The 108,424-nt window shown below is 38.0% G+C and overlaps 6 protein-coding genes and 1 long non-coding RNA gene across 9 annotated transcripts; 5 read left to right on the top strand and 2 right to left on the bottom strand.

Moving 5' to 3' along the window:
* Window positions 1-2,227: 2,227 nt before the first annotated feature.
* On the top strand, window positions 2,228-35,980 carry LOC119798985 (calretinin-like). The gene is made up of 11 exons (XM_038308662.1): window positions 2,228-2,409; window positions 20,602-20,678; window positions 22,896-22,985; window positions 24,161-24,241; window positions 25,131-25,187; window positions 28,211-28,288; window positions 29,553-29,608; window positions 29,703-29,742; window positions 34,246-34,299; window positions 35,242-35,313; window positions 35,413-35,980. Exons 1-11 carry the CDS (start codon window positions 2,316-2,318, stop codon window positions 35,527-35,529), a joined length of 816 nt encoding a protein of 271 aa, XP_038164590.1. The 5' UTR covers window positions 2,228-2,315; the 3' UTR covers window positions 35,530-35,980.
* Window positions 35,981-40,337: 4,357 nt separating this feature from the next.
* Window positions 40,338-50,629, top strand: got2b (glutamic-oxaloacetic transaminase 2b, mitochondrial). The gene is made up of 10 exons (XM_038308632.1): window positions 40,338-40,503; window positions 43,447-43,603; window positions 44,215-44,343; window positions 44,429-44,488; window positions 44,563-44,724; window positions 45,044-45,148; window positions 45,994-46,144; window positions 46,374-46,539; window positions 47,504-47,654; window positions 49,584-50,629. The coding sequence occupies exons 1-10, from the start codon at window positions 40,421-40,423 to the stop codon at window positions 49,704-49,706; spliced, it is 1,287 nt and encodes a 428-aa protein (XP_038164560.1). The 5' UTR covers window positions 40,338-40,420; the 3' UTR covers window positions 49,707-50,629.
* A 1,107-nt stretch (window positions 50,630-51,736) lies between these two features.
* On the top strand, window positions 51,737-61,814 carry slc38a7 (solute carrier family 38 member 7). The gene is made up of 12 exons (XM_038308651.1): window positions 51,737-51,841; window positions 52,942-53,264; window positions 53,350-53,403; window positions 54,658-54,802; window positions 55,775-55,919; window positions 56,006-56,104; window positions 56,238-56,295; window positions 56,375-56,489; window positions 56,719-56,866; window positions 58,171-58,370; window positions 58,446-58,497; window positions 60,346-61,814. The coding sequence occupies exons 2-12, from the start codon at window positions 53,013-53,015 to the stop codon at window positions 60,446-60,448; spliced, it is 1,371 nt and encodes a 456-aa protein (XP_038164579.1). The 5' UTR covers window positions 51,737-51,841; window positions 52,942-53,012; the 3' UTR covers window positions 60,449-61,814.
* LOC119798976 lies at window positions 60,962-62,894 on the bottom strand. Its single transcript, XR_005282796.1, has 2 exons — window positions 62,275-62,894; window positions 60,962-62,242 (listed from the first exon to the last, which is right to left on the bottom strand). It is a non-coding gene; the product is annotated as an uncharacterized LOC119798976 (long non-coding RNA).
* A 1,442-nt stretch (window positions 62,895-64,336) lies between these two features.
* On the bottom strand, window positions 64,337-71,511 carry si:ch211-122f10.4 (cathepsin A-like). The gene is made up of 11 exons (XM_038308652.1): window positions 71,254-71,511; window positions 69,196-69,307; window positions 68,977-69,114; window positions 68,729-68,887; window positions 67,166-67,257; window positions 66,358-66,442; window positions 66,105-66,257; window positions 65,882-66,027; window positions 65,513-65,675; window positions 64,530-64,619; window positions 64,337-64,459 (listed from the first exon to the last, which is right to left on the bottom strand). Exons 1-11 carry the CDS (start codon window positions 71,421-71,423, stop codon window positions 64,376-64,378), a joined length of 1,392 nt encoding a protein of 463 aa, XP_038164580.1. The 5' UTR covers window positions 71,424-71,511; the 3' UTR covers window positions 64,337-64,375.
* A 4,047-nt stretch (window positions 71,512-75,558) lies between these two features.
* Window positions 75,559-81,157, top strand: LOC119798982 (transcription factor E2F5-like). Of its 2 annotated transcripts, none has more exons than XM_038308659.1 (9): window positions 75,559-75,852; window positions 78,122-78,231; window positions 78,335-78,469; window positions 78,645-78,688; window positions 79,104-79,180; window positions 79,277-79,592; window positions 80,726-80,773; window positions 80,857-80,901; window positions 80,980-81,157. In XM_038308659.1, exons 1-9 carry the CDS (start codon window positions 75,700-75,702, stop codon window positions 81,024-81,026), a joined length of 975 nt encoding a protein of 324 aa, XP_038164587.1. In that variant the 5' UTR covers window positions 75,559-75,699; the 3' UTR covers window positions 81,027-81,157. The 2 variants fall into 2 exon arrangements, with proteins under 2 accessions (XP_038164587.1, XP_038164588.1); XM_038308660.1 differs by having other exon boundaries at window positions 75,580-75,852; window positions 79,116-79,180.
* Window positions 81,158-81,299: 142 nt separating this feature from the next.
* Window positions 81,300-90,190, top strand: LOC119798980 (dynein regulatory complex subunit 4-like). 2 transcript variants are annotated; one of them, XM_038308655.1, is made up of 11 exons: window positions 81,300-82,111; window positions 82,266-82,358; window positions 85,212-85,409; window positions 87,810-88,010; window positions 88,529-88,583; window positions 88,668-88,867; window positions 89,066-89,221; window positions 89,314-89,394; window positions 89,474-89,683; window positions 89,771-89,839; window positions 89,926-90,190. In XM_038308655.1, exons 1-11 carry the CDS (start codon window positions 82,109-82,111, stop codon window positions 89,980-89,982), a joined length of 1,323 nt encoding a protein of 440 aa, XP_038164583.1. In that variant the 5' UTR covers window positions 81,300-82,108; the 3' UTR covers window positions 89,983-90,190. The 2 variants fall into 2 exon arrangements, with proteins under 2 accessions (XP_038164583.1, XP_038164584.1); XM_038308656.1 differs by lacking the exon at window positions 89,771-89,839.
* Window positions 90,191-108,424: the final 18,234 nt, after the last annotated feature.

Genomic DNA, 108,424 nt, shown 5'->3' with positions numbered 1-108,424 from the left:
TTATTCTAAGCGCAGATGTCAGGATAAAAGAAAAAAAAATTACTTATATTAAAGTAAAGATTAATGTGAAGTAATACTTTGCAAAATTCGGGGATTGATAATATGTATATATGAAGATCATACAGTATATATATATATATATATATATATATATATATGTATATATATATATATATATATATATATATATATACATATATATATATATATATATATATATATATATATATATATATATATATATATATATATATATGTATATGTAAAAAAAAAGAAATGTAAATCCCTTTATTGTCCCACAATGCGGATATTGACTCTCTGCATTTGATCCCCAAAATTGAATAACCTTAAAATTAGGAAATATTTAAACAAAACTTTATTCCCAGGCAAGATAAACAAAAATAATATTCTACAAATATGACAAAAAAAATGGATTGAACAATTAAGAAGCTTTTATCTGAAACTCCCAATATAAACAAAAGCTAAAGAAACACATTTAAAATTCTTAAATGCTATCTACCCCTCCAAAGAATTACTAAGAATTTGTTTCAACATTGATGATAACAGATGCAACAGACCATATTTCTATGAATGCAACAATGCTAAAATATTTTGTTAAAACTTAGAAAGATTGATCAAATGGATATTAATTTTGAAGCATACTGCACCCTTTTTTATGCATTTTGTAACTTTATGTTGTTTAGATAATCATGACCTGATATTCTCAATACCTAAATGTACCTAATGCACTTTGTATATTTGAATTACTGTTAAGTCCCAGACAGTCATATAACAATTAAAGAAAACAAGCATAATGTTGATTACGATAAAAAGAAATAGTAACGTTTCTCCATCAGCAGCTGTTATCGCTGTGAGTGAACACTTCTTTTACGCCTTACCCCTGCTTATTATGGGGGGAACGGTATCTGATGGGCATCTGCACCCCGTCAGATAGCATTCCCTCTTCTTAACATGGGGGGGGAACGGTATCTGTTGGGCTTCTAAACCCCGTCAGATAACGTTCCCCTCTTCTTAAAATGGGGGGAACGGTATCTGATGCGGTGTAAATATCATCAGGCTGCATTACCTCTACTCATGGGTGTGAAGTTTTTTAACAGGGCATTCAGATCTGGTGAGTGTATGAAATTAATACTTGGGATGTCTATTTCTGAAATCCTGTGTGTTTGGGTTGTTATAGATACTGCAACATCCATCCATCCATCCATCCATCCATCCATCCATCCATCCATCCATCCATCCATATCTGAAATCAAAATGTATTAATCTGAAACAATTAATTTTAAGAAATGAGGGAAATCACTGTACCATTTGTATAGGACTACATGGTTTGGGCTTTAAGAGCTTTTAGTATTTTTTTAAACATGAAGACTTTTTTTTGGAGTACATTTAGTTCAACATTTCAGGCACATTTTGTAAGATATAATAATACATACAAACATAGCTGGTCATGCAAAAGGCAAAGAAAGAAATAAGAAAAATGACAAACTGCATTATTGTCAGACACATTTTTAATCATCCTTTTTAAGTTGTTTTTTTGGTATTATTCTCTCTGATCAGCAATGCAAAGGTTTGCAGACGGTATAATTTCCTTCCTCTTATTGCCTCGTTCCTGCTTCACAGCATCTATCTTCGCCTTGTGCAGTGCAAACAGGAGAGGGGGGTGCACCCCTGTAAACCTGGGAAGATTAGAAAAGGAAAAAAAAATGTATCAAGAAGAAATGAACAAAAAATGATTTACAGATTTTTGGGCTACTCATACTATTTTCTGTCAGGTTTTCCTTAACTATGGTTGGAGATAAGGCCAAAAGCTGAGAGGATAAGAAGATAAAAGCATAATAAAAGAAAGGAGAGAGGGTTATTTATCTCAGATGTAGACCCAAAACTCAGCAGAGGGAGTGATTTATGAGGGTTTGCAGCTATAACTGGAACATCCATGTACATCAATAAACTTTATATTCTATAGATGTTGTGGTCCTTACACTTACATATATATAATTTATTCAAGATTGGCTCCATTGCATGGAGATGAGGAAAGGAATTATCAAAGACGTCCCATATATCCTGGTGGATCCTCTGCAGATTACATTGTTTAATGTTATTTTATTTTAAAATGAGCACCATGCGGATGAGGGTCGCTGCGCCCCCTGGTGGCGGGCAGAGGAGGTGCGGAATGCATCGGTTGGTTTAAAAGGCTCCGGTTGGGGAGGAGCGTCCCACAGATCTGAGGAGCGCTGCAGCGGGAAAAGTTAACCTTTAAGTACCACAGACCGTCCAAAGGAGGGAGAAACGCAGAGATGGCAACCCAGGCGGAGCAGCTGCCCCAACTGCACCTTGCTGAGCTCACCGCAGCGCAGTTCATCGACATCTGGAAACACTACGACACAGACGGTCAGTGAAGCCAGCTGTGGGTCCAATCAATTAGGGCAATTAAGGTTCATTTGATTGCCTTTTTTTATTTTAATAATAATAATAATATTAAAAAGAAACATGAAAAAACTGATGAAAAAGTATGAGAAGCAAACATTTTATTTTGAAGTTGATGCTTTATTGCATGTAAAAATACGAATATTACAAATTTTGCAAAGAATCTAATTATATTTAAGTTGGTTAATGACTTAAAAATTTATTTTTAAGTGTATAGATGAGGTACCTATGGGATTGAAGTCAATTTATGAGCAGAAGATGTTGAAAAACGGAGGGAAGAGAAAGTGATATACAGTAAAGATGATAGAGGAGGTAAAGCGTTGAAGGATGAACAGAAAAGGGATGGAGGGAGAGAAAGGATGGAAGGGGGAGGGAGAGAGAGACAGGCAGAAACAGGCAGAGGGAGGAGATGGGAGGATGGAGGAGTGAAAGTGTGCTTTGGATTTTATTGGATGGTACTTTTCAATCTGTAAGCCTATTGGTTATAAACTGGTTAAAATGTTAACTGTATTTGTTATAATAGTACAGAGAGTGAACATGCTCATGTTACTTAGAGAGAATCCAGGGTTTGGACAGTATTCATGTTAAGGTTTCGTTTTTTGCTGTTGCTGTAGAAAACTCATAATCATGAGGAAACAGCTCTCCTAGTCACTCTGGCTTTCATGACCAGCTGAATATTACAATATATGTAGTATTTTTATTCATATATTCTTAGACAAGGAGTGGGAAATTAGTTTCTATATTTTTTTAATATACCGTAGGCTGAATGTAGGTTTATTTATTTATTTATTCACCAATTTATATATGCTTTATGTTTTGTTTAATGCCCCTTTTAGATGCTGTGCCACTCAATTCTTGCCTTGTTTGTCCATGATATTCATAGAGTTGAAGTATTTTAAAATAACCTACATTATGTTTGTTTATTTATTTATCTATCTATTTATGTATTTATTTTCTGGTGATTAAAATGGTCTGTCAGGTTTTTGCTTTTTTTGTTTTGTTTTTAATTTCAAGGTTTACCATAATTCCTAAATCAAAACCTTTAAAGTCCCCTTAATGTATATTTGGTTTGGGTGTGAAAACCGTCACCCATCTCACCATCAAGTTCAGACCGTGTTGTGTTTATAACAGTAAAACTCTTAGCAGCCCAGCTATCAAATCAGTAGAGCTGATTCAGAGATCATAATGCAATAAATCTAAACACCAATAAGAAATTATTTGCAAAGTATGAGATGAGGTTAATTAATATTTGGAGAAAGAGATTGTTTTCCTAAGTTGAACAAAAGAATTCAGATGCATTTGAAGTTCAGAATTCTAGCTATAATAAAGTAATTTGAACAAAATGATTGTATAAAGAGGATTTTTTCCTTAACTTGGTTGTTGGCAATGACTGCCTGTCACATGCTTGTCAGGAGGCCAAGCAGTCTTGGAGGTGGGACCCAAACTGGTTGACAGAAAAACATGCTTTGTAGAGTTTTCAGCAGACAAAATTTTAATTTCTTCTTGTGCAGGACATCAACAAAACCACACCAACCAAGAACAATGGCAGACATGTTTCTTAAATAGAGGAGAAACTAAATTGGAAGAAACCATTTTTAAAAAGACTGTTCAGCTTCACAATAAGAAGAAAAGGAAATTTTGGTTTAAACAAACAACTACTTAAGAAATACTTTTACCAATAAATACAGAAACAAATATATTAATTCAATCCAAACAAATACTCAAACTCAATAAAGAAAATACCATACATCAGATCAACCTCCTCCCTCTTCAATTATCTAATGGTACAGTCCTGTACACACCTGCTTGGAGAGTGAAACAGCAGAGGTGAGTATTTCAAAATATTTTAAATATTTAATGTCCCTTTTATAAATAAACAAAAAAATATATATATTTTAAAGTGAAATCAATTTACCTTTTTACAAAAATAAACACAAGATGTGGCCAACCAAAGAACCAAAACCCAAACAAATATAAACCAATGTAGAAAACCAGATCCTGTGTTTAGCTGCTACTATGGCCAATATACAATTAACAATGGCTCATTGTTACATCTCCTCCCCCCTTCTCCCAAGAATAAAGTACTTCAATTTTCATGTACCCGGGAAAGACAGTCTGCCACCAGGTTTGCCTTTCCTGACCTATAGTGAATAGTGAAGTCATAAGGCTGAAGTGACAAATACCACCCTGTGAGACGAGTGTTCGATTCTTTCATCCTCTTGAGCCACTGCAGAGCCCGATGGTCAGTTTCCAGGTAGAAGTGACGTCCTAAGAGGTAGTACTTCAGGGAACTAATTGCCCACTTCATGGCCAAGCACTCCTTTTCCACAGTCGAGTAACGTGTCTCTCGATCCAAAAGTTTCCGGCTCAGGAACAGTACTGGCTTTCTTTGTCCATCCACGTCCTGCAAAAGCACAGCTCCCAGGCCAACTGCTGAAGCATCAGTTTGAAGAATGAATGAATTATTGAAATCAGGGGTGTGAAGAACAGACTCACTTGTTATGGCCATCTTCAGGTCTTTAAAGGCCCTGTCACAGTCCTCGGTCCATTTCACTTTCGTTGGTGCTGAAGCCTTTGTGAGATTAGTTAACGCCGCTGCTCTGTCAGCAAAATGTGGAATAAATTTGCTGTACCAACCTACCAGTCCTAGGAATGCTCGAACCCTCTTTTTGGTGCTTGGAACAGGATAGGAGTGGATGGCATCCACCTTTCCAACTCGAGGCTTTATAACACCTTGACCAACAATATGGCCCAGATAGTCCACTTCACTTTTTGCTAAGGAGCATTTGCCAGGATTGATTGTAAGCCCAGCATTTTTTAGCAGCCGAAGAACCTGCTGAAGGTGAGTAACATGGTCCTCCCATGTCTGGCTAAAGATGACCACATCATCCAAATAGGCAGCAGCAAATTGTGGTACATCTCGAAGAATCTGGTCCATGAGTCTCTGAAATGTTGCTGGTGCCCCCTGTAGACCAAACGGCATCACCTTGAACTGGTACAAACCAAATGGTGTGGTGAAAGCTGTCAGTTCTTTAGTTTCTTGTGCCAAGGAGAGTTGCCAATAACCTTTGCTCAAGTCAATAGTGCTGATGAACTTTGAATTGCCAACCTTCTCCAACAACTCATCTATTCTTGGCATTGGGTATGACTGACACTTTGACATTGAGTTAAGATATCTGAAGTCAATACAGAATCTTAGAGAACCATCTTTTGTTGGAACCAAAACAATAGGACTACACCACTCACTTGTAGATTGTTCTATTACGTCCCGCTGCAACATCACCTCGACTTCCTCCTTGAGTTTCGGCAGCAGACGTTCAGGGATCCGATAGGACCTTCGGCGTGGTATAGCATCAGCTTTGAGATTAACTTTATGCTCAACCAGAGTAGTAAAACCCGGCCGTTCCGTGAAAAGGTCTGGGTCAAGCAATGCCTGGATCTCTCTCTGCTTACCAGGCTGAAGATGTGACAGATCCACTGTCATGGATTTCTGGTCTTTTCTTGGGAACTCCTGTTCTCTGTCCTCTTCCGCTTCACAAATGAAGAGATGTGGCTGAGGTGAGTCCTGTTTCAACAGTTGGACCTGCTTGGATGAAGGACAGTGAAACTCCTTCAAAAGATTCACATGAAAACACTGATGTTTCTTCTGTTTATCTGGTGTGTGGAGTTCATACGTGACCTTACTCACACATCTTGTGATCTCATAGGGGCCATGCCATTTGGCCAGCAGCTTGTTGTCACTGGTGGGTAGAAGAAGCAAGACCTGCTGTCCAACCTGAAAAGTTCTCTGTCTGGCCTTTTTGTCATACCAGAACTTCTGGTTAGCTTGTGCGGTCTTCATATGCTCCTGTGCTAGTGTCGTCATCCGCTCCAACCTGTCTCTCATCTGAAGAACATAGGCAACCACGTTGTCCTGTTGAGATGTCGGAGTCTCCCAGTGATCTTTCAAAAGATCCAGTGGTCCTCTGACTTGGCGACCATAGAGAAGTTCGAAAGGAGAGAAACCTGTGGATGCTTGTGGAACCTCCCGGTATGCGAACAAAAGATATGGCAGCCACTGGTCCCAGTCAGAGCCTGTTTGGGAGACAAACTTCCGCAGCATGTTTTTTAGAGTCTGATTGAATCTCTCCACCAGCCCATCCGTCTGGGGATGATATGGGGTGGACCTAATACCCTTAATACCTAACAGCCCATAAACCTGCTGCAGCAGTTTTGATAAAAAGTTTGTGCCACAGTCAGTCAGGATTTCTCTGGGTATGCCCACTCTCGAAAACAGCTGGATCAAACAGTTAGCCACATGCCTAGCAGTGATAGATCTAAGAGGAAATGCTTCAGGGTAACGAGTGGCATAGTCACAAATAACGAGGATATATCTATGGCCAGATGAGCTTTTCTCAAGGGGCCCTACTATATCCATTCCAATTCTGTCAAATGGAGTAGCAATTAGCGGCAATGGCTGAAGTTGGGCCCGTGGTACCCCCCTAGGAGATGTTAGCTGGCAAGTTTGACATGTAGCACAAAACTCTTTCAGTTGTATGTACATACCAGGCCAAACAAACCTACTGGCTATCCTTCTGAGGGATTTCTGAAATGCTAGATGACCTGCCCATGGAACAGAATGACCAAGCTCCATTACTTTCTGTGTTAAACATTGTGGTAATGCCAAAGCCTCAATCATGCCCTGTCTTTGATAGAGAATGCCATTTTTAATTATATATGTAGTATCTGCTAGACAATCTGCTGTGTGTAGTTTGTCACCCTCTACCTCTGTAACTTTATCAAACCAAACTTTTAGTTTTGGATCAGCCCTTTGAAGTGCAGCAACATCTGAGGGAATTTCAAAATCTATGGCCTCACTTGGTTCTTTAATAACTTCACACAGGTTTTTTGATGAAACCAAAAACTTCTCCCTCCTCTTTTGTGCTCTGGTCTTCTGCGGCCTCACTGGGCCCCCATCTAGCTCTGCATGGTAAAAAGGTAACTCCTCAAGAGTGTTCTGTGCTCCCTGAGCTCTGGTGATTGCCATATTACAAGAAGCATGAATATTCCCCACTAAATGTCTCTCTACCCCTTGAGCTTCTGCCGAGACACTATTCTGTCCATTCAGCTGGGATTTGTTTTTTGCTAGATGGATGAGATCAAAAAGAACTGGAACATCACTGCCCAAAATAACAGCATAAGGGAGCTTATCCACCAAAGCTACTGACATAAGGTATGTTTGACCATCAGCAGTTAGGTAAACCTCAGCTGTAGGGTATACCTTCTCATCCCCATGAACACAGCAAATGTTAGCCGAAGCATCAGCCCACAGGTCTCTTGGCACAATACTAGAGTGAACCACAGACTTAAAGCAGCCTGAATCTAACAAGGCCTCCTCACGCTGACCATTAATCAGAACAGGGACAGTTAAAACCTCTTTTTGAACTGGAAGAGGTTGAGACGGTCTTGGAACTGTACACAGCAGGGTGGGTGTAGTATGTCTGCTTGAAGGGCATGTATACTGAGTATCACCTAGTCCATTACAGAGGTAACAGCGAGTGTCTGGTCTAGAGTTGGAAAAAGATTGTCTATTCTTATTCGGTCTTGAAACACCAGGTTTAGAAAAAGGTTTTCTGAAATTACAGTGGGACCTATTTTGGATTTGTCCACCCCCATCACCCCCATAGGACTTACTGCTTCCAGTGAAACGGCTGTCACTGTAGAAGGCTGAACTGTGGCTCCCGGTCCTGGCAGACAGGAACACCTCTGCAAGTTGAGTAGCTTCTTCAGCAGACTTGGGGTCCCTTTCACGTATCCAAATCTCCATCTCTGGGTTCATCATTCTCAGGAACTGTTCCAGAATCAGAAGTTCTGAGATGTCTTTCACTGTAGAAGTATCAGGCTTCACCCATTTATTAAAAAGGTCTTTTAGTCTGACATACAGTTCACGTGGGGTTTCACCAGGATTGATGTCCAGTGCACGAAACCGTTTCCTGTATGTGTCACGTGTGATTTCATACTTTGCCAAAATCACCTCTTTGACCTTCTCATAATTGGCTGAGTCATCAAAGTCCATTAGAACATATGCACTTCTTGCTCTACCAGTGAGCAGGGGAACAAGCTGAACTGCCCATTCATCTTTTGGCCAACCGCAGACTGTAGCTATTCTTTCAAAAGTCATCAAATAATGTTCAATGTCATCTTCTGTTGATAATGGCAGGATCTTAGGCTGTTTGGGTAACCTTAATACTCTTTGAATGGGTGGGTCTTTCTGTCGATCACGTGCAGATACTTCATAATCAGCACCATCAGAATCATCATCTTCAGTGTCTTCAGTTTCATCATCATCAGCAGTTACTTGTGGCCCAGTACTTTTGTCAACATAATCTCTCAGTTGTCTCACCTGAGCTTGAATCTGCTGGAACTGATGTTTCAGTGACTTCATCATTTTTTCTTGCCGTGTGGACTCCTTTTCCAGTTGTTCATCTCTGGAAGCCTGGGATTGGATTAGAGACTTTACCAGACTGGTTAATTCCTCCAATTTATCAGGATTGCTGTCTTCTGCTGCTGGTGCTCCCTGCTGCTCATCAGAGGGAACTGGTTCACCAACATCTGGTCCCTCTTGGTGCTCCACCTTCTTTCCACCTCGCGGCATAATTTAGCATGTAGTTTCAAACCGTAGCTTCTGACACCACTTGTCACATGCTTGTCAGGAGGCCAAGCAGTCTTGGAGGTGGGACCCAAACTGGTTGACAGAAAAACATGCTTTGTAGAGTTTTCAGCAGACAAAATTTTAATTTCTTCTTGTGCAGGACATCAACAAAACCACACCAACCAAGAACAATGGCAGACATGTTTCTTAAATAGAGGAGAAACTAAATTGGAAGAAACCATTTTAAAAAAGACTGTTCAGCTTCACAATAAGAAGAAAAGGAAATTTTGGTTTAAACAAACAACTACTTAAGAAATACTTTTACCAATAAATACAGAAACAAATATATTAATTCAATCCAAACAAATACTCAAACTCAATAAAGAAAATACCATACATCAGATCAACCTCCTCCCTGGTTCTGAACAGTAGACAACCACGGAACCAGGCCGGTGGTGCATGGCGCGTGTTTTGAAGCTGCTTGTGGAGAGATGTCCTGGGCCGTGAGTAGTGAGGAAACAGGAAGCGATTCTTGTGGGATGGAAGAAGGAAATAGTGACAATGAAGGTTGGAAGATAGCAACATCAAAAAATGAGAAAAAGCGGAAAAAACAGAGATCAGTTAAAGGGGAATCTAGTTCAGAACAATCCAGTGATGATCAATCCATACATTCCACAGCACAACAAAATGAATTCAAAGTCATATTCAAAGTCGTTAATCAGGCAGACTCTTTTACAAATTGGAATCCGGTTCACTTAACAAAAACCATCAATAAACTTGTCGGAGAAGTCAGAGGTGCCAGAATTCTGTACAGTGGAGACCTGCTAATTAACTGCAGAGACAGCGCCCAGCAAGGCAAAGCAATACGTATCAACAAAATTGACGGGATAAGAGTTCAGTGCAGCCTAATGGAGAACAAAAAGATCAGCAGGGGAGTCATTGGAGGAGTTCCTCTAAAAATTTCTGAAAAAGAGATTCTGGAAAACATAAGCGGTGCAAAAGTAAAAGAAGTAAAGCGGTTAAAAACAACAAGAAACGGAGAAAGATCTGACAGTTTATCTGTGTTAATTAAATTCGAAGAAGAGCAATTACCAAGCAAAGTATTCATCGGTTACATAAGCTATAATGTCAAAATCTACAATCCTCCACCACTGAGATGTTTCAAATGCCAAAAATTCGGTCACATTGCAGCAGTTTGTAAAGGGAAACAGAGGTGTGGAAGGTGTGCAGGAGAACATGAGTACGGAAAATGTGGAAAAGAAGCTAAAATAAAATGCTGTAATTGTGGTGGAGAACATACTGCTGCTTATCGCGGCTGTGAAGCAAGCAAAAGGTCTGAGGAAATTAAAAAAATGAAATTTGAGCTCGGAATAACCTACGCTGAAGCTGCAAAAAGGATCCCATCTCAGTCAGAAAAACCCAAACCTACAGTTCAACACACGGCAAATTCCAAACCTCTAGAGAAATCTCCAAAAATTGATGAAGACTCACTAATTGTTAAAAAGACAAATTTTGTTCTTTTCATGGTAGAAGTGATTAATTGTACTGCACAGACAACAAAAAAAACTGAAAAAATCAAAATAATAGTGAAGGCTGCAGAAAAATATCTGGACATTAAAGATTTGAACTGGGAGATGGTTGGAAGCATGATGGGAGGACCGATGGGACCATCAGAAACTGGCAGAATTACGATGACCTAGAGTAAATTAAAATTATATGGGCAAATGTGATTTAGTATTATGTTGGTTTAAGTTACACAGGTTTTTTTTTTTTTTTTTTTTTTTTTTTTGGGGGGGGGGTGAATCGTTTCCTGATTTCTTGCTTTACTCCATATCAGTTGGTGGCGGTAATGCACAATTCACAAGTCTGCCAACCGCCATAAAATCTCATAATAATAAGAAGAAGAACCTCCTCCCTCTTCAATTATCTAATGGTACAGTCCTGTACACACCTGCTTGGAGAGTGAAACAGCAGAGGTGAGTATTTCAAAATATTTTAAATATTTAATGTCCCTTTTATAAATAAACAAAAAAATATATATATTTTAAAGTGAAATCAATTTACCTTTTTACAAAAATAAAAACAAGATGTGGCCAACCAAAGAACCAAAACCCAAACAAATATAAACCAATGTAGAAAACCAGATCCTGTGTTTAGCTGCTACTATGGCCAATATACAATTAACAATGGCTCATTGTTACACTGCCTAAGACCCTGAGCTTCCAGACATCACCAGATGCTATGTTTCATCCTTTAATGGCAAGTTTTTTTTTATTTGTACATCACCTCCACCATACTTTTTTCTTTCCATCATTCTGATAGAGGTTAAATTTCTCTCTCATCTGTCCAAGGAATGTTCTTCGAGAACTGTGCTTTGTCCTTTTTTTTTAAGAAGGTACAGTGTGTAATAATTATAGAGATTTAAGGACATAAATGTAATTTATTATCTATATGCATCTATTTATCATCACCTATGAACTGAAAGTCTCAATCCTTATCTATAGCCCCATTTAAACTACCCTTTTGAAACTGTGCCGAGATTGGCCAGAGCACAGTAACCAAGATAACTAATGAGCGTAAATGGCAAGCAAAACTGAATCGGACCGCACCAGACACAACCGAACCGTGCTTAACCAGTACTAGTTCATCAGTACGGCCCGGCGCGGTTCAATTCTGGCACGGTTCTCAGATAACAAAGGGCGCATTAGCAGACCATGTCATCTCCTCACAATGATAACAAAACATAACTTCCTAAATGTTTTGGGCGCCGCCATGTTGGTTTGCTTGTTTGCCTCTAGAGAGCAGTAGTACCCTAGATTGCCACTGGAGGGGGGTATCAATGCTGGCGTGGTGTGTGGATGGTCGTAAGGAACGAAGCTCGGTACGGTTAACTGATCCAAGCTTGGCATGGAATGGTTTTCAGAGGGTAGTGTACATACGGCTTATGCCTTGAATTAAAAATTGATATTTATAGCCCCTTTTACACTACCCTCTGAAAACCAATCTGTACCGAGTTCAGACGGAGCTTGGATTTTTTTTTTTCCTTCTCTAATCTTCTCAGGTTTACAGGTACTGCTCTCTAGAGGTTAACAAGCAAATCCACATGGCTTCGCCTGTAACATTCAGGAAGTTTGGTTATAATTGAGATATTTCGTTGTTTGCGGAGAGTCAGCCTTTGGTAAATTTACCTGACAAAGTCGGCTTTTGGGAAGTGGATACGAAAAACAATAGTCTAATCAGGGCTTACTAACGTAGGAAACAACGACATACGTTGAGGTTCATCACACTGCTAAGCAGAAACATCACTGGAAATCGATTATGATTATGGAGGCTGACTGTAAGGAGATAACGCGGCCTGCTCATGGGCTCTTTGTTATCTAGGAACCTTTACCAGAGGTGAACTGTGCCAAACCCTACTAATGAACTAGAACCAGTTTAGTGCGATTCGGTTGTGTCTGGCACTGTCCGGTTCAGTTTTGTTTGCCATTTTCACTCAACAATTATTTCGGTTACCATGCTGGGGCCGCTCTTGGCCCTGTTTCAAAAGGTTTGTGTAAATGGGGCTTATAATTACATACAGTAGGGTTTGGTTCTGATCTTTTGCTCTAGGGCAGTACAGAGCTGACCAACTTGTGACTGTAGAGAATAGAGATCACCATTATACTCGAATGGGACTCCGGCAAGATAGGCCTATATATAATCCTACACAGACTAATAAAATACTACTTATAAAATGATCTATGTAAACTAGATTTACACCAGCCACGACCTAAAATCGCCTGGTTATTATGAAGACAACTTATTTAAATCGCCAATTGTAGTCTTCGGTCCATGTTTGTTTTTTGGTCAGAGTACCCAAAGAAGGGGCACGAATCACCTGGACAACAGAGTTAAGTGGAGATGCCATTCCTGAGCTCAGACAGGAGAAGCGAGGAAGAGCTCTATAACTGGGACAAGCCCTCTGTGGCTAAAGAACCATAGCGGCAGAGGCAGTAGCTTGCCCCTGCCAGCTCAGGAAGAGAGCTAAGAGGCCTGCAAGGAAACAAACTGGTGACCCTGAAGAGGCTACAGCTGACCCAAGCTAACCAGAGGCCAACTGTGGAGGCAGAAGGGTGGAAGCTCAGATTAGTCCGTCGGGTGGACAGAGGTCAGAGGGCAGGTTAGAGTTGCTGCATCTTATTGCGAGGAGGATGGTGTGACATTGAAGGAGCCTGCCAAATCAACAGAGCAGAAAGAGACAACAGCAGGCCAAGGCTTGCATATATAGGCTAACTGTTGGACACAGGACCCCTGAGGAACAGAGGAGCCTGGGGTCATAATGAGTGGCGTATCGGGAGGAGAGAAGGCATCTGCTAGTCCGTGTCTTTGCTGGAGGTAGGACACGAAACAGTTATTCTAGGGCTTAATTAAAAGGTTTTTTTAAAAACCACACATAAACCTCTTAAGATATGGATCCTTTAGATCAAAAACACCACTTACACGTACTTCTCAACTATAGCTGTATATAATCTATAAATCTTTTATCTGCTATTATCTGTCATAACCCCGCTAATATATATATATATATATATATATATATATATATATATAAAACATTTCCTACCTTTCCTGAATAATCTGTATATAGCTTTCATATTTATTTCATAGCCTCTTTCAATTACTCTCTGTTTATATATACCATTTATAGCACATACATACAGAGTTTTCTGTACACATGTAAATAAATACATATTTATATCCTGTATAGCACTTCTAGATAGATGCAAACGACATTTTGTTGCTTTGTACTTGTGACGGTGTAATGACAATAAAGTTTAATTCTATTCTATTCTAAGAGTATCCTTTGTCAACATTATTATCTCTGTCTTCCATTTTGTAAAGCCTATCTCTGCAGATTCCTTCACTAAAACAGTGAAGGATGATACTTTCTCATCTTCTAATTTGTATACTTGTCAATGTACTTGAGAGAACAGTGTTGAATAATTTATGGATTTGATGCTGTGATCTAAAGTAAATAAACCTCATCATCACTTGACAAGAAAGGTAAAGCTGACATTGTAGAATCCATCTTGTACCATGATGGCCTCTATATTGTCTGAGGGGCGTGTGGGTGGGCAGTTCATGTCGCTGCAGTTTACAGTCTGACCATTATTCACTGAAAATTAATCAAAGTACTATCCAGCCTTTTTATCCTTCCTTATAAATGTCTTGCAGGGTGCAGTGAACCCTCTGTATTTACTTTCACGTAGTATTTTCCTAGTGGTAGAATTGGATATTGATACACCAGCTCCTGCAGAGTGTGGTTCACCTTGTTGCCTGTTGTATACAGGTCACTTTTCTCCATGGAAATTATTCAATCCTTCACCACTGTTGAGCATCCAGCTCTTTCTGCATTGGTGAAGTTTTTTTTCTAAATAAATAAATAGCTTCATTTTATCTTCTCTGTAATTCCAAGTATCAAAGTTATTTTTTTATGACAGGAAATTATTTGAAATTTACATCTGAGGAAAACTGAGAATGTCGAAACATGTCAATGTAAATTGCAACTCCTTTAAAAAATTCTTGTGATGAAAAAAGAACTGTGACACTTGGATGTACCAAGCTATCTATTTTTGTCACTCCTATATTTTTAAGTTTTTCAGAACGGGTTTTGTCTGTTATTACAGCTAAAGGATGGCTTGTTTCAGGGCTCTCTTGTTGCAGGGATCCTTTGACCGCATGTTTTCTTCATTGTAAAATTTTACAAATGCAAGCACCATACCCTCAAATCAACGACAGGCTTTGTATGTGTTTGGTTAAGAATGACATAATGAGGGAATTGCTCCCATCTGGCTTTAAAATAGCCTTTGAGTTAACTTTTAGTCCCTTAAAAACAGGGTGGCACATGTCTAGGAGCCGGAACTCCAACATCCTTCTGTCAATTTTAGTGTGGATAACCTAAAATGAACACTGAAGTCTGGACTTTATGTTTATTATATTATTATAACTCAATTATGTTACAATAAACAGTTAAAAAATATTGTGCTAAATACACTTAGTTTATTTATTAATCTTAGTGACAGCCACAGTGCTAATCTCTTCCACTATTTTTCTACCACTGGAAGTCATTCCTGTCAACAATTCCAGCTTCACAAATTTCCATGTAGTAACTTTAATAAGGATTATTTTGCTATGACATTCAAAAAAAAAAGCTCTGACCCACTACACTAAACCCTTTTCCAACCGTGAACTATAAGCTCAACAGCTCCAATCATGGAAGGATATAGCTTTATTGTACTGAAGTACATCCACCACAAATCAAGCACACTCTAAAGCACCGTTTGTTTTCTAAAGTTCTCCCAGTACTGGCGTTTGGTCTTTAGCACTGGGGGAGGGTTACAGAATTAGAAACCAAAGTCAAAAATCCCCTATTGTGTTTTATGCTTTGGTGTGCACCACTTACCTCTATTGAAGTGGAGGCTCCAGATCCTTTTTGAAGAATCATGGATCCTATAAAGTCCTTTAGACAGCTGCTTCTGATCCAAAATCCTGCTGCCTGCATTCTCACTAGAACTCAGAAAGTGGAACACATCAGCCCTGTTCTGAAGTCCTGACACTGGCTCCCAGTAGCTCAGAGAAAGACTTTACAATCATTATGTTAGTCTATAAATCACTGAATGTATCAGGAGTAAAATACATAGCAGATCTGTCAGTACATCAACCTCCCAGACCATTCAGGTCTTCTAGTTCAAGCCTGCTCTGTATACCCAGTAGGGGTGTAAATCACACCCATCATGGCGATTCGATTCAGATTCGATTTCCTGACCCAACGATTCGATTATTTCGAGACTCAAAAATACACCACGATTCGATTCGATTAATTGGTTCATTTTTGCAATGAAATACCTCGGCTCCAGACGTCCCCGCCCCCTCCGCAGACGCTCCACTGCACCTCTCCCAAATTGTAGCTGATGGCAGACAGTGCCGCAAACAGGAGGCCGGCTTGTTTAGTTTTCATGACCGAAATTGCGGAAAACAACTCGTGAAGTTTGACCCGCTAGAAGAGCGAGGTGCGCAAGAACGCTGGGACCCTTTTTCCACCTGGATCTCCGCCCTTTTTGGCCCTCATGTCCCTCCGTCGTCGGACTAAACTTGCCCCCACTTCGTCACCGCCTCGGCCGTATCTAGACCCACAGTGTGTAGCACAGACCACGCTTCAATACTGAGCATAAATAAAAAATTTCTGTGTCAAGCTCACTGCAACACACTGCTGTAAGAGTATAACCAGGAAGCGAGGTAGGAGGGCAAAATAGGTTTTGCGCCACCTCAGCACGGGAGGGAGAATTACGCCCAGGAGCAAAATGGATAAAATTAGACCTGACGGAAAAAAAACATGAATCGTTACTCTTGCGGACTTATCGATGCATCGGATCATCGGCTGTTGGATCGATGCATCGATACAAAACGATTATTACTTACACCCCTAATACCCACACTGAAAAAAATAATGCAACCGCTTTTGGCATTTACTTAATCATATTTCTTTTCTTTTCTTAACACAATTGTTTTATGTCCTACCCTGCTAACATGAAACAAATGTGTTAAAGTAACTAAATATGAGTAAGTAAATGCCAAAATGTGTTGCATTATTTTTTTTCAGTGTAGAACTAGAACATGGAGAAGCAGAATTTAGTTGGTATGCTCCATGTATCTGGAACAAACTCCCAGAAGAATGAAAAAGTGCTGAAAGCCTGAGTTCTTTTAGGTTTATGTTAAAAACCCACCATTGTAGGGCTGCTTTTTTCTGTTAAAGTTAAACTAATAACTGAGGTATTAATAGTCTAAGATTATTGTCCTACTGTTTTATTTGTTTTTCTACCTTCTTTTATCATGCTTTTATCTTCATTTTCTTTTATTTTTCTTCTATGGTATTGTTTAATTTATGTAAATCACTTTGAATTGTTCTTGTACTGAATTGTGCTATACAAATAAACTTGCCTTATCTTGCCTTTAGCTTTCCTAAGACCTCTTTCAACTGCATAAAATTAAACAATAAATATGGTGAAATTCAGCTGCAAGGAGAGACATTTTATTCATTAATAAAGAGTAGAATCGTATGCATCTCTGCATACTATACACGGGCATTAGTGTTTATCCTGTGAGATTTTTAAAGGTATGCCAGCAAAAGATCAGGACTAACTTCCTGTTCCTAACTTAGTTAAAAGTAACACTTTGCCTCAAAGTGAATCTTTCTCAAAGTCTGAAACCTCACAGATCATCTCATCAGTAGACATAAATCCTCCAGCATTATGTCAAGCAGCAATAAAACAATCTGCCACATGAGCCTTCCTTTCAGTTGTAGCCATTATGTGTTGGACAGCTGATATGGTCCTGCGGTGCCGCTGAGCAATCTGCAGTAAAGCTGTATATGAAAATGTTATGGATGGGGAAACTGACTGCATCTGCTCAGTGTGCAGTGGTGCGCTACATGTGACAGCTGAGATTGAGACCCAACTAAACCCTGGCATCTGAGAACACAGTTATTTATGTGGGATCTGCATCAATCTGGAAGTACTTTTGAACATGGGGTGCTGTGAAAATTTTGGACAAAAGACCTTTGAGCCTATAGGCCTATTTAAAATACAATAAAAATAAATAAGTAAATATATTGAGCTTCACTACTTTACTGTCATATACACTTCAGTGCACGCAGCCAGGGTAAATATATGCACTATTAATTAAACTTCACAATAACATTATAATGACGTAGAATTGGTCAGCTTGCATGAACGTGACTCACTGTGTTTTTGTCACACCTGACTCTATTAGCTCCTAAATCAGTATAATAATATTATTATACTATTGAAACTTTATTGAACAGTTCTCCATTACACAAAGAACACAAGATTAAAAAAACTGTCTAAAATACTATGGTTACATTAAAATGCACAAATAGAGATTAAAATGCGTGGCGGCATCATCCTCTTAGTTTGAGCTACAGGCAGGGTGCCCTGGTTACAGGTGCCCAAATGTTGAAGGGTGCTCTGAGGTTGAGCAGATAAAGTTTTTCATACGAATCCGAAATGCATTTCTGTGCCATATTTCTTCCTTATTTCTGTTCTTAGACTAAGTATATTTGCTAGTCCGCTGCCGTGAGCGGGATACCATGCTCTAGCTTACTTGCATTTTTCCAAAATATTCATAAGAAATGTATAAATTGTGCAAAGTATTTTTAATATTTTTTTTTAAATCTCTCGCAACTAGGGGGTGCTGCAGCATCCCCAGTACCCCCACTTTCCTTTAAATTGTCCAGTGTTTTGCTGCAGTATATCTAACTTAATTTGTTAAGTTTGATAAAATGCCACATTGGAAAATAACTTTTAACAAAATTATTGGTGCCACATATCCTGGCAATCATGATGCTAACACTTTGAAAAAACAAATTTTCTTCTCTGTTAGCATTTTAGACAGTTGGAGCATCCTGGGGTACACTAGTCTCCTCAATTCACCATAGATGATATCTATATGATTGAGACCTGTGGATAAATTGGTCCACATATTTAACCCCTTGAACCCTACGGACCCACCGGCGGGTCCAGCTGCTACATGACCTCGTAATTTTACCAAACCCCCAGTATTGATGTAAAAAACATATTTGGCACAGTTTGGTGACATTTATGGATAAATGTGCCAAAATGGCCTCTCCGCCTAAGAAATTTCTCACTAATACCATTCTAAAATAAATATGATTCATCTGATTGAGTCCAAATTTGGTATATTTTTACACAACATTTAGATTTGAAAGTCTGTACTACTTTTTTGTGCTATAAATAATATTTTGGTAGTGTTTTGCAATGTTTATTTCAAAGAAAATTTTGTCGAGGTTCAAAAAATGCAAAATATTTTGTATTTTGTCCCTAATATTTCAGGCAGGGTCAAAGCTACAATGGTGCTGACACCAGAAAACCATTCTATGACATCTTACCTTTACAGATGTACCAAAAGTTTCTTCTTAAATCTAATAGCTTTGAGGCTATAAGTGATTTACTTTTGTGTGTTTTTGTCAGGCAGAAATTTATTCATACCCCCTTAGGGTGTAAGAGGTTAACACAAGACTTTGCTTCTGCAACTAAAGATCTTTCATTCCAATGATTTTGATACATTTTTAACCAGCCCTCTACCTTCTACTGTACCAACAGTAGGGGAGGTTATAAATGTTTTTAGGCAACATGGACAGAACAGATGGGCTTTGTTGTACATTTGTGTACTCTGCTAAACTGACATGTTACTGTAACAGATGAAAAAACAGTGTCCCTTCAATATCGTGTAACCTTCTCCAGAAGGCTTCAGTCACTCTGTATTAATAATAACAGTTAACACTTGTAAATAAAAAGCTTTCTAAAAGATTGTTAATTTGAAGAACTTCTTCCAGAATTGTGTTTTATGCACTTGGAACAGTACATAAAAAAAACGTTTAGCTGCAAGAAGAAATAATAATGTTAAACACCAGTCACTGAATTGAAGAACAGATGGCAGCACCAATCAAATGTGTTATGAAAATGGAGCTTGGAAGGGAGCTGGGAGGAAGGGGGTAGAAATGATAAAAAAGAGAGATTGGATGATAAGAGATTAAAAGATGAATAAGGCATGGAATACATCACTGCATTTAATTCAATGCATTTATGTTATACTTTGAATTGGAAAACAGTTTTTTCTGCATCTCTTATTAAACACTGAAAGGTATTAAATGTCCCCTCCCAGTTCTGCCCATGCCTGAAGCGTGACAGGTGGCTCTAATGATTAAAAAGGACCACCAAATGTCCTCTAACCTTTAAAGATACACTATTTGACTGAACTATTTTTTTTTCTCAAATGTTAACATTATAAGCAGTAGAAATGCAGAATGGGGGACAGAATGCTCCAATAAGCATCGATGTGATTATCCTTTTAGGCAAGAAGATGCTCATTATTCTACCTTCACTCCAATGCCACTTCACTCTGGTGGTGTTTGTTTGTCCCTTCTGAGTATATTTATCTGTACAGCTGCTCTTAATAATGACTTCACTTTTAAATTGGATATTGATATTTGTAATAGTGTGTTCTCTTATTTTACCTTATTTTTATTAAAGTTTTTATTCAATAGAAGTAACATTTTAAGTAAAGAATGTGCTGATATACTATGACATTTTGCTCTTCCAAAGCTCTGGGTTTCTCTTAAGGCATGACTTGGGCATTGACTTCATGCCCAAATTAATCATCTTTCAGACATAATGAAATGGGCTTCATCCTAGCTTTAACTATAAGTGTACTCCACATAAGTTTATAAACTGATTATTTCTGTTTAATCACAGAGGACTCAAGGCTGGACTTGTCCTTGATGTTTTGGCAACTGCTTCAAAACTTAAAGACCTTATCTAGTTATTAAACTTTCATCCACATCTAAGTCTTTAATCAAATTTCTGAACAGTGAACCAAGCTTAAAGTGATTTAAAAGCTTCATGAAGTCGTTTGTGCCAAACTAATTTCACTCCTCTGGTGCTTTGCAGGAAACGGCTACATTGAAGGGAAGGAGCTGGAGAGCTTCTTCATAGAGCTGGAGACCGCAAGGCGAGGAGCTGGTGTGGTACGTGTCCTCATGATGCACGATGCTGTAACACTTTTGATCTCTACCAAGATTTTTATGGCCACTTCAAAACAAAGACGCTGCAGTTCTTAACCAGTTTGTACTTAATTTGGCAATGTGCTTAGAGTCAGTGACCATTTGGAAAACAGACTTCTGCCCAAGTTTTAACTACTTCATAGCTTTAATATGTTACCAAATAAAGCTCTTTCTCATTTCATAATCTTTTTTCTAATATGCACTACTTCTGTCAGAACTCAGAACGTTGGACCCAGAATTCAGTCAGACAGAATAAAGTGATTTATAAAAAGCGTGTATCAACTGCCCAGTGATCTGTGGCTTGTCAGCTTCAACTAGATGACCAGAATCTCTGTAGAGGTAGAAACAAAGGTTAGTGACCACGTAACTCTGACGGGGAATGATAGCGAGCATGTTAGTCACTAACCTGGCTTTTAAGTTCAATTCGAGCCCAGAGGAAGGAGTGGAATTCAGCCAGATGATTTTCCACAGCATGTGATGGAAGCTGCCCAGAGAGTTCCAGGAGTAGAAGCCAAATGAGCTGCAGAGCAAACCGATGGGCAGAAGCCAGCAGACGAGGAAGAGCAGAAGTGTTCGGAATGAAATCCAAAGCCAGGCCAGAAGATCAGAGATCCGAAGAGGTACCGAAGGGAAATCCAAGCCGGAGTCAGGAGACAGATCCAAGATCGTTAGCAGGCAGAATCCAATAGAAGTCTGAAGAAAGGTCAGGAAAACAGATCAGAATAGGAGCAGAAACTAGTCAGGATCAGGCAATCAGAATAACACACTGGGTACGCTAGAGAACTCTCACCTACGACTCAAATAATCTGGCACTGATGGCTGGGACCAAGCAGTTTAAATATGAACTGGAACAGGTGGATTTGATGAATGAAAAAAAAAAAAATGGGTGCGGCTAGGCAGGTGAATAAATTAAACCAATAGTCCAGTCATCAGTGCCAAGATCATGACAAGTCCCTGTTGCAGCAAAACGCCCCCAAGACATGATGCTGCCTCCCACATGTGTCACAGTTGGGAAATCAGCTTTTTTGTCTCAAAAGTTACACATCTCACTAGCTATGGCAAAAAATCAAAAGTTGTATCACACTACGGGAAAAGTATTTAAATGTGTTTCTTTCACCGTGACTAGACTCCAAACTATAATTTTACTCTCTATTCAGTTGTTGCAATAATGGCCTCTTCCTCTTGTTTTGTTTTATAGCCTATATTAGTAGAGTAGAACATTTTTACCATGATTAATTATGCTATTTTCCCAGCTTCAGCTAGCATCTTTACAAGGTATTTAGTTAATATTATTAGGTATTAGGTTATTTTGCACATTTGCCATCAAAACCATGTAGGACCAACTCTGACATAATTTAAAATATATTCAGAAATAAATAATTGCTTAATGAATAAAAAGGAACCCTGCAGTCCTCACACACTACAGCAACTTAAGCCTTAATTATGAGTAACAAAGGAATAGAAATCTAGTTTTGTTATTGTTCTGATTTTTATCCATTTATTTCTTTTTTGCTCCTTTATGCTGTTGGAGTTAGTCATTCAAACAGAAACGTGTTAATCTTGGGGACATATTCACACTGCTGTTAAAAAATGACTTATAAATATCATGCTTTAGCTTGGTGAGAACTCCAATTAAGAGCAGAACTGAGCTCACACTAGATGATTTAATAAAAAAGAAACAGAACTTGCAAGAATGTTTTGCACAAGGAGTTGAGACAGAAAGCATAGGAACTTGATGATGTATGGAGTAGAAGAAAACAGAGACAAGGGACATGGCGGAGAACCGGGCAAAAGGACAAGCAAACAGAAAAAATTAAGTTAAAGTGTTAAACAAACAGGTGCAGTTTAGGTAAGCAGATTCAGCGGCTTTACATTGGCAATTGTTGAGTGTGGCAGACTCGAAATCAGAGCAGAGCAAAAATAGCAAAAAAAAAAAACCTAAGGAAAATAAGCACAAAAAATAAACACAGGGACCTAAGAAAGAAAGACTTAAAGAGCAGATCGAACAGCAATGAAATGGTTATAATAAATCTATTAAAGAAAATTAAAACTCAATATTTCCATCATAATTTGAACTGTATGTATTTATGTGAATTTTTATTATTAAATAAGTTTTGGCTTTATTCGCACAAAATAAACTCTTTAACCAACTGAGACATGCATGATTTGTTGTATTTGCAGGACCCTTCACACGCTCTATTCAAGGAAAAACTGAAGGAGTTCATGGCCAACTTTGACAAGAACTCTGATGGCAGAATTGAGATGTCTGAGGTGAGACCAGAGGCCGATTTCACAAAATGAAGATAAGGGCTTAAGTCAGGTTTTTCTAGATATCCCGGCTTAATTACGTACTAATTAGATTCACAAAAGCAGCAAAACATACGTTACCATGGTGATTTACTCTGTGCAGCTTGCCTGCTCCAGATCAGATCAGGCTAACAGCCAGGCTTACCTAATCCTACTGCCTATCTGTTCAGTCAGCATCATACCCAATCAGAAACCAATGGGTTTGGTTTACGATTTTATTTTCCACTCCGGGTACTTTGGTATTTTTCTATCAGCCTAGGTTAAAGAACACTATCAGGGTAGCCTATACCATTGTTACCTTCAATTTTTTTTATCTGGACATTATTACTGTTTGATCATGTTTTTAAAGAGGGCTTTTGTAAGTTTTACAGAAAAGCATTTAATACACTATTGTTGTATCGATGATATAAGAGGAATGGCTGAAAAAGAAGCAAAGATGTTGTCCGTAATATCAGCCTATAAAAATCACTCCAAACAGATGCGTTCCTCTACTATAGCGTGCCCATATTTCAATTCTTTCAACAATTACACTTTTGTTACCTTTGCACATTGTTGGGTCCCAAAATTCAGCACTGTACAGAATGAAGAAATATCTTGATCATTACACAGAGGATCTTTCTTAGGCTAAGATTTATCATTAGTGGTATGTTCCTGAATGCAGTAGGAGATGCTGAAGATCTTTAGCAAAGCCAATAATTGCTACACCGTCAGAAATGTGGATTTGGCATTAAACATATGTACGCACAACTTCATAATCTTCAGAACCCCTAACAGAGAAATAAAATACATCATGGAGGGAATATTGCAAGGAACATGAACTAGGAATACAGGATTCCCTCAATACTGTTGGGGTGCTGGACTGTACATGTATTAGGATAAAACGCCCCTCTGAAGCACATAAGGGCGATGTAGTTAACAAAAAATCCAAACGTTCGGATCAGAATGAGCTATGGTTAGGCCTGTGAAATACATAAATGTATTATATGCTCTGAATTACCTGAATCTTCCCTCCCTGGATGCTGCAAAGTCGCAGCCCACTGCTCCCCATAGGGGATGGGTTAAATGCAAGTAGTTACTTTCTCCATGGTGAGATCAATAAAGTTCAATTTATTTTATTTATTTATCACCTGTTTGTGCAGTTGGTGCAGATTCTACCGACAGAGGAAAATTTCCTGATCTGTTTCAGAGAGTTTGTGCGATCCAGTGCTGAATTCATGGACGTAAGTTGGCACATTTTCACATGTGTGTCCCTCACCTTGCTTGTTAATAAGTGTGCCTACATTGCTCCTTACATTAGGTCTGCTCAGTCAACCCTTTAATGAAAGCTGTAGGTCCTCCGGTCTAATGACTGTAAAAGTTAGCCATGGTTTTTTCTCAGTTGGGTTTTCGGAGTTTGTTCACTGAATATCTGATAAATCTAACTGAGCTGTGTAATTTCCTCACAAACGCCTCCAGCAAGCATCGCCTTTACAGTCTGTCCTATGGGACGCATGTCCAGCTGCCCCATAATCCCTTCAGTTTCCGTGCCAAGTCTCTTTTAATGTTTTGGCACTCCAGTACGGATATAAACCGTTCATCAAGACCATTGTTTTCTGTGTAAACATTTCAAAATTTTTTAAAATGTAACGCTAATAATTAAATCAGTGTTACAATTAACTTATGCATTAATAAAACTGCTACATGTTTTGTCCAATCTGCTTTTTCAGATGTATGTTGGATGTTAAAGTAATCTGAGGGAAAAACAGAGAGGCATCAAACATAAGCTCCACCGTAACCAAACATACAGTACACTCCAAGCACACACTTCACTTATTTCCTTTTAGGAGGATTTTATGGTGGGATGTTCAGGCTTTTCCGTGTATTAAAGCTATTCTCAGAAACGCCATACATTATGGATGTTCTGCAGCTTTCAGTAGGGGGGTTAGGGGGTTAGTGATTACAACAAGCATTTTAGGTGTCTATCTTTGATACAGTCTCTAAGAAGTTCTATATTTATACAAAGTCAAACAACGAATGTATGTTTTTGCTGTAGTTTGAAAAGATGCAGATGTTTTTGTTTTTTTTCATTGTGACTGAAATCAGGTTGTCTTAAAACATCCTCTCCTGCAGGCTTGGCGGAGATATGACACTGATCGTAGTGGCTACATTGAGTCCAATGAACTGAAGGTAACACCTCAAACTTCAGAAACATCACCTGGGGAACTTTTTGCATGCTTGAAATGCAAAATTGCATGTTTTTATGTTGTCTTCAATGGATGACAACACTTGTTTCATCTTTAGCCTTGGAATATTCCAGTACATTTTTGCACTCAATCTTTTATCGATAATATGAAGTCTGATTGTCTCATGTGTTGTAAGACAGCCCACATCTTGATGTTTACACCTGCCACCTTCACTTTTGCTGCAGTGTTTTTGGGTGATGTGCAGCCCCATGACTACACTGTATACTGGGCTTCCCCAAATCTGTACAAAACCTTTAAACACATGTTATGCTATGTTCGAATTTATGGGCTGCATCCCCCGAAGGCCAGATTTGTCAGCCATTTACGTCATAGCACAGCACTGTGGTCTCTTCGGATTCAAAGACTCCTTCGTATGCGGCTGACAAATGCAGCCTTTTTTTCTGCAGGTTTGAAGGACAGGTCCGCAGTCTCCTCCGTGGCTTAGGGTTTCAATGATTAATTTTAGTCCAAGCAAACCGGCATCTCTGTGCTCACAGGAAAAAGGGAAATGGTGACAGGGTAGTGACAGCCGGTAAAGGCTAGACCTGTTTGAATCTATATCCCAAGTTTTCAGGCCTTAGAACAGACAACCCCAACGTTTGTCCTCTGGGGCAGCTGTCCTGCAGGTCTTAGAGGTTTCCCTGCTTTAGCACAGCTGATTATGATGATTGCAGTTGAGCAAAAGCCTGGTAATCAGCTTTCAGTCAAAATTAGCTGTGCTGGAGCACAGAAACCTCTAAAATCTGTACGACAGCGGTCCTTGAGGACTGACTTTGGGGATGCCTGCCTTAGAAGGACCCAGTCCAGGTAGAGCGAGTCCTTAGGGGGACGTAGCCGCTGAAATCGAAGGCAGCCATGGACAATAGTTACTAATGCATCACAGGTCGATGGAAAATTTCTTAAACATAGAATAAATATGGGAAAATTAGAGACATTTAACTAATAAAATGATCAAAATCCCAGAATATACACATATAGCATAAAAAGTAAATTATTAACCTCACTGACTAAGTGAATTCCTTGTAGAGAGCTGGTTTTCTGTAAGTTGATGAGGGAGTGGTTGAGAACAAGAGGGGGTTAACTTTGTCGATATTGTTTCAATATATCAGAAATGCAATTAAAGTATTTTGTTAAAAGTTTTTTTTTCACTAAATAATTTCATTAAAGGAATAGTACACCCAAAACATGATTAGCCTTCATTTTCTACTCACCCCCATGCTGAACAACACTCTGGAGTACTTTTTTGATATCTCAAATGCATCTGGAGATCTGGGAGGCTTCTTGCTGTCTGCTGACATTCAAATAATGGAGGTCTATGGTGACCGAGACAGAAAGGTCCATAAAAGTCCACAAAAAACGTGTCAATATTCCTCCATACTGCTCGTCCAATGTATTCCAAGTGTCCTGAGTGGGTAGCATCCAGAATTTACTCGAAACGAAGTCATTTAGAATGTTTTTAGAGCATAAACAGTAGTGTATAGTATTTCCTGAAAGCGCGCACATGCCGCTCACGACGCTACGGAAGCCGGCAGACCAAACCAGCGCATTCAGCTCGGCAAAGAACTCATGCTCTTCCTCAACACTGAAGTCCTCAGACATTTTTCTTTCGTTGTTTCTTTCTTTGCACAGGTAAACAGCACATTTCTTCTTCTACGCTTGCATTATTGGCAGAGCAGACGCTGAATGCGCACTTTCATCTGGTTTGGTCTGCCGGCTTCCGTAGCGTCATGAGCGCGCATGTGCGCGCTTTCAGGAAATCCTATACACTACTGTTTATGCTCTAAAAACATTCTAAATGACCTCGTTTCGAGTAAATTCTGGATGCTACCCACTCAGGACACTTGGAATACATTGGACGAGCAGTATGGAGGAATATTGACACGTTTTTTGTGGACTTTTATGGACCTTTCTGTCTCGGTCACCATAGACCTCCATTATTTGAATGTCAGCAGACAGCAAGAAGCCTCCCAGATCTCCAGATGCATTTGAGATATCAAAAAAGTACTCCAGAGTGTTGTTCAGCATGGGGGTGAGTAGAAAATGAAGGCTAATCATGTTTTGGGTGTACTATTCCTTTAACAACACACCACGCTATCATCCGACTACTTCCTGCCATTGTCTTCTTTTCCAGCAGTAGTAAAAGTTGGTGGTTTATCATATGACTTGTATGATGCAAAAAATTCATCTATTGCAGATTTGCAAAATGCACAAATTTTGAGATGGATAAAAAAACCCACATCATCCTAGCGCAGACACTTCATATTCAAAAAAATAATTATTATTTTTTCTAGTTGTCCATTATGTGATTTTTGTAAATAGTATTTGCAGTTTTGTGGTCAATGCTAATTGAGCAGATACAGGGGAGAACTTGGGAGGTAACCTTAAGAAGATTCAGAGAGAGTGTAGTTGGGAGACAGAGGGCTAGAGGTACCACATAGGTAAACACTTGATGAGAACTGGCAGCCAGATCCTCTTAAACTCCAGCTGATGGGCTTGATGAAATGCAGGTGTGCAAAGGAAGTCGATGAAAAGGAAAGGTCCACAGGTTGTCCAAAGGTACTGTTCCCTATCAGCAAGAAAATCCTGGGTTCAGTTCCCAGCTTTGGGTCTTTCTGTGTTCGGTTTTATGTGCTCCCCAGGAATCCAGCTTCCTCCAACAATCCATAAACATGACTGTTAGGGTTATAATTGTTTTTTCTCAATTGCTCTTGGATGGAAAGGTGTTTTTAAATCTATATCTCTGTCCTGCAATGGCGACCTGTCCAGGGTGTACCCCTCCTTTCGACCATACAGTGCTGGAGATAGGCAACAGCCTGGTGTGACCCTATTGGATCAGCAGTAGAAGATTGATGGATGGATATTTATTCTGTAGAAATTTACTTTTCATTGATTTCCAGCATTAATACAGGGAGCTGAAAATGTTTGCTGTTCTCTTATCGCTGATTTTGATTGTTTTTCTGTTCTGAGGGTTTCCTGTCAGACCTGCTAAAGAAGGCCAACAGAGATTATGATGACAAGAAGCTTAATGACTACACACAGACAATTGTGAGTACAAAATCTGCAGAAAAAATTACCTTACTAGCCTTGCTAAAGCGCCTGTCACACCATTTAGCCAGCATATACCTGACATCCCAGAATTTCCTAAAATGCTGGCATAATCTGAACTTTCTATGTATTTTTTCCATTTTGGGCATATACATAGATTATTCATAACGATTCCAGAACTTATGTCTAATGACAGCATAACTTTTGGATATCGCATGGCAGTGTAATGCCCATTAGATCTCACAAGCTAGTGTCCTGAGGGGGGCAGCAATGCGCCCAGAGGCGCCCGGCCAGCATAAAAAGATAGGGGTATTAACCCTAGCTGCTGTTTACTACCCGCCAAAAAAAAAAAAAAAGAATAAATAAATCACCTTCTTGTTCACCCTATGATGGGGATGCAGTCTGGAGGGGTACAGACGGTTTCCTCCTGTTAACCCCCTTTTATACCAAAATGCTGCCAATATGCCATTATACAGTACAGTAGATGTAAGTTAGAAACACGGCCAGCGGTCGTCTAAAACACATCAAATATGTTGATATGGGTTGGAGATAAATTCTTGCTAAGTTACGCATGAGTTATGCACAAGTTACTCAAAGGTTTTGGATAAGCTAGACACCACGACTTATGAGTAACTTACACTCAACGTTAGTAAAAGATCAAATAGCTTACCTGTAACTTATGAACATACGCCGGCATACATTGAGCATGCTCAAAATTTCTTGACCTACTTGCCGTATGTTGACCTGTGCTAGCGTGTTTCAACATGCTTCAGCATGCTCATAACTTAAACAAATATAATTCATAACTTATCCAACATATGGAGCTTTTTTACCAGATTTTTTGAACATCAGGCATATGCTGGTCTAAATCGTCACGGTGTGACAGGGTCTTTATAAAGAGGTATATAAATCATTTTGTTCTTTTCATATTAACCCCAAAGCTTCAGACTAAATCTTTCAAGTTGTTCTTTTTAAAACTACCGTATATATTGACTATGAGATTGTTTCTTAATGATGCCAGAATTACAAAGTGCAGTTAACAGCTTGTCAAGTGCATAATTTAGCATTATGTGAAGCTTTGAATATTCATAGCATTTGTTGCATATCGTGCACCTATAGTGCTGAGATGTCAATTTTGTTGCCAGCATTGTCAGTCGGCCATCTGTGAGTTGAGTAATCTCAACAGCTGCTGCTTTAGGGGATCATTTTAGCTTGTGATTTGTTTATGAACCACCTCTGATAATATCCTTTGTTTTTTCGGCAGTTGAAGATGTTTGACACGAATGGTGATGGTAAACTTGGGCTCTCTGAGATGGCAAGGTGATTAACATTTTTATTTGTTGTTCTTATTTTAGTATTCCCTGAAGTGTTTTCCTGAGATTAACTCTAAGGAGCTTCTGTCTTTTAATCACAGGCTTCTACCAGTCCAGGAAAATTTTCTTATCAAGTTTCAGGTAACATTGCATGGTTAAAAAAAAAAAAACTCAACAGAAATGACTACCTTAACATACTTTGTACTGTTTTATTTCAAAACAAAGGGCTTTGTGAGAGTATTTCTTATAAAACGGGAGCAATACAGTTTGTCCAAGTGCAGTTGCTGTATTGTGACATCATCAGCAGTGGAAGGGCCCCGAGCAGATCTGTTACCTACAGTGGCACCATGTTGTGTGGAGTCTTTTCAGCATGGCCAGTAAAGCCGGTCAGAGTTAACAGACTATGGATGCAGCTACATGTAGAGCAACCCTGAAGGAAAACCTTTTATTGCTGCAGAAGTTCATCTTCCAGGACAGTGACTCAGGTTATGCACACACAATAAGATAGATTACAACACGTGTTAGAAGGGCTAGATTAATTAAATCTAATTCATAACTGTGACATAAAGGCTTCCAACACTTTTAAGACCTCTTAAAAAATAATAGAAAAGTATTTTTTCTCACTTTACAAATCTTGCCATTGTTTGTGTTTATGGGACACCTCAAATCCGATTAAAATACAAACCAATTAAAGTAAAAAAAAAATGTGTTTTTTAACAGACTACAGACAGATAGGGACACAACTGTGGCACTTTTTGACCACTGCTGTTAGTTTGGCTAACAGCAGCAAAACCTTCTGAATGATACTATGTTTAGACATTTGTCTTAAAATATGTAAAAAAAAAAATATTTCCTAAAAATAAGCATTAATCTAAAAAGTAAAACAAATATAAAACTTAATGAAATTAGATGTGTTTTTAAATCTACCTTTACTGCCACAATGTCAGTCGTCAGCTGTTCCACTTAAATAAGCTGAAGTCTGTTTGTTTGGGCGTGCTATATGCAGAATTTGTCCATCCTCAGCATTTCGTGTGTGGCACAAATCCTACTTAACAGTGGCCATGTTGAAGATTAAACTAGGTGGAAGCACAAAGTGTAGAAGCATCTTCAGGCTTTCATGTTGCAAATATAGAATTCAGTAATCCGTTGGCTTTAACATTGTGATTTTTATGTTACATTAAAGAGGGCGCAACATGTGTGAAGAAAAACATTTAGAGCACTAATAGTTCAAACCTAAATCTATTTTGACCCTTTCTTCATCCCTTTGCTGCATGCTGGTCAAATCTAATTTTTTTGAGTAGCTGGCCCTAAATCGCTCAAGCATAGGAGAAAAAATATTGAAGTGGAGGCAGTAATGGGACAGTGAGTTTTTCATGAATGCAAAAGATTATGGGATGGGAATAGGCATTTTTAGGCCTCAATGTTTACACCTGGCTTTATAGGAAACCAAACCCCTGTGTTAAAACCAGTAGCTGTTGAGATATAGAAACAGAGTGAGGAGCTTTTTTCCTTACAGGAAGTTTCAGAGTAGAGATGCTGCTGCCCTGTATTTAGTGCAACAAGGTAAAAAAAATTTCAGCATTCGATCAGGAGCTGTCTTGAATGCCTGTTTGAAGCCTTTCCTGGTACTTCTTGCCTGGGGAGGACCCTAAAATAGAGCCTGAAACATCTGGTGGATTAGATATCCTAATAAACCTAAAAAGAAAAAATGTGCAGTTTGACCAAGGCAGGCACAGCGTACCTTTAAAAATTGCATATACATGTGATAGATACAAAATTAAAAGCAGCATAAGCTGTACAATAAAAAGCAAAACTTTACTCGTGTAACCCAGGTTCTTTGATAACAGAGAGAGATGTCTCACTATGAGAATCACCTTGGGTCTCCCCGTTGTTCAGCACTTTGGTAATCCACTTCTCCAAAAAGGAAGATCCACCAAACCAACCTCAAATGATTCCTTCTTGAGCAGGATTCCAGATCTAGAACATCTAAAAACGCAGAAAATCTGGATAACAAACCTGCCAAGCAATCTATATGGCCAAAACACGTCTATAAAATCAGTTTAGTAAATGTAGATAATTCTTAATAGGTTTGTGCATTATCTTGGATTTGTTCTAAACAGCAGGCTTCATCCTTAGCCAGTTTTCACTCATATTAAATAATTTATTCATAACTATAATTTCTAAATATGAACTCTTATATAGAAGGCTATTTATCTGTATTTATTCATTTTCCTTTTGTATTCTGCATCCAGCTACTGTTCTGGGTTGTTGAATTTATGTACTATGGAGTAGTGCCAGATGACCTCCTGATGAAGAGGGATGGCATGGGTCCAGCTGGTCAGTCTCTCGATTACTGAACCCTGTTCAGCACATAGATCAAAGAGCAATGCTCTAGATAGTCTGAATGGCTGATAGAACATTATGGGTCAGTAAATCCAGGTGATACGTTGTAACGTGTTGCCTCCCAATTCTCCCGTTTTAATGCATTCATCGCACAACATTACATACAAGAGTTTCTCAGTAATTAAAATCTTTGCAGCAATCAGTGTGAACGCCTCACAACTTTGTTGAATCTGATGAGGGAGATGGGAGGGTGAGGAAATATTGCTCATTGCCATTTTTTATTTATGTATTTAAGCAGTCGTCAGGATAGTTCACCAATGCCAACACAAATCACACTGCAATATTGGATGCTTATGATAACATAAATCTAAGATTAATGTTTTATATAAAATGATATAGACGTTCTAAGGGAGTGGTTTCCAATCTTTTTTGACTTGTTTACTCCTTTGGGCATTTTATCATACCATGGGTACTCCCCTCAACCAACAGCGGAATGTACAATAACTAATTATAAAATAAAGCATTTAATTCTTCGGCCCTTTATTCGTTAAAACTCAAATAAAACAATATAATTTTGTTGCCAGAAGCAAGTAAGAAATCTAAATAAATACAATATAAAATCATACTATAAATTTACCTTTATAAAACTGGAGCTGCTCTGAGAAACTCCCCTATAATCACATTTAAACTCAGAACAAAATACAAAAAAATACAAAAAAATTATAGGTTTGATAAGCTCAGGTGTGGAATAAAAGCTGATCTGAGGCCGTTTCTATATCCAGTCTGTCCCTCTGCTTGGTTTTGATGTGTGTCAAAGCTCAAGGTGAAATCAAATAACTTACTTTTTGGTTAAAAAAAAGCTGTTTTTATTTTTCAGGTGGGTCTTCACAAAGCAGAAGGGATCCAAACCATCGAAACTATTTTATTTTAATACCTAAGACATAAAATATTTTCATGTACCCCTTGCAATGCAATCGCGGAATCACTGTTCTAAGACTTCTAATCTGGCTTAAATTCGCCATCTCCCCACTTGTGTCGCCGTTTTCCCTTTTCCTCTAAAATATGTTTCAAGCATTTACAAGTCTTAAGCCTTTAAGTTTTTTTAAGTTTTTTGCTTGTTTTTTGCCAACACAAGCAAATTATCAGAGCCCTGATCATTTGACTCGGGTGTGTTGAAGCAGAGACACATCTTAAAGTTGACACCTGTTCTACTGTAAACGTGGCTTCGCAGAGTGGACCCAGACATTACCAGGAAGAATCTAATGATCTAATTCTGTAATAAAGACCTTGGATTAGAGACCAGAATTTTGTTGCAATAAACACAGCACCGATAATTGTTATCTTCTGCAGCAATGTTGACTAGGGAGCAGTCAAATTTCAGTATACCATTTCCATAGTCTGGTGGTGATATAAGATTATATTGTCTTTAAGCCAAATAACAAGAAAATGAGCTGCAAAGAGTGTGCAGGAAATCGTAAAATACGGAAAAAGCAGCGGATAGTTTAAAAGCAGCTTTTGCCTTGCGAGACAGGATTTAGCTTTGACCAATCAGATCCTGTTGGTTGTAACCTCAAAAAGTGCATTACAATCCATACTGTCAATCAGTATCAAAATCAAAGATTTCTCATGTCTATAACTAAAGTTTTGAATTTTTATAAAAAAAATTTTTTTATATATATATGTGTGTATGTTAATTTGTATTTGTGCTTACACCTATATTCTAACAGTCACTTAATCACTTTAATAAAACCAAAAAATGCTCATTTTGTTTTTGTTTTGGCATCACAGCAGATCCTTTTCTGGTGTAATGTATTTGGCTGTGCACCCTTTATCACACTGCTATAATAAGATGATTTCTACTGAGCAGCTTCAAGCCTATGTTTCAGCTCACAGTTTATCTACACTGCTTATCCATACATTGTTGGATTATTATGACATTATAATAATGGCTGCTTAAAAACACAGAGACAAGCCTTAAGCTTATTTCAATGTAGTTTTTGTTTGTTATTAACATCATTTGGATTCTTTTGAGGTTTAAAAATTTGCAGCACAGTCACATTTTGTAAATCTACAAATGTCTTGCCCTATTTGTTCCAGTTTAAATATACTGGCCTGTAAGAGCAGATCAACAGTTTCTCTTGACCAAGGATTAGTCAGTCTGATGAGGATTAACTGAACTCTAGTCCCTGTTATCATAATCTGCATGGATTATGATCTGTGGTTTATCTGGGGCTTTTACTGCTCTCGAGAAATGTGCATTGGTTTCTAATATTCTCACTTTCTGTCACTTTTATGCTACAGGGTATCAGACTCACTGTTAAAGAATTCGACTCGCTCTTCACCTTCTATGATAAGGTTAGACATGTCTTTCTGTGTATAAATGTGAAAGGTACCCAAGCTAAAATCCGTAGCTATTGTTGTGGGTTTTTTATGCTGTGTAACCAGCCAGACATCTTTAAAATGGACATCTGTTCACTCTGTACATGTTGTTACATGGTGGGGGTGGTGGAAAACAGATGATCAAGTCATATGGATGCATCCTCCAGAGAGCGGCTCATGTCAATCTGTCTAATGTATCTCCAGCTAACAGAAATCTAATGCAAATGTTGACTAAATGACAGCAGCAGACTAAGTGTGCTTGGCTAAATGACGCCATTGTCAGTCCCATTTTGATATTCCTGAAAAGGATTGCAGATTTTTTGCGTTACTTAGCAACATATTTCCATGTATTTTTAATACTAACACATTTTTTTCTTGTAGCTTTAATAAATACTCACATTTAGAAATCATAAATTAAGATCATTTTAAAGATTAAAAGCAAGTGAATTAACAATTACTTAAATAGGCTAAAATTTATTCAACACAAGACTTGAAATAGATGCAACAGAAGAAAAATGTATATATCGATGATTCGCTAAATTTTTTAATATTTAAACACCAAACTGTATGAATATTATTGGAAATTATATAGGTATTAATATACCATTCATTCATTTTATCAATCCTGTCACTTATTAAATTGGCACAATTTAAGATGTATTTATAGCTTTCAAAAATGTATATAATATCTCACTAAATTCTCGATAAACCAAATGAAGGCAACCACTCCTTCATTCCTTTCTGCAAATACCAGGCTTGTTATACTGACTTGTATACTTGTTATAGTGATGACTCAGCTGAAATTCAATTTAGAGTAGTGCTGTTGTGAGGACTCTACATTAGTCATGTTAAAAGCTGGAGAAAAAACTCTTTCTCCTATGGATAATGTCGTATCTGTTGTATTTCCTTTATAATAAGGATGGCAATGGCTATATTGATGAACAGGAGCTGGATGCTCTGCTGAAGGACCTCTGTGACAAGAACAAAATGGTAATGCATCCTTAACTCATTGATTAATACATTCAGAATATCTGCTTGTTAAATACAGCAGAAATGGTGATTCTGTATGGCTGTGTCGTTTCCTAACAGGACTTGGACTCGACCGGCCTGGTGGACTACAAGAAGAGCATCATGGCTCTGTCTGACGGAGGGAAACTGTACCGCACTGAGATGGAGATTGTCCTGTGCCGGGACTCCACACTGTGACCTACCTGCCTGTCTTCTGCCTGCTTGGGACCCTCCTGTCTTCCTGCACTGCTTCCTCCTTCCTACCTCTCAATGTAACCTGGTGCATGTGTGACCTCCGGCCAAAACACTTAGAGCAAAGACAACGGTGCGCCTGAAAGCACAGAAAATACCCGCTGATCTTGCTGTTTTAGATGTTTCTTTTCTTACAAAATATAAAGCTAAGTATTAAGATTCTAATGGTAACTGAATATTATTGTGCAATTTGCTTTGTATTTTTAAGTTATTAAAAATGTTCTCTGTAGATGTAGGAATATATATTTATTCTGTAGCATTTCCTTGTTTTGTTTATTTTGGTTGAATTTGTTATAATTTTCTAGTTTTATTTCAGGAGGCTGGTACTGTTCTATAGAAATATACATTTGGAGAAAAAAAAATAAACTGAACGGAAATATAAAAGCTGCTCCAATAAGTGTTTTTGTCTGTTTCTCTTAAACACTCAGCTCTGGGTCCAGTGAGTTCAAAGATAGCATTATGTCAGGTCCACAGAATGTGAGTGTTTCCCTGTACTCTGAAGTTCCCCTCACTGTCTCATCTCCTGCAAACAGAAAGTGTGTTGTAGAAGAAGCTTGTACGAATCAATTTTTTATAGTCTTAGGGGTACTGAGTGACTTTTTCAGGACCATTTGAAAGAAGGCGAGCAAAATAGGAGCTGCAGGATCAAATCGTACCTAATTTCCCTGAAAAAGGTCTGTCATGACACAGCATGAGGAACAACTAGAGCTTTAGGCTGCAACTATCCAAAATAGATAAATAAAAACAATAGAGTCAATAAGGCTTAACACAAAGGCTTTATATAAGTGAAAGCAATGCAGTGTAGACAAAAAGGTTTTTCCTCTGAATTTAACCCCCATGTGAGTGCAAGGCCATCTAATGTCCATCAATTAATTACCAGCCCATTCATATTTAATTAAACTGACAAAGTGGAATCACACCATCTTTCTCATGCCATTTCTGCAACTGCACACATGATCACTAAATCTTCACTGCAAATGTCCAACTTTGCACACACCTGGGCCTGCATACACACACACACACATACATATATAAAATCCTATTGATATACAGGGGAACACACAGGGACGGTATGACTGCACACCAAGCTGTGAGCTGCTGACAAGGGAAAAGAGAGTTATCTCTGCTCTGATTCCTTCACACACATCAGTCCCTCTCAGACTGGAGGAATAAGGCAAGCAGATGAGTTCACTTTATGCACAGCTGCACAGTATTGCAGAAATAGCCTCTATTCTTCTGCAGTGAAAAGTTAGAACTTGATTTGCAGCTGAAGGTACAGGTTATGTTTAAAGTGCAATTTTCAGTAAATATAGTCTCGGTGTTTCATTTATCAAACTTAATTGGACTCGTCCTGGTTGAAGCTTGGTGGAACAAAGATGGTGAGAATAACAAGAACTATAGGGATTCTATTTAATGTTATGGAGAATCTTTATTTGAGAACTTTAACACCTTTTCGATTAATTGGATTTCTATTGTATAAAACTCCAAATCTAATCATCAAAACCAATACAGGTCTAGATTAAAATTTCCAACCATAGATTTCCATTATCAGTCCTGTCATCTGCAGAAATAGGTGGCTCTGCAGTCATTGGGTGCATCAAAGATGAACAAGAAGCTGGGTAAACGAAGCTGGTGAGCCACTTTGTGGAAACAATCATCTAATCCTGAATAAAACTGCATAATGGACAGCCTAAGGGTTGCAATGATTCATCACTGATGTATGGCTCATAATTGTATTCAATATCGGTGATATATTTTTTATATTTCCGTCCACATTACAATCTATATGGCTAGAGCATTTGTCACTGACTGGAGTTTCTGACTTTTTGTAGTGTTATGTAATTTGCTTTTGCTTTTTAAAATCAAATATTTCTAAAATGTAATATTGGAACAGCTCTGAAAACATGTTAAAATAATTGCCATAAGGTTCTACAGGAATCTGCTGTGGGTTTTGTTGGCAGTCTTTCTGATGCTTTTATGTTTTTATACAGTATATCAATATTGAAAATATACAGTAAATAAAAAAACCCTGAAATTAATATATTGTCATTTAAGTTATGTCTAAATTGTCCAGCCCTAGCACAGTCGTAAGTATGCGCTCCAAAACACTATTGAGCACCAACACAATGTCTTCAGTCAGAGGCTTTACCAGATCAATAGCAAGACAGAGTGCTACAGATTGTCTTTCCTGTCTACAGTTATTAACTTATATAAAAACTTACTGGAGAAAAAAAACTATGAGTTACAACAGCATTTAATGTCCCTTTAGGATCAATCCGTCATTTTTGGGAATATATTTTGGCATTTCATTTTAACAAGATAAGTCAGAATACATGCAGTTTTAAGGTAAAGATTAGCTTGTTTTCACATCCTGCTGCCTCCTTTCTATTCTTTCACGGGGGGTCTGGTGGGTAAATCTATATCTTCTGTGCACAGATTCAGGGCTGACATGTGAGTCAAGGTCGGGTGTCTGTTTATTGCCTTGTTGGTGTGCCAGAAGATGCAGTTTTTATCTAGAGATTGAGAAAAGTGTTTCATGCACTGCCAGTCTCTACAGTTTGAGAAACCATGCTTACTTCCTCTAAGTAATTTACTTTGAATTTTTTTTCTTGTAGCTATATCAGACATTGTTAATCACAAGTTAAAAAATCATGTTTTATCCAGCAAATAGTTTTATTACTAAAGATAACAGACACATTTTCTTTTGCACTGAGAAAAAATGTTTGACCTCTTATAGGTGTCTTTTTTGTGCTTTTGTTTCATTTCCATCTTTCAGATAATCAAACAAATAGATTACAGCATGCAACTGTATAATTTTGTAGTTTTTGGATTAGTTTACCTACTATAACATAAGAGATAAAAAGCTATTCAGACCAAACTGGCCTTACATGATAAAGTTGTTGTCTGATTTGCTAAATCACTTTTTATCTGATTAACCACATTGTTTCACATAATAACAAGAACCCATTTTTTCAGCTGGACTCTCATTTTATTCATATTTTTAAAGAAAAATAATCATTTTATTTTATCATTTGTAACATTTAAATGTTACAAAAAAGCAGAAAACAAATTTTTTTTGCAGAGCTCCTATTTGGAGGGTTATTTTTTGATTGCAGGATCCAGAAATAATCCATTTTGGTCACCTTGGTGCTTAAATATTTAAACATTTTAATTTGCTATTATTGATTTATATACCAAAACAGTGCTTAGAATTAGGACTTCCTAAACGAGGACAGCTATATTTCAGTGACTAAGAACTTAAATTATCTCAGATTTATATATATATATACCGTATATATATATATATATATATATATATATATATATATATATATATATATATATATATATATATATTAATATTCTTTATTTTGATCTATAGTTATACATATTTTGTATTTTATTTTGTGTATCTGAAGCATGTAACTAAAGTAATTTCCCTCTGGGATTATTAAAGTATGTCTGAGTCTGAGATTTACTGTGTAACATTGCCCTCTAGTGGAGTCTCGTGAAACTAAACGAGTATGCCTGAGGTAAAGGTCAAAGGTTACTAGGGTATGTTATTTTTCTCATGAAATACATTAATGAATGAATATAGCTATATGTGTGTTCATTGGGTTTTCAGATGAAGTCTTACAGAAAAAGACACAAGGAGAGGAGGTAATGTGGTGGTTTTCACAATAACATACTTTAATGCGATCTCTTAGAAACCCTGAGGGCCAAAATATGTCATGAAATACATAAATGGGAATTCCCCATGAAACAATCAAATGTACCATGAAATAAACAGATGTCAAATGTATTCATAAACCTGTCTCTAATGTATGATTCAAATATTAAATATATCTTTAAGTTTTTTGTGTGTGTGTTTTCCATACGATAATTAAATTCATTTCAGTTTATTTATATAGCGGCAATTCACAACACATGTCAACTCAAGGCACTTTACAGTTCACCAGATCATACAGTAAAATTGATTCAAAGTTTTCTATCTAATGAAAACCAATTGATTGCATCGACTCACTGACTCAAAGCATGCTTGTAACTGTGGAGAGGGAAAACTCCCTTATAACAGGAAGAAACCTCCTGCAGAACCAGACTCAGTATGAGTGGCCATCTGCAAAGGCTGTCTGGGGTTCAAGGAGACCGAAGCAGAGATACAAAAAGCAGGAAACACACAGCCAGACAGACGAGCTCTGAGCCAGCTCCCATGTCAGCGGATGAAGAGAGCACATTCAGCTAGTCACAGTCAAAGAAACAGGACTACACTGGAAAAAAAGGCAGATCTCCAACATCTATAAACAAAGGTGCTGATGGCAGCAGCACAGCTGATAATTCTCTCCAGGATGGTGTCACAACCAGGAACAGACGAAGCAAAGCTACTATGAGAAAAAGCAGAGCGAGCATAACGTTTTTATGTGCCACAGTAAAAAAAACAACCTTGCCACATCCAGGCCTACCTAGTAAATTTGGTCTAAAACTGCCATTGTTGAGCCATATATAAATAGAGACAATTTTCTATCATTGGTTTTAATTTGCTTCCTCTAGATCATGTTCACGTATCCCTGAAAGAAATTTGTTACCTAATTAACAGTGAAACGACTACTTACTAACTAAAGACATGAACGTTTATTATTTCATCACAAAGTCAGGTCGACCAGAACAGCCAAAAGATACGGATCCTTAAAAAGAAACGGAACACACATCAACGTGATTTGAGTAGCTCATGACGTTCAGTTGTGTCGTCAGCACGTACTGCAAGCGTATCAGCGTGGTCTCTCCTGTCCTTCACTAACCGTCCACATCCTGCTAGGCTCCTCTCCGCCGAACAGCAACCATGGCCCTCCTCAAGTCAAACAAGGTGATCCACTGCTTGGGCAACATCTCCCCCGCTCTAGGAGCCTTGTCCAGCAGGAACAGGTAAACCAAACACCCAAGCTCGCCCACGCACATGCTAACCGAAAAGAGTGAGATTTTGCTCCTTTAACTGTGTGAGTCCTCTGAGAGATGTTCTCTTTACTCTGGAGCGTTTCGACATTTTTTGCCTTAGTTGTTTATTCACTTTTAAATCATATAAGCCAACTATGACGGGCGCCAGATAATGCTGCAATGTGGCGTGTTTAACAAGCAGCTGACAGGGGTCAAATGGTTTGAGCAGGCCCCGCTGTCCTGTCGGCTTATGCTAATCACCGTTGCGGTAGTTCGCTTTCTTTCTAAATAGTTTTGAAACACTTAATTTACCACATCTCCCTTATTAGCGAATCCCTACCGATTTTTGATAACCCTGGTGCTAGCAATGGTTGCTAAAATTATCTGTTGTTTAATAAGTCACTTTGTAGCACACGCCCCATGCTACGCATACTACCATGTGGAGGAAAATAATAGCCCGAGTTAGCTTGATTTTATTATGCTGATGAAGGTTCTCAGTCATCCAGGTCTATATAAGACTCAAACTCACTGCGGATCCAGACATTTGAATAGAGAAAGCTTCCTGGAGAGGTGGCGAAACGTCTTCAAATCTTGAAAACCAAGTCCAGTGGATATTTTTTGAATTTTTACGGCTTGATTTTATTATAATAAAAATAAACTTGCATTTCGTTAACAACCCCTTGTTCTCTGTCTTGATAAAACCCTTTTGCTATCAGGGCATTTGTGTCGCATCCAACATCAAGTTTGAGCAATATAATAAAAAAAAAAATTGAACCCGTGCGACTTGATTGGCTAACTGTGTTTGTTTCTGTGCGCTGATTGGTCTTCGGTTTCCACCTCTGGTCGCTGATTGGTTAAGAGCAAGACCAGAAAGAAATGCCGGTACGTCCTTTAACTTTGTGCTTGGAGGGCAAACTCAGTTAGCCACGGAATGATTGTCTTTAAAAAAAATAATAATAATAAAAGCTTATTATTTTTAATTAAGGCATCTTTAAAATGCTAAGCTTTATTAGAAGCTATCACAGAGCGGTTGATAAACAGTATTCTCCTTTCAAGCTATCTTCAGATGTTGCTTGAAATTAAAGTATTAGAAATACATTTTAAAAAGTAACGATCAAGATAAAAAAAATAAGATTAAGGCGGTCTTAACTATTTGAATCAACGTTTTCAAAATAAATTTAACAAATATAAAGAAAAGCTTTGACATGATTTAGCCCCAGTTATTGAAAAGGTGCATCTTTTTTTTTTTTTTTTTTTTTTTTTTTTGCATACCGGTACATTAATAATGTATATTGTTTCGTGTTATGTATATTGTATGTCCTAGAGTGGCATTAGCAGTCTTATCAGTTTCATTAGATTGACTTTGTTTCCTAGAACAAAGGTCTCACCTTAAAAGTGATGATTCTATAAACTTAGACATATAGTGAGAAAAAACAATCTCATAACTTGCCAAAAGGCCTTTGCTCTATTGATCTCTGAAGTGAAGCTCTGCAAAGTCCCCCCCCCCCCCCCCCCCCCCCCCTTTTTTTTTGTAGGTTACAGCGGCTTATTTAAGCACCAACTGTGTATTTTCTCCATTGACATACATTCTTTGTTCTTACATACAGAGCGAAAACTTATTGTTTTAAGTATGCACAACCAACTTTTCTTGTACCTAAGCTAATTTGCAAATATTAAGTTTAAGGTATGTAGTCCGGCTCCATAATATGGTGATGAATAGATTACGCAGACTATAATCCAGATTGAAACAACTGCATAACAATTGCACATAAATAGCCCAGCTAACTCTTACGGAGCTGATACTTCTTGCTAAATATCATGCGATAGATTTGTTTCAAAAGGAATCTAATTGACAGACACTAAAGTAATCTCACATTTAACTATCAATTTTAGACTTTTGCCCTTTGCAGAGGGTTCCCTCCTAAATTTAGCTTTAAAGTTCAAATGTTTTACAAAGCAAGAGAAACCTGAGACAATGAGTGAGGGAAGGAGTGCAGCTGAGGTCACAAAATGCAAAAGCGTTTATTAGGGCTGGATGATAGCTTGAAAGTATAATCCCAGATTGTTTCGTACCAAATCTCATTAATCTGATTAAGTTATGCATTTGTTTCTCTCAGTTTCATTGAATACTTAATTACATTACCTTATTAATTACCTTACTTACTTTTAAAACTTATTGCCTTGATTTTAGTTAATCCATTCTGGGTTGACCTACATTCAAAGCGAAACTAAATCCAAGCTGTGATACATGCTTGTGTAACAAGTTGGCAGGCAAGCTCCATCGTAAATGAAAAAAAATATAATGCACAAAATGTTTGCAGCCCATGGTAATAACCAATAATCTAATCCACCTGTTTTAAATATATATCTTGGAACAAAAAGTGAAAGGTTGATTTCTTTATGCGCTGTGGAAGCCTAAGGTGAGCATAGACGAAAGAAATCAGAAATCTTCATTAATTGATAAAATAGATTTTTGGGTTTATGGCCCAGCCTTTATTTGAATTTACTCACACAGTGGGCATGTTTTTTGAGTTTTCAAGTTGACTATTTTTAATCAAATATTAAGTTTAACTCAGTCATGTTTAGCTTATGATACTAGAGTAGACTTACTATTTTTAGTAGTCAATAAGGAACACAAATACCAGCCTGTCTTTTTGTTCTTCTGTTTTTGAACTTTGAAACAGCTAAGTGGATTATGTTTATTTCCTCAAACACTGCACATGCGTCATTCATGTCTCACCAGATCAGTGGGATCACAAGAAGGGAAAAACTAAACTAGACATGTAAGGATAATCTCAGTGATTTAAAGCTGATGCAGTTATTTAAAGGGGTTTTGATATTTATATTGATTAATATAAGCTATTTAATTTAAGTGTTTGCAGTCCTGTTAACATCCATTTTTGTTTAGTGGTGTATGTTTTTTTTCTTTTGCAGCTCATGGTGGGCTGGAGTGCAGATGGGTCCCCCTGATCCCATCCTGGGGGTGACGGAGGCCTTCAGGAGGGACACCAACCCAAAGAAGATGAACCTTGGTGTGGGAGCCTACAGAGATGACCAGGGGAAGCCTTTTGTGCTTAGCTGTGTTCGTAAGGTAAAAGGGTTAAACTATTAAACATCCTTTATTAAGCTGAGCATGCAGAGAAGAAGTCGAGAGCGCGTTGTCAGAGTTGGGCACGCGGCAGGCCGTTTTTGTACGCTCAGTTCGGTGGCATCAAAATTACGCCATAGATGTTGAGCAAAAGAACACGAAATGCAAAGTTAGTCTGAAAACTGTGGGGACTACCGAAAGTAACAAATCCACCCTACAGCACAACCATGCTGTTGAGTTCAAAGATGTGCAGAAGTCTCTATTACCCTTGCAGATAAATGTTTGCAAGAGAGGTAACATTTTTCTCCTGTTCATTGACACATTTTTGATTGTTTAAACTTGAATGGGTACAAGACTTAAATATTTTAAAGTTATATGTAATATAGTTCATTCAATAAATAAATAGTAAATAGATCAGTTGCATTTCCTGCTCCTCTATTATTTCTAATAGAGGAGCTGTAGCATTCATCGTTTTGAGATAAAACTGCCCGATTTATTGTGATATTGATTTAAGGTCATATTTCCCAGCCCTAAGACAAGTTTAGTTGTTCTTTTTTTATTTTGATTTCTGAAGTTTAAAATCTTTTTTTCTAACCTCTTTTCCTTTCCTCCAGGCAGAGGCATTGATTGCAGCTAAACAACTGGATAAGGAGTACCTTCCCATTGGCGGTCTTGGTGAATTCGCCAAGGCCTGCGCTCAGCTCGCTCTTGGAGCCGACAATGAGGTTCTGAAGAGTGGCAGGGTGAGTTATGGAGTCCAGTTAAAGCAATCTTAATCTAGCCCAGTTTGATTATGGTCCAATTCATTTGACATTTACCTCCCAACAGAGCATCACTGTCCAGACTATCTCAGGAACTGGATCCTTGCGCATTGGGGGTAACTACTTGGTGAGTACTCTCCAATATAAAGAGACAGTTGTGACGCAATGCTGGCTATATAAACTGATGGTTCTTTGTCTCAGGCTCGGTTTCATACAGGTCCACATGATGTATACCTGCCCAAACCCTCCTGGGGGAACCACACACCCATCTTCAGAGACGCTGGCATGCAGCTCAAAGCATACCGATACTACGACCCCTCCACCTGTGGCTTTGACTTCAAAGGAGCCCTGGACGACATCTCTGTGAGTCAGAGTGGAGCTTTGTGCTTGAGCAAATGATTAAGATCAGTAAGAGGATTTATGCCGGGGGGCTTAATGCTGTCACAGAACATAAACTTTGTAGAGTTTTAAACCTATAAGTTTAAAACCATGGTGGGTGTAGCAGCCCGGGGGTAAACGTCTGTTTTGACAATGATGTGTAGGTAGTTGATGACTTGATAATATCAACTGTATTTTAACGGCTTTATGTTAGCTGGTTAATGACTCTAGTTATTTATTGTTTTAGTTCTGTGTCTGCAGTATTAGTTGTATCTTATCTTTATGAGTTCATTTTGCATTTCAGAAAATTCCAGAGAAGAGCATAATCGTGCTGCACGCCTGTGCACACAACCCCACTGGTGTGGATCCCAAGCCAGAGCAGTGGAAGGAGATCGCAGACCTTGTGAAGGTGAGGAATGGTCACATCTGCAGGATTTCATGAACATCTTGATGAATTGAGCTGTTATCTAGGGGTCCTACACAGGCCTGTAGTCAGATAAGTGCAGTGCATTAAGTCGCACTCACACCATGACAATTTAGCCAGTATATGCCTGATGTACAAAAACTCTGTCAAAAACGCTGGCATACCTTGGATAAGTTATGAGCATACAGCGAGTATGAATGTTGAGAAATTTTGAACATGCCCAAAATTTCTGATCTTTGACATAAATTAAGTGTAAGTTACTCAAAAGTAACTTATCCAAACCTATGCGCATAACTTGTGTGTAACTTATCAAGAATTTATCTCCAACGCATATCAACGTATTAGACGTGGTCCAGAGGATCGGTGAACATGTTTCTAACTTACAGCTACTGTGTAAAGGTGTATTGGCAGAATTTTGGTATAAAAGGAGGAAACTGTCTGTACCCCTCCAGACTGCACCCCCATCATAGGCTGAGCAAGAAGCTGAGTGTGATGGATCCTCCCTGCGTTCAAGGCCACCACCAACAAACTTCTAAGCAGACATCTTTTTTTGCAGGCCGGGCGCATCGCTGCCCTCCTCAGGACACTCGCTTGTGACATTTCATGGACATTACGCTGCATGTATTATGCATAAGTTATGCGTTAGTTATGAATATGCTATGCATATGCCAAAAATTGAAAAAATACAAAGTTCAGCGTATGGTAGTGTTTAAGATTCAGGGATGTCAGACATGCTGTCTAAATCGTCATGGTGTGACAGGGGCTTTAGGAACTTGTGGTGTCATTGTTTTAATATTAACAGGTTCCTATGTGTTTGTTTAACGCCACAGAAAAGGAACCTGCTGGTTTTCTTCGACATGGCGTACCAGGGCTTCGCCAGCGGTGACATCGATCGTGACGCCTGGGCTGTTCGGCACTTTATTGAGACCGGCCACAACATCGTGCTTTCTCAGTCCTTCGCCAAGAACATGGGACTGTACGGTAAGTCAGGTTCCTTTAGTGCAAACAGTTTGTGCCAGACTGCAGTGCTTTGGTGAAAGATTGTATTTTGTTGCCACCTGCTGGTAAATGTTTGATTTCTTCTAGGAATTATCAAACATTAACATCTTAACCGAATATTAAGTGAATACCCTTCAGCTGTTATGAAGAATCAGACTTTTACGTTTCTCTGTCATTAGCTTCTCTGACTCTGTTCTCTTGGCACCGGCAGGTGAACGTGTCGGAGGGTTCACTGTTGTGTGCAGTGACGCTGAAGAGGCAAAGAGAGTGGAATCCCAACTCAAGATCCTTATCAGGCCCATTTACTCCAACCCACCAATGAACGGTGCCAGAATCGCCTCAACCATTCTCAACACACCCGAGTTGCGCACTCTCTGGTAAAAGGCACAAAGCCCCTGAACTGGAAGCAGTTCAGGTTTCAACATCATCTTCCATAAATCTTGTACTTGTGATTTAGACTAGCTCTGTACATATCTGTGAATTAGAAGAATGAGGAAACAGTTTTCATCAATAAAATTAAATCTAGAAAGTGTGGAATCCATATCTACTGAACTCCTCTCACTGATGTTAGCATCATCTTTACTTGTAGTTTCAGTTGAGATTTTTCTTGGGTGTGCCTCCATCAGCTTTAAGCATCCAGAAAGCCCTTCTTATTTGCAACATAGTTTAAACTAAGAGTGGATGGACTGTGAATGTGTGGTCATGCCAAATATTCTGAGTTGGATTTATTCTGGACTTTGGCTAGGCCATTTAAATGCAGGATTATCCTTTGATCTAAAAAATGCTACTGGAAGCTGGACCTTCATCTTGGTCTGAGGTCTTTTTCAGCCTAGAACAGTAATTTTTCCAGGATTTAACTAAATCTATTTTAATTTACTAAATCAGAGCAGCTTAGAATGAAGAAGTATCTCAACACACTCCATTTTGCTTCTTATCCTAACTGTCCTAGCTTGTAGATTTCCAATAAAGGCCAGGTTTAGAGTACATGACCGTGTGCTGTGTTAAATTATTCTGCTACCTGAGCTGTGAATCTCTGCAGCTCCTACAGAGCTACCATGGGTGTCTTAGGCTATATTCACACTGCAGGCCTTAATACTCAATTCCTTTATTTTGTTGTTGTTGTGAAATCCGATTCTTTTGCGTGCTTGTTCACATTTCCAAATGCCTGACCTTTCAGTGTAGTTAGTGGTGTCTGTTTGTAACGTTATATTTGGACACTACAACTTTCTGGATAAAAAAAAAATTGTGTAATTGATAGTGTAACAAAAGGTGAATATGAAAGTAAATAAAAATACTTATAATGTTTTATGCTGCTTTTTCTTGATGTGTTTCTGCTGGCAGGCTGGAGGAGGTCCATGGCATGGCCAACCGCATCATTAAGATGAGGGAACAGCTGGTAGCGGGTCTGAAAAAGCAAGGCTCCTCCCACAACTGGCAGCACGTTATTGATCAGATCGGCATGTTCTGCTTCACAGGCCTTAAACCTGAACAGGTACGAGCAGAGTGTGGTCTCGAGTGAAATGTGTTTGCAGAAGGCAGACCAGCATGAATAAAAATTCTGTCACAGCTGCTAGGTTCCAGAATACGATACACGATCATATCCGATTCAGGTCTCATTAGCAGTGCACCTCCTGGGAAGTAGCTTTTTTAAGTTTTTATCCTTTGACTTATCCATTTCATTTATATATTTCTTACCCTGGTGCTGTGTCCACTGCTGTTTCAGTTGTTAGTCCATTCATTTGGTCAATCAGTCACTTTTGCTTTTATGGTTTATATGCTGTGATGAAGGGAAGAGCAGCCGAGCCTAAAGCCATCCCAAAATAAAAAAAGGGAGCAAGGGAGGACTTGCATGTAGCTGATGCTATCATATCTCTTTTGTTAGAATCCACAGTTGTGCTTTTGACACAATCAACCATAATATTCTGCTGGTTAAGTTGATGTCTCTAAATGTGCCCTCCGCTGGATTAAATCATCTGTCTGACAGTAGATAATTCATGCAAAAAATAAAATTGAAGCTGCTGTTCTCTCCAACGTTATGCTATCAGTGTCTGAAAGGCTCTAGGACTCCTGTCTACATCTTAACATTGGAAAACCATGTTTTTCTCCCGACAGCCAGTAGAGGGTGATGAACTATCAATGTTTATCAATAGAGAGATGTTGGATGTGGTTTAACACTTTAAATATCTTGGAGTGGTCTTTGATTCCAATTTAAATTTCTAGCTGCATGTAAAGAGAATCTCAAATTATATTTTATAAATTATATAATTAGGTTTAATCTTTCAAACCTTAAACATATAAGACCCTCTCTGACTTTTGAATCAGCAAAAATCTATATGCATGCCATGATATTTAGCCATATAACTACTGCCATACCACATGGTCTCACACTCCAGAGGCCATTCTGAAACCCCAACAGTCTCTCTTCAAGAAAACTCCTAAAGTTCTTGACAAAAAAGTCATTATTGTAATATTTTAAGTTAGTACAATGTTTTACACTTTGATCGTAATCAGATAGTTTGTGTGTCTTGTTTTTAAAATTTTAAATGGACTTGCTCCTCCTCCTCCTCTAAAATATGCTTTAAGCTGATATGTTTATAAATGTGGATTGTCATAATTCAAAGAAATAAAAATAATAAAATTGCTTCGTGGATACTAGAGCGTAAGTACAAAAACTTTTTTGGTACATGCTGCCTGAGATGAATTTTCATTCACAAACGGCAAAAACCTGCTCTAGGAGCCTCATTATAGTTTTTATTTTATTTTTTGGGGGAATTTCGCATAATAGACCTTTAAGCAAGAATTGTATTCTTGCTTTTTTTATGTGTACAATTATAGTATCAACACTAGTTGGTAATCTAAAGGAGTTATTTAATGACTGGCAGATTAACGGCTCAGATCTTTCTGATGACCAGGAACTCTGGTCATCAGAGCTGCTGAAATATCTCAGATGTTCAGTTTGAGGCCGTGCTGTAAAATTACTACTTATTGAAGAGATATTCTAGCATTATTTTAGAGGGTGCTGTCTGAAATTAATCATAAAAGCAGATTAATAACAACACATCGATCTTAGTGGAGAGGTGGCCTAGTGGTTAGAGCATTGCGCTGGGATCCCAGAGGTTCTGAGTTCAAGCCCCGCTCCCATGGACTGCCAGTCTGGGTCCCTGAGCAAGACCCTTAACCCCACACTGCTCCCTGGGTGACGCACAATGGCAGCCCACTGCTCCCCAAGAGGATGGGTTAAAGGCAAAGAGTGGATTTCATTGCTTTGTACTTGTGACCGTGTAACGACAATACAGTTGAATTTTATTCTATTCTTCCATTCTAGTTACTACACCTTGGAAAAACTATAGTTCTTTGCCACCTCTGACTTTTCTAGCACTCGTTTAAGCTCTACTGCATCTTTGCTTTCTTTTTCTTGCAGGTTGAGCGTCTGACAAAAGATTTCTCGGTGTACATGACCAAAGACGGCAGAATTTCCATGGCCGGCGTGTCCTCCGGGAATGTAGGCTACCTGGCGGAGGCAATCCATGCGGTCACCAAGTAGAGGGGCTCTTATTGGAAGAACAGAAGATTCAAAGCTGCCGTCTTGAGGAGCCTCTTATGCTTCACTCCTCTGTTTCACCTTCAAAGGAGTTGTTAATATTTAGTTTAACTTTTTCTCTTCTGGATTTTAGCGTTAGTTCACTATTGGGACGGTTGTTGGTAAAAATCTTTTTTTTTTTTTTTTTTTTGCAATCTCCCTCTGAACTGATGCCCTATGCCATGTTTCAAACATGTGACTGAGCTGATTGTCTTTTATTTACTCTTTGGAATCTGCTGCTGACTCTGTATCTCTAATTGTTTGCTCTTGACCCTCATGCATTTCATCTTTAGGGTAATGCATGTAAGCTTAAGGTGCAAGTTGAAATTTCTGTTGCTTTGTGGAAATCTTTAGGAATTACAGTTTTTGTTTATCATTGTGGTGTTGTAGCACTTTATCAAATATGTGGCACTATTTTAGTTTGTTTCTGGGTTTTACTGTAAGAATGGGCATTTATCAGTTCCCTTTTAATTTCATCAAGCACTGTTATTTGATCTTTGTATTTAAAATAGCTCAGTTATCTCCTTTGCATTCAGTACTTTTCCTCTAGGTTTGTGTGATTCTTGAGTTTTCATTCACAAAGCAGTAGTTTCTCAATCGCTCCATCTTAAAACTTCTCAGAATATATTGAGCACAAGAGTGAAACTGGAGTAATTGGATGTAAGGTAAGATGGATGTTGTGATATTCAATTTGGTGTTTCATCAAACCATAAAACCAATCGATTTTAACAAAAGCAGTACTGTGTCCTGTTCGATACAAATGGCATTTGAAATGTGTCCCAGTTTGCCTATATTCCTGGGACTTTGTCTCCATGCTCAGTACTTGTGAAACTAAACATCATGGGTCATTTACTTACTGAACAAACAATAAATCCCTCAAGAGAAAAGTTTGCTTCTGTTTTTTTTTTCTCTGCATGTGCAGTAGGCTAATGCTTTTATCAGTGTTCATGTGACATTCTGCCTTTCTGTGCAGATCTTTTATTTGAAACAATGGTTTATGCTAATTGTTTTTTTTTAATAGCTTCTTTAGTTCATATTACTAGGTCAAATTAAAATTCTTACAAATGCTAAAATAGGATGTTTCTAAAAGTTCAAAATTTTCTGTTTGGCAAAAACTGGTTTCTTTATAAGGGTGGTACTTATTGTCATGCTTTCTTTTGTCACTTTCTAAATTTCAGATATTGAACTATGAATATGTTGGCACATATAGGATTGCTTTATAAATACAAAAACTTTCAGTTTGTTTTCTATGAAACCTTACTGGATTGGTGCCATTGCTTAATTTCATCATTAGTATATAAGATGTTTAAAATTATTTCAATATGTAACTTTTTCTGGCTTTGTTAATATTTCACTCTTTTCGTCCATGTTAGTGCTTTGAACAATACAGAAACATCAGCCTCTCAAAACCGAATTAAAGCGTTTACTAATAACTCAGAATGCATGAAAATTACACTGGTAGATAGTTTACCACTATAGACATCGTTGGAAAGCTTAGATTCTCCACAATTATACCACCTAGTTCATTTTATGGACATTTTATGCACCAAAGCACAATTACCGTAACAGATATAGCAGCATGTCAAAGCAGTAGCAACAAGCAAGCAAGTCTTTATAACTGCTGTTCAAAAAAGACCTATTTTTGAGAATAAAAAAGAACTTTGAGTCTTGTTTGAACTGATGCAGCTTGGGTGTTTTACTCTCCCAATTTTCATGTATATTTATTCAGAAACTGTAGGTATTGGCTTTCAAATAATGTGTCATACATGTAATTGGGCTTACAGGTCCTAAGTTATTTTCTTTTCCATTTGGGTATGCAAAATAGGCGAGAATATCCCAAAATGAGGCGGATATTAAGAAGTTTAAGTATCGAAAACAGTCATTTCCGGTTCGTTATTAAACAATCATGGAAAACTACAACAACCAGAATTCCAATCGTTAAAAAAAATATGGAGAGGTCACGTGACTACGTCACACGTCTCCTCTATTCTCCAGCTGCCAAAAATTGAAGGTTCAGTCATTCTCCGCAGTGGAGGCCTGCGCGTTTTTATCCCCATTTTCCTTCATAACAACAGATTCTTTACGGTAAATATAAGCAGGTAGGTGTTTAGCTGTTTCCTGCGGTTGGTTAGATAACTTAAATTACTGTTATCATTTGCTAGCTTAGATGTGTTGTAGGGAATAACAAAGGGCACGGCCGCCTCAAAATGTTTTCATTCTATTGATGAGAGACAAGCCTTGATTTAATCAGACTAAACAAATGACAGAGCTGTGCCTTTTGTTTTTAGAAAGCATTACTTTGCACAAGTTGTATACACTGATTTTTTTTCTACCAATATTTTTGAATAGTTAGTAATTGAAAAAGTTCAAGAGAGCAGCTATTTAAAAAAATAAACTTCAACAGATTTTATGGGATTAACATATCGTACTTTAGTAGAATAATTCCTATACATTGGTGTGTTTTGATGTAAACCTCAGGCTGCATGTTTAAAGATTATTGAAGGTGTACCTCCACAGCTATGGCATTTCTTTTGCATGTTTTAATTGGTCATTTTTGTTAGAGGATTACTGCTCTTTTGACCATAAACAGTAAAAGAAGGTCATTTCCACAACATGATGCAGCGTTTACCACGGTTCAGTTACAATGTGGCTTTGCCACCATGGGGGGTGTAAGTTGATTCTCCAACACACCTGGATCTTAATGACTGAATTCCCCTTTGCAGCTCATTGAGCTCAACAAACTTTTTATTTGATTCAGGTGTGTTGGAGCAGGGATCAATCTAGAAGTTGCAGGGTGGTAGCTTTAAAGGACCGGACGTTTGCTGACCCTCAACCCAGCACTAATTAAGTCAAAACTGCACAACAAATATATAAATCTTAGAAAGTCAATAAAACTAAAACTGAAGCGGCATATTTTCAGCTTCAACTGGTTCAAATTATGCAAAAGATCCCTGCAGTCCTTCAACAAATGGTTGGGTATAAAAATATGAAAGTCATACGTATATTACTTTCCAACTTAAATTATAAAAACCTTGATGTTTCTCTATCCAATCACAGTAAAAGGTTTTAAAATTTGCAGCAGTGTTTGGAAAATCTCGAGGTCTATGAGTAATGTGCGAGGAGCTTTTTTTTTCTAAAATAGTGACAATTTGACAGGACATTTCTTAATAATGTCCCATTTATCAATATTTGATTACAGATTAATCGCTACAAGTAAACAGCAGCGCTTTAGCAGAGCTTCACCGTTCTCCAGCTGACCGGCCCTCTCTCATGGCAATCAACGCTGATGTTGAAGATTGGGCTGGCGTCGGTAGCAGTGACTCAGGAGAACGAGCATGGCTCCTGCAGAGCCCCAGCGTGGATTCTGCCCGGCACCCAGAAGAGGACGAGCGGAGCCGTGGCGTGTCGCCGTATGCCGCCGTGTTCATAGTGGTGAACGCAGCCCTGGGTGCGGGGCTGCTCAACTTCCCTGCAGCCTTCAGCATGGCTGGGGGAGTGACGGCAGGAGTGGTTCTTCAGATGGTGAGTGGATACCGGAGCTGTAAAATTCACTAGTTTCCTCTGTTGGCATATCTCCAACACTGATTTTGTTTTTGTTTTGCAACAGTTAATGCTCATCTTTATCATCAGTGGGCTTGTGATCCTTGGCTACTGCTCTCAGGTATGTTTGTTTTTATTCAACTTCCTATGTAACATGTTCTGCTACCATAACATTAACTTATTATTCACACTTATTGTAAGATTTCATTGTGCAACCACAAGCCTCAGTGAGTATTGCATTATGGGCCAACAAGTTTACAATAAAGGTGACGTTTAGAGGACGTAAACAGGGTTTTAACTGATTACATCTGAAAATATGCCATATGTTCTTGCTTTCTATCAGATTCAGTAGTTTACCACCCCTTCCATGTAGAGACTTGACCCCATCACAGAGTCCTCCCACAATTTCTGCTTTGAATGTGTTGCTTTTTCCGCTTATTGTTACTGTGTATGCTCCGGGTAATGATTAATCGATTACTATTTGATGATTATTTGATTCAGCTTTAGTTTGGACTCCTCTGACCAAAGCTGCTCCCTCCTCTTCCTCAGAACAGTTCTTCATAGCTCCCCCCACTCTACTTATGCAGTGCAGTTGTAGCGGGTATATTGAGGAGACCCACACAGCAGTAATTGCAAATCCAAGTGCTTAACAGCTGCATGATGAAACGCATTAAAATGGTTTTGGCCTTACAACAGATTCTTGCAGCGGAGCAGTTGGTCTTTGCTGCTCCCCCAAAGTAACCATGGGTTCTTTTTTTAATAGAAATGTTTGCACTAGATTTTCCCATAGGTGGGTCCGGGTAATGGGGCTAATCGCTCGCATGACGTTTTTGGATCTGTATTTTTAAAGTAAAACAGAAAACAACCCTTTTTGCCTTCACTTTATATCTGTGCCTTTGGGTCAGCTTATCATATCAAATCTTCTAAAACCACATTTAAGTGTGCAATTTTTATGTGACAGAAATGTGGAAAAGGTGCTGTTATAATAAATACTTTGCAAAGCAAAAGCAAAGGTTTCAAATCTTTTCTCCTTGTGGTTAGAAAGATTAGGAAGCAGCATTATTGTGTAACATATGGTGTCCCATGTTTTCTTTCTGTTCCTGATCCCAGTATAATGATTCTTTCTCAGAATTCAGGCTTTCGGTTCCTTAACAGCTCAGACTTAAACCCACATTAAAGCATTTTTGGGCTAAAGTGAAATAGATTTTTGATTAATTAAGAACTTTTTACATAGTTACTGTTGTTAAATATTGCCTTTAGGACATAAACTTCCCATAAGACCTGTTTTTTTACGCAATGTACAGCGGAGTTTAATGCTGCTTGAGTCACACATCTGTCTTGACATGTTTTCATACCAGCTGTCTGGTTTCTGCAGGTCAGCAATGAAGCCACTTATCAGGAGGTTGTTCGAGCCACTTGTGGGAAAGTCACAGGAATCCTCTGTGAATTAGCCATTGCTATCTACACGTTTGGCACATGCATCGCTTTCTTCATTGTGATTGGAGACCAGCTGGATCGTTGTAAGTATCCACAAAGATCAATAAGGCTTCATAACCGGAGACTCTAACTTATTCATAGTTTTATATTTTTATCAGCATTTCTGTAAACTGCAAGGACAAAGACTTTTTAAATGTTTAGATATTTGGTTAAGCTGTAATGTTTGAAAATCAGAGTGTTAATGAGGGCAAAGAGCGTTTAGAATGACTGCTGAGCTTTGTCTTTCTTTAAATGTCTCTCATGTGACAAATTCGGTCACTGAAACGCTGACACAGCAGAAATTTTAATCTGTCAGCCTCTGCTTAAGGCGAAAAATGCTTTTGCGACTTTGTTCATTTTTGATAGATCCATCTCAATCTGTACATTGCTACTGTTCTTCAACAGTCCTTAGAAGTTTGGACTATGATTCAGTTTCCTGTGTTTAGATAATTATTGCAAATAAAAAAAAACATTTTAAACTATTCTGCAACTGTCAGTACCCAACTGTTTACTCTAAAACTCCTTTAGAGTAAAACTCCTACAAAAGTAGGAGTTCTGTTCTTATTTCCTTTCTCTCTTTGATCCATCCTGCCTAGAGTATCTTGATTCATTCTTCTTCCTTTTCATCTGTTGCACCCTTACTCCTCTTTTTCCCTGTCCCTATTGACCACTTTGGGATATCTATCACTATTTCATTGTATAGGAAAGGAAAAAGGATGGAAATTGAACTTTATTCATCTCATAATGGAGAAATTTACCTCTGCATTTAACCCATCCCCTTGGGGAGCTGTGGGCTGCCACTGTACAGCGCCCGGAGAGCAGTGTGGGGTTAAGGGTCTTGCTCAGAGACCCATAGTGCAGGCTGTGGGGATCGAACCGGGTAGTTACAACCTTCTCAGAGCACAACTGCACTGCTCTAACCAAAACAAAGAGCTGAGAATTCGGGGACTTTGATCCATTGGATTCTGTTTCAATTGTCCGCTTACCACCTCTGAAGTGTCTTCTTTTTCTTGCAGTAATCGCTGCAGTGGCTCATGAAACAGAAGGCTCACCTGACAGCCCCTGGTACACAGACAGGAAGTTTACCATTGTCATCCCTGCCGTTTTGGTTATTCTGCCTCTGTCTATTCCCAAAGAGATCAGTTTCCAGAAGTATGCCAGGTACGGAGGATGTGCACTCTGTGTGGATCTAAATTTGCCACCTTTTAGCTTGTGTGATGGTCATCTTGGCTGTTGTTGTGCTGCAGTGCTCTGAGTGTGATGGGAACTTGGTATGTTACCATTGTGGTCATTGTGAAGTACATCTGGCCAGACAAAGACATGAAACCAGACCCTGGTCCAGCCATGTAAGTCCTGAAAAAACTCTTGTTTTTTTTTTTTTATGTAGAAGCTGTTTTTCTTTTTTTCTTTTTTTTTAATATCATTTGCATCTACATCATTTTGCTTTGCTGTTTTTTAAATCATTGTTGTTGTTTACAGTTCTGCTTCCTGGACTGCTGTTTTCAATGCAATGCCCACAATATGCTTTGGCTTCCAGGTATCATTTGTTTGATATTGTCTATGAAATAATGGTGCGTTTTTGATGTGAGGATAAAGTATTCGCCGTCTGTCCGCAGTGCCATGTAAGCTGTGTGCCGGTGTTTAACAGCATGAGGAGAAAGGCGATCAAACCGTGGGGACTTGTCGTGACACTCAGCATGATAATCTGCCTGTTTGTCTACACAGGAACAGGTCAGTCCATCTTTTACGGCTCCATGTAAGGGGTCTTAAACCTATCTTTGCTTTGACCTTTCAGACATCAACCTGCTGCCTTACATGTTTGTGCTAGATTCTTAGTTTAATTTAAGGACCCCCATTAGTAGCAGCTACTCCTCCTGGGGTCCCTCCATAAATATTGCAATAAAAATCAGTTTTCTAGTATCTGGTATGTAACTCCTTTGTATGGCTTGTTTGTGATCAGGTGTCTGTGGCTTCCTGACTTTTGGCTCCAGTGTGGATCAGGATGTGTTGATGTCTTACCCTCCTGATGACATTGCTGTAGCCATCGCCAGGGCTTTTATTGTGATCTGTGTGGTCACTTCCTACCCTATTTTGCACTTCTGTGGCAGGTAAGGTTAAGCACAGGCATTTTAAAGCCAGTGTGATTAATGCTAGGGATGTCCTGATCTGAAATATCTGTCCCATATTGGCCAAAAATACTAGTACTGGATTTTATCAGCTGGCATCTAAAATCTCGAATGTTTTAATGCTGATGGAAACTCTCTGCTTCTGTAACTCATTGGTTCATTTTACATGGGTTACCTGTAATCATCCTTGTTTTCCCTGTAATATTACTTGAAGCATTTTTTTATATTCTGCACTAAAATAAGTCATAAAATTTGGTATGATTTGTGCAAATATATTAAGTTAATATGTGTATCGGTAGTGTAATGTAAATAATTTGCATTGGGACGTCCTAATATATGTATTCAGTTTATAAATAAGTTCTCCTAAATTTCATAAATTGTGTTTTTTTTATTTGACAAACCAAATCATCAGCCATGCTTTTTTATGAGCTTATAGTCGTTTCTTCTATAGCAGAATGAAATATTTCCCTATGAGTTTCTTACCTTTTTTATTATTTGGGTTATTGAAGAGATACAGCTTCCAGATCCTTTCCTTGGCTGCTTCTTGCAGAGCTCTGTGAAATGCTCACTCTATAAAGTTATCTTTATTATAAGTTTTTCATTTCTATTATAAAAATTATAAGCCTTTTGTGTGTTTTTTATTTATTTATTTTTTTAACACCTCTCTGTGCAAGTCCATTGTATGTCATTTGATAATTGGTATTTATGCTGACACAATGAAACTGTGAGCTGCGGTCACAGGAAGTTTGCAGAAAATCTGCTCGGAAAGGAGGAGTATTTTTTTAAAGGCTGTATAAATCACTGTTTTTTGGGGAAGTTGAGGTTTTCTATTTGACAGAAATCAACGAGAGATTAGGTTTTATCCAGTGTTTACAGCCATGTTGACTGCATGCAACCATCTGAAATTCTTATTGAGTTTGCATCTAATAGTCTGATTTCTCTGGATCATAAAAATAAAAAGTGTCACAGAGAGGGAGGCATGTCTCTCAATAACAGTACATCATGGTGCTGGAGGCAGAAGTCTAAATCAATATGAACTGCATTTCATTATAAAAGATTAAAGTTCTAAAAGAAAAAATAATTTTAAATGTTGTTTTGGAACATGGTTTAATATTTTAGGATCATCACCTGCAAGATAAAAGCTGAATTTCTCTGAATGCAAAATATCAAATATTGGCTCACCCTGTATGCTAATTATTAGAAAATGTCTCTGCTGCTCCGTTTCTATCGTTTTTGAACAGTGAAGTGAGGTGTTTTGGTGCATGTCCTTATTTCCGTTCCTGCAGGGCTGTTATAGAGGGACTCTGGCTGCGTTTCCGAGGCGAGCAGGTGGAGGTGTGCGTCCGCCGTGAGCGAAGGAGGAGGATCCTGCAGACGCTGGTGTGGTTCATCATCACCCTCATCCTCGCCCTCTTCATCCCAGATATCGGGCGTGTCATCTCACTAATAGGAGGACTGGCAGCCTGTTTTATCTTTGTGTTCCCAGGTAACGCTGAGCATCCGACGCTTACATGAAGACTGACGTTTTAATGTGGCTCATAATGCTTCTTTGTCTTCACAGGTTTGTGTTTGATGCAGGCCAAACTTTCAGAGACGGAGAGTCGAACTGCGAGGTGAGGCTGCTCACTTTTCAGACAATTGTTTTATTAAAATGGTCAAGGGATTCATTGGTATAGAGATGGACTCTGAGGACGGATCAGTCATATTCAGTACAGAGATGTTTACTGACTTGATGACCTGTTGTTCAGAGTGATTTATTCAAGGTTATTGAAAATGGAAAGAGAAAGGTGCATTGGAGTACCGACTCCACTGCATATGGGGACATGGGGTTTAGCTCCTTAAATTCCGTCTAACCTTGGCTAAGTGGCAACAGTTTGTGCCTTTGGCTTAGGTCTCTTTAAAAACCCTTTTTGTCAAATTAAAGTCAATTTTGTTAGAAAATCCAATTCCGAGTCTCAAGGAAGAGAGAGTGACAGAACTGGTGTTACCTTAAGGTACACTGCTGACTTTGTGACCTAAAGAGTTGACGCATATGATTTAATTTAAATGATTCCCAGGCCAATATACAGCGCTTGACACTATCAATGCTATGAGCCGAGCTCCCCTCTTGAAATACCGGCTATGTAAAAGTTTGGAGAAGACGCACGGCCCGTCCGATGCCGTGTCTCTCCACTGGAGCTTCGCCGCTGATCCTCCTCGCACTGGCCTGTCACGGCAGTGCTCTCCAGAGAGCAACAGCATTTTTCATGTCCTGAGAGCTGAACCTAGATGCCTAGCGCTGTCCCCAAAAGACAGGGTTGGCTTGATGCGAAAGTAACAGGTCTAGTGCCCCTAGTGACCAAAAGTTACCCGGTGTGCCTTTAAGGCCAACAACCAATGTACCACATCATTGCAATTGCCTGACCAGCTATATCTTCTGACTCAAACTCCATCTAGACTCTCTATTTTCTTAAGAAAAAATGATAGACTCGAGGCTCAACTAGCCTCAGGCTGCTGAAAAGCAACCTGGTCTCTTTTAAAACCTCAGCAGTGAGACAGGCTGACCTCCATGCAAAGTCTAATTTTCTGAATATGTTGACTAGATGCTGAATTGTCTATATGCATTTCTGTTTTTAAAATCTCTTTATTCTCCCAGTCTATATTAATCTAAAAATTCTGGTAAATAATAGTATGAAAATAATAGTGTAGTCATTGGACATCAAATAATGACGAACCTCATCAGATAGACACCCGCCTGGTTCTTATTCCTCAGTGATGTCAGTAAACTAATATTTCACACAGACAGGAAATGTTTTCCAGGGATCCTCTTTATCCTTTGCAGCTAACCTCAATATAAGCACAGAGCAGTAACAATGCTGTATTATTCCAAAATCTAACTTAGATTCATGTTCAAGTTTATGTCCTGTTTAATAGTCATTTATTATAAGAATGTTATGTAAAGAGATCACTCCAGGAAAAAGAACTGGGATTAAACCCTGAATCTAAGCACTTCATTACAATGGATAAACTGGTGTAGATGCTCAACACATGAATATATTTAAGCATTTCAGTTGCTGTGAGCAGTTCTCACCTAAATTTACTCGAAGGGATACCTTACTACTTTATGTTTAAAGCCTCTTTGTAAAGGTTTTTACCTTTTTTAATATATGTTATTAAATGTTTTAATGATTAATATGCACCTACATGTTTGGGTTTGTTATTCTAGCTGCAGCTATTGGCTGGGTTGTTGTTGTTCTAGAGAAACTATTTGGCCCTCATAGTCATTTATAGGCAGAAATATACATATATCTTAGAACTTGGAAAAAAAAAAGCAAGTTATTTTGTTAAAGAATTATCTTTGACTTCAATATCTTTGATTTATATTTAAAAGATAATTAACACTTTGTTAAGGCATATTAAATAAGTTTAGATTTAACATTAAGCCATTTTGTATCTAAATGTCATCTGTTTGGTTTTTACAGCTGGCATGGATTGGTCATCCTCGGCATTGCCATGGTTACGCTTGGAGCTTTTATCTTCGGCCTCACCACTTCCAACTCCATCTATCAGGACGTTGTAAACTGAAGGGGACACCGTTTTCCTCAATAACAAGGAGAACTCAGAACGGTGCTGCTAATCTGGAACGCTGCTCCATTCCCTAAGAACTGGGCGTTTGGTCAGCTGACCATAATGCCAATTGAGCTTTTATTTTTCTCAGTTTTAAAGACTTTTTTTATTTTTGACATCTTCCTTCTTCCTAGAGGAAAACAGACTTTCCTGTGTGTATAGACATTGCACCAATAATTATATCCTGTACAGTTTACAAGACCAGAAAGACTCTGATAGGAGGGTTTTATGATCAAATGAATTTTATTTATGGAATTGTACCGATTTATGGGTTTTATCCAGCATGTCATAACAAAATATTACAATGTTTCCTTGCTCTGGTCTATAATCAAATCCAGGTAAATCATGTGAAAGATGAAGCAATATGTGCAAAGGTTAAACTTGAATCAGCCAAAGTTGAACTGTGGAGGCAAGACTAAGATGTTTTAAATGTGTAAAATCATTTATGTAGACTTTGTTTTGGGGTTGTTGTTTTTTTACTTTGGGTTACACTTGCACAATTAAGGAAAAACACTTGAATTTAAAGTTGTCCGTGTTCTCAGGAAGGCTTTAAAGGTTCTGTTTAAAGTTAGTTTTCACATTGTTCTGTGGTTTAAAACTATTTAATCAAGTGAACAAGTATTTCACAGGTTAATGCACAACTAGTTAACATGCTGAGGGCATTTAATACTTATCTTTGGGGGTGTGAGTTGGACACCCCTGCCTTTTAATTTCAGAGGTAAATCAGTGTTAAATCAACCTTTATAGAATGTAACAAGAAATTATGTTTACTGTGGAAAAAACAAGGGAAGAAATCCTAATTTGTTGGACATTAAATGGTGCACAGCACTGATGTCTTTGGCTTTAATTGCAGCTTTTCTGTTGTATTAAGCTGTAAAAGGGAGCTGTATGTATAAGGATATATATCCCTGTTAAGACTGTCATCAACTTGGAAGGAATTTTACTTTTGCCTTTATTTTTTTAAATGTTAAAGGGGGAATGCTTTGAAGGGAGCTTTTTTTAATTTTTGTAAAAAGTGTATTTGTTGCAATCAAATGAGTATTGGGCTGTATTTATTCAAATCTTTTTCCAGTGTAGCTGTATAGTTTTTTGTATAGTTTGGTGCCTAACTATTTGGGACGTTTGTAAATATATATTGCCCAAAGCATGTTAGGTGCTTTATCTGATTTCTGACTGGAAAAATCAACACTAATCAAGGACTATTGTAGAAGTTGCCAGACCTCTTTTTGTTTAGAATTACTGGCAAATGTTTTAATGCAATGAACCTAATGGCATGTCAAAACTGACAGACAAAATAAAAACTAAGTTCATTGTTTGCCACCAATCAGAGTGTGACTGGCTGTTTTGTAAAGGCGGTAAAAACACCTGACTTTTTATTGGTTAGAAGCAAAACGAGAGCAAATGAGTCAGTTTAGTAGTTTTAATAAAATGGTTTGGAACATTAGTTTGAGTTTTAATGTCAGCTTTTTGTTTTTTTTGAAACCACAGCAATTATGCATCGCAATATATACAGTAGCATTAGTTAAGCCAAGATTGTGAAAAGTAGTGTTCATTCCACATTTCATGCAAATATTGGTGAATTTAAGTGCTTAAGACTGATATTTGGTTCAGATAAAGTTGTATTTCTGATATATAGCCTTTTAATTTCATGTCTTGCAGCTTAAAAGAAAAACTTTAGGCTTCTGAACAAGTAGCCCTGAAAACTCAGACCACCAGGGTTCACACCATATATTTGTCATAAATTGGCTTTTCCTTCTAATAAACTTTTCATATTTTGACAAAACACTCTAGAAACCAAGCTTGACCTTTTGTGGCTTCCCTTGTTTGTATAACTGACTGGATAACTGCTGAGTCAGTGTTCCCTGTTATCTTACAGGCCATAACATTCCCATATTAACTGTTGACCTGATCTATTTTTTTGATAAACTAAACTTTAGGAGTTTATTCATTTAAAACCATAATTACCTCATAGAAACACTAATGGATCTATAACCCTGAAATCCCACATCCTCCAGACTCAAAGCAAAGCCTACAGGCTCCGCCGTTCCTCCCGTATTGCTCTGCTCAGACTTCCTCGGGGCTGGAGGAGAGCATGCGCCATTTCATTAAATTCATAGGAGCAAAACATGTAATGAACGCTCAAGTTAATATGACATTATGCATTCAGCATATGTGCAGTTTCTACCCAAATCATTTTTGTTGTGGATTTTTGTAACAGGGATTACTAGGATCCTCCATGGTTTGCATGAACTATGTTCTCCGCTTCCAAACCCAGCATCTTTTTATCCATGCCTGCGATTCAATTCAATTCAGTTTATTTCTATAGCACTAATTCACATCACATGTAATCTCAAGGCACTTTACAGTTCAACCAGATCATACAGTCAAATTGATTCAGTTTTCTAAGGAAAACCATCAACTCATTGACTCAGATGCAATCCCTCACACTATGCATGCTTGTAGTGACAGTGGAGAGGAAAAACTCCCTTTTAACAGGAAGCAACCACCACCAGAACCAGGCTAAGTGTGAGCGGCCATCTGCTAAGGCTGACTGGGGTTCAAGGAGACAGAAGCAGAGATACAAAAAGCAGCTGTAAAAGGCGGCCCCCCATCTAGGATAAGAGGTTTTGAAGTTGTGAGATGCGCTTTTGAAAGTTGTTGTGACTGGATTTGATTAAACTTTTAAGCCTCTCGGTATAAAATAAATATTTTGAAGGAGATGAGAAATCTGTTTCCTGGTATGTTGACGTACCAGTAGTTTAGATCCAATCATTTACTTAAACGGCCTTAGTTTTTGGAAATATATAAAATGATGCTATAATTTGTAGTTATCAATCCATCGTTACTATATATTGATTACTATATTTCAATTTGACAAACCGGATCTTCCCAACGTTCTTTTTCCTGTTTGGTGTGATTGAAATTGAGGATCTTGACCTGGCCGCACTGGAGCAAAAAATAGCTCTGCTCCCTATTTTGACGGTGAAGGACAGAAGACGTAAGTGGACGGAGTCGTGCGGAGAACAGGTGGATGTGGAACAGCTCTCATTGATTAACTTTGACAAGTACTCCACATTGCGTACGTGAGCGGAGCGGAGTAATGACGGAGTATTTGGAATCTGGTGGTAAGAGTGATGCAGCAGTTTCAGACTTCAAGACTGAGCTTCTGTGCCAGCACAGTGAGGTAGGGCTGAAAGGTTTGTCATTTATTTTAACACAACTTTAAAGAATATATATTAAGAGAACCCTCCTGCAAAAAAATAAATAAAATAAATTTAACAAAAAATTATTTTTACCACAATGTCTGCAATTTTAATCAACATAATTGTCTGTATTCTGCAATGTTACACCAACAATGTTACACCACTCAATTTATGCAATAGTACAGAGGAAAAAATATTTCCCATTGAAGTGACTGGAGACACTATTTTAGACTAACATACTGTTAAATTTGTGCAAATGAATTGTAAACACTTCCCCTTTTCTTTTGTACGCTTATTCTTACAGCTTGAAGTTGCTAATAAAGTTTCAATATTGCCTCTCCCTCATACCTTGTGGAAACAAAATCAATGTGAATCTAGGATTCATTATCCAGGATTTTTTTTTTTCACCCCTGAGATAAGATTAGTAATTTGATTACATTTTTGAATACATGTTCCCTGTGTAGTTTAATGACAGTCATTTATTAAGACAGGTAAAGATGATCCAACAAACTGAATAGTTTCATCATCTTAGAACCTGCCACAGCAAAATAAAAACACTGCGTGTTCAGATTAGAGTAGTAAACAACTAGAAGTGTGTCCGTTTGCTTCAGTCTTCTGCACAATGAATGATTCTTCCCTGAGAGAAAAAAATCTTGAATTGTGGTTGTAGAGCATGGAGGACTCAGTAGGGACCGTTTGTTATGAAGGACTCAAACATGTGGAAAGCAGGACCTGGCGCCCACTGAGGAACCATGTGGCCTGCACCCTAAAACACATGGACAAGATTGTATTCATACAGTAAATGGAACACATCTGTCAACATAAACAATGCATACCTTAACCGTCAGGAAAGTGATGTTTCCAAACTGCTGATAGAAACCGGCAATCTGGTTGTCGTGAATCCACTTCTGGTAGCTGCTGGTTGCCTGGAAAGATTTTTGGTACCATGAAGCAGCAAATCTTTACTTTATTGACAACATCTGCGACAGACCATGGTCTGGCCAGTCTAAATTTCTAGGTCCATTTCATTGTGGGAGGACATGGCTAGAGAGGCTTTTGTTCTCAAAAAGATTTTTTTTTTTTTTTTGAGAAAAACAAAAATTATTATTTGTGTGTGCATTTCTTTATGGGTTTTAAAACCAAAATATAACCTGCCCTATGATCATCAAGAACAAGATTATTTAATGTGGCTACTAACTACAGAGCTAAGCAGAACAAATTACCGTTAGAGAACGATTGAATCTGCTATGAATCAAAGACATTTTCTAAGCCAAAACAAGTTTTTGGGCCACTTTATAAAGCTTTGAACACCAATTTTGACATTGTGAATGCAAAAAGCTTCCTGGATTGGAAGCGAAATGCTTCAAACTTGGAAAACCGAGTCTAGTGGATTGTTTAACTTTTTTTCTGGAATGACTATGACCTGGATGACTAGGAATCTTCACTGGTATAAGTTAAAGACATGACACCAAGTTTGGTGGGACAGAATTTTCATTCTTTATAAAAAACACCCAATACAAACCCAAAAACATAATTAAACTCCAAATAGATGAGATTTAAATGAAAGCAGGTCATACACAAGCTCCCACACTGCAGTGGATGGATCAAAATTAATTTAGCATTTTTTTGTAAATATTCTCCAACAGTTGCACTAAATCAACTTCACCACTAGGATGTGCTAAAGCATTACAGGGAAAAAAAAGAAAACTGAGACGAATTAATTTACTTTGGTTTCTTTTAGACAATGTGCTTCCATTCTATAATGTTTAAGGAAATAAAATGAAAACTAGCTAATTTAAAAGAGTGTATTAAAACATACCTTAAAGCCAAGATCCTCCACAAACCACTGGTCTCCTAGGAAGTTACAGGCCATGTCTGTGTCTCCATTATAGACCAGCACACGCAGGTCCAGAGAGAGCAACTTTAGATAAACATCCTTCATGCTCTCGTACAAGATTGAGTAATGGTCTCCAACTTCATCACTAAAAAAATATATATAATATAAGAACATTTCATCAACATACAAACCCACTCAAATCAACCCACAAAGTCTAAATAAACCCCCCTACATCTATGCAGAAAATATATATAAAAGGTCCCTATTTAAAAAATATATAAATAGGACAGTTTTATATTTGAGATATATGAGATGCGTGGTAAACCTTCACCATGTGCCTTGGATAACTACCTGCAAAGAGCCCAAGCTGGCAGAGTGTCTTGGATGTGCAGAGCTTTCCTCACGTCGCCCCTGTTCAGCCAGTTTGTCTGAGCAGTGCTGTTAATGCAGGGGGGGACCCCCATCAAAGAAATGGAGGACGTCCTAGAATCTAAAAGCTGCATTGGACACACTGATCAGTAAAGCTTCATGACATTTAAACTTGGAATGGAAAAAAGGTCTAGATGCAGAGCACCTTGTAGCTGTGTGGGTTTCTCTTGTAGTTCCTAAACAGATGACTCATGGCCCTTTGATATCCTTTGTGGTACGCTCTCTGCCCCTCGCAGTCCAGGTAGAGGGCATACTCATTGAGTCCACTTTCATACACAATACCAAAAGCTACATTTACCTAAAGGACGAAAAAAAAAAAAAAAAAATGTTTTCTCCTCTTTTTACAAAAGGATCTTTAGTTTCTGAAAAACTGTTCCTGCAGGAAGGTGCACACATACCATTGTCTTGCAGGTCTCAGAAGTACTGTTATAAAAGTTACAATTCTCCTTATCACAGCAGTTCGTATTCAGATCACGCCACAATCTGCACATAAAAAAAATGTCAGCAGTCTGGAACAGGATGGCTGTCATGTGACAAAACACATGTAGCAGGGGCAGAGGAACACCTGCTTCACCGGACATTTAACACCTCATATTTAAAGATCATATTTTGGGACATTGGGTTTTTTCCAGCTGATTTTTTTTTTTTTTATTAGTACATTATAAATAATTACTTGAACACCTTATGCAACTGGAAAATATCTAGACTGAGCTAGTAAGATGACAGTTTTGTTAGCAGCTAAATAAGGCTCATTTATATCCAGCTTCATTTTAGGACGATGTAAAGTTAAGCAGATTTGGTCATCAGCCTGATATGTCTTTTTTTTTTCTCCTTCTAAAATCTGATCTGTAAATAGGCCTTTCCTCCTTAACACGTACACAGCTACTCTGAACCCACTTAAGTGTTTTTTCTCAAGATACTCATGCATTTTATCCAACAGCACGGTAAAGTGTTTGGTCTGAGCTGCACATGTTTAAACTAACTAAAAGGGGAGATGACCTAAAAAGACAAGTACTGCAAAACCAAATCTAATTTAAAACATTTGATATCAACGCTCATTACCATTCATTTTAGGCCATGCAAATCTTTAATTTCTAATTTACGACCATGCTGGATAAATAGCTTTTTTTTTATTTAAGAGCGTCTTGTGAAACAGAGTTTTAGGCATGGACGGATCTCTTCAGAACATGTGAGGAAGCTGCTTACACTTCTCCAAACAGGCCATGGTAGTAACCGAAGTAGATCAAAGAGTTATCATTGAGAGCAAAGCTGCTGAGACCATTGCCCACTGCAAAGCCCTGAAAAGACAGAGTTAAACAATAAAATAATATGCCTTCTATTTTGATAATTATGGCATTAAGCTTAACAAAAGATCAGTTTAAGAAAATTATATCACATACAACTAATAATAAATGACTAAAGCCCAAATAAAATTTACACTATTCAGTGTTTAAGTACTGTTTAGATTGTAAATCCATCAAATATAGGTGGAGATTCATGACTCCAGCAAATCATTGAATATCTAAGCCTTTCTGCAAAGGCAATTACCCAAAGATACAAAGACAACACGCTGCATTTAAGGACAGTTTTACCATTTATGTGATAAATATCTTTTCAATATTTCATGGGTTTTCAGGCCAAAAATGAGCATCATCACATTTCTCAGAAAAATGAATGAGCTCTTAGTTCTTTCCTCCACTTTTATGGATAAACTGATTAAAGCTTACAGGAAGACTAATGATTCTGGTGCTCCTTTGCTTTAGTAGAAAATCCCCCTGAACACTCCCTGCTTATCCAACTCAAATGACCAACCTCCATCCATAGGATGCAGTCAATATCTGCTAAAGTTGGACTCGTTTTTCCAGTGCTTAGTTCTGTTTCTTTCCTAGACATGACTGTGCTCCTTTTTGACAAGAAAACTAGCTCAGAGCTCATCTGATTAACAGTTTCTTTCCTAGACAGAGTCACCTATTGGAGCCATTTCATCTTTTCTAATATAGAAAGTATGTAAAGTTCAGCGCTTATATGTTCCTTTAGTGGATCTGCTTCGGTCTTCTGAAACTCCCAGTCCTCAGGTCTGCAGAAGGTTGCTTAACACCAAGCCAGGTTAAACAGGAGGTTTCTTTCTGTTCAAAGGGAGTTCCCCCCCCCCCCCCCCCCCCCCCATCTACTGTAGCTGCATGTATGCATGATAACTGCAGAGTCAAGAACAATGTAAGTGAATCTGTTGCTACCACATCCAGAAGAAATATTGCAAAGTCAATGACTGATTCAGTAAGCTGGGTTTCAATAGATGGAACAACTTTTAAACAACCCTCTGGGTTATTGTTTCAATTGTCTGTTTTCTGCCTTGAGATGACATGTTATGAATGACACTATATACACATGACTACAAACTAAATCAATGAGCTTATACTGGAGTCAGGAAACTTACAGCAGAGATGAAGCCGAATACCCCCACAAGGACCAGGGTTCAAGAACACTGCCATAGAGAATCAATTTACTCATGAACATGATAAGCCAAAGGCTGCCGTTAAAACAGTTTGCCAAACACCATAGAGGCCACTGATGCAGCGATTTATGCAAAAAGGATCTCCCATGAGGCACTGAGGGTATACACTACATTATGACCCTTTCCTATAGTAAATATTTCCTTTATGTCATTTTCAAATTTGATGAGGCTGAAATAAAAGTTACAGCTGCATGAATTTAGATTTAAATGAAAATAATTGTACAATATGTAAAAATGTTTCTATCTGCAACACAAACCTTGAAGTTGATTTTAGCCTTTCCTTTGGCCACACGCAGGCTCAGCATGGGAGCATAAAAGCCTCCGTAACTCTCCCCAAAGATGAAGAACTCGTTCTGGGTGAAGTTTGGGAACTTGGCAAAGAAACTCTGAAGGGCTTTGTAATTATCATCAGCGACCTAAGACAAGAACATTTAACACACTTCTGATTCAAAACCGTCCCAAAGTGTCTGTAAGCTCTATGTTCTAAACCAGAGAAAACCCAAACCTGATCATCGTCTGTGTCATATTGCTGGGAATCAGAGTAGGAGTATCCAACTCCTGCAGGGGATTCCAGGTACAGCACATTGGCGATCCTGTTCCAGCTGTATTTGTTCTCGTAAAGAGTGGCTCCATCATCATTAACCTGCAAATCAAATGCCAACGACTTATAGTCTGCCTGAATAACCTGTCCACATGCGGTAAGATTTGGAGCTAGAATGCTCACATGAAATGGTCCGTTTTCTGACAAAAATCCATCCAGAGAGCTGCAGCCAGGACCTCCGTTCAACCAGAGAACTAGGGGGTCTTCGGCCGGATTCCTCTGAGAAGTAACAAACCTGCAGGAAAGACAAGCTCGTAAAGCCAGGATTTATGAGCACATAGCACTAAATAGACTTACAACTTTAAACAAAATGCAGGTAAAATAAGCATCTCTGATGAATATTAAACGTTCCACTTAAAGTTCTTTCCTTACTTCTTGGGAAAGCTTGGATATTTCTTCTATATTACAACCCAAAGAGAGGAAAATCCTGAGTCTAAAGTAAAAAAAAAAAAAAAAAAAAAGCCTTTGTATACTAGGTGTAAAACGCATTAATCTTATTTTTTGAGGGTCAGAAGTTTCCCACCTGCTGATGTAAGGATTAAGTTGGAGTGTGTGAAAGTTTCTGTTCCTGGCCTGAATGCCGTAAAACTATCAACATTAACAATGGGCAGTGTTGACCTTGTGGTTTAGAGCAGAGCAGTGCGCTTGTGCTCTGAGAAAGTTGCAAATTTGGATCCCTCAGCCTCCACGCTGGGTTCCTGAGCAAAACCCTCAACCCCACACTGCTCCCGGGCGCCACACAATGGCAGCCCACTGCTCCCCAAGCTGATGGGTCAAATGCAGAGTGAATTTCCCCGTTGTGGGACAATAAAGGGTTTTGCATTATTTTTTTTTTTTATTCAAATAAATGCTCCTATTAATCCAAAAAAGTCACTGATGGCTGAATCATTTCCAAGTTGATCAGGAAAAATTAAAAACCCATCAGAACATCTCAGGTGGGCAGGGTTAAAGCAGGACAGATATTCAGAGTCAGATCAATACATTAGGAAACAAAGCTGTTGTAAAAGAAATCCCTCCAATCTAACACAAAGACGTTCTTATTCTAAAAAAAACAAACCAAAAAACCATACTCCTTTGTTCTTAACCTGCAACCTGAGCTAAATATGCAATAATTCTTGCATAAAGCACAGGGCCATTTTGCTCCTTTTACACCCTGCCATCAAGCATTTCTTAAACAACTTAAGGGGAAACATGTTGCACACAACAATGATGTAAGTAACATGCCTTGGGTCTTTTATCATTGCCTCAGTTTTTACAGCTGATCACTCCACAGGTTAGCTCCAACTGCATGTCTGCTGTGTGTGATTAACACAAACACATGGGTCCTTAAGCAGGCATCTTCTATCATCGATGTATTCTGCTGCCTACTTCCTAATGTTTAGACCCCCCTCTAAAAGGTAGAAGTCCCTTTCTAAGCTGATGTTCTTGGTCAGATGCTACTCAGTAAACCAATGAATGGAAGGCTGTTGATGCTCCAGATTGGACTTCAAACTGCAGCTGCCTTTGATTAGTCTGCAAACAAATCCAGGTGAGAAGCTGCTCTAAACAAATATCTTATCACATATTGACCATCTATGATCATCATGGCGATCTGATTGAAGTTTTTGTATTTTTTGTCCTTCGATTCTGAGGTTTTGATCATTTGCCGGGAATGTTTGAGGTTTTTTTTTTAATTTGCACATTTGTTCTTATGTTTTTATGAAGAAACACACTTCAAATTGAAGTGCCACTTTGTTTTTGTTTTTTTACTTATAGACAAATGTATGATCAAAGCTGTTCAATGCAAAATATGTTTTCTTCTTGGTTACAGAACATATTTCCAACTCTAAATATTTCACTTATCTCATTCACTACCAGCTTTGGCTTATTTTGACCAAGTGAAGCTTTACTTCACTTCCTTTCTAATTGTCCTCGCTATTTAAAGCCTAAACACAGCAGACACTCCTCCAGCTAAACCAGAAAGTTTGGTTGCGCGTCAAACTGTCACGTGATTTATTTTAGAAAAAACAAAGCGTCTAAAGTCAGATAACTTTTTCCTGCAATAAAATCTGGAGGGAAACAAAACATACAACAAAGATTAAGATAAAAACTTTTTTTTTTTTTTTTTTTGCAGCTTTATTGATGCGCACGCGCTCCCAATAGATAAAACATTTCCCCTCACCAGCAGTGAGCCTTTCTTACCAGTAATGGAGAAACTTCCCAGTTCCTGCCTTCAGGTATCCAGACCACTGGCTATAGTTGGGTTTGAACGTCATGCCCGGAAGATGAGTGACCTCATCGGGAGCATACTGAGCCCAGGAGCCGAGCTGAAGAGCGGATAGCAGACACAGCAGAAAACCGCGGACACACATCGTCAAACCTCAGTGGTGACTGCTGGCGATGGGCTCCAGTCACAGTCTCTTTAAAGCAGAGGTGGCTCACTGAGAAGCGCATAACAGTCACGTGACCGCTGCGAGCCTGGCCTCTACGTCACATTTCTTCTTCCTGTTTTCCTGTTTGGACATTTTTGATAAGAAGATATACATGGGATTTGGACCCGAAGTGTATTTTTTTGTAAGAAAAAACAATGAAGAAAAGCTCGTTCATATTTTTGGGGATTGTAATTATATTTTGGAGAGATATGTCATCAAAGAAATTTCAATATTACTTTAACAGATAATGATGTTTTGTTTGGGATGGAGAAATGTGAACTTTTCAAAACAGAATTTTTATGTTATTTTTTTATTTATTATTTATCATATTCACACCTCCAAACATTTACAACAAAACCCCAAATTTCAGATTTGATCTTCCATTAATATATATAGATATTGAAACCATTAAAATCATAACTGCTCTTTGGAGATTTGGTTTGGATCTGGGGGGGGTCATCCCATGTGGATTACTTTCTTGTGATTGGCTTATTCTAGGTAGCTTTGTGATTGGTGGCAAACCATTCCCTGTTTAAAGAAATGCATTTGTGTGTGGAGGCACGTCAGGAGAGTCTCAAAAATCCACACACAAATGCAGTACAGTTTAAAGACCACTGCTGTTTATGGACCAGAAATACTTTGGTGAATCTTGATCTGTGTATCTTGTGTGCTTGCATGAATCATGCTGTGAGTGTGTGGCTCTTGTAATGTGCATGTATGAATCACATATGTTTATTTTTGAAAATTGAGACTGATCTAACTCCACAGAATGTTATTTGTTTGCAATAAAAGAAAAAACATTTTCTTTTTCAATTTACAGTTTTCTTCAGACAGGGAAATACATTTTATATTTAGACTTAGTTTACAATTGATTCTGAAACACATAGATCTAAAACAGGCAGACACAAACACACACCCCTACCCACTGCAGTCATCCACTGACTCATTTATGACAGATATTTATTCATTAAGCACATCTAAAAAGTTGTATTGTGTTGTAGTGAAATGTGTGCTACTGAGTAAAGCAAGGAAGGGACATGGAGGGAGAGCCAGTGCAAAATCTTAACTATGACACTATTTAGTTATTGATGCTTCTCCTTTAATATGATCAGTCTGAACCAGATGAGGAACTTGGAGAACCTGTGGGAACTACTGGAAAGCAGGGTTAATTCCAATCATTTAAAAACTATTTCAGGGATAATTTATTAATGTATTTAATTAGTTGTAGGTGGAGCCCACTCCAATATTGGGCTACACAGACCGCAAAGTGTGCTAATATATAAACTAAAAAAAATAAATAAATAACATATATTGGATGACAAATTCATAACCGTATCAAATGAATCGAGCATGCTGTGGATTTTGGCCAAAGGTGTCAAATTTAGCCTAGTAAACTACCCCACCCACCAGCGGCCAAAATCATACTTACCTGCGAGTGGTCTGGCCTCGATCAATGCTTTCTGTTGCACTTCCTACGTCACAGTTAGTTGCGCTCATTGGTCATAGCGTTGGACAATAGGCACAACCATGGTTTGAAAAACAACGGGTTGTTCTCATCAACAATCTTTCGATGTCTCATTCATAGGGGCCAGACTAAATTACACATTTAATATCACATTTACTCTGGTTTATCAGGCTATGTCAAATTGGTTATGTGGTTCACATGGGTCGCAATTGCCAAATTGCGACACAGTACCTGCCTGCTCCTTCCTCTGCTGCTGCTCTGAATCCAACATCATATGACTGCTTCTGAGTCACGTGACTACCGCCTGACTGAACACAAAAACATTTCAACCACACCTTTTGTTCTTAAAAACTTTATTAACCATTACATTCAAACAACAAGTGTATAACTAATCCAAGAACTAATTCCTGAGACTCCCAAATGAAATGTACCCAACTAAGGACATTAGATCACCTTAAGCCAAGATCTACAGCCTTCTACAAGTGACCTACTGAAGTGAATGTGGTTCAGGTGTGTGGAGGCAAAGGCATTTATGCATTTGTGCAGCATAGACACATTTTGCACAGAAAGTTTGACAAGAAAACAAACTGAAATGGTGTATGAATGCATGTATGCATACTCCATCCCCTCCACATATATATGTCTGTATATATATATATATATATGTATATGTGTATATATATATATATATATATATATATATATATATATATATATATATATATATATATATATATATATATATAATTTAAAGAAATCAAAAAAGTATAGTTTTAGAATTAAATCAAGCTTTCTTTTCACAAAAAAATGTAATTCCAAAAAAGCTATTGAATGAGCTCATTGGGTTGAAGTTGGGATTACACAGGATATCATTCAAACGTAATTTTTAAGCCCAGTTCTTAAATCTTATTTCTTTGAAAGAATTTTCTGGGCAACGGCTAAACACTTTTTCAAACAATATTATTGAATAAAGTATGCCAGAAAAATACACATATGCAAGCATATAACTGAAAATATAAATTCTCAAACACCAGATTGTTTTTATACTTAGAAAAGGGTCATAAATTCCAATCAATATTTTTTTCTCAGTTAAGTAGGCCTAATAATAATAATCAGGTTTTATGCTGAAGTTGATATCAATATTTTAGTGGATAATTATATGCAATGAGAAATTCACTGTAACAGTAAACATTATTTATTTATCTAGAAAACATAATCGATACCTCAATCAAACTGATTTTAAAGAAAAATAGATTACAACCAACCTAAATCTATAAATACATCAGTTTCACAGACAATCTGGGTTTATGAGATATATTTTATTCCACTGAATTCAAAAGGCGAGTTTACTGTCTAAAGACTAGATTTAACCAATCAGAGCACAGCTTCCTCATTTCCTTTTTCTCTGAACCAGAATTCTTCCAATAAAATGTAAGTCGTTTGTCCACTTTTGTAATATGTTTCGTAAACCTCACTGAAAGTACTAGCATAAACCCAGCTGTTATGATATTAGGCTTTAGAAAGTAGTATTCGACCAGAGATGGACACATTTCTTAGTTCGCTTTTTTTATCAGTCGCAAGTTGTATTGAGTCCAGTATAGTGCAGGTAAATCGCCAAATCCAGGGGTGGAGCTAGATGGGGGGCCAGGGGTGGCCATGTCCACCCTTAGCCAATCATTGGCCACCCCTGTGGCCACCCCTACCATTTTTTCCCCCTCTAATACAGATGGTGGCAGCAGTAATACTCTCAAGTGGAATATTTATTCTAATTTTTCATATATTACTTACTATTTTTTTCATGTATTCATAATTTCTTGACAACAAAAACACTGCGGTTAATTATACACATTGATATACTAACATTAAAGATGACAAGTACAGAATTCATGCTCTTTCCATAACTAGATTTTATGTGATATGGAGAAAAGAGAAAATTATTTGTCTCTGCAAGTCGTCTATGAGTCTTGAGTGAAATCATAGATAAATAACTATTTTAATAAAAATGTATTAAATAATAAATTTATGTAGATATTAGTACTTGAAAATATCAATTTGATGCAGAATGATTATGGATAAAAGTAGGTAATGACAATGGAAAAGATGTTTGCCCCAGAACTCAAACCTGAAAGTATTTTATCCACTATACCTTTTATCTACAAAGCACGGATTTTTAAATATATGCATCTATTTGTTAGCAAAGGCTGTGGGAAATTATAGTTATTCTCATCTTAGGCTTGACCCTGAAGTTCTATCCACTTTTGGCCACCCCTCAGTGTACATTGATTATTGCCTGGCTACACCTCTAGCGAAATCTAGTCATAATTCTATAGTCCCACTTCCAATGTATGATTGTAGTAGTTAGGATAAACCCAAAACGTGCTGTGTGAAACTTTCACATGGAGACAATGGCAAGTTTTGGGCGAGGACAAAGGTAAAGAGAAACACCCTGGGTTCAGTTCACAGCTACACGTGCTTACTGCGCGCGCTCCCTCGTGGGGGCGCGCACGTTATTTTTTTTTTTGGAAGAAGAGCCTTGCGACAAGGTTTTCGTCGGAAACCAAATAATTCAGGAAACATTTAAAGTATCTGTGTGATGTAGCTAAAGTTATAAAGCACTATTTTCATGCGTGTATCATACAATTTGTCAGAGTTCATTCAGAGGATACCCGAACAGGCTTTTATTTTGAAGGGAAAAAATCTTCCGGTTTTAAAGAAAAGGCAGGAACTCCGCCTCTGCTTGTTTTACAGTTCATGTGCAGCAGGATGGATGCTGAAGAAAATCCAGACGAAGCGACTCTCGACCCAACACAGAAGCCCAGGATGTCCAGGAGCCTAAACACAATATCCCAGAGGTTTATCAGGCTGCTGCAAGAGGCCGAGCACGGGGAGCTGGACCTTAGATACGTACGTTGAACCTTGAACGCAGCATGCCCCAAGTTTAAACAAAGTCTGTGCTAAAACTTCTCTTTAACCTACTTTATTATTTTATGTTTGTCATATTTAGTTAGCGACTTCTAATCTAAAATAAATGGGTTGAAACTACACGTCCCAAACAGAAACAGCAGCCCACAATTCGGAAGAAAACTCCCACAATTCTGACTATAATGGAGATTCTCTCCTGTTGCGTTTCCATCTTGTTCCAGCAGCTTGCTGTCTCTCTCTTGTCTTAGTGTTTCTTTGACCCTCTGCTGCTCTGTCAGGCCAACCGTCTTTATTATGAATATGTGGGATGTATCATCACATTTATTAGGATAAATATAGTTTACTTGACTCGTACAGTTAGAATTTTGTATTTTTATTAGCTTTAAGCCACAATTATCAATAGATGCCAGAATACATGCTTGAAATAACTGACCTAACTTTTTTTTAACATTTAAATTCAAATTACTGAATTGAGTTTACAGTGGTAGTCTATGTACTTTGTTGAGATTAAACGCAATTTCTTCAGATTTTTATACATATAAATATTACACATACCTACATACATACATATATATAATATACACACAAACATGCAGGGAAAAGATTGTTGGGGCCTGTTCTTCAATAAAAGAAAAACTTGCATTGGTTCCAAAAATGAAAGTGTAGAAAAAAGAAGTTAATAATAAATGAAAATTCAATAAATTCAAATAACTGAAAGTCAGATGGTACTTCTTTGGCTCTTCACAACCACTATTGAGCATTTTTCCTTTGGATAAACTTTACATGCACGTGTGCACTCTCACAAACAACTACAGGTGTTTGCTCCAGGTACTTAAAGACTCACTTCCATACAGAAAGCCCATATTCTTATCTTCAGCTACCACAGTATACATGCCAGAATAAATAATACTACATATACTTCAGGGATGGTATCAAGTTACTACTTTATTGTATTTATTATACTATGTCGGTTGGTTGTGCTGTTCTTTTTACATCTCTTTGCAGTTGATGAAGCAGACTGAAGATGTTTTATCTCTATCTCCCTTTCATCTCTTCTTTCTTACATCATTTCTCCTTTTTTTCTGTTTTTCCTTTCCTGTTCTACTTACATTGCAGTGTCTATATAATCTGTAATACTCCCTGCGTAATCATAATAAAGCTATATATATGCATAAATCAAGCGGAACTCTATGGCTGGGGGGGAAACATTTTCCAGACGCTCCACACAAAGATGCTCAATAGGATTTAGGTCAGGACTCATAGAGGAACACTTCAGAATAGTCCAATGTTTTCCTCTTGGCCATTATTGGCTGTTCTTAGCTCTGTTTTTTGAGCTCATAATTTGTTGAAGACACATGACCTGTGACTGAGATCGAGCTTTTTCACACTAAGCAGCACATTTCTCTTGATGGCCTTAAGATTCATTGAATCCTGCAGAGATTCAGACACCCTGTGACAGATAGAGCAAAGCAGTCCCAGAACATAACAGAGCCTCCTCCATGTTTCACAGTTGGGGCAGTGGTCTTTTCTTGCACAGTAATTACCCGTATTCTTATATATAGGCCCACTAAATAATTACAAGAATGTAGACACCTGTGATTCTAATTAGTGGACACACATTGATTTAACATTTCACATCATTTTCAGTAATTTCTATGGGTACCATTATTTTTGTCCAGGCCTGTTTCATGAGTTCATTTTTGAATTAATCATTTTGTTGAAGCATCGTTAAAAAGCAATGTCTGAATTTCATTTAGTAATTGTCATAGAATTATTATCTTTCGCTTTTGTCAGATTTAAGTTATTTCATCTGAACATTATTGGTTTTTCTTTTATTAAATCAGGGGTTCCAACAATTGAATATATATGTATAATGAAACATAATTGAGAAGCTCTTTTATATCAGTAACTCAATTTACCATCTATAAAGCATTAAATATATTAATTTCAAACAAACTGATGTTTTCAAGGCTTTTTTGTTTTAATTCTAATGATGTTTGGCTTGTAGCCATTGAAATCATGATATTTATTATAAGAATTTTTTGACTTATTTAGATAATTACAAAGGGTTTAGAACTCAGGGAACTTGCCTGCATTAAAATGTGCAGGAACTGCTGTCAAGTTAACAATATTAACAAAATTATAATTTATGTATAATTATATAAAAATTATATTTTTTTAATGTAGTGGAACTGAACAATTATTTTTGTGGATAGTTTGTTGATAACGTTTTGCTGGTGACTTTTCACAGGCATTCAGGGCTCTGGGTGAGAAGAAGATCAGAAGAATCTACGACATCACAAATGTGCTGGAGGGCATCGGTCTTATTGTTAAAATATCCAAGTGCCACGTTAAATGGGTGTACGTTTTTCAACTCATTTTTTATTCTTATTTTTTCACGACTGTGTTTTTAGGGTAACCAGCCAAAACTTAAACCTTACAGATGTGCTTTTTGTTTTACAAGTGGGACACATGATGATAACAGACTCGTACGGCTGAAGTCTGATCTCCAGGACCTGAGGTATGTGGAAAGCATACTGGACCAGCAGTTGATCTTGGCTGAGGAGAGCATCAAGAGCCAAACGGATGCCTGGAAAAAATATCCTTTTGATTGATACATAAACTTGTTAGTGTTTGGCAGTATATGCAGCCGCTGTTAAAAAATAAGCATAAAATAGCCGTTTTGTTCTTTATTGTTATTGATCAGATTGTTTCATTTTAGCATTGAAGCTGGACTTTATCTCTCTACTTAATATTTCTTAACTCAAATCAACCCGGACTTATGTGACCCATAACGATATCTGCAGTTGCTTCACTGGTGAGGCCTTTTCTTCCAGGCTCTTTTGTAGAAAGACTTGACAGGGAAATTTTCTCACAGTAAACAACAGTAACAGGAAATTAGCACAGGAAAGCATAATATGTTTTAAAAAGTCAACTTGTATGATATATAATATGTCAACTATAATCTGGAGTTATATCAGAACTAAAATAAACATGATTTGGACAAAGAAGGTGTTTACAGCGATATTAAACTATTTAGAAAAGTATTTAAAAAAAACTCAGCAGGAGAACGATGAGTTCTGAATAGGTGAATTGTGTTGGTAAGAGTTGGATGATGTTTTGCTGATTCATTTGCAGATACAACCCAACTGGATGAATGTAACAGCTGAATGGGTTAAAATAATGAGCCTTTTTCTTGCTTGATATTGCATAAAAATCATTGTAATAATCAGATTTTCTTTCAGGTCACATTCTCTTGGCAGTAAAAGCCCCAGCGGGCACTCAGCTGGACGTCCCCATTCCCAAAGCTGTAAGTTCTGCTTCATTAGGAATCCTAATTGCCTCCTCCGTCCTTAAACCCTTTCATGAAGATGAGATGATTCAGTGTGCACATATCTTTCTACAGGTGCCGAACTGCCCAGCAAAGTATCAGATCAATCTGAAAAGCATCAGAGGACCTATAGACGTCATCCTTCTTAACAAGAGAACTGTCAGCTCTGACCCTGTTGTATTTCCAGTTCCACCGCCTGAAGGAATGTTGCAGTGTGCAAAGTCGGCTATGTCTGTGTCAGAAAATAAAGAAAACAATGATGGACTCTGTGAGGCATCAGCTTTTACCTCAAAAAGCACTCAGTCTGAATGGAGGACTGAAAAGGATGTGCAGCCACTTCAAGAATCATCTTTTATGAGCGCTAACCCCAACAAAAAGGACGAGTCTGTGTGTGAGTATTTATAGGGTCTTGTTAGAGCATTCACATTGAGGCTTTTCAAATTTGGTCACAGTACAAACAAACTGTATTTCACAGTGATGTATTAGGATTGACATTTTAACTGATTCTTATTTAAGAAATGTCTTGATTTCAGTTTAAATTGTGTCAGTGCATAGATGATTTAGATCTGGACTTTGACTGGGCCATTTTAGCAAGGGGAGTGGCGACCTAGTGGTTAGGGCATAGAGCTTAGAATCCAGAGGTTCTGAGTTCAAGCCCCACTCCCAAAGACTGCCATTCTGGGTCTCTGAGCGAGACTCCCATGGCGCCCCACGATGGCAGCCTACTGCTCCCCAAGGAGATGGGTTAATTGCAGAGGTAAATTCTCCAATGTGAGATCATCAAAGTTAAATTATTATTATTATGTGACATGTCCTCATCCTCTTGAAGGTGAACTTTGTTCCCAGCCTTTAGTAGGGCTGGGGGAAAATTGGACTTGCTTTTTTATCTCAATTATTCCTAGACTAAACACAAGCAAACAAACTCACTCTTGTTTTAAACGTAGCATAAACAGAAATTGAGCACTTGTGAACAATGTTTTATTTTTGATCATTTTTTCTTATACATTGTCAGTTCATGTCATCTCAAGGCATTTTTACAAAGACAAGTCAATCAGAGCATGCAGTCAAATTGTTAACAATATATTGAATAAAAACCAGCTGATTGCAATTTACCTGCAGGACACACTCCTCCTGGATGAGCATGTGGAGGCTGTAGATAATGACCTGTATTTTGATGTTCACTCTTCAGCAGTCCCTCGTGTTTTTTAACCCAACCCTGCTTTAAACTTCTCAGCAGCTTTATCAGTAAACTGTCTGCCTTGTTTTGCTAATGCACTCTAACAACCTCTATAGCATTTATGAACCAGCTGAATTTAAACCCAGATTAAATTACAAACAGGTGAAATGTATTACCAATATCCTATGTTCACTAAGATGTAGTCAGCACTATCACAGTCAAGGGGACTGGATACATTGCATGTCAGTTAATGCAGATTATTTATTTATTTATTAAAGGTTTATAACTTTATATAATTTCCCTTTCCAATTTTGTACTACTTAACAAAAATGTTTTTTTGTTCTTAGGTAAAAACAATTCAAAAGAGCTGTATAATCACATGGATTCATTTAAAGGTATCTGCTTCTGAGGATTTATTCATTCCAAGTTTGGCTATGAATATGAATGAATCATTTAAAATACTGTTTTTCTTTTGTAGATGTAATTAATGTAGATCTAATCACCCAGTTCATGCCTTCAAAAGGTAATTTCACAGTCTTTCTTTATGTTTGTATTTCTTACATATTGATGTTTGCAATAATGATTTTTTCATCTTTCTCAGTGTTGTCTCCAATCGTCCAGCTGTCGACGTCTCCATTTAAGGCATAAAGGTCACCATATTCTGATGAGTGGTCAGAGTTTTTGGGCATCAACTCCTGTATTGTGGTGTTAAGATGATGTATTTTTTTGTTTGTTGTTTCTGCATTATTGTTCTTTTAACAAATAAAGCTTGAATTTCAGAAAGTGTCTTCATCTCCAATCTAAGCTTGCACTGAAGCATAAGCACCAAACTCATGGTAGTCTCAACAGAAAGGAAATTAAATCTCAATATTAGCTTTGGAAACAAACGGGCTTTATTGGATGTAGCAATGATTTAATTTCTCCATCAAACATATTAATAAAAGCCTCATTCCCATCTCATTTGTTATTTCATAAATGGTACAGTACAGCATTAATCTTTTATTTATAAACCCAATTAGGAGTGCTAACTGCTGTTAAGCCAATTAATCTGAAGTGAAGGTTAATTTTTCAGATCATGATGTTATGGTCTGGAGAGACACATAAATTTAGCCCAGGACGTATGAAATAAGTAAACGCTTGAATGATTTTATATGATTTTAACATAAAAAGATCCTTAAATTTTATATTAACAAATTAGGATAAAACTTAGTTTAATAACTGACACAAATAAAAATTTAAAATGCTATTTATTAATTCAGTTTCAACCATCTCGCATAAATAGGACAATATTTTTATTTCTAAGGCTACTCTGGCACGTTTAGCCCTGTATACTGTGTACAAATAGCCAATAAAAGGCATAAAGACGATAAGATGGGGCTGAGAAACTGGAGCAGTCACAAAAGAAACAGATTTAAAAGACCAATAAAGCACCTGTTGCCCGGAGGATGAGTCCACCAAAAACAAATTTATCTTTTCCCCTGAGTGAGTAATTTTTAATCCCAAGTTTGACTAAACATTAAACCCAAATGGTTTAATGTTTAAGAAGCGGTATGTGATGACGTACGTACGCTACGTAGGTAAAATGTACGTAGAAGCTGGTTACGTTTTATGTTTCTGCGGTGTTACTATGGAAACGTTAGTTTACTTTGACCTGTAGCTGCAAGCTGTTGTTTATAAGAATACTCTAAAAAGTGCCTTTCTCTGTCTTAATTATCGACTCTTCGTGAAAGATGGTAAAGTATTTGTTGTTTTGAATGCATTGAAAGTCAGACTGGTTTATAAATTATTGGTAGCTCCGTGAATGCTAGGTGCTAATCTAATCAAGGAAAGTAACGACGTCTGCTCCCCAGTAAAAACTGAACCTTTTAGACACATTTTGTCTTTCAGCCGCCCAAAAAGAAAGAGACAAACAAGCCGGAAACTGCAAGGAACCAAACTCTGATAAACGGTCTCACCAAGGAGGAGTTGTCCAAGGAACAGGTTAGACTATTGTTTCAAAGTACAGGTTTGAAGGTTATTAACCTTTAAAACTATACCGTTACATCATCGGCGCTATATGATAAAAGTCATGCTTAAAAGAAAGTATAGCCTATTTGAAATCTGTGGTTTTACAGATAGTCACTTCATAATCTTTTTAAACAGTAATCTCTTTATGTTGTGCAACAGTCAAAACTATTGATCACCTTTCTTCCTGTGGAGTGAGAAGTATCCCCATCACACAATATACAAAGAGCAGAGATTAATTATTTTTGTCTTTCTTTCAGCAATTTGTTAATTTTCCACTCCTTCAAATTCCCAAAGCCTGAAATTAATTAATGTTCTATCAAAACATTTAAACACCTGAGCTGTAGATTTATGCATTTTCTTCTGAATTACTATTATTCTTCCTGTGACCTTCGTTTGCAGCAACACATCTCATCATTTTTTTTGCAGGTCAACAGTTATGCCATATTTTTTCCTTATCAGATGATTTCCTAAATAGTCCAATGTGAGATGTTAAAGGGTTGCAATGTTGTTTTGTAACATAACCCTGCTTTAAACTTCTCCACAACTTTATTTCTAGGATTTATTCCTGATATTCATAATTATAATAGAATAGAAAATTCCTTTATTGTCCGACAATGGGGAAATTGTGGTGTTACAGCAGCAAAAAGGTTATAGTAGAAGGGGTCACGCAATGTGGACCTTAGTGTATAAATATAACAAAATAAGTATCAGAATTCAGAAAAAGATTGACAAATTTTATTCAAATGTCAAGGACTCATGCATATCTGACCGATATTGGATTGGACATCCCTCCTCTGAGCTAGGGCTGTGCAAAAAGCCCTTTTTTTCCTCCATAGAATTTCAGGATAAAAAATTACAAATGATGTATTCCTTTCAAAAACTAGCTTTGACCTCAATCGTTCCTATTAAAAGTTTTCTTCTCCACTGTTACATGCATGCTTGATGTGAGTGATTGCTTAAGACTCAATGACAAAATGAAAGGGAAAATTGTCACTGCAAACACATCCAGGAGGAGCATGCAGTCGCCTGGTTATAGCCTCTGTAAAATGAGATGAAATGTGTTGTGAGTTGTTACTTTATAAATAACCTAAATTGAAATTGAATTGAACTGACTGTGTGACTGGCCATATACAGTACTGTTTAGATAGATGCTTCCCCAACAATAAAACCTGGATATCAGCAGTGAACTGATGGAACTGGTAAACAAGAAAAAGAGCCTTCCAGAATGGAGATGTGGAACTCCTGAGGAGGGTGCAGATGCAACTGAAGATCCAGATAAGAGAGACAAGGGATGCATACACGAGGAGGCTGGAAAGCAATCTCCAAGAAAACAGTATCAGAGATATGTTATCAGGGATGAAGGAGATCCCAGGCTTAAGTCAGAAGGATCATCAGTTCATGAACAAGCTCAGCCCCCTTCTCTGCTGACCACAGTCAAACGAACATCCCATCCCTCCTTTGGCCCAAAGCTCCCCCTCACATCTAAATCTTTTATCTTCTACCCCTCCTATAGGTTATCCTTCTTCTGTCCATTTGCTCTCAACCAAATCAGTAAATGGTGCTGCTGCCTCCAACTTCAAACTATCTGTCTTGTGGAGTCAAGTGAAGACGCAAATGGAGAGCTCGATTCACAATAAGGCAGCTGATCCAGCTGGTGTCAGCTCCAGAGTCCTGAAGGCCTGCGTAGAACAGCACTGTGGGATTCTATGGCACCTCTCAAACCTTAGCTTTACCCAGTGATTCGACAAACCTCCTGCCTTGTTCTGGTGCCACAGAAAACTTAGCAAACTGTCCTCAATGAATGTAGACCTGTTGCCCTGACATCCCACGTCATTAAGGTGCTTTAGAGACTTCTGTTGGTCCACCTGTGCAAGCAAAGAAGCAGCTATTAGGAACTTCTTATACCACTACTTCAACAAACCCACTGTTAAGAAAAGGCAAACACAACTATGAGGATCATGTTCTTTGATTTATCCATTATCCATTTAACATTATTCAGCCTAAATTAGCTTTGTTTTAGTAAATCCAGCAGACTTGGGTAGAGGCATCAACAATTGCCTGGACAAACAGACCACAGTTTGTGAGACTGAGGGGTCAGCTGTCCAATCAGGTAGTCAGCAGTGTAGGAGCAGCACAAGGGATGGTACTCTCACCATTATTATTTCCTCTGTACAGCTGTCTGTACAGACATCCAATGCAAGACAGAGTTCTGTCATCTGCAGAAACACTCAAATGACTGCAGTTGTTGGGTGCATCAGGGAGCAAGCTGGATGCTATTAACACAATGGGAGAAGAAGTGGACGTGGTAGAGGAGTATAAATACCTTTGTGTTCACCTGGACAATAGACTGGACAATAGACTTCTTGATAACTTTAAAGTTATCTAGAAGGGACAGAGCAGACGATACTTCCTAAGGAAGCTTAGGTCCTTCAGTGTATCTTCGATAAGTATGTTGTGGAGTTTTATCTCTTCCCTCATCAAGTTCTGGGATAACAGCATCACAGCAAATGACTTAAAGAAGCTCAACAAGCTAAGAAAGAAGGTCCGTTCTTTTTCAGAAACTTCTCTAGAGCCTCTGGAGATGTTTTCACAAAAGAGAATTCTTCATAAAATTAAGAACATTATAGATAACAGTGAGCATTCTCTTTACAAAAAACAAAATGACAGTGTCTTCAGTCAAAAAGATATAAATACCCATCTGTTGTGGTCATAGGGTTTATTTATTTTTACCTACTTTTTCACATACTATTCTGTTTAAAACATGATCTCTTTGTCTATGTTAACTTTTTGGATTTGGATTGTTTCTTCCAAATTCTGGTCTTTCAGATGGAAGAGCACATTATGCGCCTTTGCAAGGAACTAGAAAGAGAGAGGGAGGAGAGGAACTACTTCCAGCTGGAACGAGACATGGTCCAGTCCAGTCTAGATGTTACCAATAAAAAACTGGAGAAGGTTAAGGCAGAACTTAAAACCATGGACAAGGCCATAGAGGATGATGAGGCAAGTCACCAAGTAGAGATAAAGGTAAGTTAACACTCTTCTCCAGCTCAACAGTCACAATTAATGCTGGATTTAATTTATTTAGTGGATTTAGAAGACACAAATGTACAGTACTGTCTGAAAGGCAAAAAGTTTAGAAGCCAATATTTGTTGGTTATTATATTCCAAGTGCTTTACCAGAGCTTAACATACAGAAATATAATCAGTTAAAGCTACAGTGTGTAATAATTAAAGGGATATACAGTCAGAAATGTAATATATTATACATAACAATGTTATTTATCATCATCTACGAGCTCAGCCTCTTAACCTTAATATTTGCGTTGCCTTAGAATTCGTTATTTATAATTACATAGGAGCGGGTCTCGCAGCCATGGAGGCAGACATCTTTTTGCTACGGCAGCGCAGAGCCAACAAACTAGCGATTGCGAGATCGCCCATTACGCTCGAAAGTAACTACGGCAAGTTGTTTAAGTCTACATGAAATCTATACCCTACACAGACTAATGAAATACTATCTGTAAAATTATCTATGTAAACAAACCTCATCACTTGAGAAGGTAGGTGATGCGGACGTCGTGGAAGACATTTTGTCCCGTAACGCTCGCCGTACTGTTGGGGGGGAGAAGCGGTGGGGGGGGAGATGTTCATGTTGCTGCGGTCTGCAGTCTGGACGTTAGATGTCGCTGAAAATTACACACTGTAGCTTTAATTAGGAATTACTGCAGCAGATGACCAATCCTAATACAGAATATTGTCAAGAGGCTGAGGCTCACTGGCAGTCTTAGAAACCTGCAAAGAGTCCTGAACTATACCTGAATGAAAACCTTTTGGATTAATTAGACCAACTGAGAGCTGGAACCTTTTGTCCAGCGTCAGTCTATGACCACACAGATATGCATGTGGAAAAGTGGGCAAAAATTCCCATAACCAACCTCCTAAATTTTTTGTACAGCCTTCCAAGAAGAGTTCAAACTGTTATAGTTACAGAGGGTGGAAAGACATTTTATTGCCTGTTGGACTTTACAGCTTATGTTGATGGTAAGGTATCAATATTTATAGGGCATGACCTTCAAAGATTTAAAATAATGAGTGCTGAATAGGACATACAGTTGCTTTTTCAAGTGCAATAAGTGGCTGTGTTCCTGTTGATCTACTAAGATTACTGGTGTAAATGCTAAGATGTGCAAACTGGTTTGTTTTCCCACCATTAAAGTTAGCAGATTGTGTGTGATACTGGCACTTTGAGAGATGTGGTAAAAGAAAGATCAGAAAAAGACATATTTCAATAATCCCAGAGGGAAATTACTTTTGTTACACGCTCAAGATATACAAACATTTATTTATGTATATATATATATATATATATATATATATATATATATATATATATATATATATATATATATATATATATATATATATATATATATATATATATATACACACACAACAAACCACACAATATATGTATAACTATAAATCCAAATAAAGTGATGATGACGTTGTGCAACAGCGCCAGGAATAAAAAAATGTCAATTACAGAGGGGGATGTCTGAATCACTTGAGGGAGGCGTTATAGAGATTAATGACCACAGGCAGGAATGATTGTGGTGCATCTGGGTAAAAAGAGTCTTCTGCTGAGGTTCAAAGCCACATACTTTGGGGAAATAATGATATTTATTGATTCGATATAATTGATATAAGTTTAGAAAAATTATATTTTGTAATATTCATATAATTCATATAATAAGTATAAATATTTATATTTATTAATCTACATGTTTTATCCACTTATTATTCTGTGTAGATAGTATAGATCTGAAAATACCATAAACAAAATTTAAAAATGAAATAATGAAAAAAAGTTAAATAAAAAAAAAACATGATACAGTTGTGTTTGTTTGCTGAGACGGTTGATTTTTATAAACTACTACAGTCATAATATCCAACATTAATGATTTTCTCTAAATGTCTTGGCCCAATATCCAAAAAATTTTTTAATCTTGCAAATAAGTGTTTGCTTACGGGATTTTGAGAAAACAATACAAATATCAATCTCTTAAAAATAATATAACCTTTTTACTGCAATAGATAATACTTCTGTATTCATTTATTTTTAATTTGACAATTAAAGAAATTTCCAGTTCAAAACTTGATTAATCTCATCTCATATGAAACCAAAAGTAGGTAAGGTTCCTTTTTAACCAAGTGGTGAAAAAACAAATTGACTTTTTCCACATATAGGCTACTGGAAGCCATCTTCCCTTTGATTTTAATTTTTAGCGGAAAAATGATCCTGGTTCATAAGTTTATCCTTCTGTAACTTTAACTGTAGCTTTTTTAATAGAACACGTTATTCAACGCTTTTCTAGTAAATGCAGATTACATTTTTAGTTTTTGCATGTTTATTTTTCCTTTCAGGTCTTTAAACAGAAGATGAAGCACCTACTGTGTGAACATCAGAACACAATCTCTGAGCTCGGAGCAGAGCGTATAGCCTTAGCCGAGGTGCTGCAGAATGAGCAGGATCAACTGGAGGAAGAGCTGTACAAGGAAATGAAGAACATCCTGGTTGACATGAGGACATCCAAAAATGAAGAAGTTGTTAGAGAGCTTCAGCTGGTTCGTATGACATGGGCTGTGTCCAAACATCTGCCCAAGCCCCTATATAGAGCACTGTATAGAGCACTATATATGGGTTATGCAATTTTACATCAGTGTCAGAATGTCTAGTGGATGAAAAAGTTGTGGACTAATTTCCTACAATGTACCTTGAAAAGTAGCGGTCATCCATGGTCATTAAACGAGCAGATATATCCCAGAAATCTTTGGGGGATATGGGATCATGGGATTTGTTTTGGGGCGAGAGAGAATAAAGATGGCATGGTGCAGGGAACCGGAGTCATGTGACCAATGGGAAGTAAAAAGCGGTGATCGTCTGTCGGAACAGTCAGTTAACTAAGTGCATTATAAAGTCCCCACTCTAAAGAGTGGTTGAGGGGTTAGGGCACACATTGACTTTCTGCCACATCATTACTGCTGCTCATTTTATTCATTTACATTTGTCACATACAGAAGCTTAGCTAGGATTCCCTTGACATTTTAGGTGTGTGTTTAACGGCTCTCTTTTCAATTATAAGAAACATGAAAAAGAAATGGCTGCAGTGAAGGAAAAATGGGAAAGGCTGTTGGCAGGTGAGTAACTCATGTACTACCATATTCTGCAGCTCCTAAATTCAGCAATTTACTGAACTTGATTTTTTATCTCTGTTTTATTAGACACTGCGAGAAAAAGTAATGCAGATATAAAGCAGCTGCAGCAGGAACTTGACATCAAAAGGAAAAGTGAAATCTTTGCGCAAAAGCTTCAATTGGGAAGGTACATTAATGAACTTAAAGAAGACCAAAAAAGAGCCTTAAATGATGCAAGGGATTTTTTTCTGAAGAGGGACAATAGCTCCAAAATTACGGATTTGGAGGTATGTCAGTAAAAATAAATTTTTGATATGCTATTTGAAACAGATTTTGTTATTTGTAATAATCTAAAAAGCGAGAGTTCACTATTTTTAGTTACCAATTGCTTATTTACATATTTGTAAGTTGTTAAAACTTTAACCTTTATGAGTCCTTTGTCTATTTCTTGTATTTTATTCCCCATGTATTTTTCCCCATCCAAGGAACAACATTTTAAAATGACATGTCAACTGAAGCAGATGAAAGAAGAGTTGCCCACTTTATCGAAGGAAAATGAAGAACTTACCGGGCTTGTTGCAGAAGCCAAGGGGGAACTTAACCGATTAGAAACGAGAGCAAAATTCTTGCCAATGGCAAAGGTTATTTTAAGGATGTTTATTGTATTCATTTAATCTATCAAATCTTGTTGTTGCTGTAATGAGTGTGATTTTTGTCGCAATGTATTTTCCAGGGCCCCATTAGCATTCCTCAAAAAAAGGAAGTGAAAGAGTTGAGAAAATACTGCGATGAACTGCAAGAGAAATTCAATCAGGTAAAAGATGTTTTAAAATTTGTGCGATGAAATGTAATCAGCATTCAAATGAATTTCACACTTTTTATTCTTTATGCAGCTTTATATGGAGGTGGATGAAATGCGCTCGTCCTTCCCCCAGAAAATTCTTATTGCAGAGGAAAAAGCAGATCGGTCTCTCAGGCCTCTGGAGGATGAGCTGCAGGCTGCAAAGGAACGCTTGGAGAAGATCCAGGTTCAGCCCAACTTGGTGCCCTCAGCACCTAACCTGGACCAAATTGCTGTTGCTGAGATAACTGACAAAGAGAAGGTACTATAGATTCACACCTATGTGGTCTCCCTTCTTAGTTCGCTGTGAATTTATATGAAACTTTAACCGAAAAATCTTTGCTCACAGAAAGAAAGCTTGGAGGCCACAAATTCTTCCACCAAGAACCTAAAGTATAAAAGATCTCTGATTGATCAGGTCAGATAAGATTATTGATGAGATTTACAAACATAACATGCCAGTTCTTGACTTAAATTAATATATTTATGTTAAATGTCCTGCAGGTCGGCAGTGGCATGTGGCAGAGGCCTGGAGCAAATAAAGGAGGTTTTTGCAACTGAGAGATTTTTGGTGTGTTTTAACACATCATGGATCAGAGGAAAACAACTCCTTGCACATTTTGATGTCGGGTGCTAATTTGCCTCGTCAAAAGGCTTCCAGAGCCAGTCACCCAGCCTTATATTGATCTCTGACAAGTATCGTCTCCTAACTGTCCTGCTATGGATTCTTTGATGCAATAAAATATGGTTTGAATGTTGTTTAAAATGAGTATATTTGTCTTTTTATAGTGTATATCTCTTCAGATTGTGTTCTATGTCATAAATAATTTATAACCTGCTGCTACCACCGTGCCTAAAGTTTTTAAAATGGGGTAGTGTCTCAAAGCTTTATGGAAGTAAACTCACTCCTGTCTTTCTACAATACGAACATCTGTCTCAGTCCCAGAAATTAATCATATAGTTAACAGGATTTCAACAACTTCTTGCACTGAGCTTTTCATTTGTTTTATATGCTGTGAAAACTCATTTCCCCCCTAACAGATTTCATCTGCGACTATTTCCTTCTCTCAGTAAGGGGTCACATACTGTAGAACCTAGAACAACATCTAAAGTACCGAAAGCCTCCAAGGCTTCAGTTAAGATCAGAGTTCAAGATTTTACAGTGAGAAGGAGTGTGGCCAAAAACAGCCTCACTGTGAGAGTTCCAGTGGGAAAACCTGCTAACTTAAATTTAAAACAAAAAACATCATTATGACAAAATTATTATGTGAACAAATGAGAAAAGAAGAAATCTTTTGTAAGGGGTCCACTCTGTTATATCTGACATAAAACAAAGAACTGCTTATTTAGTAGGTGGCAGCCATATTATGTCAGGACCAAGGAGATTTATCATTACTAATAGAACAACAAATAAGGAAGAATGGCTTTTCATCAACCGGTGCTCATTTAGGTTATACATCAGCACAAAAGTATTTTCTGAATCTCTTGCAAAAAAGAAGTAGGTTAAAGGTCCTTCACCACAGTGATATAGAAGATGGTCAACCACTTAAACAAAATAACGGTTGTTAGGGTTAATCTTTCTGATTTAATAAAAGAGTTTGGGTACACTTTTTTTGGTTTTTAAAATAAAAAATCATATTTGTGTACTTATTTAGCCTATCTTTATATATTGTTACAATGTGATGGATCTGGATATGAACATTTTAAGTGTTCCAAAGGCAGAAGAAATCAGTGAGAGGGCTGATTCTCATTCACTGAGCAACCACATGGCAACATGTTTAACAGAGAGAATATTCTCTTTTCTGGAAGAAAATGTTTAGTTTTTGTTTTCCTAATTTATGCTTATTGTTCGCCATGTGTATAAAAAAATAAAAATCTCAACAACCACATTTTCCAACGGAGAGGAGAAAGGTATGGGCTAGATCCAGTTTCTCATTGACTATTCCCGTGGTGAATCGAGCCCTGCCGCACTGAGTGATTGTTGTTCCCTGTGGCATCAATAATACAGGAGGAAGTTATTGTCCCTGCGCAGGCCGCAGTATCACAGAGCTGAAGCAGGTGGAGGCAGGGGGTGGTCCTTTCACCTAGTCCTCTTGGGTTTCAGAGCCAGCAGACAGCGCTTTGATGCTGGGGAGTCTGCTCCTGTGCCACCGCACAAGGCTCAATTGTACGTTTCTCTGACTGAGGTATAGAGGAGTCTAAACAGTGACAGGCTGCACAGCCATGCTGACCCAGCCCCTTTGGTAAGACTACACCTGCAAAAAAAACCCACTGTCACCTGATGAGTCCCTGCTCAATAGGGGATCAGTCAGCGGGAGACACTGGGCAGTTCAAAAACAGGATAGATATCCTGGGTGTGATTAATATGATCCAGATTTTCACCTTGTTTACACATATAGCTGCGAGCTGTGACCTTCCCACGACATCAATCTGCAGACGGCCAAATAAACCCCCTAATAAGTTGTTTTAGACGCCATGTGTATTTTGAGCTGTAAAATGTTTGTTAGAAAAAAACAAAAATAGTTTATCTCCCATTTAAGGCCTCAAATAAACTGAAGCTGCAGGAACTAAACTGCAGTGCACCTCACACAGCTAAGATAAGAGGCCAGTAGTAGTCACTGGTGGGAGGGGTGCCTGTGAAAGCTAGAGAAAGTCAGAGCGGTAGTGAAATAGAGACCCACTTAGGAGGAGGGCAGCGCACCGTGTGATGGCTACAAGAAGTATAGAAGGATGCTGAAAATCAATTAAAGAAAAAAAATGGATTCTAACTACTGGTAAGTTCAAAAAGTCTATTTGCTATATCTATTTATAGAATAAAATAACTGCATATATATCTAAAATGTGTTTAGTCTTTTATGCAACATCCCTCTCTTTCAATGAGCATTAAGTTACAACACCAGATTATAGTTAATATATTTTATTCACCCTTTATGTATGCTTAGTAGCCTGGAGTGTTAAGTGGCGAGGTGATATAGAACCCAGTCATTAAGCTTTAATATCTCCACAGTGCTGTAATGTCTTTTCCCCCTCATTTAGACATAACAAAAACAACACTGAATGCAAATTAAACCAAACTTTTGCTAAATTAACAGGGACAAAAAATAAGAAAAATGTGACACCAATTCTTCGCTGCACATGCTGACATGAGATGACGATGGTGAAACAAAGGTCAGGAATGGCCGCTTTTAAATTCACAAGCATCATAGTTTGCATTGTTTTGCTTGGACATGGGACCCGTGAGAGTACAGGTGAGATTAATGACAAAGTAATTATCATGTTGCTACTCTGTGTGTGTAGCTCAAGTTGTGTCCTTTTATTACTGTTTTAGCGAGTACTAAAGAGGACCACAGGGATGATCTCCTGAAAGGGATCATCTCAAAGTGGAAAAAAGAAGCTGGTGTGCCATCCCAACCTGAAACAAACAAGGATCAGTCTCTGCCCACTTGGGTCAGAGGTATTGTTGGAGGCTTAAAAACCCTTTTTCCCACCAAGAACCTGCCTTCATTAAACAAGCCAATAGACAGACACCGTCTCTCTGGATTCCTCTACAACATTTCTCTGTATCTGCAAGAGATGGGTGCTGAGCTGGAAGATGTGCCCCCAGAGCAGGAAGAGGAACAGCTCTGGGAGAAGGTACTGCATTTCTTTCTCCAGTCTGAAGGCAATGCAGCCCTGAACCAGTGGAATGGCCGTGTACCACCCAGACCCAGCATTAAGATGCAGGACTGGTTTTTATCCCTCAGAGGGTCCGCACTGGGACTGGCTGCTTGGGCTCCTGCAGAGCCTCATCACTCTGTCAGAGCGTCAGCCCCACAGATCCTGACTTTCTTATCTCAGAACTGGCGCACACTGAGTGCTGTGCTGGAAGCTGCATTTAAGGCTCTTATCAGTGGGACTTATGGCCAGGCCAGTGCAGGTCTGCAGGGATTCATCTGTGCTCTAAAGGGACGTAGCGATTGCACCTTCAGTATTAGCTGGCTTCAGCAGCTGCTGCAATTTCTTGAGACACGCAACTGGAAGCCTGTGGTCAGTTTACACCCAGGAGGGGAACCTGCAGGACATGGCAATGGTCCGAGTGCATTTGGGCGTTTTAAGCCCTTCAGCGTGCCCCCTGAGGCCATAAGGCAGGGATGCTTTTCAGCAAATACATCAGAAGAAAGCACAATGGCAATAGAGGACGAGTCCGACTCCATGCAAAGCTTCCTGCTACTAGTTTTGTCTCGTTCAGGCGCGGGAGATCGAAGCGGGCAGCAGGCTCAGAAAAACCTGGCTCTTGTGCAGAGTTTGGATGGATTGAGGCGAGGCCTTCTGCACAGGGTGGGAAGTTCTGTCTATGGTAACCTGAGAAAGAAGGTGTCACGAGTTACCATGGCATTACGTGATGATGTGAGCAGCCTGGTGGAAGTGCCGCAACCCAACTATGATCGATGCACTTCAAACTACAAACCCGGCAAGCACACATTGGAGAGATTGCACAAAATGTTAAAAGAGATACTCATCTATCTATTGGTGAAGACTTTCATTTTAGTAATAAATAACAACTTCATAAAGTGATTGTTTTATGTCTGTAGGTCACAACACTGGATGAAAACCCTGCTTTATCTTGTCATCATGCACACTATAGCAGCCATGAGACAATTTGGCAATAATATTGATACAAGCATTTTATCTTTATCAGGATAATGTAAACTATAACTAGAAAAAGCTGTTTCGGAGAAACATCAAAGTGGGAATGCTTTTGCTGAATGAAAAAAGCTGAAATTACCTGAAAAACATATGAAAATGTGATAGGAAGTCATCAGAAACTTCAAACTGCAGAAAACAATTGAATCATCTGAAGATTTTGTAGGGTAGAATCATTTGGCAGTAAAATGGCAGAAACAAACTCATCTTAAAAGCTGCACAGCCAAACCATACATGATATCAAAAAATGTCTTGAATGTGGGCACTAGAAGGGTCTTAATATAATGTCTCCCAAGTTTCTAGAAAAATGTATAAAGAAATTTTGAAGGGGGGTTCACCTACTTTCCAGAAACATGTCAGGCGTGTTATGAATTAGCAGCAAACAGAAAAGCTTAATTCCTGTCCAGAAAGAGAGCAGAATGAAGCCAAAGTTCACAACATAGGCTGAAAAGTATGAAATTAGCTGAAGTAGAAAAGAAATTACAAAGAAAACTTTAATCTTACCTGGTTGAAGAAAAAATTAGTAGCTTAAGGATGGGAAGTAAAATGTTGAGGACGATGGTATTGAATAAGTATTAACATTTTGAAATCATATGTGGAAATGTCAAGACTTGGCAAAACAATTTGAAATTGTTTAAAATGTGTCGGTTGATCAGCATAGAGAAAACAGTGTCATCCTTAGAGGATTGAAAATCTATAAACCTATGTGCAAGACTGACCATGAGAAGCAGAGGAAGGACAGAGAGAGAAGCTTATAGAAAGAGAGCTAATACCACTTAAGGAGCTGAATTTATAAAAAAATTGAACCTGCATGTTACGAGCCGCTGCAGTGATGAAAGCACCGTTGGCAGGCTTAGGCTGCATGTTACAAGGTTAGCAGATGCTGTATCTCAGTGTAAATCTTAGAACCTGGTTAAGAAATATGCTCTGAGGTCTGTGGTCAACAGGCCTTGGTAGTGTAATTTGAAGAAATTGGTTGAATTTGGGTCATAGCTACAAGCCACACGACACAATGAATGAGTGTGTGTAAGGAAGAGGCTTTCATTTTGTAGAGTCCCTTTAGTCTTATTTTGAAAGTCTATCATGGATGTGTGTCAAGGGAAGGGTCATGCCCAGCAGTGATATAGAATCCATTTCTAAATATGAAATCACTGGTTTTCCATGTTATTGGGTGAATAGATAATGTATTAGAGCATAAATGGGAGACTTTTATTGTGAAATTCGCTCTGGGGTATGTTGTGAAAAGGTCCCTAGAGTCTAATAGAATCAAGCTGGTAGAGTTTGGGTCATAATGCTGAGCCATTTGCATCAATTAATAGGCGAGTATAACATGGAGGCTTTTATTTTGTAGGGTCACTGGAGTCTTATTTTGAAAGTCTAGCAGGGTTGTGTGTTGAGAAAAGGGTCAGACCCAGCAGTGATACTTGATGACTTTCCAATCGTTAAATCACTCTTTTCCCCTGTTATTAGGGCAGTAGATAAAGTGGCAATGGGAGGCTTTTATTTTGAAATTTGCTGTGGGGTGTGTTTTGAAAACCCCCTAGAGTCTAATTTTTAAAGAAGTGGTTGAGTTTGCGTCATAATGTTGAGCCATATGCTGGGGAAAAAATATGAGTTTAATGTAGGGGCTTTTATTTTGTAGGGTCCCCTGAGTCTTATTTTGAAAGTCTATCAGGGTTGCGTGTGAAGGGAAGGGTCATGGCCAGTAGTCACATTGTATCTATTTCCAAATGTTAAATCAGTGTTGTCTCCCTCCATTAGATTAAGGCCCCGTCCACACGAAGCCAAACCCTGGCCTAAACGCACAAATTTTTCATCAAACCAGCCTCTCATCCATACAAAGCCGGCATTTCGGGGGTCTGTAAACGATCTTTTTTTTATTAAGCCTTCAGAGTGGGAAGATTTTGAAACGCCGTTTTCGCGTTTCCATCTTTAAGCTCTAACCGCATTTTTTTTCTTACACGCATGCGTCATAGCGTCGCCTCTAAACACGCATGCGCGACACAGTATCACAACAACAATGGCGCCGTACTGTGTTGAATGGTTGCTGCTCATGCTACTCACCCTGCTGTCGGGCTTACAACAGAATCTTCTTCTTCTGGAATATCTCCAGGAAGAACAGAGCAATATCGATGACATAGTTCAGCACCTGAATTTGACTGAACCACGAAAATGGACCCGCAGGGCAACCATGTATAAATATTAGTGCGCATGCCCAACATTTCGTTGCCTATTTTTGCTTTGGCACCACAGCGCCACTTACAGGCCTGGCATACATTTCGCAGCGTTTTCATGCATTCGTGTGGACGATCACATTTATTTTACGTCTCAGTCTTTCCGACAAACGTTCTGGAAAATATTAGCGTTTCGTGTTCGTTTTGACTTCGTGTGGACGGGGCCTAAAATGTGCTGTTTAAAGTGGCAGAGGTAAAAATCCCTTTGAAGCTTGGTTACCTTGACAACGCTTAACGAACCTGTCAGTGACAGAGAGAAAGGCGCAACAGTATCGTTCCTTTCCTCTCAGGCTTTTTTGAATGGGAAAATCAGCTCCGAACAAACAAGTGCTGAAGGCAAACCATAAATGGTCTCTAAAAAATTCTTTCAGTCTAAGCAACAGCTATCCTTTGTCTCCGATTGGGTTAACTTTCATGGCTGTAACTCATTCACAACCTTAATGGGAAGGAGAAATAAAAAGGTTTGTCACTCCTGCTGGTCTCATTAAATAACATGAAGCTCCATGGTAGAGCAGAGCTCTCAAAAGCAAAACTTTCCCTCCGAACAAACGAGCGGTGAGCCAAAACCGTAAAAGGTATTCAAAAAATTCTTTCACTGTTGCCATCCTTCAGCTTCGACAGTGCCAACTTTCATGTTTCTACTAAAAACTATTTGGCCACGGTGACGATGTAAAAATGTGTTTTTTCTGAGTATGAGGATTTTTCTCAGAATCAATGTTTTCCTATGCCCGAACAAGTCAGCTAAACAGCTAAACCATAAATGATATTGAAAGAATTCCTTCAATGTGAGTGCTAGAAGGGTCTGAAGATGTTCTATACCAAGTTTCACCTTTCTACATCAAACAGTTAAGAAATGGGAGCGATACGAAAATATGTATCATTTTGGATTTTCGGATGTGATATTTGGCAAGTCTCTCATTGGATTTCTATTGGGGAAGTGTGGACTTCTTCGCGGTCTGGGCCACACTGTCGGAAGACTGTAAATGCCACACAAATGAGGGTTACATTTCCTGAATCCTGACAAGAATACCTACGTTTTGATGTATAATTTATTCCAATTGAGTGAAAAATGAGGGAGTGAGAACAATTTGTTTGGAAAAACAGAACATCTCAAAAGCTAGAGCAGGCACTCTAGCAGTTGAAGAATTCCGTCCATAGACTTCCATTATAAATCTGAAAATCTTTACATTTTCTTTTAAAGTTTGAAGCTTCATTGAAGCAAAACTGTAAAAGTTAGCAAAAAGCTGAGTTAAACAGTAATAGCAGAAAGATACAGAAACATTTTAAAAGTTGAATGGTGCTTCTAGCTGAAATTATGCAGAAGTAGTTAAAGGTCAAAGATGATGAAGTTTTGGCTGAATTTTGCTGAAATCGAAGAATTCTACATGCATTTCAATGGGAGCTTGACAGTTGGAATTGGAATGCTACAGACAAAGGCTGAAATTCTAAAAATAGGTGAAAATGGGTGTGGCTTCATATGTCATCAGTTTAGAACTGATGACATCACCTATGAAGCCACACCCACTGACCTCACTAAGCTAGGTTTTATAAGGAATTCAAACACGTGGGTGTTTCATTCCACACAGGGCAGCGACCAGTCAACACACGTTTTCCCTGTTGAAAAACTATTTCTCGGATTAGTTTTATTCTAATCTTTTAACCTGTGGATAACGTGTGTACATTGTGTAAAACTACCTCCCTGAATACAAACAATGGATTCCTCAACTGAAACAAAAGGAGAGGCTCAATTATTGGAAACTCTTAAGACCAAAGTACATGAAACCGATTCTCAGTTATTGGAAACTGACGAAAGGAAAGGACAGAAACCAGATTCTCAGTTATTGGAAACTGACGAAAGCAAAGGACAGAAAACCGATTCTCAGTTATTGGAAACTGACGAAAGCAAAGGACAGAAACCAGATTCTCAGTTAGTAAAAACTAACGAAACCAATTCAAAAAACGAGGCGACTGACATTAAAGGTCGGTACAACACTTCTGAAGATGACGCTCTACAACGATCTACAAATCTACGTAAATTGCGGGATGAAAAAAAAGAAACAGAAAACTTAAAACAAAGAATACAGCGTTATAAAGCCGAACAAAAGAAACAAAAATCAAATTATGACTCTCTGAATCAAGAGTTAAAAACACTGGAGCTTAATCATTTTCGATTAAGCAACACAAATCAGGCACATTTAAAAGAACTTCAAACGTGTAGAGAGACAATAATGCAACAGAAGCAACGGATAAATGAACTGGAATCTGAAAATGCAGATCTTTTAAAGGATAGACTTATAATAATTAGTGATAGAAATGAACTCTATGACGATGCAGGTAAACTGAGGTATTGCCAAGAAAAGCTAGCTAATTGTACTTTGAAAAACACAGAAATTCAAGATGAAATAAAAAAACTCAAAGAGAGGGAACAGTTTCATCTAAATAGAGAAGGGACGCTTAAAAGTCAGTTAAAGGAAATGAAAACTGATAAAGAAAAATTATTAACTAAACTAAAAAATAAGGACAACATAATTGAGAACCTGAAAGTGGTCACAGATTCACTAACTGCACGACTGCATAAAAGCGAAGAGGAACGTCACATATTGAATAAAAAATTTGAAGAAAGTAATCTTCACCTTAAAGAGCAACTTAACATTAAGACTGAATTTGCAATGACTGTAAAACTCCAGGAGGAAGCGGTTGCGAATTTAAGAGATGAAGTTAAAAGTATAACAGAAAGTGAAAGAGCGTTAGCTAAAACCAAAAAAGCAAATGAGTCACAGATAGAAAAACTAAATGAGGAGCTTAAAACAATTAAAACACAGAACAGAAACCTGGAGAACAAAGTTAAAACGCTGAGTAAGAATTTGGTAAATTGTAAAATATTCATTAATAACTTTAAAAAACAGCTTTCCAATAACCAGCTACAGATGACTGAACTTTCGAAACAGTTAGAGACTAATGAAAGAAAGTCGAATGAAAAAATCAGTGATTACATGGAAAAACTGGCAGCAGCTCAGAAAGAGCTGAAAAATGTTAACGAAGAAGCGACACATAAAAATGAGAGCCTAGATACAGAAGTTAAACGTCGCACAGTAGAGTGTCATAAATATAAGAAAATAATCACGACACAGAAACAAGAAATTTGCAAACTGAACCTGGATAATAAAACACTTGAAAAGAACGTATCTGGTTTGAGTGAAAATTTAATACAGGAAAAAGCTAAATATAAGAAGTTAGAAGAAGTGTGTAATAAGTACAAAGAGGATCTAAAAAGAGCATATGTAAATCCTAAAGTTAACATTATTCCCATTCTCAGAAACCAGTTAGATAATTTAAAAACAACATTAGCAGAAAAGGAGGCAGTAATTCAGCAAAAAGAGACGGTAATTCAGGAACTTCAGGGAAAAGTGACCCAACAGGAAAAAGATAAAAGCGTAAAACTCTACCTGAAAAAGACTGATGCCAAAAAGCTTAAGAAAGAGTCGATTGCTTTAAAAGCAGAGAACATATCATTATATAAGGACCTCAAAGACCAAGAATATCAAATTGAACAGTTGAAAGATGAGATTAGAAAATTGAAATCACCAAAGAAAAATAAATTGCCTGAAATTACTCCTCCTGTGTCTAAAATAAGATGCCAGATACCAGCTCACTTGCTTTAATCTGAATGGTGTTTTGTTCTACCAGTTCATGCTTTTATCTGTTTTTTATTTATAGAATATATCAAACATATATATTATTTTAATTTTTAAAGTTCTTTTTAATCTCTGCACGTTTATTTTCCCCCCTCATATATAGTTTTCCAAAAATGTTTTTTATTTTTAATCATATCTATCTATCGATCAATCGATAGATAGATATGTATAGATATATATCTATATATATTCTTTATATTCTTATCATGGGTTCTCTCCGGGTGCTCCGGCTGACCAAAAAAGAATTTAGGTTAATTAGCTTCTCTAAATTGTGTTATATATGTATGTATATATACGTATATTGTTTAAATTTGTAGAAAAAAGCAGATCCCAGACATGACAAAACTAGTAATTTCCTCTGAATTGGGTGATTCCATAATCATAATGTTTGCCACTCAGATGTCTCAATATTGATAAATAAAGAATGTGATAATTGAATATATATGTAAAGTAAGTTTTTTTTTTTATGCTATGATTTCAAATGTATGTTTCATTATTTGATGGCAAATTTACTTATTTAGTTTTGCATGTCATATTGCTACATTATTTTGATAATTTTAGATTTATGATTAAATGGTGCAGTTATTCATTACATATTTAAAAAAAAAACATTTTCCATGACATATTTAGCCTTCCATACTGTTTTCACAAAAAAAGATGCTGCTGTGAATTTAGCATGCATTAAGGCCAATGCAGCGGGATGGTGACCACAAATACTGTAAGTGTAAGTCATCATAAAAATTGCCAAGTATTGTTTTCTCGATGCAAGAGAATACCACAAAAATGCTCTGTTTAGGTATTCACTCAAGAAACATATTAATAATTTAAGCGATAGCTGAGTCAAAAGTTAAACTTCAGTTATTTTTCAAGCATCAAAGCATTTATAGCTTCATTCTCAGAGTGTATTGAGAATATATCTTTGTCTTTGCTTGCATCAGCCTGTTGGTTTCAACATCAAATTTTTAACATCAAACAGAGTCCCTAATTCAGACGCCGCAATTCAGGTACAAAGATACATTCAAAATAATTCAAATTAAACTTTTTGTTTTGAATATTTCATAGGGAACTGAAAACGGTTCCACAGACACAACAACAAACCTGTAGAATGAGCAATTCTATCCAAGCGACAGTATTTTCACTTGACCTCTAAATGAAACAGCAGACTTAGCAGATGGAAAATTTCATTAAACAATTAACCCTCGACTATATAAAAAACAGAAAGTATTTCTCCTTAATGGACATTTGTCTTAAAAAGCTGGTTTTTATTAAGTTAAGTTAGTGTCGGTGCAGAGGAGCCAGAGATTTTACTCATGAAAAAGTTAATACTTTATCACTTTTTTCTCAAATAAAAGTAAAAAAGTACAATGCTTTAAAACTACCTCTAAAAGTATAATTTTTTTCCAAAAACATAAGTAAATGTAACGGAGCAAATGTAACTAGTTACTACCCATCTCTACATAAAATTAGTATTGATTTACAGTATCAAGCTATGACCCTGAAGTGGGTGCATTCTTATTTTTTTCTCATAAAAAGGAACTTTGTTGAGTCTGCTGTGGTAGACAGTAATGCCAAACCCTGAAAAGCTTGGAAGCTTATAAATACTCATGGTGACAGAGTTGACAGTGTGCTGATACACAAAAGCTGCAATTTGGTAAACATGACGTTCGACCAAGCCAGTGTCAGAATGATTCCTGCCATACAACCTTTATGTTTTGACATGAAATAAGTGGGAGGAGGTGGATCTGGTTAATTTTCCCAATTCTTTATAACAACCTTAAACAAGCTGGCCCTGCTATATTTGGCCCCAAGCTGGTCGTACTGAGTTTTTTCATGGGACAGGGAGCGGCTTATGCGGGCGAAGGCAAGGAAAGCTGGCCTCATTAAATAACATGAAGCTCTATGGTAGAGCAGAGCTCTCAAAAGCAAAAAAAACGCAGAAAAAGCTGAATATCGCGAAAACTAGAAAAATGTCTTTACCGAAAGACATAGCATAATTCTCCGGAACAAGCTGAACGTTTTGATACCAAAATTGTTGAAATCGGTTGAAAACTGCGGGACTAGTTACAGTCAGAAAAATAAAAAGTAACCAACAACTAGAAAAAGTTGCATTTCCTGCGAAAATGCAGTGTGAATGCTGTATGCTAAACTGTAAGCTGTAAGATTAAAATGGCAGAAACAAACTGAAAAAAAATTAAAGTCAAAGCTGCTGAAATGGTATGGAATAGCAAAAAAATTTCTAATTACTTTCTTAAAAGTAGCTGAAGCCAACAGCAGAAACATGGCAGACATGTTATGAATCAACAGCAAGCAGAAAAGCTTAATGCCTTTCCAGAAAGAGAGCAGAATCAAGCCAAAATTGGAAAAAATATGCAGAAGATTTATAAAATAGCAAAAACAGTAACATAAACAGTAAAAAAAGTTTAATCTTAACTAGTTGAAGACAAAAATGAGCAGCTTAAGGATAGGAAGATAAATGTTGAATATGTATAATAAGTATTAAAGTCTGAAATCATATGTGGAAATGTCAAGACTTGTAAAAAAAAAATTGAAATTAATTAAAATGTGTCAGTTGATCAGCATAGAGAAAACAGTGTCATCCTTAGATGCTTGAAAATCCGCAAACCAAAGTAAAAGACTGACCATAAGAAGCACAGGAAGGACAGAGAGAGAAGCTTATAAAAAGAAAGCTAATAAAACTTAAAGCTACAGTGTGTAATAATTACAGGGATATAAAGTCAGAAATGTAATATATTATACATAACTATGTTATTTATCATCACCTATGAGCTCAGCCTTTTAACCATAATATTTGCGTTGCCTTAGAATTCGTTATTTATAATTACATAGGAGCGGGTCTCGCAGCCATGGAGGCAGACATCTTTGCGCTACGGCAAGCGCAGAGGCAACAAACTAGCGATTGCGAGATCTCCCATTACGCTCGAAAATAACTATGGCAAGTTGAGAGAGATGAACTGAGACGGTACTGAACAGTAGATGGCAGTATTATGCCTGAGAAGCGTTTAGTCTGCCTGAAACCAAAGAAGAAGAAGAAGCAGGTATACTGCGCCTCAGTAACAAGAAAGGTGAACAAGGCGGCAGGCGTGAGTGACTTTGCAAACTGTTTGGCACTGTGTGGCCAAACATCAGACGAATGGAGGATCATGCCTACTCTGTATCACAACGAAAAGCGGCGGACACCGAACCCCCGTCATCTAAGAAGCGGAAACACGACGAGAATAAACGCAAGCGTGACAAGAAACGACAAAAAACACGGATCAACATTGGCACGGCATTTACAAGATGCAAGTCACTGATGGAGGAAAAAGGTTTTCAAAGTGACGCTCAAGTTGCCAGTTTTCTCTTGGACAGGTAATTAATCCTACACACACAATTGTCTAATATCACTGCAGTTTTTGGAGTACAGGATGCTCAGACCTGTCTAAAACAATAACATGCTGCGTGATGATGCTGTTACTCTCCAGTATACTTATTCAGCATCGTCCCTGACGTTTCACAGGTAATGATTCAGTAATTTTCTGTAAAATAATTTTCTGGATATATACCTCGGTTACTTCTCTCCGGCTCCTTTGGAGATCTTCAAGCCTTTCCTCCTCTGCTCTAGTCACCCCGCTGGCTCCCCTCTCTCGCCTGGCCCTAGCTGCATGCCCTCGCCCTCTTCCTCTCCCTCTTCCTCGCCTTGTAACCCCCGTGCCACAAACAAGACTTGGACTCTGTAAACGGGGAATATATATTCTTCCAGCGAACACAATCTCGCTGTTAAACTAATGACTACAATTACTTCGTCTGTTTATATCACCATGCAAAGCAGCTCACCAAAACGTCACAACGATGTAGAAAAAATAACGGGTATATTTATTATCTAAAGTCTACATGAAATCTATACCCTACACAGACTAATGAAATACTATCTGTAAAATTATCTATGTAAACAAACCTCATCACTTGAGAAGGTAGGTGATTCCGACGTCGTGGAAGACATTTTGTCCCGTAACGCTCGCCGTACTGTTGGGGGGGAGAAGCGGTGGGGGGGAGACGTTCATGTTGCTGCAGTCTGCAGTCTGGACGTTAGATGTCGCTGAAAATTACACACTGTAGCTTTAAGGAGCTGAATTGATCAAAAAATCTAACCTGCATGTTATGAGCCGCTGTGTTGAGCGGCACCGTTGGCAGGCTTAGGCTGCATGTTACAAGGTTAGCAGATGCTTTATTACAGAGTAAATCTTAGAACCTGATTAAGAAATATGCACTTAGGTGTGTGGTCAACAGGCCTTGGTAGTGTAATTTGAAGAAACTGGTTGAGTTTGGGTCATAGCTACGAGCCATACGGCACAATGAATGAGTGTATGTAAGAAAGAGGCTTTTATTTTGTAGAGTCCCTTTAGTCTTATTTTGAAAGTCTATCATGGATGTGTGTCAAGGGAAGGGTCATGACCAGCAGTGATATAGAATCCATTTCTAAATATGAAATCACTGGTTTTCCATGTTATTGGGTGAATTGATGCTGTATTAGAGCGTAAATGGGAGACTTTTATTGTGAAATTCACTCCGGGGTATGTTTTGAAAAGGTCCCTAGAGTCTAATAGAAACAAACTGGTAGAGTTTGGGTCATAATGCTGAGCCATTTGCATCAATTATTACGCGAGTATAATATAGAGGCTTTTATTGTGTAGGGTCACTGGAGTCTTATTTTGAAAGTCTAGCAGGGTTGTGTGTTGCTAAAAGGGTCAGACCCAGCAGTGATACTTGATGACTTTCCAATCATTAAATCACTCTTTCCCCTGTTATTAGGGCAGTAGATGAAGTGGCAATGGGAGGCTTTTATTTTGAAATTGTTTTGAAAAACCCCCTAGAGTCTAATTTTAAAAAAGTGGTTGAGTTCGGATCATAATGTTGACCCATATGCTGGGAAAAAAGATATGAGTTTAATGTAGGGGCTTTTATTTTGAAGGGTCCCCGGAGTCTTATTTTGAAAGTCTATCAGGGTTGCGTGTGAAGGGAAGGGTCATGGCCAGTAGTCATATTATATCCACTTCCTAATGTTAAATCAGTATTGTCTCCCTTCATTAGATTAAAATGTGCTGTTTAAAGTGGTGGAGGTAAAATCCTTTGAAGCACGGTTACCTTGACGACGTTAACGAGCCTGTCAGTGACAGAGAGACATGCGCATCACTTTCGTTCCTTTCCTCTCAGGCTTTTTTGAATGGGAATAGCAGCTCCGAACAAACGAGTGCTGAAGACAAACCGTAAATGGTATCTAAAAAATTCTTTCAGTCTAAGCGAGAGCTATCCTTTCTCTCCAATTGGGGTAACTTTCATGGATGTAGCTTATTCACAACCTTAATGGGAAGGAGGAATAAAAAGGTTTGAGAAATCCTGCTGGTCTCATTGAATAACATGCAGGACAATGGTAGAGCAGAACTCTCAAAAGCAAAACTTTCCCTCCGAACAAACGAGCGGTGAGCCAAAACCGTATTAGGTATTCAAAACATTCTTTCACCGTGAGCGTCAGCCATCTTTGGACTACAACTGGTGTAACTTTCATATTTCTACAATATTTTGTCTAGGCGTGGTGACGATGTAAAAAAGTGTATAATTGTCAAAATCTTGATTTTGGGGTTCGGACAGATTTGTTACCCCCGAACAAACCTTTTTCCTAGCTAAACGATAAAAGATATCGACACACTTCCTTCAATGTGAGTGCTAGGAAGGTCTGAGGAACAACTTCCACAAGGCTCATGTTGCTACGTCGAACGATTCCCGAATGGGAGCGATACGAAAAAGTCTGTTTTTTTGAATTTTTAGTTCGGATTTTCAGAGAGCTCTCATTGGATTTCTATTGGGGAAGTGTGGACTTCTTCGTGGTCTGGGCCAAACTGTCGGAAAACTGTAAATGTCACACCGATGAGGGTTACATTTCCTGAATCCTGACAAAAATCCCTATGTTTTGATGTAAAATTTATCTAGATAGAGTAGAAAATGAGCGAGTGAGTTGAAGCTGTTCGGCATGAGTGAAATGTTTGAAAACGCTAGAGTGGCACACTCTAGCAGCTGAACATTCCGTCCATAAACTTCCATTATAGATTTTAAAATCTGTAAAAATTGTTTAAAAGTTTGAATCTTCACTGAAGCAAAACTGTAAAAGTTAGCTGAAAGCTGAGTTAAACATTAATAGCAGAAAGATACGGAAACATTTTAAAAGTTGAATGGTGTTTCTAGCTGAAAGTATGCTGAAGTAGTTAAAGGTCAAAGATGATAAAGTTTTAGCTGAATTTTGCTGAAATCTAAGAATTCTACATGCATTCCAATGGGACAAAAAAATCGCAGAAAAAGTTGAATACGCGAAAACTACAAAAAATATCTTTACCAAAAGACATAGCAAAATTCTCCTGAACAATCTGAACGTTTTGATACCAAAATTGTTGAAATCGGTGGAAAACTGCGGGACTAGTTAGAGTCAGAAAAATTTAAAGTGAACAACAATAAGTGGGAATGCATAAGCATTCCCACTTGATTAGCGAAAGAAACTGCGAGAAGGAAAAGAAGCAAATTAGCTAAGGAACATATGAAAATGTGATAGGAAGTCATCAGAAACTTCAAACTGCAGAAAACAATCATCTGAAGATTTTGTAGGGAAGAATCATCTGGCAGTAAAATGGCAGAAACAGACTCATCTTAAAAGCTGCACAGCCAAACCATACATGATATCAAAAAATGTGTTCAATGTGGGCACTAGAAGGGTCTAAATGTAATGTCTCCCAAGTTTCTAGGAAAAGTTCTAAAGAAATTTTGAAGGGGGGCACCTACTGCCCAGAAACATGTCAGGCCTGTTATGAATTAGCAGCAAACAGAAAAGCTTAATTCCTGTCCAGAAAGAGAGCAGAATGAAGCCAAAGTTCACAGCATTGGCTGAAAAGTATTAAATTAGCTGAATCAGAAAAGAAATTACAAAGAAAAACTTGAATCTTATCTGGTTGAAGAAAATATGAGTAGCTCAAGGATGGGAAGTAAAATGTTGAGGAAGATGGTATTGAATAAGTATCAAAATTAAAAAATTGTGGAAATGTCAAGACTTGGCAAAACAATTTGAAATGATTTAAAATGTGTTGGTTGATCAGCATAAAGAAAACAGTGTCATCCTTAGAGGATTGAAAATCTACAAACCTATGTGCAAGACCGACCATGACAAGCAGAGGAAGGACAGAGAGAGAAGCTTATAGAGAGACAGGTAATACCACTTAAGGAGCTGAATTTGTCAAAAAATTTAACCTGCATGTTACGAGCCACTGTGGTGATGAAAGCACCGTTGGCAGGCTTAGGCTGCATGTTACAAGGTTAGCAGATGCTTTATTACAGTGTAAATCTTAGAACCTGATTAAGAAATATGCACTGAGGTGTGTGGTCAACAGGCCTTGGTAGTGTAATTCGAAGAAATTGCTTGAGTTTGGGTCATAGCTATGAGCCATACGGCACAATGAATGAGTGTGTGTAAGGAAGAGGCTTTTATTTTTTAGAGTCCCTTTAGTCTTATTTCGAAAGTCTATCATGGATGTGTGTCAAGGGAAGGGTCATGCCCAGCAGTGATATAGAATCCATTTCTAAATATGAAATCACTGGTTTTCAATGTTATTGGGTGAATAGATGCTGTATTAGAGCGTAAATGGGAGACTTTTATTGTGAAATTTGCTCTGGGGTATGTTTTGAAAAGGTCCCTAGAGTCTAATAGAAACAAGCTGGTAGAGTTTGGGTCATAATTCTGAGCCATTTGCATTAATTAATACGCGAGTATTATAGAGGCTTTTATTGTGTAGGGTCACTGGAGTCTTATTTTGAAAGTCTAGCAGGGTTGTGTGTTGAGAAAAGGGTCAGACCCAGCAGTGATACTTAATGACTTTCCAATCGTTAAATCACTTTTCCCTTGTTATTAGGGCAGTAGATAAAGTGGCAATGGGAGGCTTTTATTTTGAAATTTTCTGTGGGGCGTGTTTTGAAAACCCCCTAGAGTCTCATTTTTGAAAAAGTGGTTGAGTTTGGGTCATAATGTTTAGCCATATGCTGGGGAAAAAAATATGAGTTTAATGTAGGGGCTTTTATTTTGAAGGGTCCCCAGAGTCTTATTTTGAAAGTCTATCAGGGCTGCGTGTGAAGGGAAGGGTCATGGCCAGTAGTCATATTGTATCCATTTCCAAATGTTAAATCAGTGTTGTCTCCCTCCATTTGATTAAAATGTGCTTTTTAAAGTGGTGGAGGTAAAGTCCCTTTGAAGCACGGTTACCTTGACAACGCTTAACGAGCCTGTCAGTGAAAGAGAGAAAAGCGCTTCACTTTTGTTCCTTTCCTCTCAGGCTTTTTTGAATGGGAATATCAGCTCCG

This window comes from Cyprinodon tularosa, unplaced genomic scaffold (genome assembly GCF_016077235.1).
Source record: "Cyprinodon tularosa strain WSP-4 unplaced genomic scaffold, ASM1607723v1 ctg642, whole genome shotgun sequence".
In the NCBI taxonomy this organism is placed as follows: domain Eukaryota; kingdom Metazoa; phylum Chordata; class Actinopteri; order Cyprinodontiformes; family Cyprinodontidae; genus Cyprinodon; species Cyprinodon tularosa.
This window is presented reverse-complemented; position numbering and strand designations above follow the sequence as displayed.

Excerpts from the sequence above, each read along its gene's own strand:
- LOC119798985 (XM_038308662.1), top strand. The coding sequence starts at position 2,316 with ATGGCAACCCAGGCGGAGCAGCTGCCCCAACTGCACCTTGCTGAGCTC. Across the intron at positions 25,188-28,210 it reads TTGAGTCCAATGAACTGAAG|GGTTTCCTGTCAGACCTGCT; the intron begins GTAACACCTCAA and ends TTCTGTTCTGAG. Across the intron at positions 34,300-35,241 it reads TCTTCACCTTCTATGATAAG|GATGGCAATGGCTATATTGA; the intron begins GTTAGACATGTC and ends CTTTATAATAAG.
- slc38a7 (XM_038308651.1), top strand. The coding sequence starts at position 53,013 with ATGGCAATCAACGCTGATGTTGAAGATTGGGCTGGCGTCGGTAGCAGT. Across the intron at positions 56,296-56,374 it reads CAATATGCTTTGGCTTCCAG|TGCCATGTAAGCTGTGTGCC; the intron begins GTATCATTTGTT and ends GTCTGTCCGCAG. Across the intron at positions 56,490-56,718 it reads GTTTGTCTACACAGGAACAG|GTGTCTGTGGCTTCCTGACT; the intron begins GTCAGTCCATCT and ends GTTTGTGATCAG.
- got2b (XM_038308632.1), top strand. The coding sequence starts at position 40,421 with ATGGCCCTCCTCAAGTCAAACAAGGTGATCCACTGCTTGGGCAACATC. Across the intron at positions 44,344-44,428 it reads AGGTTCTGAAGAGTGGCAGG|AGCATCACTGTCCAGACTAT; the intron begins GTGAGTTATGGA and ends ACCTCCCAACAG. Across the intron at positions 45,149-45,993 it reads AGATCGCAGACCTTGTGAAG|AAAAGGAACCTGCTGGTTTT; the intron begins GTGAGGAATGGT and ends TTAACGCCACAG.
- si:ch211-122f10.4 (XM_038308652.1), bottom strand. The coding sequence starts at position 71,423 with ATGTGTGTCCGCGGTTTTCTGCTGTGTCTGCTATCCGCTCTTCAGCTC. Across the intron at positions 68,888-68,976 it reads ATGACACAGACGATGATCAG|GTCGCTGATGATAATTACAA; the intron begins GTTTGGGTTTTC and ends TTCTTGTCTTAG. Across the intron at positions 64,620-65,512 it reads TGGAGGATCTTGGCTTTAAG|GCAACCAGCAGCTACCAGAA; the intron begins GTATGTTTTAAT and ends AAATCTTTCCAG.
- LOC119798980 (XM_038308655.1), top strand. Across the intron at positions 82,359-85,211 it reads AGGAGTTGTCCAAGGAACAG|ATGGAAGAGCACATTATGCG; the intron begins GTTAGACTATTG and ends CTGGTCTTTCAG. Across the intron at positions 88,868-89,065 it reads CCAAAATTACGGATTTGGAG|GAACAACATTTTAAAATGAC; the intron begins GTATGTCAGTAA and ends TCCCCATCCAAG.
- LOC119798982 (XM_038308659.1), top strand. The coding sequence starts at position 75,700 with ATGTGCAGCAGGATGGATGCTGAAGAAAATCCAGACGAAGCGACTCTC. Across the intron at positions 78,689-79,103 it reads TATCTGCAGTTGCTTCACTG|ATTTTCTTTCAGGTCACATT; the intron begins GTGAGGCCTTTT and ends TGTAATAATCAG. Across the intron at positions 80,774-80,856 it reads TCACATGGATTCATTTAAAG|ATGTAATTAATGTAGATCTA; the intron begins GTATCTGCTTCT and ends TTTCTTTTGTAG.